Source organism: Eleutherodactylus coqui, chromosome 7 (genome assembly GCF_035609145.1).
Source record: "Eleutherodactylus coqui strain aEleCoq1 chromosome 7, aEleCoq1.hap1, whole genome shotgun sequence".
Lineage (NCBI taxonomy): Eukaryota > Metazoa > Chordata > Amphibia > Anura > Eleutherodactylidae > Eleutherodactylus > Eleutherodactylus coqui.
In genome coordinates this window covers 208,093,885-208,238,063 of record NC_089843.1, presented here as the reverse complement: position 1 = coordinate 208,238,063, position 144,179 = coordinate 208,093,885, and the positions used below count along the sequence as shown (strand labels likewise).

The window sequence follows — 144,179 nt, the reverse complement described above, 5'->3', positions numbered from 1 at the left end:
GCTGCGTCTCCCCCGGGGTCTTCTGCCTCGGGTACCTCCGCAGCCGGCGTCTCCTGCGGGCCAGAACCGGCTTCATTTGGACTCCTCTCTGACCCAGGCTCCTGGGGGTGGGAGTCCATCGGCCGCTCTGCAGCCCTCCTCTTGCTACGCCGCTGCTCTTTTGCTTTACCTTCATCGTTTTGGGGGGGTCTGCTGGTGGTATCCATGTCCTCCGGTTCCTCTCCTTGGGGGGGTGCGGTTTGGTCTGCTGGCTTCCTTGGCTGCCCTCGCTGCTCCGTATTTCGTGTCCTATGGCGACACTCAAAGGAAAGATGACCAACTCTGCCGCATATATCACATTTCTTTGCCATAGGACACTGGTTGGTCTCATGCTCTGAGCCACCACAATTCCTGCAGGTGACGCCGCAACTGTCTTTCTCATGGCCATATTTTCTACAGTTGCGGCAGTAGGCTGGCATTCCCGCAAAATAGAGGTCGCCACTCACGTTACCCAGTTTAAAACGAGCGGGCGGTAATTTCAGACCCCCTGGGCACCCAGGGTCTTTAATACACGTGACCTGAAATCTCCATTTAGATGTCCAAATACCAAGCTCATTCATAATCTTTCCCATACACTTGACCGATTTAAAATAGCCACTCAGGAAAGCTTCCACTTCTTTCTGGTCAGCATAGGGAGAATACATCTTAATCACTATGAGCTTGGTCACATCTAGGACGTGCTCCACCAACTGGACACCCTCAAGCCGTGGATCTTGTTTGGTAGGAATCGCATTGATCAAATCATGGAAAATACCTTTCTGGGTAAAGGTAACATCATAAGTCCTACGCTTGGGGTAGTCCTGTATTGCCAGTATTTCTCGCTTTTGTATATTGAATACTCCCATGAGCACGTCCTCCACCACATAACGCAGGCCACGTGTACCCGCCGCTTCATCGGTAAAATTAACTCGAATGGTGTTTAATATCCGGGCGTATGCCGGTATTGAGTCTGGGTCCGCACCCATGACTCCTGTTATAGCGCCTTACAACACCGCTGTTGTAATTTTCCCACACCTTGACACAAGGTCAAGCGGGCAAGGGGGATCGCAACTCGTTATCCCTAGGACTAGGCCCTCTCCCCAATAGCAGCAGGCGGGTTTAGCCCACCGAAGTGGGCGATCCCGCCAGGCCAAGGAGAGGGGTACCTGGGATACCCTCCGGCTAAGCTCTCCTGCACAAGTGCACTTGAACTTAGCCAAAAGGCCGAGAAGCGATAACCCGAAATAGGTTTCACCTGCAGCCCGGCCCGCCCAACTCCACTTCCAAGGCTTGAGGCAACAGGCTCAGCCGGCACTCTGGGCGCACCCACAATGCACCCAGGCAGCTGGGAGAGTTTTGCATAGCCCCGCCCCACGCCTTCTCAACCGCGCCCTCCCCCCCCCCCTCAGTCCTTCCTCTTGCACCGTGCTCACGCATCCTAGGCTTGTAGAGCCTGCTGCTGCTGCTGCAGGACTCGTCACCTCCCTACCCAGGATGGTTAAGCCGGCGATGACACTAGAAGCAAGCACTAGTTTGTCTCTGAAGGTGCGTCGGCCGGTCGGTTGGAGGGATCTCTTCGGCCGGCCGCATTTCCAGTGGGGACGGATGGAAACTTTTTACCTGAAATGAGGGAAATTGGCTTCGGCCCCATAGGGCTTTATTGCCTTTCCCTGGGCCGGCATTAGTAGACCCTAGTAAGGAGAATAATAGAACGGCATGGTCATCCGAAGAACTTAAAAACATACAGCAGGCCTTTTTTTCCCGCCATACATACATAACTACAGATTTTATATTTTTTTTACATATCTATCTATATATATCTATATATATATATCTATATATATATCTATATATCTATATATATCACACACACACACACACACAATCCTAAATCTATCTTTAATCTATATCTACAAAATCTATAATTCAGAAATAATCCATATCTATATTCTACGTAATTAATAAAGATAGATTAGATAGGATAGGATAGATAGACACATACATGCATGCATACATACTGTATGCAAATGAGCCAGGTATTTGGAATGCTGATGATGTCACTCCCTTGTGATGTCATACATACATACATACTGTATGCAAATGAGCCAGCTGTTTGGAATGCTGATGATGTCACTCCCTTGTGATGTCATGAGCCAGGTGTATGGCAGGCTGATGTCACTCCATTGTGATGTCATCAATTTAGAAGCATAAATACCGGGCTTGGCAGCGATTTTAGTCAGTCTCTGCTGCAGCTGGGAGACGGGAGATGGTCTTTATCTCTACCAAGAAGCTGCAGAACTACCGGTAACTGCAAAACTACCGGCAACTGCAAAACTACCTACCGGCAACTGCAGAACTACCTACCGGCAACTGCAGAACTACCTACCGGCAACTGCAGAACTACCTACCGGCAACTGCAGAACTACCGGTAACTGCATCATTTTTATTTTATTCAATATAGGTTTTATTGGTTTCATGGAGGGGGGGGGGGAAACTTTTGCCTTATCTCAAAGCAATGTAAAAATAACTTTGACAATGAAACTTAATAAATAAATTTCGAGTTGAACTATATCATGTTTGTCTGTGATATTTTATAAGGTCTACAAACAGGGGAAGGGGGGGGGGAGCGGTAAGGGAGGGTAGGTATCTATGACACGGGAGAAAGAGAAAATAAAACAAAAAGGGGGGGGGGGGCGGGCTCCGGGATTGTTGTTTCTCTTTACGATTGTGGTTTAAACGTGTTACTCACATGTCCCTGTCTGTAACCACCTAGTAAATAGGGGTGAGCTCCGGGCATCTATCCATATCGCCCAGGTGTGATCCAATTTATCATAGCCTGACGGCTCATCTCGAAGCCTCATTCTCTCCCTACGCTCTATTTCGTGGATCAGTTATTTTTAGCGGAGTGCATTTTTAATGCAGCACACAAGGGGGAGACAGCGGCCTACCAAAATCTAGTTGGCTGCTGCTGTGGCTTTCTTTTTTTAAAAAAAAAGGTAGGTTCCGTTCTTCCACGGTGAGGAATAGGCAGGGAGGTTCCGTTTTTGCCAGCTGGGGAATGCTTATAGGCAAGGCCTTATCCCTGCTGGTGCATGTAACGTCAGACCACGTTTCAGACATGCAGCTGCGGCAGCAGCAGCATTCATTCAGTCAGTCAGTGGCTCACAAACGAGATCCGTGCAAGTTTACATTAAACAGACACATTTCTTTCTTTACTGTATTGACTGCGGTCTTTAGCGAGCGGTTGAACTGTTTCTGTGTCCATGCATTGAATAAAGCAATACATCCTTTTAAAGTAGACGTCCGTTCGTTGGAGTTCTTTGCTCCCCGGGTGTTGCTCCATCTGTAAGCGTTGGCCTGGATCATCCCACGTGGAGCGTGTATCTCAGCCCGCGTGGAGCGCTGCAGTTTTTCGACTACCAGCGACTGCAGGTCACTCACACAGGCTGGTTGGAATGGCCTAGCATTATCCTGATCCGGAGGTGTAACTTGAAGCTGCGGGGCCCCAGTACAAAGTCTGGGACTGGGCCCCCAAACTATAAAGCTTCATTGATAGCATTGGTTTACAATGTGGGGAAGAGAGACTTTATGGGCCCCCTAGGGCTCCGGGCCCCAGGTACGACCGCACCCCCAGCACATACACCCATGACCCGAATACGTGGAGCATACAGACGCAGGCTGCCAGGATACGCTGTGCCTGCCCGATGTTTCCAACTTGGCTATTAGCGCAGCGGTAGGTACGAACTATAGAGTGCGGCTGGCATATGAACTGGTGTGTGTTGTTTTGCTTCCAGTTGTACCTGTGCTGTGCACACTCTGGCAGACGCAGCTGCTCAGTGGATACAATGTTGCGAGCTCCACGGCAGCAGACGGGCTGAGTGTCAATCAAAGTGCTCGTTTGTTAGCAGCAGAAGCAGCCACAGCTGCGCTGCACCTCTTGCTCGTCAGTTTTGTTTTTCTGCTTTTGGAAACTGCTGTAGGAAAGGGGGTGCACCGGTCCTGGAGGTACTGCAATACCAGGTCAATGCGCGGAGTGGACAGAGCAAGCTCTTTTTCCAGCTCCCTGTTCTAAAAATCCATTTAATATATGGTCCCCAGATAGGGGACGTATCAGATATTAAACTGATAAGAACAGATTTTTTTTTTTTAAGTTTAACATCCCCAACTAGTGGGGTGACTTTATTAACACAAAAAGAGTTTTACAATTTGGTAACATATTAAGAACATTTTAAAACCTAAAATGTTCTAAAAAACAAAAACTCTTTAAAATACAAATACATACATATAAAATGGGCACTTGGTGGCATCACAATATGGAACTCCATTCCCTTAAAAGCCATTTTCTGGATAAAATCGGAAAGTTTTTCTTATCTATTATAAAATAATCGTACATCTCGCTAAGACAAATAGATAAAACATCCTGCACCGATAAAACCTCATGTTTGAACAGTAAAATGTTTCGGGCCTTCCACAGAGCTGCCTTCACGCAGTTGATAATCTTCCATGCCATTATCTTCTCGGTCCGCGTGGGGCACTCCAGACATCCATACAGCACGGTCTCCATCTTTATTCTTTTGTTCCGGGTGATTTTGTGTAGAAGAGGGCTTATTTTAGTCCATATGATTTTAGTAAAAAAGCAAGTCCACATAAGATGTTGCACGGTCTCTTCTTCTTGGCATCCTGGTCTTGGGCAGGCGGCAGAGTTGGTCAGCCCTCTTCGATGCTGGAATGCCCGGCATGGAAGACACTCGTGAACGCAGCTCCAGGCAAGGTCCTTCTGTGGGTTAAAAAGAGAGTTGTCATTTACCATTTTCCATATTTCTTTTGTTCTCTCTTCATTAAAATTACTTGCAGGAGCCATAAAACCACTTTCCTTAAAATCTTTGTATACTTTCTTACTATTTAAAAGGTATTGCACCGTCTTCCCGCTAAAATTATATAAAATCACAATTTTTCCTAAAATTCGATACTCATCCGGCAGGTTAAAAGAATAGGGGGAATTTAAGACTGTGGAAAACCACCCATTTCTGCGCATAAAATAACCTGTGTTGTAGCGGATAAAATATGACCAAAAGTGATTTTTAAAAACAGCGTTAAGACACATGCTAAAATACTTAGTTAAAAGAAAAGCTTTAAAATCAGGGAAATCCTTCCCCCCCATAGGTTTGGGTTTTAAAACTATCTCTCTCCTAAGCTTTTCCATTTTGGAGTTCCATAAGAAGGTGAAGCATGCCTTTGTTATCTTCTTTAGCAGCCGGTCTGGAGGGGGAAACACCAGACTAAGATACAATAAAATAGGTAAGATAATCATCTTTGTTATTAAAACCTTCCCCTCCAGCGTCAGCTGCCGCATGCTCCACATACATAACTTTTTGTTTATTTTTTGTGCCACCAAGTCCCAACTGGTAAAACCGTTGTTGGACTCATTAAAGGAGACCCCTAAAATCTGCACGGAATCAGAAGCCGGTACAGGAATGTCCGTTAAAAGCATATCTCCAATGTTTAAAATGTTGCTTTTACTAAAATTCACTTTAAAACCGGAGGAGCAGCAAAAATACTGAATTTGTTTCATGGTTTTTTGAATTGAGAGGGTGTCCCTGCAGAGCACCGCGACATCATCCATGTACCCCACTACTTTAGCCTCAATACCCCCCCCACCCGGAAGGGGGGTTCCTCTGATCTGCTTATCGGCTCGTATTGCACATAAAAGAGGCTCTAATGCACAGATAAAAAGTAGTGGGGACAAGGGACACCCCTGCTTCACCCCGGATTTTAAAAGGACATCCTGCGTCTTAAAACCGTTTACTAAAATCTTACTCGTGCAGTTTTCATAAAAGGCTCTTAGGGACAATAAAAAGCCTTCTGGTATACCCATCTTCTCTAAAACCTTAAAAAGATAAAAATGCGACACTCTGTCAAAGGCCTTCTCAAAGTCTATGGATAAAATGGCAGTTTTACCATGCCTTGACTTGGTGTCGCTAATACAGTCTTTTAAAAGGTTTAAATTATCATGTATGGCCCTCCCAGGGACGCCACAGACTTGATTTGGATGTATGATCTTGTGTATTATATTTTTGAGTCTGTTAGCGCATATTTTAGCCATGATCTTGTAATCGGCATTTAGAAGGGTGATGGGTCTCCAGTTCCTGATATCTGTCTTGTCACCTTTTTTGTATAATAGAGACACCTCACCCTTCCGCCATGACCCTGGGAGGCTCTTGGAATTAAAAACTTCTGTAAAAAGAGAATAAAAATCCTCTTTTAAAATTCCATAAAACGTGATATAAAAGTCGATGGGTATACCGTCCGGACCAGGCACCTTGCCTGGTTTAAAACTACGGATGGTATCTAAAATTTCCTGCTCCGAGATATCCCGCAATAAAAACCTCTGTGAGACAGGATCTAAAACATCCGTGATCTCCTCTAATGAGTCCTCCATAAAACTTATATCCACACTTTTAGTGTTAAAAAGATCCGCATAAAAACCATGTACCTTTCCTAAAAGACCCGTAATCCCAAAATTCAAGTGGATCACAGCATGCTTTTCACCTTATAAAGAAGGGAAGATGATCCTCACCACCAGTGCACGCTCAATTTAGGGTCCTGGATCCTGGACATTCATTCAAATAGCATAAAGGATGGAAGAGCAGCACTCCAGGGATTTTCAATGAAGTAACAAGTCTTTATTGCCACAAAGAAACAACGTTTCAACTCTCTACTGAGAGCCTTTGTCAAGTCCTAATACATACATACAAACGCCCACTTTAAATACCCCACAAAGCTCCACCTTCACCAATCACAATTACCGTTACACAATACATTTAAAAGCAATGAAATCACATTGGGTGTATACAACTCCTACCCCTGGTGCAGAATATTCAATCACGATGAGGGTGTGTGTGTGTCATGCTGAGCGTCTCATCCTCCGTTGCCGGTCTGGTCGCAGTCCTCCTACGTCAGTGTTCTCGCTGGGAACCTCGCGAGATGACTGTGGGATTCCCCACTACGACGTCACATATCGCTGTCAAAACCTCCGGCAGGAGATCTCGCGAGACTACCGCGGGATTCCTCTGCAGAGTCACGCAGTCAGCTGTTTAAAGCGAAACATACCCAGCACGGAGCCCGCTATGGTCCATATCTGCATTACTTCCGTACAATACCGATAACCAACACTTGTTATCGGCACCGTGCTGCACGCTCACCTAACTTACTTGTGGGATGAATCCATACTGTTGAACGCATATCGCTACTAGAGCCCAATTGTTTCACACATCAAACTCACCCTGCATATGTACAGCTACTACTGAGAGCCTATTTATGGACACTGTCGCATGCCTCTACCCCATAAACCATATAGATCCGCTACACCAAAGGCGCATCGCAACTATACCATACATGAATGATGTAACCAACTCCCTGTGTATAGATACAGGTGCGATTACTGGGATCCATGGATGGATATTTCCAAAGCATCAATTCACAGTGCTGCAATGCATACCAGATTCATAATTAGATTGTCTAAATAGAAATGCTATGTACTGATAACAACATCTTTATCCCAAGACATACGCATATCATCCAAAGTTGATAAATCATCCTCATTACCGACTCTAGATCATATTAGGTAGCTGGATTATATTAAACAGCTGGATGATAATATAACCACTCTAGAGAAGCATGACACTACACGATTAATTCAAATGCTCAATAATATATTTTATTCATTTAGTACATTAATCTTTAATAGCGCACGGGATAGGTAGGCTGTAGCACCCAATGTGATCTGAAAGAAACAGACAAATAGAAAAATTAGTAAAATACTGTGATTAAAATAAAGCAAGTACAAATCGAAAAGCACCCAATATTATCATAATGCCCATTAGTCAAGATACAATAATGGATTGTATTCCACATTCAACCCATTGGGGGTCAGGGAATCCAGTTTATAGATCCATTTAGCCTCCAATAGTTTTAATTTCTGTTCCCTATTACCTCCCCTAATATCCTTATCCACCGAGTCTATCACCATGAAACGAAATTGACTGATGGTATGATTGTGATCATCAAAATGTCTGGGGATAGGAAGATCCAATTTATTTGTCCTAATATTACTTTTATGATTCGACATGCGCTTGCGAACCTCCGTGGTGGTTTGTCCCACATACTGAAGGCCGCAAGGGCAGCAAATCAAGTACACAACGAAAGCCGACCAGCAACTATACCATCCACGTACACGGTACCTCTTTCCAGACCTGGGGTGCACAAAACTGTCCCCCTTCACCATGTTGTGGCAAGACGCACAATTCAGGCACGGATAATTACCCCTCTTAATCGGTGCCAATGTCCTTTGGATGGGACCAGAAATGGGAGCAACAGATGTACGGACTAAACAGTCCCTCAGATTCCGTGCCCGTTTGTAGGCCATCATGGGTGGACGTAAGAACTCCATAATTTCTGGATGACAATTTGCAAGAACATGCCAATGCTTTCTCAGCACATATTGAATTTCCTTGCTATGTGTCCCATATGTGGACACGAATGGAATCCGTTTCATTACTTCCTTGGTCTTGGTAGACGGGCCAAGGATAGACGCTCGTTCGATCTGTCTAACCCTGCATGTCTGTTCATCCAACAACTTATGGGGATAACCCCTAGAGACGAATTTATTGTACATCAAGTCCAACCTTTCATCGAAAAACTCATCGCTAACCACCCGCCGGACCCTGAGCATCTGGCTCCAGGGTAAGGACTTTATCATAGCCGGCGGGTGGCAGCTAGAGTAATGTAGTAAATTGTTCCGATCAGTTGGCTTGATGTACAAATCCGTCTTCAAGTGGGTCCCCTGTTTCACAACCAGAACGTCCAAAAACTGTATGGACGTGTCTGAAGCCACAAGCGTGAATTTTAATTCAGGAAGGAAATCATTCAATTCCCTATGAAAGATGTCCAATTGCTCCCTTGAGCCATTCCATATGAGGAAGATGTCGTCAATGTACCTCCACCATACCTGGGCAAAGGCCCAGGATGGGGAGGTACAGAGACGCATCTCCTCCATATGCCGCATGTAAATGTTGGCATACGATGGGGCCATATTGGACCCCATCGCAGTCCCTTGCAATTGCCGATAAAATCGGTTCTGATATAGGAAACAATTATTGGATAGAACCAACGTCAGTAATGTAAGGACAAAGTCCACACACTCCACAGACAAAGTGGATCTGGACAAGTAGTATTTCACAGAGGCTATACCAACATCATGTTTGATGATCGTGTATAAGGAAGACACGTCAAAAGACGCTAAAATAGCCTCCTCCCTAATGGTAACAGACGCCAATTTACAAAGGAAGTCTGAAGTATCCTTGATGTATGATACAGCCTCCATGGCATACCGTCTGAGAACCTTGTCCAGGAAACGAGAGACATTATTAAATAAGGATCCCCTACCCGAAACGATGGGTCGTCCCGGAGGGTATTGGGCATCCTTATGGATCTTGGGTAACGTGTATATTTTAGCCATAATCGGGTACTCTGGACACAAAAAGGCGAACAATTGTTGATCTATAATGCCCTGATTTTTAGCCTGATCTAGAACCAATCCCAAACTCTGCCGGGCTACACTGGTTGGATCTGATGGCAATATCTCATATACCCTGGGATCTGATAATTGTGTCTCCAATTCTTGGTGGTAATATTGGGTGTCCATGATGACAATAGCTCCTCCCTTATCCGCAGGGCGGATAGTTATCATGTCATCATTACTAAGTGACCTGATTGACTGCCACTCCGTTCTATTCATATTGGACTGTACCCTACGCGTACCTCGTCGAGCTCTTATCTTGGCAATATCGTTATTAACCAATCGTGAGTATGTATCAACAGAGGAGTCCCCCCCTGGTGGTTGGTATTTACTCGGATTCCGCAGGCCAATATTTTTAGAAGAAAAAAAACACTTGTCATCATCATCACTTGACACAATAGAGCTTCCATTGCTCTCAATAGTTGAAAACTGTGTACACAATCTCAATCGTCTTACAAATTGTCTGACGCTAATGTCAATATCGAACCATTCCGTGTTACCCACTGGGACAAATGAAAGACCCTTTGACAGGGCACGTTCCTGTGTCACAGAAAGGGGTTTAGCAGAGATATTCACCACAGGTACCTCACTTATCTCCTGGTCTTGGATCCCGACCGGGTTTGTATCGTCCTGGGGTCTCTTCCGGGAACGGTCATGCTTCCTTCCCCCCCGTCTCCTTCTCTTGTTCGAAGCGTGGTGCCGGCCCCTCTCGGGGGTCGTTGCCCTAAAAAAGGCTCCACCGTGGAGGAGGATAGACCCATCTCTTCGGCCGACTCGGATCCCGCTGAGGACCAACCAAAGTGGGATTTACCCCATCTTGGTCTTCTCTGTCTGAACTTCTTTCTCACCGGATTGTTGCCAGACTGGACATTAGGGCCACTTTGCCAATTATAGACTTTACCAGATGTATAGTCCTGCTCATCCCTAGACCATTTATTGCGTTTCGTATGTTCAACCTCATTCTTGTACCTCTGCGAAGAGGTTTTAATTCTCTCCAGACAGCTATTCAATTCCGACTCCGACAGCATAGTCCGAATCTCTTGTTCCATAGTCGTAATGGTAGTCGTAGTCTTTATTATCTCCTCCTGCAGAAACTCCAAATTAAGCAAAATTAGGTCAAATGCAAATTTGTTTGCGATGCATACAAACTTCTCCAAGAAGGCTTCATTGTCCGCAAACAACGTAGGGCGAGTATGCGGTCGTAGACCTCTGGGAATTCTCTGTGCCAGGTAATACTCCCGCAACGTCGTGGAATGCAATTTTAGGGCAATAAGGTGCTTAGTAATAGATTCAAACTTGCGTAGATGGACCTTAACATCAGGTGTACTAAATAAAGTATTGTCTTTCTCTGAGCGTTCAATGATGCGAACCGCATCATCCGTCGTGTATGAGAACACTCTGGGCTTACCAGATTCCCCAACTGGTCGATTAGAGATAGAGGGATCTTCTTGAGATGCTCGCGATCCTAGATCCATAATAACCGTAATCCCAAAATTCAAGTGGATCACAGCATGCTTTTCACCTTATAAAGAAGGGAAGATGATCCTCACCACCAGTGCACGCTCAATTTAGGGTCCTGGATCCTGGACATTCATTCAAATAGCATAAAGGATGGAAGAGCAGCACTCCAGGGATTTTCAATGAAGTAACAAGTCTTTATTGCCACAAAGAAACAACGTTTCAACTCTCTACTGAGAGCCTTTGTCAAGTCCTAATACATACATACAAACGCCCACTTTAAATACCCCACAAAGCTCCACCTTCACCAATCACAATTACCGTTACACAATACATTTAAAAGCAATGAAATCACATTGGGTGTATACAACTCCTACCCCTGGTGCAGAATATTCAATCACGATGAGGGTGTGTGTGTGTCATGCTGAGCGTCTCATCCTCCGTTGCCGGTCTGGTCGCAGTCCTCCTACGTCAGTGTTCTCGCTGGGAACCTCGCGAGATGACTGTGGGATTCCCCACTACGACGTCACATATCGCTGTCAAAACCTCCGGCAGGAGATCTCGCGAGACTACCGCGGGATTCCTCTGCAGAGTCACGCAGTCAGCTGTTTAAAGCGAAACATACCCAGCACGGAGCCCGCTATGGTCCATATCTGCATTACTTCCGTACAATACCGATAACCAACACTTGTTATCGGCACCGTGCTGCACGCTCACCTAACTTACTTGTGGGATGAATCCATACTGTTGAACGCATATCGCTACTAGAGCCCAATTGTTTCACACATCAAACTCACCCTGCATATGTACAGCTACTACTGAGAGCCTATTTATGGACACTGTCGCATGCCTCTACCCCATAAACCATATAGATCCGCTACACCAAAGGCGCATCGCAACTATACCATACATGAATGATGTAACCAACTCCCTGTGTATAGATACAGGTGCGATTACTGGGATCCATGGATGGATATTTCCAAAGCATCAATTCACAGTGCTGCAATGCATACCAGATTCATAATTAGATTGTCTAAATAGAAATGCTATGTACTGATAACAACATCTTTATCCCAAGACATACGCATATCATCCAAAGTTGATAAATCATCCTCATTACCGACTCTAGATCATATTAGGTAGCTGGATTATATTAAACAGCTGGATGATAATATAACCACTCTAGAGAAGCATGACACTACACGATTAATTCAAATGCTCAATAATATATTTTATTCATTTAGTACATTAATCTTTAATAGCGCACGGGATAGGTAGGCTGTAGCACCCAATGTGATCTGAAAGAAACAGACAAATAGAAAAATTAGTAAAATACTGTGATTAAAATAAAGCAAGTACAAATCGAAAAGCACCCAATATTATCATAATGCCCATTAGTCAAGATACAATAATGGATTGTATTCCACATTCAACCCATTGGGGGTCAGGGAATCCAGTTTATAGATCCATTTAGCCTCCAATAGTTTTAATTTCTGTTCCCTATTACCTCCCCTAATATCCTTATCCACCGAGTCTATCACCATGAAACGAAATTGACTGATGGTATGATTGTGATCATCAAAATGTCTGGGGATAGGAAGATCCAATTTATTTGTCCTAATATTACTTTTATGATTCGACATGCGCTTGCGAACCTCCGTGGTGGTTTGTCCCACATACTGAAGGCCGCAAGGGCAGCAAATCAAGTACACAACGAAAGCCGACCAGCAACTATACCATCCACGTACACGGTACCTCTTTCCAGACCTGGGGTGCACAAAACTGTCCCCCTTCACCATGTTGTGGCAAGACGCACAATTCAGGCACGGATAATTACCCCTCTTAATCGGTGCCAATGTCCTTTGGATGGGACCAGAAATGGGAGCAACAGATGTACGGACTAAACAGTCCCTCAGATTCCGTGCCCGTTTGTAGGCCATCATGGGTGGACGTAAGAACTCCATAATTTCTGGATGACAATTTGCAAGAACATGCCAATGCTTTCTCAGCACATATTGAATTTCCTTGCTATGTGTCCCATATGTGGACACGAATGGAATCCGTTTCATTACTTCCTTGGTCTTGGTAGACGGGCCAAGGATAGACGCTCGTTCGATCTGTCTAACCCTGCATGTCTGTTCATCCAACAACTTATGGGGATAACCCCTAGAGACGAATTTATTGTACATCAAGTCCAACCTTTCATCGAAAAACTCATCGCTAACCACCCGCCGGACCCTGAGCATCTGGCTCCAGGGTAAGGACTTTATCATAGCCGGCGGGTGGCAGCTAGAGTAATGTAGTAAATTGTTCCGATCAGTTGGCTTGATGTACAAATCCGTCTTCAAGTGGGTCCCCTGTTTCACAACCAGAACGTCCAAAAACTGTATGGACGTGTCTGAAGCCACAAGCGTGAATTTTAATTCAGGAAGGAAATCATTCAATTCCCTATGAAAGATGTCCAATTGCTCCCTTGAGCCATTCCATATGAGGAAGATGTCGTCAATGTACCTCCACCATACCTGGGCAAAGGCCCAGGATGGGGAGGTACAGAGACGCATCTCCTCCATATGCCGCATGTAAATGTTGGCATACGATGGGGCCATATTGGACCCCATCGCAGTCCCTTGCAATTGCCGATAAAATCGGTTCTGATATAGGAAACAATTATTGGATAGAACCAACGTCAGTAATGTAAGGACAAAGTCCACACACTCCACAGACAAAGTGGATCTGGACAAGTAGTATTTCACAGAGGCTATACCAACATCATGTTTGATGATCGTGTATAAGGAAGACACGTCAAAAGACGCTAAAATAGCCTCCTCCCTAATGGTAACAGACGCCAATTTACAAAGGAAGTCTGAAGTATCCTTGATGTATGATACAGCCTCCATGGCATACCGTCTGAGAACCTTGTCCAGGAAACGAGAGACATTATTAAATAAGGATCCCCTACCCGAAACGATGGGTCGTCCCGGAGGGTATTGGGCATCCTTATGGATCTTGGGTAACGTGTATATTTTAGCCATAATCGGGTACTCTGGACACAAAAAGGCGAACAATTGTTGATCTATAATGCCCTGATTTTTAGCCTGATCTAGAACCAATCCCAAACTCTGCCGGGCTACACTGGTTGGATCTGATGGCAATATCTCATATACCCTGGGATCTGATAATTGTGTCTCCAATTCTTGGTGGTAATATTGGGTGTCCATGATGACAATAGCTCCTCCCTTATCCGCAGGGCGGATAGTTATCATGTCATCATTACTAAGTGACCTGATTGACTGCCACTCCGTTCTATTCATATTGGACTGTACCCTACGCGTACCTCGTCGAGCTCTTATCTTGGCAATATCGTTATTAACCAATCGTGAGTATGTATCAACAGAGGAGTCCCCCCCTGGTGGTTGGTATTTACTCGGATTCCGCAGGCCAATATTTTTAGAAGAAAAAAAACACTTGTCATCATCATCACTTGACACAATAGAGCTTCCATTGCTCTCAATAGTTGAAAACTGTGTACACAATCTCAATCGTCTTACAAATTGTCTGACGCTAATGTCAATATCGAACCATTCCGTGTTACCCACTGGGACAAATGAAAGACCCTTTGACAGGGCACGTTCCTGTGTCACAGAAAGGGGTTTAGCAGAGATATTCACCACAGGTACCTCACTTATCTCCTGGTCTTGGATCCCGACCGGGTTTGTATCGTCCTGGGGTCTCTTCCGGGAACGGTCATGCTTCCTTCCCCCCCGTCTCCTTCTCTTGTTCGAAGCGTGGTGCCGGCCCCTCTCGGGGGTCGTTGCCCTAAAAAAGGCTCCACCGTGGAGGAGGATAGACCCATCTCTTCGGCCGACTCGGATCCCGCTGAGGACCAACCAAAGTGGGATTTACCCCATCTTGGTCTTCTCTGTCTGAACTTCTTTCTCACCGGATTGTTGCCAGACTGGACATTAGGGCCACTTTGCCAATTATAGACTTTACCAGATGTATAGTCCTGCTCATCCCTAGACCATTTATTGCGTTTCGTATGTTCAACCTCATTCTTGTACCTCTGCGAAGAGGTTTTAATTCTCTCCAGACAGCTATTCAATTCCGACTCCGACAGCATAGTCCGAATCTCTTGTTCCATAGTCGTAATGGTAGTCGTAGTCTTTATTATCTCCTCCTGCAGAAACTCCAAATTAAGCAAAATTAGGTCAAATGCAAATTTGTTTGCGATGCATACAAACTTCTCCAAGAAGGCTTCATTGTCCGCAAACAACGTAGGGCGAGTATGCGGTCGTAGACCTCTGGGAATTCTCTGTGCCAGGTAATACTCCCGCAACGTCGTGGAATGCAATTTTAGGGCAATAAGGTGCTTAGTAATAGATTCAAACTTGCGTAGATGGACCTTAACATCAGGTGTACTAAATAAAGTATTGTCTTTCTCTGAGCGTTCAATGATGCGAACCGCATCATCCGTCGTGTATGAGAACACTCTGGGCTTACCAGATTCCCCAACTGGTCGATTAGAGATAGAGGGATCTTCTTGAGATGCTCGCGATCCTAGATCCATAATAACCGTAATCCCAAAATTCAAGTGGATCACAGCATGCTTTTCACCTTATAAAGAAGGGAAGATGATCCTCACCACCAGTGCACGCTCAATTTAGGGTCCTGGATCCTGGACATTCATTCAAATAGCATAAAGGATGGAAGAGCAGCACTCCAGGGATTTTCAATGAAGTAACAAGTCTTTATTGCCACAAAGAAACAACGTTTCAACTCTCTACTGAGAGCCTTTGTCAAGTCCTAATACATACATACAAACGCCCACTTTAAATACCCCACAAAGCTCCACCTTCACCAATCACAATTACCGTTACACAATACATTTAAAAGCAATGAAATCACATTGGGTGTATACAACTCCTACCCCTGGTGCAGAATATTCAATCACGATGAGGGTGTGTGTGTGTCATGCTGAGCGTCTCATCCTCCGTTGCCGGTCTGGTCGCAGTCCTCCTACGTCAGTGTTCTCGCTGGGAACCTCGCGAGATGACTGTGGGATTCCCCACTACGACGTCACATATCGCTGTCAAAACCTCCGGCAGGAGATCTCGCGAGACTACCGCGGGATTCCTCTGCAGAGTCACGCAGTCAGCTGTTTAAAGCGAAACATACCCAGCACGGAGCCCGCTATGGTCCATATCTGCATTACTTCCGTACAATACCGATAACCAACACTTGTTATCGGCACCGTGCTGCACGCTCACCTAACTTACTTGTGGGATGAATCCATACTGTTGAACGCATATCGCTACTAGAGCCCAATTGTTTCACACATCAAACTCACCCTGCATATGTACAGCTACTACTGAGAGCCTATTTATGGACACTGTCGCATGCCTCTACCCCATAAACCATATAGATCCGCTACACCAAAGGCGCATCGCAACTATACCATACATGAATGATGTAACCAACTCCCTGTGTATAGATACAGGTGCGATTACTGGGATCCATGGATGGATATTTCCAAAGCATCAATTCACAGTGCTGCAATGCATACCAGATTCATAATTAGATTGTCTAAATAGAAATGCTATGTACTGATAACAACATCTTTATCCCAAGACATACGCATATCATCCAAAGTTGATAAATCATCCTCATTACCGACTCTAGATCATATTAGGTAGCTGGATTATATTAAACAGCTGGATGATAATATAACCACTCTAGAGAAGCATGACACTACACGATTAATTCAAATGCTCAATAATATATTTTATTCATTTAGTACATTAATCTTTAATAGCGCACGGGATAGGTAGGCTGTAGCACCCAATGTGATCTGAAAGAAACAGACAAATAGAAAAATTAGTAAAATACTGTGATTAAAATAAAGCAAGTACAAATCGAAAAGCACCCAATATTATCATAATGCCCATTAGTCAAGATACAATAATGGATTGTATTCCACATTCAACCCATTGGGGGTCAGGGAATCCAGTTTATAGATCCATTTAGCCTCCAATAGTTTTAATTTCTGTTCCCTATTACCTCCCCTAATATCCTTATCCACCGAGTCTATCACCATGAAACGAAATTGACTGATGGTATGATTGTGATCATCAAAATGTCTGGGGATAGGAAGATCCAATTTATTTGTCCTAATATTACTTTTATGATTCGACATGCGCTTGCGAACCTTCCCCTCCAGCGTCAGCTGCCGCATGCTCCACATACATAACTTTTTGTTTATTTTTTGTGCCACCAAGTCCCAACTGGTAAAACCGTTGTTGGACTCATTAAAGGAGACCCCTAAAATCTGCACGGAATCAGAAGCCGGTACAGGAATGTCCGTTAAAAGCATATCTCCAATGTTTAAAATGTTGCTTTTACTAAAATTCACTTTAAAACCGGAGGAGCAGCAAAAATACTGAATTTGTTTCATGGTTTTTTGAATTGAGAGGGTGTCCCTGCAGAGCACCGCGACATCATCCATGTACCCCACTACTTTAGCCTCAATACCCCCCCCACCCGGAAGGGGGGTTCCTCTGATCTGCTTATCGGCTCGTATTGCACATAAAAGAGGCTCTAATGCACAGATAAAAAGTAGTGGGGACAAGGGACACCCCTGCTTCACCCCGGATTTTAAAAGGACATCCTGCGTCTTAAAACCGTTTACTAAAATCTTACTCGTGCAGTTTTCATAAAAGGCTCTTAGGGACAATAAAAAGCCTTCTGGTATACCCATCTTCTCTAAAACCTTAAAAAGATAAAAATGCGACACTCTGTCAAAGGCCTTCTCAAAGTCTATGGATAAAATGGCAGTTTTACCATGCCTTGACTTGGTGTCGCTAATACAGTCTTTTAAAAGGTTTAAATTATCATGTATGGCCCTCCCAGGGACGCCACAGACTTGATTTGGATGTATGATCTTGTGTATTATATTTTTGAGTCTGTTAGCGCATATTTTAGCCATGATCTTGTAATCGGCATTTAGAAGGGTGATGGGTCTCCAGTTCCTGATATCTGTCTTGTCACCTTTTTTGTATAATAGAGACACCTCACCCTTCCGCCATGACCCTGGGAGGCTCTTGGAATTAAAAACTTCTGTAAAAAGAGAATAAAAATCCTCTTTTAAAATTCCATAAAACGTGATATAAAAGTCGATGGGTATACCGTCCGGACCAGGCACCTTGCCTGGTTTAAAACTACGGATGGTATCTAAAATTTCCTGCTCCGAGATATCCCGCAATAAAAACCTCTGTGAGACAGGATCTAAAACATCCGTGATCTCCTCTAATGAGTCCTCCATAAAACTTATATCCACACTTTTAGTGTTAAAAAGATCCGCATAAAAACCATGTACCTTTCCTAAAAGACCCTGTACATCTGTGACTCCATCAAGGTTATTTAAAACGCATTTTTTGTCAGTAACTTTCTTAAAAAAATACCTGGAGCAGGTCTCGTTCTCCTCAAGGTGTTTAACTCGGGAACGGAAAATAATTTCTTTGCCCTTCTGCTCCAGGCATTTGGCGATATCTTTTTTTATATCTAAAACTTCTTTCGTCACGTCAATATCATGCTCTCTCATTTTGTACAGGGTCTGCAGACGGGTGTTTAAATCAGAATAAAAATCCCGTTTCTCCTTGGCTTTGGAGATCCCAACCCTGATAAAATAGTCCTTAATCTTGATTTTCATTTTTTCCCACCACTGGCTGGTGGGAATGTTGGGATCTCTTACCCGTCTGCACTCTTTAAAAAAGGTAATAAAATCCGATAAAACCTGCGGATCTTGTAGAAGGGACACGTTCATCTTCCAGGCATTTCTGGTTCTCCTTCTTGCTCCAAGGTTTGCTTTAAAAAATAAAACCTTGTGGTCAGAGAAGGTATTATTAAAAACATCAGATCTAAAAGGTTGTACCTGGTGAGAGCAGAAGATAAAATCAATCCTGGAGCTGCAGGTGGTGTTGCTCCAGGTCACGCCGGCCTCTTCAGGTAAAAGCGGGTTGCATGTTTTAAAAACATCCGTAAGCAGGTGATCTGTTACGATGTTCTTCAGCATATTTGAGGTTTTGTCATAGTTCCTGCTTACGGAGTTAGAGAACCGGCGTTCCCCCCTTAAAACACAATTAAAATCACCAGCTAAAATAAGGGGATAAGAATCGTTAATAAAAAGGGGTAAAATCTCCAACATTTCTGCTCTCACCTTCTTTTCTGGAGAACCATAAAAATTTAAAAACTGACATTTAATACCGTTGATAAAAGCTCTGACCAATAAAATTCTGCCTGGTAAAATTTCATAAAAATTTTCAATAAAAACGTTCCCTTTAAAAAGAATGGCGACCCCTGCTGATCTGGACTCGTTAGATCCAGACCAGACTGATGGCCCATGTACCCAATCCTTCTCATACTTTTTATATTGGGATTTGTGCGGGATGCCGCATTCCTGCAGGAAAAAAACGGAAGCAGCAAAAATGGTGAGGTAGTTAAACAGGGCAGCCCGTCTCACTTTACTCTCGAGGCTTCTTACATTAAAAGTGAGACATGAAAGGTCCGCCATCATTGAGTGTGTGAAGGGATGGTGGTGTACACACCCGCGGTGTTCAACTTAAAACCCACACTCTCCGGCTAAACCAGAGACCCCGCTGGAGCTCTCATACCCCCCCGCATCCGAATCCACGGTGAACAACGATGATGCTGGAGAGGAACTCCCATCACTCAGCTGACCCCCCAGGGCACCCGAGGCAGGAATGTCTGATAAGTCCCAGATGGACGACATGGGTAGCGTCTCAACCCCGGGGGTCGGCAAGTCGGCCTCCTGCTGCTCTCGTTTCCCCTTTGCAGGGGTGGGTACTTGGCTCCTGGCCACCACCTCGGAGGTTGCCCTTGGGTCCCCCACCTGGCTGGGAGGGGGAGGGGCACTGGTGGATGGCACCTTAGGGGGACCGTCCGGTTTCCCTGCGTCAGCAGTTACTTCCTTAGGTCCCCCCCGTACCACCTCCGAGTACAGGGTGGCCTTTGAGCCTTTCCGCCTTTTTGTTGCCGCTGCGTCTCCCCCGGGGTCTTCTGCCTCGGGTACCTCCGCAGCCGGCGTCTCCTGCGGGCTAGGACCGGCTTCATTTGGCCTCCCCTCTGACCCAGGCTCCTGGGGTTGGGAGTCCATCGGCCGATCTGCAGCCCTCCTCTTGCTACGCCGCTGCTCTTTTGCTTTACCTTCCTCGTTTTGGGGGGGTCTGCTGGTGGTATCCATATCCTCCGGTTCCTCTCCTTGGGGGGGTGCGGTTTGGTCTTCTGGTTTCCTTGGCTGCCCTCGCTGCTCCGTATTTCGTGCCCTATGGCGACACTCAAAAGAAAGATGACCAACTCTGCCGCATAGATCGCATTTTTTTGCCATAGGACACTGGTTGGTCTCATGCTCTGAGCCACCACAATTCCTGCAGGTGACGCCGCAACTGTCTTTCTCATGGCCATATTTTCTACAGTTGCGGCAGTAGGCTGGCATTCCCGCAAAATAGAGGTCGCCACTCACGTTACCCAGTTTAAAACGAGCGGGCGGTAATTTCAGACCCCCTGGGCACCCAGGGTCTTTAATACACGTGACCTGAAATCTCCATTTAGATGTCCAAATACCAAGCTCATTCATAATCTTTCCCATACACTTGACCGATTTAAAATAGCCACTCAGGAAAGCTTCCACTTCTTTCTGGTCAGCATAGGGAGAATACATCTTAATCACTATGAGCTTGGTCACATCTAGGACGTGCTCCACCAACTGGACACCCTCAAGCCGTGGATCTTGTTTGGTAGGAATCGCATTGATCAAATCATGGAAAATACCTTTCTGGGTAAAGGTAACATCATAAGTCCTACGCTTGGGGTAGTCCTGTATTGCCAGTATTTCTCGCTTTTGTATATTGAATACTCCCATGAGCACGTCCTCCACCACATAACGCAGGCCACGTGTACCCGCCGCTTCATCGGTAAAATTAACTCGAATGGTGTTTAATATCCGGGCGTATGCCGGTATTGAGTCTGGGTCCGCACCCATGACTCCTGTTATAGCGCCTTACAACACCGCTGTTGTAATTTTCCCACACCTTGACACAAGGTCAAGCGGGCAAGGGGGATCGCAACTCGTTATCCCTAGGACTAGGCCCTCTCCCCAATAGCAGCAGGCGGGTTTAGCCCACCGAAGTGGGCGATCCCGCCAGGCCAAGGAGAGGGGTACCTGGGATACCCTCCGGCTAAGCTCTCCTGCACAAGTGCACTTGAACTTAGCCAAAAGGCCGAGAAGCGATAACCCGAAATAGGTTTCACCTGCAGCCCGGCCCGCCCAACTCCACTTCCAAGGCTTGAGGCAACAGGCTCAGCCGGCACTCTGGGCGCACCCACAATGCACCCAGGCAGCTGGGAGAGTTTTGCATAGCCCCGCCCCACGCCTTCTCAACCGCGCCCTCCCCCCCCCCCCTCAGTCCTTCCTCTTGCACCGTGCTCACGCATCCTAGGCTTGTAGAGCCTGCTGCTGCTGCTGCAGGACTCGTCACCTCCCTACCCAGGATGGTTAAGCCGGCGATGACACTAGAAGCAAGCACTAGTTTGTCTCTGAAGGTGCGTCGGCCGGTCGGTTGGAGGGATCTCTTCGGCCGGCCGCATTTCCAGTGGGGACGGATGGAAACTTTTTACCTGAAATGAGGGAAATTGGCTTCGGCCCCATAGGGCTTTATTGCCTTTCCCTGGGCCGGCATTAGTAGACCCTAGTAAGGAGAATAATAGAACGGCATGGTCATCCGAAGAACTTAAAAACATACAGCAGGCCTTTTTTTCCCGCCATACATACATAACTACAGATTTTATATTTTTTTTACATATATATATATATATATATATCACACACACACACAATCTTAAATCTATCTTTAATCTATATCTACAAAATCTATAATTCAGAAATAATCCATATCTATATTCTACGTAATTAATAAAGATAGATTAGATAGGATAGGATAGGATAGATAGACACATACATGCATACATACTGTATGCAAATGAGCCAGGTGTTTGGAATGCTGATGATGTCACTCCCTTGTGATGTCATACATACATACTGTATGCAAATGAGCCAGCTGTTTGGAATGCTGATGATGTCACTCCCTTGTGATGTCATGAGCCAGGTGTATGGCAGGCTGATGTCACTCCATTGTGAGGTCATCAATTTAGAAGCATAAATACCGGGCTTGGCAGCGATTTTAGTCAGTCTCTGCTGCAGCTGGGAGACGGGAGATGGTCTTTATCTCTACCAAGAAGCTGCAGAACTACCGGCAACTGCAAAACTACCGGCAACTGCAAAACTACCGGCAACTGCAAAACTACCGGTAACTGCAAAACTACCGGCAACTGCAAAACTACCGGTAACTGCATCATTTTTATTTTATTCAATATAGGTTTTATTGGTTTCATGGAGGGGGGGAAAACTTTTGCCTTATCTCAAAGCAATGTAAAAATAACTTTGACAATGAAACTTAATAAATAAATTTCGAGTTGAACTATATCATGTTTGTCTGTGATATTTTATAAGGTCTACAAACAGGGGAATGAGGGGAGGGTAAGAGGGGGAGCGGTAAGGGAGGGTAGGTATCTATGACACGGGAGAAAGAGAAAATAAAACAAAAAGGGGGGGGGGCACTCCGGGATTGTTGTTTCTCTTTACGATTGTGGTTTAAACGTGTTACTCACATGTCCCTGTCTGTAACCACCTAGTAAATAGGGGTGAGCTCCGGGCATCTATCCATATCGCCCAGGTGTGATACAATTTATCATAGCCTGACGGCTCATCTAGAAGCCTCATTCTCTCCCTACGCTCTATTTCGTGGATCAGTTATTTTTAGCGGAGTGCATTTTTAATGCAGCACACAAGGGGGAGACAGCGGCCTACCAAAATCTAGTTGGCTGCTGCGGCTTTCTTTTTTTTTAAAAAAAGGTAGGTTCCGTTCTTCCACGGTGAGGAATAGGCAGGGAGGTTCCGTTTTTGCCAGCTGGGGAATGCTTATAGGCAAGGCCTTCTCCCTGCTGGTGCATGTAACGTCAGACCACGTTTCAGACATGCAGCAGCGGCAGCGGCAGCAGCAGCATTCATTCAGTCAGTGGCTCACAAACGAGCTCCGTGCAAGTTTACATTAAACAGACATATTTCTTTCTTTACTGTATTGACTGCGGTCTTTAGCGAGCGGTTGAACTGTTTCTGTGTCCATGCATTGAATAAAGCAATACATCCTTTTAAAGTAGACGTCCGTTCGTTGGAGTTCTTTGCTCCCCGGGTGTTGCTCCATCTGTAAGCGTTGGCCTGGATCCTCATGGACGGAATACTGCCCATCCCACGTGGAGCGTGTATCTCAGCCCGCGTGGAGCGCTGCAGTCCAATGAGGTATTCCGTGCTGCATAGCAAGCCTCGGGCCTGTGTGATTGGGGGTCCACTGCTGTCTGTCCACTCTGAAGCGCACATCCGGGGCCGGCCGCTTTTCGACTGCCAGCGACTGCAGGTCACTCACACAGGCTGGTTGGAATGGCCTAGCATTATCCTGATCCGGAGGTGTAACTTGAAGCTGCGGGGCCCCAGTACAAAGTCTGGGACTGGGCCCCCAAACTATAAAGCTTCATTGATAGCATTGGTTTACAATGTAGGGAAGAGAGACTTTATGGGCCCCTAGGGCTCCGGGCCCCAGGTGCGACCGCACCCCCAGCACATACACCCATGACCCGAATACGTGGAGCATACAGATGCAGGCTGCCAGGATACGCTGTGCCTGCCCGATGTTTCCAACTTGGTTATTAGCGCAGCGGTAGGTACGAACTATAGAGTGCGGCTGGCATATGAACTGGTGTGTGTTGTTTTGCTTCCAGTTGTACCTGTGCTGTGCACAGTGGATACAATGTTGCGAGCTCCACGGCAGCAGATGGGCTGAGTGTCAATCAAAGTGCTCGTTTGTTAGCAGCAGCAGCCGCCACAGCTGCGCTGCACCTCTTGCTCGCCAGTTTTGTTTTTCTGCTTTTGGAAACTGCTGTAGGAAAGGGGGTGCACCGGTCCTGGAGGTACTGCAATACCAGGTCAATGCGCGGAGTGGACAGAGCAAGCTCTTTTTCCAGCTCCCTGTTCTAAAAATCTATTTAATATATGGTCCCCAGATAGGGGACGTATCAGATATTAAACTGATAAGAACAGATTTTTTTTTTTTTTTTTTTTATAAACCAAAGGTTTTTATTTATTCACAACATAATAAATCCATCACATTAAACAACAGAAATACATTACAAGTCATGACAAATCAACTAATTGTATCCATTTTTTAACCTTCCATATTCCTTCTGCATCGACTCCATCTTTTCTTTTGTCCCATAAATAAATGAAGTATAATTTCCCCAACACCATTCGCAGGCTGTCCCTCTCACTTACATCCTTCCTCTTGAACACATACACATTCCTTACATCCCACAACACTTCCTTCACACACGCCATAAACAGCCACAACAGTCTCTCTCTCACACTGCCTCTCACACCTAAACCAAACATAACTAACTCAAAGGACATGAAATTAACTCCTGTTATCTCCTTACATAACGGCCCAAGTCTCCGCAGCACATTTTGTGCATGGCTGCAGTTCCAAAATAAATGAACCACACTCTCACATCCACCGCACCCCTCTCTCGGACATCTCTCACTCCTCACCAAACCTCTCACACGCTGGAACTCTCTCACCGGTAACACGCCATGCAGACTCTGCCATACAATCTCACTCTGTCTATTGCTCATCCCATCCATCCACACTTTCTTCCACACTCTCTCCACATTCGCTCTGCTAACAGAATTAATATCAGACACCTCATCCTTACTCTCAATCATTTGCTTCACCATTCGCTTATTCTTAAGTACATTCACTTCACAATCATCCAACTCAAACTTCGCCACAAAACATACTGTCCATTCATACCACTTGGGGATCTGGAAAGCAACTGGTTTCCTCAAGTCGTATTCACACCATTTCATGCGCACAAACCATCTCCCTGCTAGGTACCGCATCATACACGCTCCTTTTGTGGTCTTTTGCAGCATGCTCAATAGGTAGACTACACTGTTGCATCCAAAATAGGACTCTAAATTAGGAAAGCCCATCCCTTCTCTCTCCCAACTCTTGAATACTACCTCCCTCCTCAGACGTTCCATTTTGGACCCCCAGAAAAAAAGGAACATAACTCTGTTTATCCTCCTCTGCCCCATGTATCCCGGAGGGAAAACTAAAGCCACATACAAGAAAATGGGCAAAATTACGCTCTTCAGTATAACGATTTTCCCTATCATGGTGAGGTTGCGCAATTTCCAAAAGTTTAATCTGTTCTCTACCTTCTGTCTTGCCTCCTCCCAGCTCTCCTCTCCCTGTAGATTGTTGTTAAATTTGATGCCTAAGATTTTAATTGGCCCGGACACAATATTTAGACCTATATCTACACTCACTCCAGTCTCACCAAACACCTTGCACTCGCTTTTGTCCCAGTTAACGCGGAACGCAGACGCACCACAAAACACAGACACTAACAGCTTCACTCTCCTCACTGCACTCTCAGACTCACACATCACACACACATCATCCATATATGCACATACCTTCAACTCTCTGCCGTCACTACCTGGGATGTGGATCCCCCTCACCATCTTATCTTGTCTTATCAGGCATAGTAACGGCTCCATGGCGCAGATGAAAACCACGGCCGACAGCGGACACCCCTGACGCACACCAGACATCACATTCACTCTCCTTCCAACCTTCCCATTCACTAACATACTACTATAAATCCTTTCATACAGACTCCTCACTCGCTCTACAAACATACCCGGGAACCCCATGCGTACCAACACTCGGAACAAGAACCCATGCGACAGCCTATCATACGCTTTTTCAAAGTCCAAGCTCACCACATACACACTCTTCTTTCGCTCCTTACAATCACCCAGACAATCCCGCACCAGACACAGACTCTCATGCACTCTCCTACCAGGCACCGCACAGTACTGGTCCTCGCTCACCACACTCTCCACTACCGCACGCATCCGATTTGCCATTATTTTAGCGTAGATCTTGTAATCAGTATTTAAAAGCGTAATCGGGCGCCAATTTTTTAAATTTTTCAAATCGCCCTTTTTGGGGATTAAGACCACCACTCCACCTCGCATACTTTCAGCCATATCCACATTCACCCACATATACTGGCACACTTCCCACACATCTTTCCCTATCACACTCCACAGCATACGATAATACTCACTCGGTAATCCATCCATACCAGGCGTTTTATTGGCGGCCATACCCTGGACCGCCTCCCACACCTCTTTAGTAGTAATATCCTGTGTGACGGACGCTTGCTCCGCCTCCCCTAACTTGTTTTCCAGCATACTTAGTACGTCATCCTCCAGGACTTCATCCCTCCATTTTTCTTTGTATAGGTCTTCATAGAAGGATGCTATCTCCTCATGCACCTCCTCCCCCTTCGCCTCCCCTCCTGTCTCTTTCTCTAATATCTCAAAAGTAGGTTTTTTAGAAAACACTTTTTTGAAGAAAAAACGTGAACATGTCTCGTCATGCAGCATTTTGTCTAGTTTAGCGCGGTACATTATACTTTTCCCTTTTTCCGCTAGAAAGTTGTTTATCTGCCTTCTGACTTTCAAGATGTCCTCTTGCACGTCTATTCCACTATCACGTAATTTCATCAATAGGCTTAGTCTATTGCCTAGCCTCGTATACTCTGCCTTTCTTTCTCTGGCTGCTTTGTATCCCACTGACCTAAAAAAGACCTTAGTTTTTCTCTTTGTCCAGTCCCACCAGTCTAAGATGTTTGCAAACTCCTCCTTTCTTTCCCTCCACTTCTTATACAGGCCTTCATATTGTTTTTTAATATCCTGCCCCTCTAGAAGCTTTAGGTTCAGCTTCCAGACTCCCCTCCCCCACACCACACTCTTCCCCACCTCCACTCCACATAGCAGACACTCAGGGTCAGAGAAAGGCGCCATTTCTTGTACATAACTTAAAGCAGATAAATTCTCTGATAAGAAACAAAAATCAATCTTGGAGTGGACCCCACCCCTGTCCGCATGATATGTATTAAGATAAGGGGATATGCCACATACTTGCTGAATATCCCTTAAACGAAAATCCGTACATAACTCAAATAATAGTTTTGCAGACACGTCAAGAGCTTTTTTCGAGATGTCACAATTCATGTCACCAATAAGAACGGTAGGTATTCTTCCCTGCATGAATAATTTGATCTTATTAAATAAGACACTCCTCTCTTGCTTTTCAGCAGGTGCATACACATTTATAATGCGGAATTGCGTACCTCTATGTGATAGCACTGCGGAAACGCATCTTCCCGCCTCAATCACTTCGCTACTTTGTAGCGCCAAATCTCTAGAATTAATCAGTATGCCGACTCCATCATTTTTGTTATAGTGACTCCCAGACCATACTGCAGCACCATAAGGCCATTCTGCCGGGCTAATATCAGTGTTTATTCCACACTCTTGAAGGCAAATTAAGTCAGCTTTTTTCTGACGCAGGAAACTAAAAATTGCTGCCCTTCTGGCCTTTGATTTAAACACGCGTACGTTTTGGGAGCATATAGTCAGAGCCATGATAGGTGTAAATTTACAGCAAATGACTTAATTCATGCAAAGACGTCATAACAAATATCATGCACTATATACGTTTTAGCACTTAAAGTGGCTAAACCACAAAGTACACATAATGCATAGATGCATGGTAGTTCATTTTATAACTCCTCACCGCTTTCACCGGAGCACTGGAGGTCCTGCGCCAAAGCCTCGAACGGATTGCTGACCTCTAGAGATGATCGAACGTGTCCGTAACGGACACTTATGCACCCGGACACCGGCTTTCCCGAACACTTCAGTGTTCGGGCGTAAAGGTTCGGGGGCCGCCGGGGGGCGGGGGTCGCCGTGGCAGCGCGGGCGGCAGCAGCGGGGAACAGGGGGGAGCCCTCTCTCTCTCCCTCTCCCCCCCACTCCCCGCCGCACCCCCCCGCGCTGCCACGGCGACCGCCGAACATTTTTCGCCCGAACACGGAAGTACTCGCAAAGTTCGGTGTTCGGGCGAAAAGGGGCGGGGCCGAACATGTTCGATCATCTCTACTGACCTCCATAAGAGTCTCCTTACTTTTTATGCATTTCCTTTTTTTGGCTGCGTTTTTCTCAGCGACCTCTGCGAACTCCTCCTCACTGGAATCGCTGAGTCCACCTCCCCCCTCCCTCTTGCACAGGACTGCTTCAGGAGATGAAAACTCCTCAATGTTCCCTGAGGGGTTAATGGGGCTGTCCACCTCCTCAATTATCTCCTCCAGCTGTCTAATTACCCCAGCAACCTGATCTTCAGGAGTAGTACTCCCAACAGCCGGCTTCTGACGCCCAATCTTTCTTCTGATATTCTCCTCTACTTCTTGGACTCTCACCTCTGCAGCTTTGGTTTTTTTTGACTCGGCAGACTTCTCCTTGTCAGTAGTCTGGGGGGGGGTTGCACTAGTCTCCACCACCGTCACCACAGGCTTAGACACCTTAGTAACGTCACTTACAGCAGCGGGTGTGGCGCCGCTAGTGGAAGCCGCATTACCAGCAGCTGCGACACCGCTGGCAGTAGCCTCATGACCAGCAGCTGCCACATTGGTTTTGGCTTTCCAGGCGCTCCTGGACGGTCTATTCAGGGGGCAGTCTCTGCACACATGATCATCGTCCCCGCATAGGTCACAGCGCTTTGGTTTGGGGCAACTGCCGGCATGATGCCCGGTCTCTTGGCAGTTCCTACAGACCAGTCCGCTAGAACAATCTTCTTTGGTGTGCCCGAATTGATTGCAATTCCTACAGAAGGTAGGCTGCCCCGGGTAATACAAGTATCCCCGGTTTCCTGCGATGGTAAAGTTCGCCGGTGGGTGCATTACTCCCCCAATTTTACTGGCGTCCATCCTCAATCTGACCCAAAATTTGTATTTGGAATTAAAGATGCCGAGAATGTTTGTCATTTTTTCTCCTCCTCTTACTTGGTCACAGTATCGTCTAAGGAAGCTGACAATCATGTCCTTGTCCGTATACGGATTGTAGACGTGCAATATTAGTGGCTTTTCCTGAATGCCAAATAAGGGGATTACCTTAATGCCTTGTAGCAGCGGGATGTCCTTGTGGCTCCTCAACCACTCAAATACGTTTAAACAGACTCCTTCGCCGCAAAAGGTAACGTCATATTGTCCAATTCTGGGGAAATATTGGACGCAAAAAATTTCTTCTTTGGGCACTCCGATCTCCACCATAATGATGTCCCGGACGATGTAAACAACGGTGTTCTTTGTTCCACTTTTTGGGTCCACCATGAAACGAACAGTATTCTGGATACCAGCCATTTTTCAGTATGCCTGTCGATTACACGGAATCACAGCGAGAATACTGCCAAGCAGTAAAACGATCACTGAGCCCTCCAAGCTAGATCACTACACGTGATCGTAGCCGAAAGGCCGAGAAGCGATAACCCGAAATAGGTTTCACCTGCAGCCCGGCCCGCACAACTCCACTTCCAAGGCTTGAGGCAACACGCTCAGCCTGCACTCTGGGCGCACCCACAATGCACCCAGGGAGATGGAAGAGTTTTGCATAGCCCCGCCCCACGCCTTCTCAACCGCGCCCTCCTCCCCTCAGTCCTTCCTCTTGCACCGTGCTCACGCATCCTAGGCTTGTAGAGCCTGCTGCTGCTGCAGGACTCGTTACCTCCCTACCCAGGATGGTTAAGCCGGCGATGACACTAGAAGCAAGCACTAGTTTGTCTCTGAAGGTGCGTCGGCCGGTCGGTTGGAGGGATCTCTTCGGCCGGCCGAATTTCGAGTGGGGACGGATGGAAACTTTTTACCTGAAATGAGGGAAATTGGCTTCGGCCCCATAGGGCTTTATTGCCTTTCCCTGGGCCGGCATTAGTAGACCCTAGTAAGGAGAGTAATAGAACGGCATGGTCATCCGAAGAACTTAAAAACATACAGCAGGCCTTTTTTTCCCGCCATACATACATAACTACAGATTTTATATTTTTTTTATATATATATCACACACACACACACACACACACACAATCTTAAATCTATCTTTAATCTATATCTACAAAATCTATAATTCAGAAATAATCCATATCTATATTCTACGTAATTAATAAAGATAGATTAGATAGGATAGGATAGGATAGATAGACACATACATGCATACATACTATATGCAAATGAGCCAGGTATTTGGAATGCTGATGATGTCACTCCCTTGTGATGTCATACATACATACTGTATGCAAATGAGCCAGGTGTTTGGAATGCTGATGATGTCACTCCCTTGTGATGTCATACATACATACTGTATGCAAATGAGCCAGCTGTTTGGAATGCTGATGATGTCACTCCCTTGTGATGTCATGAGCCAGGTGTATGGCAGGCTGATGTCACTCCATTGTGATGTCATCAATTTAGAAGCATAAATACCGGGCTTGGCAGCGATTTTAGTCAGTCTCTGCTGCAGCTGGGAGACGGGAGATGGTCTTTATCTCTACCAAGAAGCTGCAAAACTACCGGCAACTGCAAAACTGCCGGCAACTGCAAAACTGCCGGCAACTTCAGAACTACCGGTAACTGCAGAACTACCGGTAACTGCATCATTTTTATTTTATTCAATATAGGTTTTATTGGTTTCATGGAGGGGGGGAAAACTTTTGCCTTATCTCAAAGCAATGTAAAAATAACTTTGACAATGAAACTTAATAAATAAATTTCGAGTTGAACTATATCATGTTTGTCTGTGATATTTTATAAGGTCTACAAACAGGGGAATGAGGGGAGGGTAAGAGGGGGAGCGGTAAGGGAGGGTAGGTATCTATGACACGGGAGAAAGAGAAAATAAAACAAAAAGGGGGGGGGGCACTCCGGGATTGTTGTTTCTCTTTACGATTGTGGTTTAAACGTGTTACTCACATGTCCCTGTCTGTAACCACCTAGTAAATAGGGGTGAGCTCCGGGCATCTATCCATATCGCCCAGGTGTGATACAATTTATCATAGCCTGACGGCTCATCTAGAAGCCTCATTCTCTCCCTACGCTCTATTTCGTGGATCAGTTATTTTTAGCGGAGTGCATTTTTAATGCAGCACACAAGGGGGAGACAGCGGCCTACCAAAATCTAGTTGGCTGCTGCTGTAGATTTCTTTTTTTTTAAAAAAAAGGTAGGTTCCGTTCTTCCACGGTGAGGAATAGGCAGGGAGGTTCCGTTTTTGCCAGCTGGGGAATGCTTATAGGCAAGGCCTTCTCCCTGCTGGTGCATGTAACGTCAGACCACGTTTCAGACATGCAGCAGCGGCAGCGGCAGCAGCAGCATTCATTCAGTCAGTGGCTCACAAACGAGCTCCGTGCAAGTTTACATTAAACAGACATATTTCTTTCTTTACTGTATTGACTGCGGTCTTTAGCGAGCGGTTGAACTGTTTCTGTGTCCATGCATTGAATAAAGCAATACATCCTTTTAAAGTAGACGTCCGTTCGTTGGAGTTCTTTGCTCCCCGGGTGTTGCTCCATCTGTAAGCGTTGGCCTGGATCCTCATGGACGGAATACTGCCCATCCCACGTGGAGCGTGTATCTCAGCCCGCGTGGAGCGCTGCAGTCCAATGAGGTATTCCGTGCTGCATAGCAAGCCTCGGGCCTGTGTGATTGGGGGTCCACTGCTGTCTGTCCACTCTGAAGCGCACATCCGGGGCCGGCCGCTTTTCGACTGCCAGCGACTGCAGGTCACTCACACAGGCTGGTTGGAATGGCCTAGCATTATCCTGATCCGGAGGTGTAACTTGAAGCTGCGGGGCCCCAGTACAAAGTCTGGGACTGGGCCCCCAAACTATAAAGCTTCATTCATAGCATTGGTTTACAATGTGGGGAAGAGAGACTTTATGGGCCCCCTAGGGCTCCGGGCCCCAGGTGCGACCGCACCCCCAGCACATACACCCATGACCCGAATACGTGGAGCATACAGATGCAGGCTGCCAGGATACGCTGTGCCTGCCCGATGTTTCCAACTTGGCTATTAGCGCAGCGGTAGGTACGAACTATAGAGTGCGGCTGGCATATGAACTGGTGTGTGTTGTTTTGCTTCCAGTTGTACCTGTGCTGTGCACAGTGGATACAATGTTGCGAGCTCCACGGCAGCAGACGGGCTGAGTGTCAATCAAAGTGCTCGTTTGTTAGCAGCAGCAGCCGCCGCCACAGCTGCGCTGCACCTCTTGCTCGCCAGTTTTGTTTTTCTGCTTTTGGAAACTGCTGTAGGAAAGGGGGTGCACCGGTCCTGGAGGTACTGCAATACCAGGTCAATGCGCGGAGTGGACAGAGCAAGCTCTTTTTCCAGCTCCCTGTTCTAAAAATCCATTTAATATATGGTCCCCAGATAGGGGACGTATCAGATATTAAACTGATAAGAACAGATTTTTTTTTAATTGACTACCCCTTACAAAGGGGTGACTTTTTATTCATATCAAAACAGATTTACAAGAAATATTCTGAAGAACATTATAAATACAAACACAATATTTCAACACTGTTTAAAATATAAAATAATTACATTCACATAAAATGGGGACTTGGTGGCATCAAATTATGGAACTCCATTCGCTTAAAAACCACTTTCTGGATAAAATGGGAAAATTTTTCCGGTCTATTAGATAATACTGGTATAACTCATTAAGAAAAATGGATAAAACCTCATTCACAGATAAAAACTCGTGTTTGAATAATAAAATATTCCTGGCCTTCCACAGAGCTGCTTTAGTACAGTTTATCATCTTCCATGCCATGATGTTTTGAGTCCGTGTTGGGCATTCCAGACCACCGTACATCACTATATTGAGGCTTAGTTGCTTTACTCCAGTTATCCTTGTCATCAGGGGTGTTATCTTCTTCCATATTTCTTTAGCGAAGTTGCAGGTCCACATCAGATGGGTCGTCGTTTCGTCATCTCCACATCTTTGTCTTGGGCAGGCGGCAGAGTTGGTCAAGCCTCTCCGGTGCTGGAATGCCCGGCATGGAAGACACTGATGTACGCAGCTCCAGGCCAGGTCCTTCTGTGAATTAAAAAGATAGTTGCTGTTAATAATTTGCCAAATCTTTTTGCTTTGTTGCTCATTAAAATTGCTCACCGTCTCTGTTAGGGAGTTTTCTTTAATATTTTTGAGCAATTTTTTACTATCTTTTAAAACTTGTACGTTTTTCCCATTAAAATTGTATAAAACTATAATAGACTCTAAAATCTTATACTCATCCGGCATATTAAAAGCATAAGGTGAATTTAAAACTGTGGTAAACCAGCCATTACGCCTCATAAAATATCCGGTGTTAAAACGCATAAAATAGGACCAGTAATTATCTTTAAAAAGCGCAGAAATACACAGGCTAAAAAACTTAATTAAGAGGAATGCTTTAAAATCTGGGAAATCCTTCCCGCCCATCGCTTTGGGTCTTAAAACAATCTCTCGCCTGAGCTTTTCCATCCTGGAGTTCCATAAGAAGGTAAAACAAGCTTTCGTAATCTTTTTGAGGAGCCGCTCTGGAGGGGGGAACACCATGCTTAAAAACAACAGGATCGGTAGAATAACCATTTTAGTAACTAAAATCTTCCCCTCCATCGTCAGCTCTCTCAGCTTCCACATGCAAAGTTTCTGATTTATTTTCTGTGCCACCAAGTCCCAACTGTTAAAACCATTATTGGACTCATCGAAGGAGATACCTAAAATTTGTACAGATGGAGACACAGGAACCGGAATATCCGCTAAAAGCATTCCACCGATGTTTAAAATATTGCTTTTACTAAAATTTACTTTAAAACCCGAGGCGCAGCTAAAATATTCTATCTGTCTAAGGGTCTTTTGTATGGATAGGGTGTCCCTGCACAATACTGCTACGTCATCCATGTACCCCACTACCTTCGCCTCTATCCCCCCTCCTCCTGGCAGGGGGATTCCACGGATTTGCTTGTCACGCCGTAGCGCACACATCAGAGGCTCCAATGCACATATGAAGAGTAGTGGGGACAAGGGACACCCCTGCTTTACCCCGGAGTTTAAAAGCACGTCCTGTGTCTTAAAACCATCACTAAAACTTTACTTGTACAATTATCATAAAACGCTTTAAGAGACAATAAAAAACCCTCCGGTATACCCATCTTCTCTAAAACCTTAAAAAGATAAAAGTGGGACACTCGGTCAAAAGCTTTTTCAAAATCTATCGATAAAATGGCCATCTTTCCTTTTCTAGACTTTGTGTCGCTGATCACGTCTTTAATAAGGTTTAGGTTCTCCCATATGCTCCTCCCAGGGACTCCGCAGACTTGGTTGGAGTGGATGATTTTCTGTATGACGGTTTTGAGTCTGCTCGCACATATCTTGGCCATAATCTTATAATCACAGTTTAGAAGGGTGATCGGTCTCCAGTTCTTTAGGTCAGCTTTGTCTCCTTTCTTGTACAGCAAGGAGACGTCACCCTTCTTCCATGACCCTGGGAGGGCTTTAGAATTAAAAACCTCGGTAAAAAGGGAGAACAAATCATCTTTTAAAAGCCCATAAAAGGTGACATAAAACTCGATGGGTATACCATCCGGGCCAGGCACCTTACCTGGTTTAAAACTCTTAATCGTCTCTAAAACCTCCTGCTCCGTGATTTTTCTTAATAAAAGCTTTTGGGAGGCAGGATCTAAAATATCGGTAATCTCCTTCAATGAGTCTTCCATAAAACTGTTATCAACATTCTTTGTATTAAAAAGATCCGCATAAAACTCATAAACCTTTTTTAAAATCCCCTGTACATCCCGAGTACCATGTAGCTCGTTAAGAGATTGCCTTCCTCTGGTCTTCTTAAAGAAATACCTGGAGCAGGTCTCGTTTTCTTCCAGGTGCTGGACTCTTGAGCGGAAGATGATCTCCTTTCCCTTCTGCTCCAGGCATTTGGCAATCTCTTTCTTTATGTCTATAAGCTCTTTCTCCACATTAATACCATGGTCTCGGAATTTGTACAGGGTTTGCAGACGGATGTTCAGATTAGTATAAAAGGCGCGCTTCGCTTTGGCCTTAGAGATCCCAACATTTATGAAGAATTGCTTTATCTTAAATTTCATTTTTTCCCACCAAATGCTGATGGGAATGCTGGGATCTCTCATCCGTCTGCAATCTCTATAAAAGGCAATAAAATCTGATAAAACCCGCGGATCTTGTAACAGGGACACGTTTAATTTCCAGGCTTTTCTACCGGTGCTTCTTTTTGTTTCACTTTTTACTTTAAAAAACAATAACTTATGGTCTGAAAACACATTAGTAAAAAGGTCACATTTAAAAGGCAGTACTTGATAAGAGCAAAGAATAAAATCTATCCTGGAGCTACAATTCACATTGCTCCAGGTAACGCCGGCCTCTTCTGGAAGGTGGAGGTTGCATTTTTTAAAAACATCAGTAAGTCTAAAATCCAACAGTAAATTTTTTAACATATTCGAGGTTTTATCATAATTGCGACTTACTGCGTTCGAGAACAGGCGTTCCCCTCTTAAAATACAGTTAAAATCTCCTGCTAAAACCAAAGGTTCGGCATCACTGATAAATAAGGGTAAAATCTCTAACATTCTTGCTCTTTCGTTTTTATCTGGAGAACCATAAAAGTTTAAAAACTGCCATTTCACACCGTTAATAAAAGCTTTAACCAATAAAATTCTGCCTGGTAAAATTTCGTTGATAAAATCAATAAAAACGTTCCCTTTAAAAAGAATGGCGACCCCTGCTGATCTGGACTCGTTTGATCCAGACCACACTGATGGGCCGTGTACCCAATCAGCTTCATACTTTTTATATTGTGCTCGATGCGGGATGCCACACTCCTGCAAAAAGAACACAGAAGCAGCGAAAATCGTCAGGTAATTAAAGAGGGCAGCCCTTCGCACTTGCGTTTCCAGACTCCGTACATTTAGTGTAATGCCAGATAGCTCAGCCATGGATGTTTGAGAGTATAGGGAGATGTTATCCTAGTCCTGGTTGCGCAACTCAGGACCCCTGCCATCCTATAACTCTCCGGCTAAGCCAGAGACATCGCTGGAACCGTCATACCCCCCCGCGTCCGAGTCCACAGTGTATAATGAGGACAACGGAGAGGTGCTCCCTTCGCTCAACTGACCCCCCACGGTACCTGAGGCTGGAATCTGCGAGATGTCCCACACAGACTCCATTGGTAGTACGCCCTCCCCGGGGGCCAGCAAGTCAGCCTTCTCTTCCACCTGATTCCCCTCCATAGGGGCGAGTACTTGGTCATCAGCTTGCTTATCGGAGGTAACCCCCGAGTCCCCCACCTGGCAGGGTGGGGGAGGGGCATTGTGCGGTGGCCTCTCCGGGGGAATGCTAGGTTTCTCTGCATAAGCAGATACTCCCTGCTGCTCCCCCTGCACTACCTCCGAATATAGCTTCTGTACTGACCCTTTCCTCCTTTTCATGGCGGCTGTCGCTCCCCCAGGGTCCTCTGCCTCAGGCACCTTTTGAGCAGGCGCCACCTGAGGGCTTGGACCAACTTCATCCGGCTTCCCAGATTCCTGGGAAGGTTTACCCGTCTGCCGATCACTCGCCCTTCTTTTGTGGCGCTTTTGCTCTTTTGGCGCGCTCTCTTCCGTTTCGGGGGGTCTGGTTGTGGTGTCCATCTCCTCGGGTTCCTCTCCTTGGGGGGGGTACACTTGAGTCTGCTGGCCGCCTGGGCTGGCTCTGGCTGCGTCTGGGCTGCCCCTGCTGCTCCTGGTTCTGTGCTCTATGGGGACAAGAATTATAAAGATGACCAACTCTGCCGCAAAAATGACATTTCTTCCCCATTTGGCACAGGTTTGTCTCGTGGTCTGCACCCCCACACTTCTTACAGGTGCTACCACATTGCTCTTTGTGATGGCCGTATTTTTGACAAACCCTGCAGAAGTCAGGCATCCCCGCAAAGTAGAGGTCGCCACTCACATTACCCAATTTAAAACGTGGCGGCGGAAGTCTTATGTCCACTGGGTAGCTGGGATCTCTTATGCACGTGACCTGGAAACGCCATTTTGATGTCCATATTCCCAACTCGTTCATAATCTTCCCAACACAACGAACTGATTTGAAGTACTCTTGTAGGAAGGATTGCACCTCTTCAACGTTCGTGTAAGGGGAATACATTTTAATCACTACGAGTTTGGTGACATCAAGGACGTGCTCGATTATCTGGACTCCCTCCAACCTGGGATCCTTCTTGGTTGGTAAAGCAGAAATCAGGTCACGGAAAATAGCTTTCTGCGTAAATGTCACATCATACGTCCGTCTCTTAGGGTAGTCCTGAATCGCCAGAATTTCGTGTAATTGGACGTTAAAAACGCCCATGAGCACGTCCTTAACGACGTACGTCAGGCCACGTGCTTCCGCCGTATTCTCTGCTAGGATGACACGAACAGAGTTTAAAATCCGGGCATAAGCCGGTATGAAATCTGGGTTTTCACCCATGTTTTTAGTGCAATTTGCTCCACCAGTGTGTTGCAATTGCCCTCTCTTGGTCTGCGAACCAAAAAGAGGCTGGGGGGGATCGCTGCTCGTTACCCTAGGACTAGTCCCTCTCCCCAATAGCAGCATGCGGGTTAAGCCCACTGAGGTGGGCGATCCCGCAAGGCCGAGGAGAGGGGTGCCTGAGTACCTTCTGACTAAATCTCCTGTACCAAGTACACTTGATCTAGCCAAAAGGCCGAGAAGCGATAACCCGAAATAGGTTTCACCTGCAGCCCGGCCCGCCCAACTCCACTTCCAAGGCTTGAGGCAACACGCTCAGCCTGCACTCTGGGCGCACCCACAATGCACCCAGGGAGATGGAAGAGTTTTGCATAGCCCCGCCCCACGCCTTCTCAACCGCGCCCTCCCCCCCTCAGTCCTTCCTCTTGCACCGTGCTCACGCATCCTAGGCTTGTAGAGCCTGCTGCTGCTGCAGGACTCGTCACCTCCCTACCCAGGATGGTTAAGCCGGCGATGACACTAGAAGCAAGCACTAGTTTGTCTCTGAAGGTGCGTCGGCCGGTCGGTTGGAGGGATCTCTTCGGCCGGCCGCATTTCGAGTGGGGACGGATGGAAACTTTTCACCTGAAATGAGGGAAATTGGCTTCGGCCCCATAGGGCTTTATTGCCTTTCCCTGGGCCGGCATTAGTAGACCCTAGTAAGGGGAATAATAGAACGGCATGGTCATCCGAAGAACTTAAAAACATACAGCAGGCCTTTTTTTCCCGCCATACATACATAACTACAGATTTTATATTTTTTTTACACACACACACACATATATATTACACACACACACACACACACACACACACACAATCCTAAATCTATCTTTAATCTATATCTACAAAATCTATAATTCAGAAATAATCCATATCTATATTCTACGTAATTAATAAAGATAGATTAGATAGGATAGGATAGGATAGATAGACACATACATGCATACATACTGTATGCAAATGAGCCAGGTATTTGGAATGCTGATGATGTCACTCCCTTGTGATGTCATACATACATACTGTATGCAAATGAGTCAGGTGTTTGGAATGCTGATGATGTCACTCCCTTGTGATGTCATACATACATACTGTATGCAAATGAGCCAGCTGTTTGGAATGCTGATGATGTCACTCCCTTGTGATGTCATGAGCCAGGTGTATGGCAGGCTGATGTCACTCCATTGTGATGTCATCAATTTAGAAGCATAAATACCGGGCTTGGCAGCGATTTTAGTCAGTCTCTGCTGCAGCTGGGAGACGGGAGATGGTCTTTATCTCTACCAAGAAGCTGCAGAACTACCGGCAACTGCAAAACTACCGGCAACTGCAAAACTACCGGCAACTGCAAAACTACCGGCAACTGCAAAACTACCGGCAACTGCAAAACTACCGGCAACTGCAAAACTACCGGCAACTGCAAAACTACCGGCAACTGCAAAACTACCGGCAACTGCAGAACTACCGGCAACTGCAGAACTACCGGCAACTGCAGAACTACCGGCAACTGCAGAACTACCGGCAACTGCAGAACTACCGGCAACTGCATCATTTTTATTTTATTCAATATAGGTTTTATTGGTTTCATGGAGGGGGGGGGGGGAAACTTTTGCCTTATCTCAAAGCAATGTAAAAATAACTGACAATGAAACTTAATAAATAAATTTCGAGTTGAACTATATCATGTTTGTCTGTGATATTTTATAAGGTCTACAAACAGGGGAATGAGGGGAGGGTAAGAGGGGGAGCGGTAAGGGAGGGTAGGTATCTATGACACGGGAGAAAGAGAAAATAAAACAAAAAGGGGGGGGGGGGGGGCTCCGGGATTGTTGTTTCTCTTTACGATTGTGGTTTAAACGTGTTACTCACATGTCCCTGTCTGTAACCACCTAGTAAATAGGGGTGAGCTCCGGGCATCTATCCATATCGCCCAGGTGTGATACAATTTATCATAGCCTGACGGCTCATCTCCAAGCCTCATTTCGTGGATCAGTTATTTTTAGCGGAGTGCATTTTTAATGCAGCACACAAGGGGGAGACAGCGGCCTACCAAAATCTAGTTGGCTGCTGCTGTGGCTTTCTTTTTTTTTAAAAAAAAGGTAGGTTCCGTTCTTCCACGGTGAGGAATAGGCAGGGAGGTTCCGTTTTTGCCAGCTGGGGAATGCTTATAGGCAAGGCCTTCTCCCTGCTGGTGCATGTAACGTCAGACCACGTTTCAGACATGCAGCAGCGGCAGCAGCAGCATTCGTTCAGTCAGTGGCTCACAAACGAGCTCTGTGCAAGTTTACATTAAACAGACACATTTCTTTCTTTACTGTATTGACTGCGGTCTGTAATCGAGCGGTTGAACTGTTTCTGTGTCCATGCATTGAATAAAGCAATACATCCTTGTAAAGTAGACGTCCGTTCGTTGGAGTTCTTTGCTCCCCGGGTGTTGCTCCATCTGTAAGCGTTGGCCTGGATCCTCATGGACGGAATACTGCCCATCCCACGTGGAGCGTGTATCTCAGCCCGCGTGGAGCGCTGCAGTCCAATGAGGTATTCCGTGCTGCATAGCAAGCCTCGGGCCTGTGTGATTGGGGGTCCACTGCTGTCTGTCCACTCTGAAGCGCACATCCGGGGCCGGCCACTTTTCGACTGCCAGCGACTGCAGGTCACTCACACAGGCTGGTTGGAATGGCCTAGCATTATCCTGATCCGGAGGTGTAACTTGAAGCTGCGGGGCCCCAGTACAAAGTCTGGGACTGGGCCCCCAAACTATAAAGCTTCATTGATAGCATTGGTTTACAATGTGGGGAAGAGAAACTTTATGGGCCCCCTAGGGCTCCGGGCCCCAGGTGCGACCGCACCCCCAGCACATACACCCATGACCCGAATACGTGGAGCATACAGATGCAGGCTGCCAGGATACGCTGTGCCTGCCCGATGTTTCCAACTTGGCTTAGCGCAGCGGTAGGTACGAACTATAGAGTGCGGCTGGCATATGAACTGGTGTGTGTTGTTTTGCTTCCAGTCCACGGCAGCAGACGGGCTGAGTGTCAATCAAAGTGCTCGTTTGTTAGCAGCAGCAGCCGCCACAGCTGCGCTGCACCTCTTGCTCGCCAGTTTTGTTTTTCTGCTTTTGGAAACTGCTGTAGGAAAGGGGGTGCACCGGTCCTGGAGGTACTGCAATACCAGGTCAATGCGCGGAGTGGATAGAGCAAGCTCTTTTTCCAGCTCCCTGTTCTAAAAATCCATTTAATATATGGTCCCCAGATAGGGGACGTATCAGATATTAAACTGATAAGAACAGATTTTTTTTTTTTTTTTTTTTTTTAAAACCTGAAAGGCTTTATTTACACAACACAAAAACACTTCATCACATCTAATACAACTTAAAGACATGTCAAACTCCTGACAAATTAACTAATTCAATCCATTTTTTGACTTTCCATATCCCCTCCGCATCCACCCCCCTTTGCTTTTGTCCCACAAATAAATAAAATACAATTTCCCCAACACCATTCGCACGCTGTCCCTAACACTCAGATCCTTCCGCTTAAACACATACACATTCCTTACATCCCACAACACTTCCTTCACACACGCCATAAACAGCCACAACAACCTCTGCCTCACACAATCACTCACACCAAACCCGAACATAACCAACCCATAATTAATGAACGTGGCTCCTGTTATCTCCTTGCACAGAGGGCCGAGCCTCCGTAATACATTCTGTGCATAGCCGCAGTTCCAAAAAACGTGCATCACACTCTCACATCCACCGCACCCCTCTCTCGGACATCTCTCACTCCTCACCAAGCCTCTCACACGCTGAAACTCTCGTACCGGTAACACACCATGCAGACTCTGCCATACTACCTCACTCTGCTTATTACTCATCCCATCCATTCGCACCTTCTTCCACACGCTCTCCACATCCGCTCCTCGCACAGAATTGATATCACACACCACATCCTTACTCTCAATCATTCTCTGGACCATCCGCTTATTCTTCAACACGCTCGCCTCACACTCACTCAACTCAAACTTCACTACAAAACTCACAACCCATTCATACCACTTGGGACTCTCAAACGCCACTGGCTTACGTAAATCATACTCACACCACTTCATCCGCACACACAGTCTCCCAGCTAAGTACCTCATCATGCACGCACCTTTCGAATCTTTCTGGACCAGCACCAATAAGTAAACTATGATGTTACACCCAAAATAGACTTCTAGGTTGGGGAAGCCCACTCCCCCCTTCCTCCAGCTCTTTATAACCTCCTCTCTCCTCAGCCGCTCCATTCTAGACCTCCAGAAAAAGGTGAAAATAATCCTATTCAGACCCCTGAGGGTCATGTAGTCTGGTGGAAAAACCATGGCTATATATAGAAAAATTGGCAAAATCACGCTCTTTATTACCAGCGTCTTACCTATAAAGGTAAGACTCCGCAGCCTCCAAAAATTCAAGCGGCTTTCCACCTTTCGTTTTGCCTCCTGCCAGCTCTCTTTTCCATCCAGGTTGCTATCAAAGCTGATCCCCAAAATCTTAATGGCACCATTCACTCCATTTATACCTGCATCCGCACTCAGCACAGCCTCACCAAACACCTTACATTCACTCTTGTCCCAATTCACTCGGAAGGCAGACGCACCGCAAAACACGGACACCAACAGTCTCACCCTCCTCACAGCACACTCAGACTCACACATCACACACACGTCATCCATATATGCACTCACCTTCCATTCTCTCCCATTGCTGCCAGGAATATGGATCCCCCGCACCACCTTATCTTTTCTAAGCATACAGAGTAGTGGCTCCATGGCACAAATAAATACAACCGGAGACAACGGACATCCCTGACGCACACCAGACATCACATTCACTCTCCTTCCAACCTTCCCATTCACCAACATTCTACTGAAGATACTTTCATACAAACTCCTCACTCTGCACACAAACTCAGCCGGAAATCCCATACGTAACAACACACTAAACAGAAACCCATGCGACAACCTATCATACGCTTTCTCAAAATCCACACTCACCACATACACACTCTTCTTCCTCTTCTTGCAATCCCACAACACATCCCTCATCAGACACAACCTCTCATGCACATGTCTCCCAGGCACCGCACAATACTGATCTTCATTCACAACACACTCAATCACATCACGCATACGGTTGGCGATCAACTTAGCGTAGATTTTATAATCACAATTTAGTAATGTGATGGGACGCCAGTTCTTTAACCTCTTCAGGTCCCCTTTCTTTGGGATCAGCACAACCACACCCTCACGCATACTATCAGCCATCTCCGCATTCACCCACATATACTTACATACCTCACACACATCCTTCCCCACCACATTCGATAAAATTCTGCAGGCAACCCATCCGCACCCGGTGTCTTGTTCAGAGCCAGGCTCTGTATCACATAGAAGACTTCTGTTGTAGACACCTCTCTCATAATAGACACTCGCTCCACATCCCCAAGCTTACTCTCAACCTCACTCAAAACCTCATGCTCCAAACATTCATCCCTCCATTTATCCACATACAACTCCTCATAGAACCCCGCAATCACCTCATGCACCCCCTCCCCCCTCACCTCACACTCATCCTCATTCACCACACACTCAAAGGTAGGTCTCTTAGCGAAGGCTTTTTTTTAAAAAGAACCGCGTACACTTTTCATCCTGCTCCAGCTTTTCTACCTTCGCTCTATACACAATACTCTTGCCTTTCTGTATTAGATAGTTGTTAATCTCTCTTTTAACTTGTATTATGTCCTGCTGGACCTCCATGCCGCTTTCACGCAGCTTTGCGAGGAAGCATAACCGAGCATTAAGTCTTGCATACTCCTTTCTTCTTTCGCTCGCTTTTTTATATCCTATGGACTTGAAAAAGGATTTAGTTTTTTTCCTTACCCACTCCCACCAGTCCAGGATATTATCAAACTCCGCCTTCCTCCTACTCCATCTTTTGTACTCACATTCATACTGCACTCTCACATCCTCACACCCCAGGTGGCTCACATTCAGCTTCCATACACCCCTCCCACACACTGCACTCTCCCTAACAGCTTTCTCACACAACACGCCCTCATGGTCAGAAAATAACACCGGTTTTTGTGTATAACTAATAGCAGAAAACTCATATGAAATAAAACAATAGTCCAGACAGGAGTGAACCCCTCCCCTGTCTGCGTGGTAGGTATTCAAACGAGGGGATATGCCGCACGCTTGTTGCATATCCGTCAAATGAAAGTCACTGACCATTTCATGTAACAGCTTAGCGGACACGTCAAATGCTCTCTTTGACATATCGCAATTCATGTCACCCACCAGAATAGTAGGTGACCTGCCCTGTAAAAAAAACATTATTTTTTCAAACAAAGCGCACCTTTCTTGTTTCTCCACCGGTGCATATATATTAATAACCCGGAGCAGTATATCTCTATATAATACTACTGCGGAGATACATCTCCCCGCTTCTATCACTTCACTACTATGTAGTGTTAACTCTTTGGAGTTCATTAAGATACCGACCCCATCATTTTTGTTTTGCGTGCTCCCGGACCATACCGCGTCACCGTAAGGCGATTCAGAAGCATTAATATCAGCATCTGTGCCGCACTCCTGCAAACAAAATATATCGGCCTTTTCTTGCCATAATAAACTAAAAATCGCTGTTCTCCTGGCCTTCGATTTAAGAACACGTACGTTCTGGGAACACACCAAAATCATAATATAAAAGGACGCCTATAGCAACATTATCATCATATTATGCAAACAGGACATATAAAGAACCATTATGCATTATATACCTCTCCACTTAAGGTGGCTAAACCACATGATTCTTAGGTAAGATGCAATCTCATGGTGGCTCACTCTCAGTCCACGCCACTTTCCGCAGAAACCTCCAAGTCCTGCGCCAGGATCTCAAAGGGATTACTTACATCCATGGGAGTCTCTTTACTTTTTATGCATTTTCTTTTCTTTGCAACATTTTTTCCCTCAACAGTCACAAAGTCCTCCTCGCTGGAGTCAATGATATCACTGGCCCCCTCCCTCTTACCTGGGGCTGTGTCTGGGGAGGAAAACTCTTCAATATTCTCAGAGGGGTTAATGGGACTGTCCACCTCCCCAATGATTTCCTCCATTGCTCTAATCACCCCACACACCTGCTCCTCAGGCGTGCCACTCCCACTCTGTGGCTTCTGGCTTCCAATCCTCCTCCTGATGCCGTCCTCCACCTCTTTGGTTTCCACCTCTGCTGTCTTGGTTTTTTTAAGCATATCAGACTTATCCTTCTCAGAAGTTTGAGAAGGTTTTTCAGAGTTCTTTGCTGCAGTCACCACAGGTTTGGTGGCGGTAGTAACCTCACTCGCAGCACCAGACGTACTACCACTGGTAGAGGCTGCACTGACACTAGGAATCGCACGGCTAGCAACAGTCTCACCCGCAGCAACAGCTGTAATGCCGCTAGTAGAGGCCATATTGTCCGCAGACGCCACACGCCTGACTATAGTCTCACGGCCGGCAGGAGCCGCACCAACCTTGGTTTTCCATGCACCTCTGGATGGTAGGTTTAACGGGCAATCCTTACACATGTGGTCGGTCTCTCCACAGAGGTCACAACTTTTTGATCTGGGGCAACTGCCAGCGTGGTGTCCCGACTCCTGGCAGTTCCTGCACACCAGGCCACCAGCACAGTCCTCCTTAGTGTGTCCAAAACTATTACAATTTCGGCAAAATGTGGGTTGCCCCGGATAATACAGGTATCCCCTGTTCCCTGCAATTGTAAAGTTTGCAGGGGGGTGTGTCACGCCGCCCAGCTTAGTTGCGTCCATTCTGAGTCGGACCCAAAACTTGTATTTTGAATTGAAAATCCCCAGAATATTTGTCATTCTTTCTCCGCCTTTTACGACATCGCAATAGCGCTTGAGAAAATTAACAATCATGTCTCTGTCTGTATATGGGTTATACACATGCAGTATGAGTGGCTTCTCTTGAATGCCAAAAAGAGGTAATACCTTGACTCCATCTAGTAGTGGAATGTCTTTATGGCTCCTCAACCACTCGTAGACATTCAGGCAGACGCCTTCTCCGCAGAAAGTGACATCATATTGTCCGATTCTTGGGAAGTCTTGGACACAGAAGATCTCGTCTTTTGGTACACCGATCTCCACCATAATAATGTCCCGGACGACGTAGACGATGGTATTCTTTGTTCCACTTCTCGGGTCCACCATAAATCGAATTCTATTCTGTAAGCCAGCCATCTTCAATAAACCTGTCGATCTCACGAATCACAGGAACGTATACTGCCAAGCAGTAGGCGATCACCAAGCCCTCAGCTAGATCACTACGCGTGATCTTTGCCAAAAGGCCGAGAAGCGATAACCCGAAATAGGTTTCACCTGCAGCCCGGCCCGCCCAACTCCACTTCCAAGGCTTGAGGCAACACGCTCAGCCTGCACTCTGGGCGCACCCACAATGCACCCAGGGAGATGGAAGAGTTTTGCATAGCCCCGCTCCACGCCTTTTCAACCGCGCCCTCCCCCCCTCAGTCCTTCCTCTTGCACCGTGCTCACGCATCCTAGGCTTGTAGAGCCTGCTGCTGCTGCTGCAGGACTCGTCACCTCCCTACGCAGGATGGTTAAGCCGGCGATGACACTAGAAGCAAGCACTAGTTTGTCTCTGAAGGTGCGTCGGCCGGTCGGTTGGAGGGATCTCTTCGGCCGGCCGCATTTCGAGTGGGGACGGATGGAAACTTTTTACCTGAAATGAGGGAAATTGGCTTCGGCCCCATAGGGCTTTATTGCCTTCCCCTGGGCCGGCATTAGTAGACCCTAGTAAGGAGAGTAATAGAACGGCATGGTCATCCGAAGAACTTAAAAACATACAGCAGGCCTTTTTTTCCCGCCATACATACATAACTACAGATTTTATATTTTTTTACATATATATATATATATATATATATATCACACACACACAATCTTAAATCTATCTTTAATCTATATCTACAAAATCTATAATTCAGAAATAGTCCATATCTATATTCTACGTAATTAATAAAGATAGATTAGATAGGATAGGATAGGATAGATAGACACATACATGCATACATACTGTATGCAAATGAGCCAGGTATTTGGAATGCTGATGATGTCACTCCCTTGTGATGTCATACATACATACTGTATGCAAATGAGCCAGGTGTTTGGAATGCTGATGATGTCACTCCCTTGTGATGTCATGAGCCATTTTATTACGAACATTTGGCATATATAATTCTTTTAAGAAAACATTCATAACATTCCATGCTGTGAGGGGAGGTCTTTGGGGCCCAAAATCTGGCACTACAAGTTTAAAGGAAAGTATCCCACTTACCTCCAGCTAATCAGAACAGGCTCAGATGCACCACTAGCCCTTATAAGGTTAATTGATATCATCCACCAGCTCTGAGGGACTTCCCCCGTCAGAGCCACAACGCGCCAGACCATACCACACTTCTGCCAATAAGGGAAAAGGTGAGCTATCCTAACCCGACTCCAAGGACCCACCAAATGCTGCCATGACATATTAAAGTGCCCAACACACCCATTATCTGCCAACTCCTTTTTCCTACTCTTCTCATACCATCAAACACTCTCTGTTTATTAAACAACTTAAAGTCAGAAGGACTGGTCTTCTCAGTTTTTCTCCTAACTGCCTTTCCTGCTCTTTACCTTCCTTTTATCACTTCCTACATCACCCTCCCCTCACCCCTACTCATACCTCCTTTATCCCCCTGTCTCCCAGTCATGTGGGCCCTAACCCACAGCCCTTGACCTCCATTACGGCCCTTAGTTGACCTGCAGCAACTGTTAGTCAAAACAATTCTTGACATCCTTCTCTGACCCCTTTCAGAGACAAATTGTTTGTCCACAGAATCCACTTGTGGTGGATCTTAATATGTGTGTATTTACTGAACTGTGCATATCTTAACCCCTTAACACACCATAACATAAGAGTTTTGGATTGCCTTACCTAGAGGCATCAAGACATACATTTACTGAGGTATGAATGCACAGAAGCTGTGCCCAGGCCATTAGCAGTGGGTGTTGGCTGCAATATATAGTTGACATCCTGCTGAAATGGCCTGGATCATAGATAACTCTGATACCAGCCTTGCAATCCCTTAGATGCAGTCTATAACAACCGCAACATCTAAGCAGTTAGACAGAGATAAGGTACTCTCTGTCACCCAGTCTGTGCCCCTCAAATACAACTGTGTGGAGCATATGAGCTGTTATGGCAGGCAGTCAGCTAAGGAAGGATCCCAGGCCTTTCATTGCTATATGCCTTTTTGTCATTGGTAGAAGAGGGGTGGCCAGGCACTCTTTATCTGCCCCGCCTTAAGTGGTTAATAATGAAGTTTAGTTTCCCTTCTACATAATTCTACAGAAGGAAACAAATAAAATGGAGTGAAGTCACAGAAGAGGCGTTAACAACAGTCCAATAATAAGCAACATTGTATTATTGTTAGTGCTGTTAACCCCTTGACATGTATGTTGGATGTGTGTGGGGCTTGGAAAATATTCTGATCCTGACAAATAACCATTTAGATGCCACTGCTAATTCTGACAGTGGCATTTAAGTGGCCTGATAGAGGGAGGGGGCTCCCTCTGTCTTTCTGCAACAATATAAGAAGGTGCCATTTGGATGTCACGGCAGCCTGGGGACTTCTGAAGGGCGACATGGATTTTTACCTATTAAACCATGACTATGACAGGGCTTAATAGAATGCCTGCAAAAAGTACAATATACTGCAGTACTAATCTATTGCAGTATATTCTATAAGAGATCAAATGATCAATTGTTAGTTCAAGTTCCCTAGGGGGACCAAAAAAGATTGCAAAAAATAAAATATTAAGTTTAAAAACTTCCTCTCTTCTAAGGTTTCACATCAAAAGATTAAAAAGTTGAATAGAAAGTGATCAAAAAGTTATATGTATGCCAAAATGGTACACACAAACTTGTAATACTTCTCTTTTACTAATGAAGAGTTGTCTGCTGAATATATAGCAGTGCTTCTGTTTATGCTATCGATGCAACAGAAGAAATAGATTGTCACTCTTACTAACGCCCAGGAGAGACAGGGAAACGTTTTTTTGTGAGTTCTTGGCACTCTTTATATTTTTGAAATGACCCAATATACCATTCAGTAAGTGTCCGTTAAGTATATATACCATCAGATACAATTTTAAAAACGTTCAACAATTTATTTTATTAATATTTTCAAATATTGCCATTGATTGGTTCCTGGAAACGAGTGTTGATAGCCCTTACCCTATAAAGAGAACCTGTCAAGTTCCGTAACCCTCTATACCTATGGCCAGCGTGTTTTAGTGACAGACACACTAATTTGAGCGGTGTGTCACTTACACCTACAGGCTGCATTCAAAAATCAGTATTTGATGGGTCCAAAAACATCGAACCTACAAAGAAAAGTATAAGGCCTCGTTCACACGGGTGACACGGCATCTCTGGTCCGGGTGACATTGCTGCAACATATCGCGGTGATACTGTGACTTTGTACCAACACATGCAAGGTTTTTCGGGGGAGGCTTGAAATATAAGCCCTTCCCCGAAAATAAGCTGCAGCTGAAGAAGAAAAAAAACAAAACACACATACATCACCTGTCCCGCGCTGTCAGCCTGACCGCACCTTCTCCCCGGGTCCCCGGCAGTGATCTTCTCCTCTTCTGGCCAGGAATTCAGAAATCCCTGCCTCCTGGAAGCGCTGGCTGTGATTGGCTAACGCTTAGCCAATCACAGCCAGCGTTTCAAGGAGGCGAGGATTTTTGAATCCCCAGCCAGAGGAGGAGAAGATGTGGCTGGGCTGACAGCGCAGGACAGGTGATGAATGTGTATTTTTTTTCTGCAGCCAGGGCTTAAATTTTAGGTTTGACAGTAGGATTTCCTACTGTCAAAGTTGCATCGCATCACACGAAAATTGCATTTTCATGCGATGCAACAGAGAGGAAGGCTCCATAGGGAAATATGGACTACAAAACCTCACGAGCCGCGTGCATATAGTGGGACCTGTGAGATTTTTGTGTCGTTTTGTAATATGCTACAAAATATCGCATGTGTGGAGGAACCCATAGGAAAACATGGGCTTCTCATACATGCGATCTGTAGCATTGTAGCAATGCTACAAAATCGCATGACTTTGTCGCCTGTGTGAAGGAGGCCTAATGGAAACATTTGCATCTCTTCTCTATTTTTGACCCACTTTTGGTTTTGGCTTACAATTACTGCTGTCTGAATGGAGCTATCGGTTAAGAGGCTGTAAAAATGGGACTTTTTAAGTTTTTCAGTGGCGGATCAGAGATGAGTCTGATGAAGGTCATGCATAATTGTATATGCCATCCCCACTCCCCCAACTGCCCTGCTCCCTCCAGGCGCTGATTGACAGGTCTCTCCATGTGTGCAGTAACATTACATTAGGTAAATTAAGGTTGGAATTATATATTTGAGCATTCCCAGGGACATATAATCATATGTGAAATAGTTTGTCAGTATTCGAACTCTATGCTTGTATTCCCATTTCTATTAGCGCGCCATGTGGTTAAGTGGCACATATCACCTGTAAAAATCCAAAACGCATTAAAAAATAGTTTTACTCTAAAATGTTTGGTTGTGCCAATATAAATGAATATACCACCCCATATTCTTTCCAATTATTTACAACACATGGCAACTATCTTCCTAGTCCATTGGTTGTCATTAAGAGTAGAGAGCATAAAGCGCGAAACGTCTGCTCGCGATACTGTGTTGGTTATTGGGTAACCTCTTTCATCTGGGACAAAATATCCTTCGTGGGTCAATATTTCTTTGTCTGTAAGATAGAAAAAAGTATTTAGCTCTTAAGTTCTTGTGCCAAGACCCACATAGCATGTTAGACAGTAAAAGACTTGTGTCCGTCCAGTTCAGCCTATTAACCTGCAATGTTGATCCAGAAGAAGGTAAAAAAAAACCAATAAGGTAGAAGCCAATTTTCCTCATTTAAGGAAAAAAAATTCCAATCTAACAATCGGAATAATCCCCGGATCACCGACCCTTCTGAAGTAGTCAGTGACTATAACATGTAATATTGTATCGCTCAAGAAAGGCGTCCAGGCCGATGTTAAATGCTTTCATCGAATTCGCCATTACCACATCAAAATTACGTGTCACCTCTCCTGATATGTCTAATTTAGTAAATACTTGTATTACCAAAGAAAAGGTCTTCGGACCATCTTTTGTTGGTAGTCAAACGAAATACAGATAGTCCCCTACTTGTGAACGTTCAAGTTACGAACTTCGCAAGATACGAACAATCTGTCCTGCACAGTATAATGCTATGGCATGACATCATACTGTGCAGGGACCGGGCAGGCTGCTATCAAACCTGTCCGGTCAGATCGCTGGACTCTGTGTGGTTGCTAGGCAGCCGGGGCCTTCTGAAAAGCCCTAGGGCTGCCTATGCAGAGTGCGTTTGATAGGCGCTCTGCATAGGCAGCCCTGGGGCCTTTCAGAAGGCCCCCGGCTGCCTAGCAACTGCACAGCGTCCCGCAATCTTATCGTGGAATGCCGTACGGGACCCCCAAATGTCGGGTGCCGGCTGTTCTTACAACGGGTACCCGGCGGCAGCAGTTCCGACGAGCCGCGCTGCTCCTCTGATCTGTTAACGCTTTAAATACCGCTGTCTATTCCGACAGCGGCATTTAAAGTGTTAACATTTCTGACAAGTGGCACGACTTGCCGGAACTGCTGACGCTGGGTGCCCGCTGAAAGAACAGCCGGCACCCGACGTTGTATGGAGCGAGATCCACCCGCAATCCCCTCCATAAAACCATTTGTTCGGATATACGAACAAATGTACTTGCGAACCGGCGCCTGGAACGAAAGCTGTTCGCAAGTAAGGGGCTATATGTACGGTAATTTTTGCTTCGCTTTTTTTGTTGCGCAAGCTGTTTTGTGCTTTTTTTATGGTAATTTTTCTTAGTAGATATTTTTTTAATTTGGGACTTTTTCTATGTTTACTACTTTATTTTTTTTCTAATTTTGCTTATGTTCACATGACTCGGGCAGCAGCGACGCCTCTGCTAATATTTGCTATATAACTCAAGAATGCTTCCATAAGCATGCCAGCTTAAAGAGCTTGCTACCATTTTCTTTTCCGTTGAACACCATAGGGGAATTGACAAAAGCAGCCTTGTATGCCTTGTATAAAATGAGAGGCAAAAGGAGACCTAGTAATGCTACATGCATGTCTATGGGAGCTGTATTATGGCTCTGTACAACTTGGAGGTAGTATGGTCTTGTGGTATGGCCATGTGCAGGATCCCTCAGACAGATCCTCACTTTAAACCCTTTAGGGCTCCTTCATACACGTGGATGCGAGGCTTTTTCACGTGGAAACAGCGGGGATGAAGGAATTCCCCACCACGGCTGTCACAGCTGCAGCAGAGGAACGCGGAGTTCTCCCATTGAAAACGATGGGCGATATCGCAGAAAGTTAGGACATGCTGCGAATTTATTCCTGTATGGCACCAAGACTTCTGCAAGGACTCAATGAGTCTGTTAGGTACAGTTTGGTTCCATTATGATATGGATCCATTCATCACGGGGATTCCCTTTTCCTGCTTCCATAATGGAACCAGAAAACAAAACTGCTAGCTCAGATATGGATTTCGCCTAAACCTCATCAATTGGTCACAGATACACTTAAACTTTTGGGTTTGGACTTGAGATCAGTTCGGTCTAGTCATTTTACAAATATATGTATAATACGAATACCTACCTGTTACTGGTGTATTTTGAAGTCCTGGTGGTCTTACGACAGTCCAGTTAAGATCAGAACATTCGTCTTCTAGATATTTTTCCATCTCAAGCATGTTTGTGAGGACACTTTTAATTAGTGGTAGAAGAAGGTTCCTCACGAAGAAGTTGGCATTCTGTCCCGAACTAGCTGTTGGCAAGAAAATAATTTACCTTAGTACATGTTCACACATGGTGGATCTGCTGTGGGTTTTCCTCAGCAGAAAGAATCTGCACCAAAATTCATGTTGAAAATCACATTGTTTGGTGCAGATTTTACATGGATTTTCATGCAGATTTGCAGCACATTTCACCCATTCATGCACCCTTAAACTGAAAGATACAAAACACAGCCCACACTTTCTACATTTCTACGTACCAATTTCTGTACCACCCACTGGATATGCAGTATATATCAGTGGTGGCGAAGCTATGGCACGCAGAGCCCTCCCTGCTGGCACGCGCACAGGCGGTTGCTCACCACGGCAGTGAATACCAGCTGGGGTGACGCGGCTTCCCTGCCGGTTTTCACTCAGCGGTGCTGATCCCAGGTGCACACTATGATGTCAGTGTGCATCTGGGATCCTCCTCCCCTGACATCTCCTCCTTGGCTCCACGAGAGGAAGGTGGAGGAGGCATCCAGCAGCACAATCTGACATCACAGTGTGCACCTGGGATCAGCACCAGCAACAGCGCTAAGCAGAGGAGCAGTGGTGCTTCAACAAGGAGGAGTAGGTAAGTTTAACGGTCTCAGGGGGACATTATTTACTACTGGGTCGTTGTGGGGGGTCACTATTACCACTAGGGCCGCTATGGGGGGTGACTATTACCACTAGGGCTGCTGTGAGGGGTCACTATTACCACTAGGGCTGCTGTGAGGGGTCACTATTACCACTGGGGCCGCTGTAAGGGGTCGCTATTACCACTGGGGCCGCTGTGAGGGGTCGCTATTACCACTGGGGCCGCTGTGAGGGGTCGCTATTACCACTGGGGCCGCTGTAAGGGGTCGCTATTACCACTGGGGCCGCTGTGAGGGGTCACTATTACCACTGGGGCCGCTGTGAGGGGTCACTATTACCACTGGGGCCACTGTGGGGGGTCACTATTACCACTGGGGCCACGGTGGGGGCTTCGCTATTACCACTGGGGCCACTGTGGGATGTCACTATTATTACTTGGGCCGCTGTGGGGGTCACTATTATTACTGAGGCCGCCGTGGAGGTCACTATTATTACTGGGGCCACTGTGGGGGTCACTATTACCGCTGGGGCCACTCTAGGGGAATCACTATTACTACTGGGGTATGTTTACATGTGGTGGAAATGCTGCAGAATGTCCTCAGTGGAAATTTCCGTGGGAAATTCTGCAGCATTTCCGCATCCAAAAAGCAGTCAAAATCTGCACCCTGTCTATTTTGAAACAGACCTTTGCTTTTTATAACAATGGAGGTAAAATCATACGCCGTAATAAGCCCCGCCCCCTGATGTGTTGGGACTTTTCAATAAATAAATAGATTTTGGGTTGCAGTTTGGGCACTCGGTCTCTAAAAGGTTCACCCTCACTGGTATATATATTATCCAAAAAAACACTGTCAAGCACTAAAGGTCTCCCTTCTTACTAATTTTCTGTCCACTGCATGTTGTCATGTCTGTAGTAACAGAGGCACCAAGTTGGATTACAGGAAGTGGGGTGAGTATTGTATCATGCTGCCCATACTGTCTTTGCAACAGGGAGGCGAGAGGATAAAGTTGCTACAGAGGGAGAGGGAAAAAGAGAGACTCACACAGATGTGGCTGCATCTAATCATAAATGTTTACTTTGTCATAGCTACTGAAATCACCTCTACACTGCTCAGTACTGCTGTACATTGTCCTCCATGATGCTGTTACTTATGTGTATATACTTATGGTACAGAGAGATCGAGAATATATCCTGATCTTCTATGTGTGAAGTGCATGGGAGATATCATAACAGTTAATATCCAACTACCTGCTCAGTGAAGACTGAGAATTAGTGGAAAACTGATGAAAAATGTAAAATACAGGTTATGTAATGACCAGAAATAGTATTATTCATTAATTGCACACACATGGTAGCTTATTCTGAAAAGTCCTGTGAAACAACAGGTGCACTTTGAAGGGGTATTATGTAAAGTAGCTGTTCTATGAAAGCTAATCAAATGTTATTAAAGTTTAAGTTTACTCTGGATTTTGTGTCTGTAGGTCTTTAAACCATAATCTTCTCCTAGCGCTTCAGATGTGTTTATTCACAGGTTGCCTATGGATGCGTCCTATAGTCATTCCAGCGCTACCGGTCGGGCTTGCTCAGTAGGAATGACCAGCGATGGCTCTTTTTTCTCTTTATCTCTTGAGATCAGATTGCTGACCAATAGCAGGGCAGCACTAAGAGGGAAGAGACAGAAGGAAGCACAGAGCAGGAAATTGTGGTAAATGTTTTATTACAATTGGAAAATAATCTTGGAAATTAGTGATGTGAGGAAATGTCAGAAATGGAGGACGGAATAAGAAGGTAATGGCTGTGTGATGCTTACACTAACTTTTAGACAGTATTAGTAAATAAGCCCAATATCTGTTTGTGAGACAATCCAGATGATCAAGACAAAAAAGCCGAAAGGACACAAGCCAAACATTAAAAAAAAGTATTATCAGTCTTTTAATACTGTTTTTTAATGTTAGACCTTCTAACAAGCCTTGTAACAATAACTGGGAATTATGAGCCAAAGCCAGAATCTTCTCCAGAAGGAAAAGATAACCATTCACAGACAGCTGTTTCAATGTGATTGCCCCTCATCAGTGTGCAGTAGATTTCTGGCTTGGCTAGTGAGAGACCTATAGACTTGGGTCGACTTTGACTTGCAGGAATGCCGCCTTCCAATAGGTGGCACTGCAGAGGCAATGTTTTATCTTCACATTTGCATATTTCCCAGAGTATTCTTTTTCTAAGAAGAAACAATACCATTCCTAACACACCTCTATAGGTCTCACCCAGCCATGCCAGAAACCTGCTGCACCCTAATGAGGGGCGATCATTCTGAAACAGCTGTCTGTGCATGGTTATCTTTTCCTTTTGGAGAAGATTTTGGCTTTGGCTTATATTCCCAGTTATTGTTACAAGGCTTGTTAAAAGGCCTGACATTGACTTGCTCCTCTATGCTTCCTTCCAATAGGTGGCACTGTAGAGGTGTTGTTCCATCTTTTTATTTGCATATTCCCCAGAGGAGCATGGATGGTCTTATAAGTCTCCTTACACCTTCTAGGTGCTCTCCCTAAGGAGAAACGTTACATTTCCTGACTCAGTCTTTCCTTTAAACTTAACCTATGTGTTTTTTATCCACTGCTGGCTGTTGCTCGAAAAAGTGCCTTGAAACCTGCCATGTGTGTTACTAACCAGATCTTAACATAAACAGTATGTTATTTATAGAGGTATTAGGACCCTATTACAGTGAAGATTATTGTTCAGATTATCTCTGGATCGTGAGAATCTAAACGTTAAACTTTAACCCTTTCCAATCCACTGTCTGACGTCTAAAGGCATTCTGATTGAAGGCTATACAGACGTTATTTTAACATGGACTGTAAATAATTGCAGCATGTCCCATTCTGGTTCAACATCTCTGAGGACAGTCACCCATTCAATTGAATGGGTGTGCAAAAAAAGAAAGAAAAGGAAGTGCACAAGGAGGACATCTGTGTGTGCTCCATTTTCACTGATTATTGCTAAGCAACTCTACAAAAAGGGTTTTGCGCAAGAGAAAAAAAATGAATGACACATGGATCAAGACATGGATGCAAAAAACAGACACACGCAAGGTATATGGATGTCATATGGATGTCATACCCTCGTGTTAAAATTGGTCAGTTTTTCACACACTTAGGGCGAGCACCCACTGGCGTTTTTTTACCTGCGTTTTGCGTTTTTTCCTGCACAGGCATAGAGATAACATGTGTTCCTGTCCACTGGCGTTTTTTTTGCGTTGCGTTTGCGTTTTTAACATAGGAGCTGTCAGTTGCATATGTGTCCTTATTTTTCTCCATGGAAATTAATAGAAAAGCCGCGAAAACGCAGCGAAAACGCCGCGAAAAACGCCGCGGAAAACGGGCGGAAAAAACGCGGGAAACGCCAGTGGGTGCTCGCCCTTAAACCTCTCATGTAAATAAGGCCTTACTGTTTTACTGTTTTTGTTATATTATGGCATTGTAAGTCAATTGCAAGAATAGAACTAATGTCCTCCAACCCATTTAATAAATAGAAGCATTCCTTGTTCAAGGTTTCCGTTTCTGCATTAATATATTTTTACAATAAATGAATCGAATTTTGCAAAAAATGTTGCAGGTTTTCAGCGCAGAAATCCATAGTAATTAGAGATGAGCGAGCATATTCGCTAAGGGCAATTACTCGAGCGAGCATTGCCGTTAGCGAGTACCTGCCCGCTCGGAAGAAAAGATTCGGCTGCTGGCGCGGGGAAGCAGTGAGTTGCGGAAGTGAGCAGGAGGGAGCGGGGCAGAGAGAGGGAGAGAGAGATCTCCCCTCCTTTCCTCCCCGCTCTCCCCCGCCGCACCCCGCCCCCCGCCGGCACCCGAATCTTTTCTTCCGAACGGGCAGGTACTCGCTAAGGGCAATGCTCGCTTGAGTAATTGCCCTTAGCGAGTATGCTCGCTCATCTCTAATAGTAATAATCCACAACCTTCCAGGACCGTCTGTTCTTGGTCCAACATAGGCCCTAAGAAGTTTTGTCGATAATTTACCTTGTTTGTAGAGCAACAACAGAGAAAAATAGGATTATGCTGTAGATACATACTGTCTGTGTACCAAGACGTCATGGTCACCATCCGGTTCACCCCGGTCTGTCGCATAGCACTCACAATGGCTGTCATGGAGTCCGTGTAACCACTTATTGATGAGAATATTTTATATGGGAATCCCAGACAAGATATAATTGCATCATGTCCTCCGAAATGTTCGGCTAATGAGTCTGCCAAAAATATATTGGCTTCTACTACCTAGAAAAGATGCAGATGTTAGTGGACTGATATACTTCACCAGAGAACAGCATTGTAATGCTCTATGTGAGGATTGCAGATTTTTATAATCCAGCCCTGCAAATGTCCTATATCTATCTATCTATCTATCTATCTATCTATCTATCTATCTATCTATCTATCTATCTATCTATCTATCTATCTATCTATCTATCTATCTATCTATCTATCTATCTATCTATCTATCTATCTATCTATCTATCTTCACCAGTAATAATGGAATTCTACCTACTGTAGGTAATTGTGATTAGAGAGTATAAAGTACCTTAAGTTTCTCATGCTGGATGGTCACTTTGCTGACGTTTCTTACAAGAGCCGTTACTTCATGTCCATCCTGCAGGGCTTGGTTTACTAGCGGTACACCCGTCTGTCCGGTAGCTCCAAGGACTATTAGTTTCATTCTGAATCCCTGTTTCTGATGATAACATTCATATTTTATTGCTGTAACTTCTAAGTTGAATTTGTAAAATACTTGTAAATTTCAAACTTTAGCAGGATTATAATGCCTAAACTGCCAGTTCACCTTCCTGTAGACCTCTGAAATTTCAAACAAAGTACATGGTGATTCAAAAGTTAGAAGCAGCTGGAATATCTTCTGAACAAAAAGAGATACACCTGGGCCCAGGAGCCTTAGTGGGCCCATAAGGCCTCTCTTCTCCATATAGGGAGCCCAGTACTATCGCGGTTTCCCGAAAATAAGACACTGTCTTATATAAGTCTTTGCTCCATAAGAGGCACAGTGTCTTATTTTTGGGGGGTGTCTTATAATACTCACACAGTAGCCAGTGATCGGGTCCCTTGCGCTGATCTCCAGGCTTCGGTGCACTTCTGAATGGCAACAAAGCATTTTTTTCCTGGTAGCGGGGCTTAAATACCCAGTCTGCAGCAAGCAATTGCTCTGATTGGTTCATCGAGCGTGTGTCAGCCAATCAGAGCTGGCGCTCAATTAACCAATCACAGCCATTCATTGAATGACATCATTGAATGGCTGTGATTGGTCAATCGAGCGATGGTTCTGACTGGCTGACATGGCACTTGATGAACCATCAGAGCAATCTCTTGCTGGAGGCGGGGTATTCAAGCCCCGCTACCAGGAAGAAATGCTCTGTCAGCGTTCAGGACCACACAGCAGCCTGCAGCAGTGCTGCAGCCCAGCGTGAGGGACCTGAACGCTGGCTACTAGATGAGTATTGCTTTTTTTCCCCTGTAGTGTAGCTAGGGCTTATTTTCAGGGAAGCACGGTATGAAAAAAGCATTATAGTTGGGGGCTCTGTTACAGGTTTTGCATTGGGGCCCAGGAGCAACAACTTATGCCTCTGCCTTTAAGGGTAGGATTTCACTGGAAAGTTAAAGGCGCATTCATTTTTTTCAATACCTGCAAACATTTTCAAGTTATGGATGATGTCATGTTGCGTATTAATAAAGTTCGTATGTTGTATTTTATGATCTAGAAAACACTAATTGCATACTTTTTCATAAGATCCTGTCAACAATTCAGGACAGAACTGAGATCATCCTGATAGTCTGTAACAGACGTTCACGTGAGGTGGCTGAGGCTTTCAATGAAGAATACCCAGGAAGCTAGCTAGTGAGCACACAAACTGTCAGGAAACTGATTCAGATGTTCAGGAAAACTGGTAATGCCCAGGACAAAGTGAGAACTAGAGAACGTGACACACATAATGTTCTAGGACGTCGAGCAGTGAGTGGGGTTAGTACAGTTAGAACTGGCAGAACAGCCAATAGTACCATTAGTAGCAAAATGAATTTAAAGAACAAAAACAACAGTATAAATTGTATGGTTACGAATGCAAGAAGTCTGATCGGCAAAGTGGGTGAGCTTGAAGCGAGAATGACTGATGAAAACTACGATATAGTTGGAATAACGGAAACATGGCTTGATGATAAGTGCAATTGTGCGTTGAATTTACAAGGTTACAATCTCTTCAGAAGAGACTGTGGAAACCAGAAATGGGGAGGCGTATGTCTGTACATCAATTGTACTTAATGCCGAGGCTACGGGAGGATATAGGGGCAGGAGATGAACACGTGGAATCTCTATGGGTAGAAATACAGCGAGAAAAAAAATAACAAAATACTGATGGGGGTTTTCTATAGACCACCAAAAGCAACAGAAGAAACTGAAACCTTACTATTAAGACAGATAGAAGAGGTGTCAAACCGCAACGAAGTAATTATCATGAGGACTTTAATTATCCAGATATAATATGGGAAGACGAAACCTGCAAATCTCACAGGGGGGATAAGTTCTTGAGAACAATTGTTGTTCTCAAGGAGAACAACAGTATAACCCCTCACCAGTATGGGTTCATGAGGGGTCGATCATGTCAGACCAATCTGATCAGCTTCTACAATGAAGTAACTTTTAGGCTGGACCTGGGAGAGTCTATTGATCTCGTATATCTGGACTGATATATAAAATGAGACCGCTCGGACTGGGTGAAAACGTGTATCTGGGTAAAGAACTGGCTCAGAGATAGAAAGCAGAGGGTAGTAATAAACGGTCCATACTCTGATTGGGCCACTGTCGCTAGCGGGGTGCCACAGGGCTCAGTACTAGGTCCCATTCTGTTCAATATATTTATCAACGACCTGATAGAGGGGCTGCACAGCAAAATATCAATATTTGCAGATGACACAAAAATATACAAGATAATTAATACAACAGAGGACAATGTGCGGCTACAAACAGACCGAGATAAGCTGGGGGCTTGGGCAGAAAAATGGTAAATGAAGTTCAATGTTGATAAATGTAAGGTTCTGCATATGGGCAGGAGAAATGGATGTCACCAATATACACTAAATGGGGTACTGCTAAGGAAAATTGATATGGAGAAAGACCTGGGGGTACTAGTGGACTGCAGACTTACCTGGAGCAATCAATGTCAGTCAGCTGCTGCAAAAGCTAAAAAAGTCTTGGGGTGCATTAAAAGAGGTGTAGGGGCGAGGGACGAGAACATTATCCTCCCACTATATGAGGCACTTGTCAGGCCCCACATGGAATACTGCGTACAGTTCTGGTCACCGGTGCTCAGGAAAGATGTTACAGTGCTGGAGGGGGTTCAAAGAAGGGCAACTAAACTAATACATGGAATGAAGGGACTGGAATACCCAGAGAGGCATCAAAACTGGGATTATTTACTCTGGAAAAAAGACAGCTAAGGGGCAATCAAATAACTATGTATAAATACATGAGGGGACAATACAAGGATCTCTCCCATGATCTGTTTATACCAAGGACTGCGACGGTAACAAGAGGGCATCTGCTACGTCTAGAAGAAAGCAGGTTTCATCACCAACACAGAAAAGGGTTCTTTACTGTAAGAGCAGTGAGACTGTGGAACTCTCTGCCTGAGGACGTGGTGATGGCAAAATCCATTGAGGAGTTAAGAGGGGACCAAATGTCTTTCTAGAGCGGAAGGATATATCAATTTTAGGTGACCAGCGGGTTGTTGAGCTGGGTCTTACAGACAGGTAGGAACTGTTAGGGATTGATCCAGGGAACAGTCTGAATGCCATTAGGGAGTCGGGAAGGAATTTTTTCCTCGAAAGGGCTAATTGGCTTCTGCCCCTTGGGGTTTTTGCCTTGCTCTGGATCAACAAGGAGGTTGAAACAGGCTGAACTAGATGGACATTGTCTTCATTCTGCCTAACATACTATGTTACTATGTAGTCTCCGTCTTCTGTGGAAACATCTAGCAGTGCTGTCGACACCTGAATATCAGAAACTGCTCGGACGACCAGTTTTCAAGTTGTCCTGGACACTACTAGTTTTCTTAAACTTCTAAGGCCGCCTGCAGACGGCCGGGTCGGATCCTGCTGTGAGAATTCTCACAGCGGGACCCGACCCGAGCCCCTGCAGGGACCAGCGCGGCACTCACCTGCTCCCGCGGCTCCGGCTCTGTATTATGTTATTATAGATATGGAAAAAGGAGGGTGATTTAAACTTTTATTACTTTTCTTTTTAAAAAATTGTGAAACTATTACAATTTGGTATTGGCATAATCGTACTGTCCTGTAGAATTACTTTAATATATCATTAATACTGCTCAGAGAATGCAGTGAAAAATAAAAATAAAAAACATGCCAGAATTACAGATTTAGTTAATTTTGCCACTAGAAAAAATGGAATAAAATACGAGCAAAATTTTACATGTTCCTAAAAAATAGATAACTGAAGACTGGAGTTCATCCAAAAAAAACCTCCTGGCAATGGAAAAAAAAATAATACGGCTCTTGGAATGTGGCGACACAAAAGGAAACCTTTAAAAAAGAAATGTTTTAAGTGTACAAAAATAGCAAAACATAAAAAACTGTATGAACTTGGTATTGCCGGAATCGTATTTATTCTGCACGTTGAACGAAGTAAAAATGAAATTAAAAAAACTAATGGCAGAATTTCTTTTTTTCCCCAATCTCCCTACAATTTATTTTACAAAAGTTATGCAATACATTATACCCCAAAATGATGTCTTGTCCCACAAAAAAAGAAGCCCTCACATGGCCGTGTCAATAGAAAAATGAAAAAGTTATGGCTCTTGGAATGCGACTGAAAAATTAGTGGAAACTAAAGTATTGGCCCATTTAAAAAACCTGACCTGGTGGTTCTGACAGGGTGGTAAGAAACCCGCCACTCAAGGGGTTAAAGGGGTTGTCCAAGAAATTTGAAAAATAAGGGTTCCTCCATGGCAGGAAATAATACATAAGCTTATACGATCAGAAAAGCATGCAAGTGAAAACTCCCCTGTCCATTTGTCAGCGTTTCCGGTCTGATAAGAATTTCCTGGATCGACTGGTCACCATGGATGAGACCTGGATTTATTTGTATGACCCTGAAACCAAGGAGCAGTCAAAAGAGTGGAGGCACAGTGGTTCTCCTCACCCAAAGAAGTTCAGCCACTAAGGTGATGGAGTCTGTGATCTGGGATAAGGAGAGCGTGCTGCTAGTGGACGACCTTCACAATGGTTCCACCATTAATGCGAGGTATTACATTGAACTTTTGGACCAATTGAAGGCAGCTCTGAAGGCCAAAAGGCGCGGGAAGCTGTCCAAATGAATCTTGTTCCTACAAGACAACGCCTCCGCTCACAATGCACAAGCGACCACAGCAAACTTCTCTGTGGGGTTGCTATTACTACTGGGGCCACTGTGGGGGTCGCTATTATTACTGGGGCCACTGTGGAGGTCACTATTACTACTGGGGCAATTGTGGGGTCAGTATTACTACTTTGGCCACTTTGAAGGTCACTATTACTACTGGGCCCACTGTGCAATTCGCTATTACTACTAGGACCACTGTGGGCATCACTATTACTACTGAGGCCACCCTGGGGGTCGCTATTACTACTGGGGTCACCCTGGGGGTCGCTATTACTACTGGGACCACTGTGGGGTTCACTATTACTAATTGGGCCACTATGGCGTACCCTGTTACTACTGGGACCACTAGGGGGGTCAATATTATTACTAGGAACACTATGAGAATCACTGTTACTACTGGGGCCATTGTAAGGGACACTATTACTACTGTGACCACAATAGGGATCTCTATTAGGGCTCATTCACACAGGCGTACTATGCGTATTTGCGCAATCAAAAATCGCTTATGCCAACGTATGTGGGTGTGCAAAAAAGACTGCAGATGGGCCCACTGAAATGGTGCACAAATATGCAGTGAATCAACAGGTTTCCGGCGCATTCACCATGTATTTGCGCAGCCCATTCACTTCAATGGCCTATTGCGGTGCGTAGTACGCAACAAAATAGGTCATGCTGTGTGACAATATACATCATGTGAATAAACTCATTGACATCAATGGCTTCTATTCACTGCATATTATGTACGCAAATACGCTTGTGTGAACAGGCCCTTACTGTACCGTCTTAGGCCTTAGTCAGACGGGCGATTTTTCGCGTGATTTGCGGATCGCATGACGGATGCGCATCCGCAAATCGCGTGACCGCTGCGCGCAAGTCGCCCGCAAATCGCCCGAAAATCTGTTCCTAGCCGCGTTTCATTAGAAACGGGCCGGAGCTGTCCAGCGCATTGCATTCAATGGAGACGGCAATACAGCCGTCTCCATTGAAAGCAATGCGCTGCGGGCGAGCCCGGGATGAATTGTCGGTAAGGGCTTAAATATATAAGCCCTTCCCTGCAATCCATCCTAAAATGTGTTAAAATAAAAACAAATTGTATACTCACCTTCTCCCGGCAGCCAGAGCGCCGCGTGGCCGTCCTGCAGTGGGTGTGAAGGGGGTGTGAGTCAGACCTGCCCCCTGATTGGCTCAGCGCTGAGCCAATCAGAGGCATGCCTCACTCACACCCATTCATGAATGGATGTGAGTCAGACCTGCCCCTGATTGGCTCAGCGCTTAGAGGCAGCAGTCACTCACCCATTCATGAATTCATGAATGGGTGTGTGAGTGTTTTCAGCCTCTGATTGGTCAGGGCTGTGACCAATCAGAGGCAGATCATTCAGCAGGCGGGGATTTTAAAGCCCCGCCGGCTGAATAGTGCCAAGAAGCAGTTCAGGAGAACTGACAGCGGCCGCGGCTGGACTCCGGCTGCAGCGGAAAGGTAAGTATACAATTTTTTTAAATTTAACACATTTTAGAATGAATTGCAGGGAAGGGTTTATATATTTAACCCCTTCCCGATAATTCACCCCGCGCACGCCGGCAGCCCATTGCTTTCAATGGAGCGGCTGTATTGCCGGCTCCATTGAATTCAATGGACAAACATCGTTCTTCTCTGCCACAGCTGTTCCAGCTGTGGCAGAGAAGAATGATTTGTCTTCTATATGTTCTCAATGGGGTCGGCGCTGCTGCCGCCGGCCCCATTGAGCGCATATAGAGAAGAGAACAGGAATCGCAGATCGCAGATAGGTGCGATCTGCGATTTTTTTGTTCTATAATTTATCGGACGAGCGCATAAAAAGCGCTCATGTGTCCGATACCATTGCAAAGCAATGGTTTTATAAAATCGCCGGACGCATGCGCATGCGCAAATCGCGCGAAAAATCGCCCGTCTGACTAAGGCCTCACAATTACTATTGGCCCCTTGAAGGTCACCAGAAGGGCTTTTACCCACTAGCGTTTTGTTAACGCTGCGATATCGCTGCATTTTTTTTACTGCAAATGTCAATGGGACTTTCTAATGTTAAAATCGCACAAAAAACGCAGAAGCGCAAAATAGCGATTTTTGTACGATGCGATTTAAACATTACAAAAGTCCCATTGACATGTGCACAAGTGTCCAATTGACACATCTAACGATTTTACCCATGTGGCGGTTTTATGACCCGATTTTTTTTTCTGGCCTACTTTTGAAGCATTTTTGTCATCCCATATAGAGCTATTTTTTATACCTTTTTTACTGAAATGTTTTTCATTTTGTTATCTTATCAGAGGTCAGTAATGTGGGCATAAAAATGAACAACTCGTTTTGTCTCTGCTAATACTAGCTGATTTAATCAATAATCAAATAGAAATGAAGACCAAATGGATGGAGAAATACAAATGAAGACCATAAAGTTTATATTAATACATGAAGACTGTTTATAATTCCTGTAGAGCAGAAATGATGGCTCATGTATACAGTATATAGCACATATAAGTGAATGCTATTGGTCAGTTATCAGTCACATGACCAGCGGCATGCGGGCAGTTTGAATCTTGAGTGGCAGTTGGCAGTCCAGGTGACAGTTGTCAGAGACTGGATGCACAGCAGCTTTATGCAGCAGCGACTAAAAATGGAGGAGATTGTAAGAGGAGAGAAGCGGAGAAGAGACGTCATTGATTCATCGGAAGATGAGGAGACGTCTCTGAAGAAGAGCCATGGGAGGAAGAGGAGGATTGGCTCAGGACAGAACATCTGGCAGGAGAAACATCATGGAGACCAGAGAGGAGGAGGATGTGGAGAAGCGGAGGTGATCCTTATCTTGGACTCAAGTGAGGAGGAGAACCCTGCAATCAAGAAAGAAGAGGAAAAGAAAGAAGACCCCCGGGACTCAGGTAGAGGAATACAGATTGGGGGCATGGAGAGCCATAACACCTATAGATGCACATACACAGACACAACTAACTACAAGGGGAAGCTGCTTTACCACACTGTTACTTATAGACTGGCTTTTCTTATCTATAACCCTGTCCGTTTACTATTTGATACATTTGCCAGTTACAGGCTTTTGATACACAGTTGCACTTTTGGCATTTTTCAAAAGGGGAAAGCAAAAACGGGGCCTTGGTTTAGCAGTAGAGAATAATTTAATTTGCATTTCTGGTGCGCGAACAGTCAAAGATGGACCAAATTTATTAAGGCGCGTTCACTTACTAATAAATCTGGTACATCTTTTTACAGCTCACTGCTGCTAAAGATGGCATAAGATGGGCAGAAGATGCCAGTCTTCAGGAAATTCCACCAAAATGTTGTGCTTGTTCTCAGTATCAGTGAAGCCAGAAGATATTACATGGCTGATGAGTATGGGGTGAATATGTTCATGGCAATGGTCCCTAATGAGAACTCCACTCATATGAAGCCATGAAAAATCTTGTCAGCACAGTTTTTTTTTTATTATTTAGATTTTTATTGGAAAAATTAAAAAAGAGTTTTTTCTGAACCTTAACCTTTTTTTTACTGTTTTAAAAATGTTATCAAACCTTTTTCTATATTTCATATAGCCCCACAGGGTACTCGAACTTATGATCACTTCAGTATTGCAGTATAGAGTAACAGTCTCCATGTTGCAATGCTAGCCCATTGGTACTAATGATTGCATTCCATGGGGTGGGGAGACGATAGGGTGGCCTTCTTTTGGTTGACTGTTTAGGTGCGTGGTCAACTTTGGTAATTAACTATTTAGATGCTGCAATCAAAGTTGAATGTGGGTCTAAACAGTTGGTGATGGTTGACAGCTGTCCAAAACAGCTGATAGCTGGCAGGTATGGCGCACACTTGGCTTCTGGTCCCGCTTTATACACCCTTCATGATTGCATGGCATATATTTAAGGATATTTAAGGGTTAAGGATTCATCAAATGTAAAAGAGAAAGACCTGTGGAACAAAGTATGTGTCCTCATCAGTAAAATGTATTATGTATTTTATCAAACATTTCTCAGTATAAACCTAAGGGAGTATTCAGACGTCCGTATATCGGCCAGGTTTTTACGCTCGAATCGATATACGCTGTCCCTCGCTGCAGGGGGAGGAGGCAGAGTGCACTGAGCTCCCGCCCCCTTTCCACCTGCTCTCCACCCCTCGCCACAGTTTGCAATGGAAGGGCTGGACGGGGAAGAGATAAGTTCCCCCCTGTCCCGCCCCCTCCCATTGCAAATAGTGGCGAGGGGTGGAAAGAGAGTGGAAAAGGGGTGAGAGTTCAGTGCATTGCTCCAGGCCCGCCTCCTACCCCTGGAGAAAGGGTCAGTGTATATCGGCCAGGCATGAAGACCCGGGCGATATACGGACATCTGAATAAGCCCTTGAACTGGCACTTTATCCCCAATAATCCGGGTTTACAATGCTTCTACATCAGTGATATTATTATTGTAGCTACCTGCAAATTTCCCCCCAAATTCTCCTCATCGTGACTCTTGTATAGCAGATTTTCCATTAATCTTAATGTGTCCCTTTTCTGTTCCTTGTAGGACACATCGGTGCTCGGCCACCCCACCCCGGCGGCACAACCTCGGATGACATCAGTAGACTCACTTTCCATCATGTGCTCGGCCGGGGTAGCTTCGGACAGGTTAGACATATTGTGCTGGACAAAAATATCAGCTACTGCTTCTGAGGGCTTAAACACACAGGCGCATGCAGAAATACGCTCGCCGCTACGGAGAGCCTTTACCCATGAACCAGTGGAAAGTTTCCTACTTTACCCTTTAAATTTCGTGCTATTGCGCATGGTTTAAAAAAAGCTGAAAGGTAGGTTCTGTCCTGTTTTCTATGTGTGAGAAAGATCAGGCAAGACCTATCTGTTCTCGTATGTAGTAATATCGGCGAGAATCACGCTAATTAAAGGTAAACTATTGAAATGAAGGTTTAGTTTCTTCTGGTTTTGCGGCCGTCACGCTCGTCTGTTTGAGCTCCAAGACTCTGCTGCCTACATTCACCCGTCTGGACATTTCGTATTATTTATTGATGACTATCCCCAGGATAGGTTATCAATATCAGATCAGTGGGGTCTGTTGCTTGGACTCTCCACCGATCAGTTGATTGAAGAGGGCATGCACTCAGGTGAGCGCTGCAGCCTCTTCCCCGGCCAGTGATATTATCTTTATCGGTCACATGGCCTGGGAACAAATCAGTCCCATTCAATGGAATGGGACTGAGCTGCAATACCAAGAAAAGCCAATAAACCAAGTATGGCACTGTGCTTGATATGGACTGAAATGACAGCGACGCTCACCCAAAACGAAATCCTCCTACACTTCCTCTGTCTGATTTGTCTTATTGTTCTTATATAGCTTTCTCAGTGCCGTGTATGAGCAGTAAGTTAGTGTACCCTAGTGACGGGTCATACCTTCAGTACCTCCTTAAGGGTGTCTTCACTTACTCCATTTTTGCTGCAGGCTTTCTGATCCAGGTTTTTAATGCAGATTCTCTACTGGCCTTTATATTTCAAAGGTTGAAATCCGCCATCACAACCAGCAGCCTAGACGGACTTTGGATTTAGAGCCGGCATGTATTTCAAATACTCTGCAGATTCTGTGCGGAAATTCTCTATTTCATATGGATGAGATTTTTGAATATCTTCCACATCATTTGCGCTGTAAAGGCGCCCACACAGCTGCGGTTTTATAACACTGCGATATCGCTGCGTTTTCTAATGCGATTGTCAATGGGACCTTCTAATGTTAAAAACGCATCGCACAAAAATCACAAAGCACAAACCTGCGATGCGTTTTTAACATTAGAAAGTCCCACTGACAATCGCATTAGAAAACGCAGCGATATCGCAGCATTATAAAAACACAAGAGAATAGGAGCCCTAAAGTAAAATATACCGCTGAGATTCTGCAGCCTCTATGGCATGACGGTTGGCACCCGTAGGGGGGACACCCACTTGCTATGCAATCGCCTTGCGATGTAAGAGAGAGTGAAAACGCATGATGATGAAACCAATGATTTTCAACGGTTTCATTCTCATTTACGATGTTTTCACTGTAATCTCGCATCGCAAAGAAGAATCTGCGATATCGCCCATTGTTTTCAATGGGGCCAGTGGCAGCAGCGCTAGCCCCATCGAAAACATAGGGAGAACATTCTGCTCCCCTGACACAGCTGTGACAGCTATGGCAGGGGATTCCTTCACCCCCGCGGGGACCGCAGTTCATGATGCTTTCCCATTTCTTTCAATGGGGCCAGCACTGCTGCGGCCGCATTGAAAGCAGTAGGTTTGCAGTGATGATTTTTTTGGGGAGGGGCTTGAAATATAAGCCCTTTCCTGATAATCATAGCAAGCTCTCGAAAAAAATAAAAAAAAGATTAACTCACCTAGAAGAGCCGCCTGGCTCTTCTCTCCAGTATCAGCAGTCTTCTTCTCCCCGCCTCCAGAAAGTGCTGCCTCTGATTTGCTGAGCGCTCAGCCAATCAGAGGCAGTACTCAGCTGTCATTCAATAATAGCTGGGCACTGCCTCTGATTGGCCACGGACAGCTCTTCTAGGTGAGTTAACTTTTTAACTTTTTTTGACAGTTTACTGTCAAAATGGGTCAATTCCTGCATGACACTACTATATATGCTAAAATTGCGGCAGTTTGCAGTCAGAAATATGTTTTGCTCCCAAAAATGTATTCTGTATCATTTACTAATATAAAATAATTAATCAACAGTCCAAATAATGATAATAAAACAAAAAATGGGGGCAAAATAAAAAATATATATCCATGTAGTTGTATTTGTGCTACAAATGTTCCAAAACAATTGCATATGTATATATACAGATTCCAAGACCAACCCCCTAAGCAAATACAGACCACCTTAAATCCCTTAAATATACACCCCCTAAATAGATACAAATTCCTTGAGACCCCTAAACTAATTGAAACCACAGACCAGATCTCCTAAAAGAATATTCCCACATCAGCAATCCTATTTCAGCATGTTCTAAGGGCGATCATGGATTCCACAATTAGAATCCATCCATGTGCCACCCCCCCATACACCCCCCACACCCTTACTGTTGCTACATTCATAATGACCCATATAAAGGAGTATGAATCCAGGGGGATACTTCGGTTACAAATCGTTGGCCCATAAAGCATCCATGAAGATCTCTTATTTACAGGATTCCTTGTTTAATTGTTTGTTTGATACATTTGTTTTGACACTTCTGTATATTTTTTGTTATAGGTCTCCTCTCTGTGTTCTCCCTCAGGTTACCTATTTGGGGGCTGCCTCTTTGGGATCCCGTTGGTAATACTCCTTGACCGCTGGAGTTCTGGCTTCTTTCTGGCCCTACTTTCTCACGTCTTGGAATCATTGGTGGATTGTCCGTTGGACTGATGGAACTTCGTGATCTTGACCTTTATGGGCTCTGAAGAAAATTCCTTGGTGTAAATTGGACGGTTCAGATTTGCACTATGACTGTCCTCAGGACTTTTAGATCTTTTGCCTAAGATCATGTCTGGACTCTACTTTGCTCTGTGGGGCGGGGCGGGGGGGGGGTGTGTGATGTAGGGGGCGGGGTTTAAATTGTGAGTAAATATTTTTTTTATCTGCTGTCTTGGCCTCCCATTTGTATTATCTTGTTTTGCATGACTTTTCTTGTATTTACTCATCTCTGGACCCACTTTAAATGTTTTGGCATGTTAGTTTTTTGGCGATGTGTATCTATGTAATTTGGACTGTGTGATGTAAGTGACTCCTAATGCCGACGCCGTGCTCTTATAATGTAATCTCTCTTGAGGGTATGGTTTTGACATGATTACCTAGGGTCTTATAGAGTTTTATTAGCATCTTTGTGGTGTTCAAGCATATTTCATCTTTGCGGGTTGGATTTGAGAAGCACTATTAGGGCGGTTTCACACGGCTGTATGCGCAACTACGCTCGCCGCCATGGGGAAATGATCTTGTTTTTCCACTGTACAATAACTTAATATGACATGGTACCTTACCCATGTGATAATTATACTATATGCATGTTCAACTATCCTTATATTGAATGATTGGCACCCACATTTTGTATGCATTTAGTATGACACACATATTGCATATTGACTCGCACCAATAAGTAATACACACATGGATTTATTGAAAATGGCATTATTTTTGCACAATATAATGGTTTGACATATTGTGAAGAGCTTAAAAAAAAAAGAATTGCAGATTTTATTAATTAAAATTCTAGAAAAAGTGTAATAAAAAGTGATTATCTTTCCCAAAAATGAGATAAATGAAGACTGAGGGCTCAGTCAGACGGGCGTTTGATTGCTGCGCATTGTTTTGCGCAAAACCCAAATGCACAAATATTTGCGTGACCAAAGCGGGCATCACACTGAGAAAATGCACTTGGCTGCATTTATGCACACCTAAAGTGCGCTGCCCGCTATCCCCTGCTGCGGCTGTGACAGCTGCAGCAGGGGATTCCTTGGATGCTGTCACATCCAGGGGTTTCACATTGTGGTCAATGGGGTCAGCGGCAGCAGCAGCAGCCCCAGCCCCATGACATACAGAGAAGATGGTAGTCCTGTCACAGCTGTGGCCGAGGATTTGTTCATCCTGGCAGGGAGTCCCCTCATCACTGAACACTGTGACGGCATTGGGATAGCATTGCGGTCCTCTGCCACAGCTGTCACAGTGTTCAGTGATGATGAAGAAATCCTCAGCCACAGCTGTCACAGCTATAACAGAGGATCGCGATCTTCTCTGTATGTCAGTGGGGCCGCCGCTGGCCTCATTGGCCACAGGTGAAACCCCTGGATACATCATTCAAGAGTTTCACATCCAAAAAATCCTGAATACCGTAGTTATTTGCGTTTTAAGATCCGCTGCCCTAGATTTACCGCTGCACATTTTTGTGCGCTGGTAAAAACCAGACATGTGACCGCTGCCATTGAAAAGCATTGGTTCTAATAGATGCAGATCGCAAATGCAAATAAGATGTGCAGCAAAATACGCCATCTGACTGAGCCCTAAAGATCCTCTGCAAAAGAATAAGCTCTCATAGAGCTCGGTTGGTGGTAAAATAAAAACACTATGGCTCTTGGGAGGTGCCGACAGAAACGTGAAAGTCTTTATACTGTACAAATATAGCAAAACACAAAAAATTCTGGTATCGCCAGAATCGTGCGGACCCAGAGAATAATGTATCACAATATTTATTCTGCATGCTTGACCTGAAAAGTGAAATCCAAAAGACAATGGTGAAATGTCTGATTTTTTTCTCAACCCTCCCCCAAAAAATGTTAATAAAAGTTATATAATACATGTATGCAAAAAACAAGCCCTAGTACGGCTATGGGGATGGAGAAATTTGAATGTTATGGCTCTAGGAATGGGCAATGAAAAAAATTGGAAATGGTTTGTCATTATGGCTTTAAAGGGGCTCGTCAATAAAGGGGTTTTCTGCACTTTTTAAACTGATGACCCATTCTATGGATAGTTCATCATAAGTTAAATGGTTGTAGGCCGAGCGCTGGCTTGAAATCAATGGCACCACGCTGCTCCTACATTTCATGTTCCGAGATCAGACTTCCTCCTCTGACCAGTGATCACAACATCCAGCCTACTATACCGGACAGTGGGCTGGACGATCAGCTGATGGACAGGGGTCCAGATCAGCAGATGCCCATCCATCAACTATGGTACTGATGTCCTATCTAGGGAAAAGGTCATCAGTCAAAAAAGAGCAGAAAACCCCTTAGGGAATGAATACAAATATCAGATCAGACCCTACTTAGTACAAACCCTAGACCAGAACTGACAATACAGTCTATAGGACCCATTTAAAGAGTAATGATAAGGAAATATTACAATGGTAGACATGGACCATGTGGTCTCCTGTTTTTCTATACAGACCACCAGACTAGCCGTCACCCCTCCCCTGCTTTATTCTGACATCACACGGACCTTATACAGACCTGAATACAAGCCCCGGACCTGTCGTTATTTTCTTCTCTCCTTCTTTGCACTTCATTTCACTTGCCAGCAATGCCCAACAATGAAGAGGGGTGCAGAGGGAGAGAGGCGAGTGTAATTCATAGGTTCGGTGCCCGGGTGATTTGCCTTCTCTTCCTAGATTCTCCCGAACATTTCAGGCCAGTTGGTAAGTATTAATATACACCTACCACTGCAATGGTTCTATATGAATCACACTACAACATATCTGTAAAGTGTGGTTGGCATTCCTGACATGAACATGCCAGTGTGATTTCTCTTGACTATTTCTGGTTTACCCATTTTTCCACTAATATTTATAACTAGAGATGAGCGGTTACGTCTGCGGACATCCCTTCCCCTTCACAAGTCTGGAACTTACATTCCTGCTGGTCTGGATCCATCAGTGTAGAAGCCGCCTTCTCCTCTCCACCTCCTTCCTGCACTCTACCTGAAGTGATGGGAGGCGTTTCCAAAGAAAAACGCCTCGGGTCCTTGGTTGAATCACACGCTGATAAGTGCGATATCAGTCTGGGTTTCATGACTTGATATCGCGCTCAGCTGTGTATAAGAAGCCTGAGAGAGCAGCGCCCCCTACCAGCAGGTTACAAAGAGATTTATGCTGCACCTGCTAGTCGGACATTCAGGGGAAAGGGAAGACACAGAAGGGACATCAGTAGTTTGTTGCACTGCAGAGGGACACCAGTAGTCTGTAGGGATACACTGAGGGCACAGCGGTACTTTCTGGGGCCACAGAGGAGACACCAATACTATGGAGAGATAGTGAGAGCTAGTGGTAGGATGGGGAGTGTGCAGGGATGAATCTTGGAAAGAAGAAATCTTAGTGGAATTCTGGACCCAGACAAAGAACAAAAACCAAAGCAGAAGTCATCAATCAGAGGAGATGTCACATGTGATCACTGGAGGTAACAGCACTGTAATCACTATCACAGTGTAGAATCTAACGTCTCTATGATGTGATTGTATTAGAGGTATACTAGAGCTGAGCCGCTGTTATAGATATGCTGTCCCTAATTTAATTCTGAGTTCTGCTGTGGGGCCCTGTGAGTTCAATGTATGCCCCTCTTTACAAAAGTAGTAAAACATTAGGACTGTATAAATTTGGTATTGCTCTAATCGTGCTGAGCCGGAGTATAATGTTCTCAAGGGATTTATGCTGCATAGTAAAGTCAGTAAAAACAAAACCCAAAAAACAATGCTGACATTTCTAGGTCTCACCCCCCAAAAATATATGAATAAAAAGTTATACAGACATAATATAAACCCCAAACTCCTGCTATGCAGTAAATACAGCTAATGACTTGGCCTGCTGGCAGTGCCGGAAGCAGACAGCGCTGTCCATAATACAGAGGCCTGGGTTGGTACTGCAGGCAAAGCTCCCATTGAATTCACTGTCTGCAGTACCAACCCAGGCTGCTACAATGTTCACAGCGCTATCTGCGCTTCTAGTAATAGTAAAACTCTCCAACAACCCTTTTAAGGGGTTAACAAATATTTGTATTATAGCACACGTATTATATTGAGAATGCCACCACAAATGGGGCTGAAATATGGATTGGACTATTGGACGGACTGACTTTCACATGTATATATGGCATTAGGATGTGCCTGCACACGGCATATACAGTACCTGGAATGTGAAACAGGTTGTGCAGTGGAATCACAGGTGCATCCACACTGTATACAGTACATTAAAGGGGTTGTCCCGCGGCAGCAAGTGGGTCTATACACTTCTGTATGGCCATATTAATGCACTTTGTAATGTACATTGTGCATTAATTATGAGCCATACAGAAGTTATAAGAAGTTTTTCACTTACCTGCTCCGTTGCTAGCATCCTCGTTTCCATGGAGCCGACTAATTTTCGCCGTCTAATGGCCAAATTAGCCGCGCTTGCGCAGTCCGGGTCTTTTTCTTTTCTGAATGGGGCTCCGTGTAGCTCCGTGTAGCTCCGCCCCGTCACGTGCCGATTCCAGCCAATCAGGAGGCTGGAATCGGCAATGGACCGCACAGAAGCCCTGCGGTCCACCGAGGGAGAGGATCCCGGCGGCCATCTTCAGCAGGTAAGTAAGAAGTCACCGGAGCGCGGGGATTCAGGTAAGCACTCTCCGGTGTTCTTTTTTTAACCCCTGCATCGGGGTTGTCTCGCGCCGAACGGGGGGGGGGGGGGGGGGGGGGATCTTGAAAAAAAAAAACCCGTTTTGGCGCGGGACAACCCCTTTAAGTGGGTGAAAACTGGAGAAAGGTCACAGATTTCTGAAACATGAGGATTGAAAATCCACAACATGCACATTTTTCCATATGGATTTTTATCTGTGGATTGTTACAGTAATTACTTCATTCAGATGATATTCAAGGGGGATCATAGCCTTATCCATCACGTATATCTAATCGTATATATAATGTATACGATGCATCAGAGAAGAGCGCAAAACACTGAAGTGATGTGTTCAGGCTCTTCTGCTTTATTGTTCTGATGCAAGAGGTTCTATACTTTGGCTTCTCCAACGGTCCACAATGTAAAGTCCAGAGCGCGTGCGATACTTCTAATATAGTAGAATCCTACAAGAGGCTGATGATGACAAAGCTGCATGATCATTGTGTGAGACCCTGTTAGTAAGATGGAACTACAATGCGTCTTCTCCTCACATGTTTCTTGCTCTGCACACAGCATTAATATTACTACATAACATGTGATTCCCTACTGTTACACAGATCTCCATCCAGATGCATTGTACTGTAGATTGCTATGGAGCTGTGCTGAAGAATCCGCACTGCAAACCTGCACTGTGAATCCAACCTTCAGATTAGTTTTGGATTTTTGCTCTATTTGTCCTCTTCATAAATGACTATTTTTCTAGGTGGTGCTGGCAGAAGACAACTCTACTCGGCAGAAGTTTGCTGTGAAAGTCATCGCCAAGAGAAGCCTGCTTACCGAAGGAGAGGACCGCGTGATGGTGGAGCGGCGGGTGCTACAACTTGCATCTGGCAGCCCCTTTCTTCTACATGGACAATTTGCTTTCCAGACAAAGGTACATTTATGACTACTTCCAAATGAACAAATACCAGTATATGTACCTGATGCTGTAGTGATACAAAGTATCTGTGAGCTGTGCCACAGTAAGACATTTCCATACACCGAGATCTTGGGCTGACATAGCAATAGTCACAATGGGCCCCACTTTACACTCAGGGGCCGTTAAATATACAATACCTTTATTATAATGAATGCCCGCTATTGAGTTTGTAGGTGTACAATGCTGTGCTTATTAATGTCCTAGTATATCAGTACAGGGATATGGGAGCCGTGAGTCTATGGATGTCGAGGTGAACAACAGTAACAAGCACAACCGAAAATACCAAAACTGGGTGCTACACATGTGCAAGAACTCTAATCAAAGTTCTAGAGACACAAATTGAACCACTTAAAACCTAATACAAACATAGAAGCAAACCACAGGGGTATGTGCAAACATCGGGGAGTCAATCTGCTGATTTTCACTGCGGACGTCACTCATTGCCTTGAATGAAATCCACAATGAAGATCCATCCCTTTCCTGTGACCGATGACGCATGCTGCATGACTATCCTCCACTGCAGGTTGTTTCCATTGTTAGTGAATGGGGTTTGTTAAAAGCCCTCTCATTTACATTGTACTGCACATTGTTGGGGAATGTCGGTGCACATTCTGTAGCTGAAACTCCACAGCGTCTGAACTCACCAGCCGTCACGTTCGTTCAGCAAGTACGGCAGTGATTGGCTGACAGCAGTGCTCGCTGGCTAATCAGAGCCATCGCTTCCTGGAGGCGGGATTTATGAACGCTGCAAACAGGAAGTGACAGGATCTGTCAGCGGCCAAGGAGTGCAGGAAGCCTAGCGGAGCTACGGAACTTTGCAGACCATCGGGAGGAACCCGGACCATGGCAACTAGCTTAGTATTAATAAGACATTCCCCGAAAAGAAAACCCTGTGCCTCTTTTGGGGCAAACATTATTATAAGACAGGGTCTTATTTTCAGAGCATCATGGTATTGAATAGTTACTATTTGCAACCAGGCTCCTAAGCTGGGGGTCTTCAGACCCCCCTTTCTACAATACAGGCTGCTCTCATTGGAATTAGTTTGTAACTGTCTCTCACATAGCATGCTGAATGGCAGCTTGTGTCACTTGAAATTAAAGGGGTTGCCCAGTTACTGAACAACTCCTCTTCAATAAGACCCCCTGTATTAAAACAATAAATTGTGATATACTTACCCCTCTGCAGCCCCTGGGATCCAGCCCTGGAGCCCGCTGCATTCCCGGTGATGGTTGTGACAGATGATGTCACAGGAAACCACATGACAACTGCAGCCAATGAAAGATCAGTACAGTTTGGTTGCCATAAAAGAAATTAAATTAATATCCCTCTGGTGCCAAGGATTTTGAAAATTTAATATTCCAGGTTAAAAGTAGTAAAACGTAATAAAAACTATATAAGCTTGCTAATCGCCATAATCGTACCGACCCACAGAATAACGTTGTGTCACAGTGAGATCTGCAGGATAATGGCATCAGTGCGTTTTATCATTTCACCACACTTACTAATGTAAAAATGTTCCCATACATTATATAGTAGACTAAATGATACCATTAAAAACACAACTCGTCTCGCAACATAAGAAGCCCTCATATGGCGAAAAAAATGTATGTAATGAGAATAGGGATGAAGAAGTGAGAATAAAAATATGAAAAGTGTCCGGTCCTTCAGGGGTTAAAGGAAAAGGGTTTTGTGTAAAAAATATGTGAATGTAGGCAAACGGTTTGTAAATAGTCTCTGGATGCCACTGCGACTGAGATGGCGTCTTCTCTATGATGCAAACATGAAAACCTTATATGTAGATTATTAGTGAAACTAGATGGAGAACGGCTGCTGTATGAGGTATAAGCTACACCTCTCCTGTGTCTGGGGCCGGGCTGCAGCCTTATTATCACCAGTACTGAGCTTACTGATCCATCATACATGTAACTGTCCCATCCCCCCGTCGTCATATAGTCTACATCTATGATGGAGAAATAACTGAGAATGGCCTCCGTATAACATAGTATGTGAGGCTGAAGGAAGACAATGTCCATCTAGGTCAGCCTTGTTGATCCAGAGGAAGGCAAATAATCCCAAGAGGCAGAAGCCAATTAGCCCTTTCGGGGGGAAAATCCCTTCCCGACTCCATAATGGCGGTCAGAATAATCCCTGGATCAACCTCTGATAGTTCCTGTCTGTATAGAATGAAGACGCTGCAATCATTTGGTAACTTGATCCTAGACATTCACATTCTTGTATCGCTCTTCTGTATGGCAGGACCTGGTGCTGCTCGGAATGGAGTACATCAACTGCGGAGACTTCGATGAACTTCTACAGCGGAAGGGGTGTCTCGACAGCCCCTGTGCACGGTAATGTAGTCGTAAGCTAATAAACATCTCCCTGTAGGTTATACATATAGAGGACAGTACATGAGTGAAGTTACCCTTACACGGGGCAATTATCGCTGGAAGCAGCAAATTCAGGCAATAGCCGTCCCGTGTACTGGGTATGGAGCGAGAAATCGATCAGTGGTCAGAGTCACTTAGCAGAACTAAAAACCAAGCGACTATCGGCCGTGTAAACAGGCAATCGTTCTACAATGCATGACTGCCTGTTTACTGTGAATGGAGGCGGCGGGTCAGCATGATCTTCAACCACTCAGCCTCCATTCACAGAACGACTATCACTGCTTGTGAAGCACAGGGGCGATAGTTGGGCGGCTCTTCATGGAATGGCTGTTGGGCGCTTATGTAACCTATAGTAGTCCTGTGTAAAGGAACCTTTAGATTGTTAGCCTTACTGCCCACATACAAGCTCCAATGATGGACTCCATTCATTAAGGGACTGTACATAGAATAGACTGTTATACTCAGAAGCTGCAACTATACTCTCCATTTATAGGATGTTAGCAGGGGCGTAGCTAAAGGCTCATGGGCCCGGGTGCAAAAGTTAATCTTGGGGCCACCCAACTTCTCTTAACTCCCTAATGCAGAGGCGTAACTTAAAGCTCCTGGGCCCCAATGTAAAACCTGTAACAGGGCCCCCAAATATAATGCTTTATTCATAGTACTGGACTCCCTATATGGAGAAGAGAATATATAGTTACGTCAGTGGATGTTAGTACTGAAACACTTTGTTAAAAGACTTTTATCCAATTCTAGGCTTGTTACTCTCTATATGGTCTGAACCTGTAGATCATGGATCTCACATTGTAATAGCAGCATCTCTTATACATAACTCTAAGTCACACAGTGCTTGCATAGGACTGCACCTAAAGCAGGGAAATGGCTGTTCTTGTATATCGGCACTGTTTGGCGGCCATTAATCTGCAAAAAGAAAAAAAAAATAGTTCCATGCTCCACCGCATGTAACATTATATTGCATTGCTCCGGTGGATGATATATCTTGTCAAGGCTCTATAGGGTGTCGCACAGAGAGCCCACTGATCTATAACACAAACACATATGGCGCTGCCCTGTGCAGGAGTCCTTATCCCCATGTTTGTAGTGTGTGGAATAAGATAGGATTAGAGAACATGTAGCATGAAGAATGAGATGTGTGATCCCTGCAGTCTATAGTAATAACCTCACATGGTGGATATTCTGCTCTTCTGTACTATGTGTTCTTCAGAGCTTTCTGTCAGCCTCCAGATACTAATTCTCTTCTCTCCCCTTCGTGCCAGTTTCTACGCAGCGGAACTTGTATGCGGTATCCAACACCTGCATGCGAAGGGCATCGTCCACCGGTAAATATATTCTTGTCCAGGTGGAATGGACTCAGGCCCGGTCTGTAATCCCAGATTATATTATAGTAGATGGTTTGGAATCTGATATAAAACATACTTAGATATATTAATTCTGGATGTTTGTGCACATTAGGTAACATCTTCATATATTTATACAGTAAATCAGCTAATGGGACAGATTCTCTCTTAGCAGTATGAATGGGAATAAACCATTGTTTCCTCTACTTCACAGAGATCTCAAGCCGGATAACATCCTGGTGACTTCAGCGGGCCATCTAAAGATCGCCGACTTCGGGTTGGCCCTCGAGGACATCTATGGAGACCGCACAGCCTCCGGATATGCTGGAACACCGGGCTTCATGGCTCCTGAGATGCTGAGCGGGGAGGAGTACAATGCTGCCATCGACTGGTATGCCTTAGGTATCATTCTTAATATCATGGTTACCAGCAGGTCCAAGTACCATCGAGGACGATTTAATGCCTCCAACATCGAGGCGAAGAACATCATCAAAAAGGTGAATATATTCTCTATGTAATACATGTTATACTAGACCAGGACAGTAATAATAGTTCAAATTACTAGATTGTATTTTTTCATTTTTAGCTCCTCCGGGAAGATCCTACGACGCGCTTAGGGGTCCACGGTGACATCAGAGCCCAGAGGTTTTTCCAGCATATCAATTGGGACTTGGTAGAAGCCCTGCGGATGCGACCACCACACATCCCTGTACCAGTAAGTATAAGCAGAAATTGTATTGGTTCAGCTTGGTATGTTATAACGTCATAGTAGTACTAATGGGAGATGGCTAAGCCTCACTATGGTGCTAGACGTGGGCTGTAGGCCTAATATCACCTTTATGAGCTTCCTTGGTGTATATACTGTGTATGTCTAAGCCTCACTATGGTGCTAGACGTGGGCTGTAGGCCTAATATCACCTTTATGAGCTTCCTTGGTCTATATACTGTATATGTCTAAGCCTCACTATGGTGCTAGACGTGGGCTGTAGCCCTAATATCACCTTTATGAGCTTCCTTGGTGTATATACTGTATATGTCTATGCCTCACTATGGTGCTAGACGTGGGCTGTAGCCCTAATATCACCTTTATGAGCTTCCTTGGTGTATATACTGTATATGTCTAAGCCTCACTGTGGTGCTAGACGTGGGCTATAGCCCTAATATCACCTTTATGAGCTTCCTTGGTCTATATACTGTATATGTCTAAGCCTCACTATGGTGCTAGACGTGGGCTGTAGCCCTAATATCACCTTTATGAGCTTCCTTGGTGTATATACTGTATATGTCTATGCCTCACTATGGTGCTAGACGTGGGCTGTAGCCCTAATATCACCTTTATGAGCTTCCTTGGTGTATATACTGTATATGTCTAAGCCTCACTGTGGTGCTAGACGTGGGCTATAGCCCTAATATCACCTTTATGAGCTTCCTTGGTCTATATACTGTATATGTCTAAGCCTCACTATGGTGCTAGACGTGGGCTGTAGCCCTAATATCACCTTTATGAGCTTCCTTGGTCTATATACTGTATATGTCTAAGCCTCACTATGGTGCTAGACGTGGGCTGTAGCCCTAATATCACCTTTATGAGCTTCCTTGGTCTATATACTGTATATGCCTAAGCCTCACTATGGTGCTAGACGTGGGCTGTAGCCCTAATATCACCTTTATGAGCTTCCTTGGTCTATATACTGTATATGTCTAAGCCTCACTATGGTGCTAGACGTGGGCTGTAGCCCTAATATCACCTTTATCAGCTTCCTTGGTGTATATACTGTATATGTCTAAGCCTCACTATGGTGCTAGACGTGGGCTATAGCCCTAATATCACCTTTATGAGCTTCCTTGGTGTATATACTGTATATGTCTATGCCTCACTATGGTGCTAGACGTGGGCTGTAGCCCTAATATCACCTTTATGAGCTTCCTTGGTGTATATACTGTATATGTCTAAGCCTCACTATGGTGCTAGACGTGGGCTGTAGCCCTAATATCACCTTTATGAGCTTCCTTGGTGTATATACTGTATATGTCTTGAATGTTTCGGTTGTAATATTGTTTAGGAAGAACACTTGAATTTCTGTGAATATCAGTGATAACTTACAATAACCTGATTTAGGCCACTTTCATACGGGAGATTTTTCCATCTGACTTTCGAACCGATTTTTTTGGTTAGAAAATTGGACAAAAATGAAACGGATTCATTAGAACGGTTATATTTACGGGGGACTTTTTCTACTCGTATGAATAGTTCATGGAAAATAGAATTTACAGCATGCCCTATTCCTGTCTCATTTTTGAACAAGAATAGCACATGATAATGTGTGATGTCCGGCACATCGGACAGCGCATGGATGATGTGTCTGTGTGCCGGCTGATGTGAGTTCCATGTAAGAATCTTAGACACAAGTTTAAGTTTGTCCGTGTGCGAGTAGTCTTAGGCCCAATGCCCACGGGCATAATTGCACTGCGGGATCTGGAGCAAATACTGCTCATAGGACATGCTAAGCAAAACACTTTTCCATGCCCACGAGCGGAAATAAACTGCGATTTTCTGCTGCTGGGGGAAAAAATCGCAGCATGTCCTATTCTAGTGTGAGGCTCGCACGGGCAAATTCCATTGTAGTCAATGGAAGCTGCCCATCCCGCAGCGAGTTGCCACACATCTGCATCATCGCCGGTGCAAGAGATCTGCACTGCGCATGTGTGGCGGCACACCAGCCGGCACATCTACAGCGAAGAAAGAAGACAGCAGACAGGTAAGCCAGGGGTCACCGCTGGGGAACAAGGTCTGATTCCATTACGAGATCTCACAGTCAGATTCCTCCCCGGCCGTCTGCATTTGGCCTTAGGGCTCAGTCAGACAAGCGTCCTTTTTGCGTAAAAAAAAGTGTTGCATGCATGTGCAAAATGCACCTGACTGTAGCTCCATGCCCATTGCTTTCAATGACGCTGCCTCTGATTGGCTGAACGCTGTGACCACTCACAGGCAGCACTCAGCTGTCATTCAATGAATGGCTGAGCGCTGCCTGTGATTGGCTGAGTGCTCAGCCAATCAGACACAGCTCTTTTAGGAGGCGGGGATTTTTAAATCCCTGGCCAGCTGAAAGTGCTTCAGAGCAGTGCCGGCAGTCAGCGAGAACATGCGCCAGAGCTGCACAGCAGCAGAGAGGTGATGTGTGTATATATATATATATATATATATATATATATACATACACTTTTTTTTTTTACAGCAGCTTCTGTTTCAAGCCCTTCCCCGAAAGTCACTGTGGGGGTTGACTGCATCACATTGCTTTCAATGGGGCCAGCGGCAGTAGCAACGGCCCCATTGAAAGCAATGGGATGGCATCATGGTTCTTTGCCACAGCTGTGACAGCTTCATCCCCACATGGAGTCCCCTTGTCACTGAACACTGTGACAGTGCTCTCACAGTGTTCAGTGATAAGGGGACTCTCCGTGGGGAATCTTTCTGCATCGCACGGACCCACCCAGGGCACAGATGTCCTATCTTTTACAAGTATGAGTATTTTGCGCCTGTAAAAGACGGACATGTGAACAAATCATAGGGAGCCACTGGCTCTATCAGACATGCTTTTTTTTGTGCACATAGGCGCAAGCAAAAAAAAAACGCTCGTCTGACTTTGCCCTTAGGGTGATGAATTTTTATACAGGAATTAGTTTGTTTTTTTGAACTGTAATCCAGTGCTGTCATGAGAAGTTATCATACCAGCTAAATCCCTATGCTTCCTCTTCTTATAGTCAAACAACATCCGGCGCGGCTCCCGACCATTTAATCTCAAGAGGATGGAGGCAGCAGAAGCCCACCACTCGGCCATATCGGCAGACCACCAGGCCTTATTCACAGGGTTTTCATTTGTCAGCACTAACTGGAAAACCCTGGACAGCACACCGGCTCTTTAAGATCATCAGAGCAAGATCTCATAAGCCCCAAGAAGACCATCCAGAGAAGAAGACCATCAAGAGAAGCAGAAGAACACCGATGATGTCATCAGGAGCAGCCCAGCAATTCCATCAGACCGAGCTGGATGATTACTGCCAGAATGTCTACATCTGGCATACAGGTGGTATACCTTTGTTTTTCTTTTGATATATATGGCATGAGGATGTGCCTGACCATGTCAGACGCACCGCATGCGCAGAGTGCGTTGATATTATGGTACTATATATATAGTGTTACACTTTATATATACTCCATAAATGACTAAAAATACAATTACATTTACCAGTGACTACTGGTGAGTGTAATTTTATATTTCCCCCTCCTCTATGACATCTATTAGTATTGTCATCGATGACGGGGAAATAAGGCGAGAGATGGCCGGCTATTAAGGGGTGGAGGAGGCCGGACCCTTTTTTTTTTCTTTTTATGTATGGTATTAGGATGTGCCTGACCATGTCAGACGCACCACATGCCCAATATAGGATGATATTATGATACTCTATGTATAGTGTCACCGTATACATAGACTTCATAATATATTAATGCTACAATTACATTTACCGCTGACTACCGGTGAGTGTAATTTCATATTTCTCCCTCTTCTATGACATTGTTTAGTTTTGTCACCGGCGATGGGGAAATAAGGCGAGAGATGGCCGGCTATTAAGGGGTGGAGGAGGCCGGGCCTATTTTTTTTTTTTAATTAATATAAAATTTGTTTCCAGGAATATAAATGTTTGGCATTAGGATGTGCCGGACCATAGCGGGCGCACCACATGCTCAGAATAAGATACTACGGTACTACATGTATAGTGTTACACTATATCTATACTCCATAAGATATTAAGGATACAATTACATTTACTGGTGATTACCGCTCAGGGGAATTTTATACTTCTTCTCTCCTCTGACACCTCATGGTTTCGTCACCAGTGAAAGGGAAATAAGGTGAGAGATGGCCGGCTATTAAGGGGTGGAGGAGGCCGGACCTTTTATTGCAATTGTTTGCTTTTATATTTGGGCCAATTATAGTAGTCGGTCATTGGTCCAGCTCTGTAGACAGAAAAACACAAATGTTCCGGATCTTTGAATGCAGTGACACCATTTTTAAATTGTTTTTATTGTGCAAAAGTAATAAAATGTTACAAAACTATATAAATTGGATACAAATGTAATCCTACTGAGCACAGGATGTAGTGAAGATGTCATTTATGCCAGCGTCATATAAGCCTATGTGCACCAGTGTAGTGTTCCTACAGAATTAAAGATGCTTTTTTCTGCCCGCGTTCCAGATGTGCTCTTTTTCCTGCACAATTGCGCAGTGTTTCACGCATCTCCTAGCATATTTCGCGTACATTTATGTACCCTCTATTTCACTTCTATGAGACCTTTTGCTGTGCACATGTGCAGGAGAATAGAGCACGGTGCGCTGGTTTATTCTTCAACTAAAATCCTCAGGAAAAATACATGCTGGTGAACAAACCCATTGAAATCAATAGCTTCTATAATCTGTGTATTGTGTGCAAATACACCCGTGTGCCACCGGCTTCACTGTATAAGGCCTCCTTCACATGACCAGTAAGAAATAGACCTTATTAAAAAGGGCAGGAGGTGTTGTGTTGTATGTTAGGAAAACATTCATCTCTACAGAGATTCAAGCTTCAGAGTTTTGGAGTTCTGTAGAAACTGTTTGGGTAAGAATACAAGGAGAGAACAACAGAAAGGACACCATTGTAGGCATTTACTATAGGCCACCTGGACGAGCAGATGATATGGAGGAACTCTTTCTACATCAGATGGCCAAGCTCTCAAAAAAGCATGATATAGTGATCACGGGAGATTATAACTATCCGGACATTTGTTGGGAATCTCAGGTAAAAGTAATGGATCCAACACATTCTTATCCGCTCTTGCTGACAACTTTATCTTCCAAAGGTAGAAGAGAAAACAAGGGGATCTGCTACCTTGGACCTAATTCTTACCAACAGGGAGGGAATGGTTGCGGAAGGAAGGTTGGCTGGGACCTTAGGAGGCAGCGATCATGTTATCATTGAATTTTGGATAAAAAGGGGATGAAGACCTGAGAAAACTCAGACCTCAAGGTTGGATTTTAGAAAGGCAGATTTTATTGAACTCAGAAAGAGGGTAGGAAGAATCCAATGGCTGGATGTTCTTAAGGAAAGAAATGACTAAGTAGGTTGGGAAATATTGTGAAATATGATTCTCAAAGCACAATCGTTAACAATCCCTAAAAGAAGGAAGAATGGGAAGCATTTAAAGAGACCAGGATGGATGAACACAGAACTTGTACACATGTTAAAAGGAAGAAAAATATGATCAAACGGAAAGAGGGGGAAATATAGTCAGACCTCTTCTGGAATACTGTGTCCAGTTCTGGGCAGCCCACTTTAAAAAAGACAGAAAAACTGGAGCAAGTTCAGAGAAGAGTTACCAAGATGGTGAACGGTCTGCAAATCATGTCCTATGAGGAATGGTTAAAGGATCTGGGAATGTTTAGCTTGCAGAAGAGAAGGCTGAGAGGAGACTTAATAGCTGTCTACAAATATCTGAAGGGCTGTCACAGTGCAGAGGGATCAGCCCTATTCTCATCTGCACAAGGAAAGACTAGAAGCAATGGGATGAAACTGAAAGGGAGGAGACACAGATTAGATATTAGACAGTGATGGTGATCAATGAGTGGAACAGGTTACCATGGGAGGTGGTGAGTTCTCCTTCAATGGAAGTCTTCAAACAGAGGCTGGACAAATATCTGCCTGGGATGATTTAGTGATCCTGCACTGAGCAGGGGGTTGGACCCGATGACCCTGGAGGTCCCTTCCAACTCTACCATTCTATGACTCTTTGACCGTATGCACTTTTACACTCACTGCATTGCTGCCAAAAATTGCATGAAAAGAAAATCGTTGCGATTAGAGATGAGCGAGCACCAAAATGCTCGGGTGCTCGTTACTCGAGACGAACTTTTCGCGATGCTCGAGGGTTCGTTTCGAATAATGAACCCCATTGAAGTCAATGGGTGACCCGAGCATTTTTGTATATCGCCGATGCTCGCTAAGGTTTTCGTTCGTGAAAATCTGGGCAATTCAAGAAAGTGATGGGAACGACACAGCAACGGCTAGGGCAGGCGAGAGGCTACATGTTGGGCTGCATCTCAAGTTCCCAGGTCCCACTATTAAGCCACAATAGCGGCAAGAGTGCTCCCCCCCTCTTAACAACTTTTACTTCTGAAAAGCCCTCATTAGCAATGCATACCTTAGCTAAGCACCACACTACCTCCAACAAAGCACAATCACTGCCTGCATGACACTCCGCTGCCACTTCTCCTGGGTTACATGCTGCCCAACCCCCCCCCCACGACCCAGTGTCCACAGCGCACACCAAACTGTCCCTGCCCAGCCTTCAGCTGCCCTCATGCCACGCCACCCTCATGTCTATTTATAAGTGCGTCTGCCAGAGGAACCGCAGGCACACACTGCAGAGGGTTGGCACGGCTAGGCAGCGACCCTCTTTAAAAGGGGCGGGGCGATAGTCCACAATGCTGTACATAAGCAATGAGAAATCCAATCCTGTGCCACCTCTATCTGGAGCTGCACACGTGGGCATAGCAATGGGGAACCTATGTGCCACACACTATTCATTCTGTCAAGGTGTCTGCATGCCCCAGTCAGACCGCGTTTTTTTATAAATAGTCACAGGCAAGTACAACTCCGCAATGGGAATTCCGTGTGCACCCACAGCATGGGTGGCTCCCTGGAACCCACCGGCTGTACATAAATGTATCCCATTGCAGTGCCTTGGACAGCAGAGCTAACGTCAGATTAAATGCAGGTGGGCTTCGGCCCACACTGCATGCCCCAACCTGACCGGGGTTTTTAATTCATAGACACCGGCAGGTACAACTCCCTATTGTGAAGTCCCTGTGGACCGACAGCATGGGTGGGTGCCAGGAAGCCACCGGCGGTACATAAATATATCCCATTGCATTGCCCATCACAGCTGAGGTAATGTCATGTTTAATGCAGGTGGGCTTCGGCTCACACTGCATGCCCCAGTCAGACTAGGGTTCTTTAGAAGTGGACACATGTAGTTACAACTCTCTGTGGACCCACAGCATGGTTGGGTGCCAGGAAGCCACCGGCGGTACATAAATATATCCCATTGCATTGCCCATCACAGCTGAGGTAACAATGTCATGTTTAATGCAGGTGGGCTTCGGCCCACACTGCATGCCCCAGTCAGACTGGGGTTCTTTAGAAGTGGACAGATGCAGTTACAACTCCCTGTGGACCCACAGCATGGGTGGCTCCCTGGAACCCACCGGCGGTACATAAATATATCCCATTGCATTGCCCATCACAACTGAGGTAATAATGTCATGTTTAATGCAGGTGGGCTTCGGCCCACACTGCATGCCCCAGTCAGACAGGGGTTCTTTAGAAGTGGACAGATGCACTTACAACTCCCTGTGGACCCACAGCATGGGTGGCTCCCTGGAACCCACCGGCGGTACATAAATATATCCCATTGCATTGCCCATCACAGCTGAGGTAATGTAATGTTTAATGCAGGTGGGCCTCGGCCCACACTGCATGCTCCAGTCAGACTGGGGTTCTTTAGAAGTGGACAGATGCAGTTACAACTCCCTGTGGACCCACAGCATGGGTGGCTCCCTGGAATCCACCGGCGGTACATAAATATATCCCATTGCATTGCCCATCACAGCTGAGGTAATGTAATGTTTAATGCAGGTGGGCCTCGGCCCACACTGCATGCCCCTGTCAGGCTGGGGTTCTTTAGAAGTGGACAGATGCAGTTACAACTCCCTGTGGACCCACAGCATGGGTGGGTGCCAGGAAGCCACCGGCGGTACATAAATATATCCCATTGCATTGCCCATCACAGCTGAGGTAATAATGTCATGTTTAATGCAGGTGGGCTTAGGCCCACACTGCATGCCCCAGTCAGACTGGGGTTCTTTAGAAGTGGACAGATGCACTTACAACTCCCTGTGGACCCACAGCATGGGTGGGTGCCAGGAAGCCACCGGCGGTACATAAATATATCCCATTGCATTGCCCATCACAGCTGAGGTAATGTCATGTTTAATGCAGGTGGGCTTCGGCCCACACTGCATGCCCCAGTCAGACTGGGGTTCTTTAGAAGTGGACACATGCAGTTACAACTCCCTGTGGACCCACAGCATGGGTGGCTCCCTGGAACCTACCGGCGGTACATAAATATATCCCATCGCAGTGCCCAGCACAGCTGATGTAACATCAGCTGTAATGCAGGTGGGCTAAAAATTAATTGGATTACACTGTAGGCGAGGGCCCCCAAAAATTGGTGTACCAACAGTACTAATGTACCTGAGAAAAATTGCCCATGCCCAACCAAGAGGGCAGGTGAAACCCATTAATCGCTTTGGTTAATGTGGCTTAATTTGTAACTAGGCCTGGAGGCGGCAGCCCAGTTAAAATAAAAATTGGTTGAGGTGAAAGTTTCAACGCTTTAATGAGCATTGAAACGTATAAAAATTGTTTACAAAAATTATATAACTGAGCCTTGTGGGCCTAAGAAAAATTGCCCGTTCGGCGTGATTATGTGAGGTTTCAGGAGGAGGAGCAGGAGGAGGAGGAGGAATATTATACACAGATTGATGAAGCTAAAAGGTCCCCGTTTTGGATGGTGATAGAGAACGATGCTTCCATCCGCGGGTGCAGCCTACGTATTGTTTAGGTATCGCTGCTGTCCGCTGGTGGAGAAGAGAAGTCTGGGGAAATCCAGGCTTTGTTCATCTTGATGAGTGTTAGCCTGTCGGCACTGTCGGTTGACAGGTGGGTACGCTTATCCGTAATGATTTCCCCAGCCACACTAAACACACTCTCTGACAAGACGCTAGCCGCAGGACAAGCAAGCACCTCCAGGGCATACAGCGCGAGTTCAGGCCATGTGTCCAGCTTCGACACTCAGTAGTTGTAGGGGGCAGAGGCGTCACCGAGGACGTTCGTGCGATCGGCTACGTACTCCCTCACCATCCTTTTACAGTGCTCCCGCCAAGTCAGCCTTGACTGGGGACCGGTGACACAGTCTTGCTGGGGAGCCATAAAGCTGGCAAAGGCCTTGGATAATGTTCCCCTGCCTGCGCTGTACATGCTGCCTGATCTCTGCGCCTCCCCTGCTACCTGGGCCGCGGAAATGCGCCTTCGGCCACTAGCGCTGTCGGATGGGAAGTTTACCATCAGTTTGTCCCCCAGCGCCCTGTGGTATAGCATCATTCTCGAACCCCTTTCCTCTTCAGGAATGAGAGTGGAAAGGCTCTCCTGATACCGTGGGTCGAGCAGTGTGTACACCCAGTAATCCGTAGTGGCCAGAATGCGTGTAACGCGAAGGTCACGAGAAAGGCATCCTAACATGAAGTCAGCTATGTGTGCCAGGGTACCTGTATGCAACACATGGCTGTCCTCACTCGGAAGATCACTTTCAGGATCCTCCTACTCCTCCTCCTCCTCCTCCTCTGGCCATACACGCTGAAAGGATGACAGGCAAGCAGCATCTGTACCCTCAGCAGTGGGCCAAGCTGTCTCTTCCCCCTCCTCCTCATGCTCCTCCCCCTCCTCCTCCTCCTCTGGCCATACACGCTGAAAGGATGACAGGCAAGCAGCATGTGTACCCTCAGCAGTGGGCCAAGCTGTCTCTTCCCCCTCCTCCTCATGCTCCTCCCCCTCCTCCTCAATGTGCTGAGATATCGACATGAGGGTGCTCTGACTATCCAGCGACATACTGTCTTCCCCCGCCTCTGTTTCCGATTGCAAAGCGTCTGCCGTTATGCTTTGCAGGGAACTTCTCAAGAGGCATAGCAGAGGAATGGTGACGCTAATGATTGCAGCATCCCCGCTCAGCATCTGGGTAGACTCCTCAAAGTTCCCAAGGACCTGGCAGATGGCTGCCAACCAGGCCCACTCTTCTGTAAATAATTGAGGAGGCTGACTCCCACTACGCCGCCCATGTTGGAGTTGGTATTCCGCAATAGCTCTACGCTGCTCATAGAGCCTGGCCAACATGTGGAGCGTAGAGTTCCACTGTGTGGGCACGTCGCACAGCAATCGGTGCACTGGCAGATGAAACCGATGTTGCAGGGTCCGCAGGGTGGCAGCATCTGTCTTGGAGTTGCGGAAATGTGCGCAGAGCTGGCGCACCTTTCCGAGCAGGTATGACAAGTGTGGGTAGCTTTTCAGAAAGCGCTGAACCACCAAATTAAAGACATGGGCGAGGCATGGCACGTGCGTGAGGCTGCCGAGCTGCAGAGCCGCCACCAGGTTACGGCCGTTGTCACACACGACCATGCCCGGTTGGAGGCTCAGCGGCGCAAGCCAGCGGTCGATCTGCTCTGTCAGACCCTGCAGCAGTTCGTGGGCCGTCTGAATCTTCTCTCCTAAGCTGAGTAGTTTCAGCACGGCCTGCTGACGCTTGCCCACCGCTGTGCTGCCATGCCGCGCGACACAGACTCCTGGCGACGTGCTGCTGCTGACACATCTTGATTGCGAGACAGAGGTTGCGTAGGAGTAGGAGGAGGGTGGTTTAGTGGAGGAAGCATACACCGCCGCAGATACCACCACCGAGCTGGGGCATGCAATTCGGGGGGTGGGTAGGACGTGAGCGGTCCCAGGCTCTGACTCTGTCCCAGCCTGCACTAAATTCACCCAATGTGCCGTCAGGGAGATATAGTGGCCCTGCCCGCCTGTGCTTGTCCACGTGTCTGTTGTTAAGTGGACCTTGGCAGTAACCGCGTTGGTGAGGGCGCGTACAATGTTGCGGGAGACGTGGTCGTGCAGGCCTGGGACGGCACATCGGGAAAAGTAGTGGCGACTGGGAACTGAGTAGCACGGGGCCGCCGCCGCCATCATGCTTTTGAAAGCCTCCGTTTCCACAAGCCTATACGGCAGCATCTCCAGGCTGATCAATTTGGCTTTGTACATGTTTAACGCTTGAGCGTGCGGGTGCGTGGCGGCGTACTTGCGCCCGCGCTCAAACAGTGGCGCTAGCGACGTCTGGACGCTGCGCTGAGAGACATTGCTGGATGGGGCCGAGGACAGCGGAGGTGAGGGTGTGGGTGCAGGCCAGGAGACGGTAGTGCCTGTGTCCTCAGAGGGGGGTTGGATCTCAGTGGCAGGTTGGGGCACAGGGGAAGAGGCAGTGGTGCAAACCGGAGGCGGTGAACGGGCATCGTCCCACCTTGTGGGGTGCTTGGCCATCATATGCCTGCGCATGCTGGTGGTGGTGCCTCCCCAGCTGATCTTGGCGCGACAAAGGTTGCACACCACTGTTCGTCGGTCGTCAGGCGTCTCTGTGAAAAACTGCCACACCGTAGAGCACCTTGACCTCTGCAGGGTGGCATGGCGCGAGGGGGTGCTTTGGGAAACAGTTGGTGGATTATTCAGTCTGGCCCTGCCTCTACCCCTGGCCACCGCACTGGCTCGGCCTGTGCCCACACCCTGACTTGGGCCTCCGCGTCCTCGCCCTCGCCCGCGTCCTCTAGGCCTACCCCTACCTCTCAGCATGCTGTATTACCTGTAGTGCAGAAACAGAACGTTGTAATTAAATGTGCCACTTATTGGCCTGTGGTTGGAGGCTGACTTCGCTTACGGAATGCCAGGAAATAATTTTGCGCAAGCCTGCTGTAACACTTAGCTGGCTGCGTATGAATTTGGAGAACTACTACACCCAGCACAGACCCAGAACACTGAGGACAGTCACAGGCAGCCCAAATAGATTTTTTTCCCCAAATTTTTTTGCAAAGGCCCACTGCCTATATTCAATCAATATGTCTTCTGTCCCTGCCTAAGCGCTTCTGGCCCTGGAGTATTACTGCAGGGCGCAATGCTCTGCACGGCCGATATATCAAAAAAAAAAAATGTGCAACACTGCAAAAAGCAGCCTCCACAGTACTGCACACGGTTATTGATAGATAATTGCTAGCAAATCTCCTCATCACAGGCTTCCATATCTACCAATTTGGCACCTGGCAGCAAGGTCATCAGATCGGTACCGGTGTGGTCCGATAACATGTATCAGCAGTTTAAAAGGGGACTTGATGTCTTTCTGGAGAAGGATATTACAGGATATAAATTTTAGGTTAAGTGTCAATCCTGGTATATAGGCAGGTAGGAACTATTAGGGGTTGATCCAGGGAACAGTCTGATTGCCATTAGGGAGTCGGGAAGGAATTTTTTCCCCAAAAGGGCTAATTGACTTCTGGCCTTGGGGTTTTTTGCCTTCCTCTGGATCAACACAGTAGGATAGACAGGCTGGACTAGATGGACAATGTCTTCATTCGGCCTTACATACTATGTTACTATGTTATGTTGTCATGTGATTGTGCAATGTATATGTGATTGCAAGGTATGTGAGTTGGGGTCTTCTGTTCTAAACTTTATTTTTGGAGCTGCAAGTGAGCCCCCAGATACCCTCTGTTCTGTATGGTCCAGAGTGGAAGAGGCCAAGAGGTATCCACCAGCCTACCCTGGGACTGCTGCACCTGGGAGCCACCAGTGTCATCCATAAAACACTGTGAAGGAGAACGAGAAAAACCGCCATACCGGCTGCGTGCTTTATTCTTCCAAATGTGAGTGTTGACCGGTAGAGAGCTGAAGAGAAGAGAGAGAGTAACCGGGAACAGAACCCCACAGATAACCTAGGATTGTGGGTTCTTCTGATGTCCTGTGAATTCCTCCCTGTCGCACCACTTTGTGTTCATGCATCATTTCCTGCTGGCGTGTATATTTCTACTGTTGGACTGTAAATAGTTCTCAAGTAAACGAGCGCTGCCGACCGGTCCCGGCTTTGCTCCTAAAAGTTTCCCTGTGTGTGGACCACTTATTTTATCATCTGGATTCACTGTGAAGGGAGGATCGATGGCATCACGTGACAGGACTGTGTAGGGTAAACCACGTTTTGGGTTACCCCTGTTATGTCCCACCAGCGGCAACTTGAACAGGGGAGGGAGATGATAGAGCCCCGTGACAAGGCCCCAACTGTCCCCTGCTGTCTCTTCGGCTGTGGGCCTGCTCCTCGGACGCTGCATGTGCATTTTGTCCTCTTCAGCAGGCACATCTACATTCAAAATCCCTGGCATAGATGCAGAATTGAATCGCCATCAAGGAGTGACATGCTGCTACTTTTTGTTTTCCACACGTAATCTTAAAATTTGCACTGTATAGATTACGATGCAGATTCCATGGCAGAAGTCCACTATATCACAAAGCTTTACAGCAAAATGTTGCCAAACTACATGCACAGCATAATCTATTTTTGTAGCATATGTATATATTTTTTTAGATTATTAGCATGGCTCTTCAAAGACACCCTGATTTAAAAAAAAAACAAAAAAAAAACTACAAAAACAGGCAACCATGAGGGTTGCAGAAGGGTGGTCACAGGTGGCTCTATTGTCCCCCCAGACAGTGGCGCCAAAGGTGCTCTGGGGTTGTGTAACGACCCAAGGAACATACCGCGGTACACTTACAGGAAGACCTGTTTTATCACTCGTGACGCCAGTACTCCAACCGGGACTCTCAGGATGGAATGCCGATGAAATAAATGAGACGAGTCCGGTAGTTTGCGGTAGTAATCTGGGAGTACGCAGATTTACTGAGCTGAAGTTTGAAACAGTTGAACACTGCAAAATCTCCAATACAGTACTTGATAGTGGTACAGAGATATACAGCAGAATGCAGACTGAACACGATGCAAAATACAGTAATATTTAATTGTGTAGAAACTGGCTTCAACGCTCTCTCCTTTCCTCTCCTCTTTCTCTGCTTAATTGAAACAGATTCAGAAAGAAGACTCCCCACTAGTTGCTCTAACTGAAGGGATGAGTGAACTGATGAAAGGGGAGATGAAGCAGAGTGTAAAGTGGCTGCTAGACTAATCCTGGCTTTGAGTTCACCGGGTAGTTTTCAGACTCGCTGTTTTGTTGGATGACCGACCTCTGAAAGATCCTTCTCCTCTCTGCTTCGGATCACCAAGGGAGCAGAATGAATCCTCACTCAACCTTGGGAAGGCTGTGAATATCACTGTATACTCTATGGCACGAGTACCTCCTCCCCGACATGACCTGACTACAACCTCTCCTCTCTCACTCCTGGATGCATCTCTCTAACTGCTCACTGACTCCTCCTTTTATCCCCTCTTCTCCTTCCCGCACTTTCTCAACTCCTCCCCTCTGCATAGGGACTTGTATTTTTGTTTTCCCACCCTTGGACTCTGCACCAGTAACTTTAAAGCTGACTATCCACTAATAGGGCACCAGGCGAGATCAGGCTAAGCTCTAGGCTTAGAAGAGAGGGAGAAACAGGGTTTCTCAGATGTACAACACCTATGTCCAAGGACGGCACAGGTGGGACAGGACAGGTGTTGCTGTGAATGTTCTGTAGGACCCGCTGGGCCACTACACATGCACCTGTAGTACCTGAGATATAAAGTCAAGGAGTAATTTTACTGCAGGAAATATTATAAAGTGGTAGCAATTTTACGATTCACTTAAATCAATACTAGTTCTAAGTTCATCAGCCGGCTTTTGCATTTGAACAAGTTAGTTGGAATTCCAGTGTTGTACTTGGCTGTAATTTCTTGATTTAAATTGCAGAGTTATGTTCTGCTAATTACATTTAATCTCTTACCCCTGGTACCTCTTATTACCAACCCTTCTCCTCCTTAAATAACACATAAACAACTATTTATTTTTGGATAATTTTGGCCCCAGCAGCCATTTTATTACGAACATTTGGCATATATAATTCTTTTAAGAAAACCTTCATAACATTCCATGCTGTGAGGGGAGGTCTTTGGGGCCCAAAATCTGGCACCACAAGTTTAAAGGAAAATATCCCACTTACCTCCAGCTAATCAGAACAGGCTCAGATGCACCACTAGCCCTTATAAGGTTAATTGATATCATCCACCAGCTCTGAGGGACTCCCCCCGTCAGAGCCACAAAGCGCCAGACCATACCACACTTCTGCCAATAAGGGAAAAGGTGAGCTATCCTAACCCGACTCCAAGGACCCACCAAATGCTGCCATGACATATTAAAGTGCCCAACACACCCATTATCTGCCAACTCCTTTTTCCTACTCTTCTCATACCATCAACCACTCTCTGTTTATTAAACAACTTAAAGTCAGAAGGCCTGGTCTTCCCAGTTTTTCTCCTAACTGCCTTTCCTGCTCTTTACCTTCCTTTTATCACTTCTTACATCACCCCTCCCCTCACCCCTACTCATACCTCCTTTATCCCCCTGTCTCCCAGTCATGTGGGCCCTAACCCACAGCCCTTGACCTCCATTACGGCCCTTAGTTGACCTGCAGCAACTGTTAGTCAAAACAATTCTTGACATCCTTCTCTGACCCCTTTCAGAGACAATTTGTTTGTCCACAGAATCCACTTGTGGTGGATCTTAATATGTGTGTATTTACTGAACTGTGCATATCTTAACCTCTTAACGCACCATAACATAAGAGTTTTGGGTTGCCTCAGCTAGAGGCATCAAGACATACATTTACTGAGGTATGAATGCACAGAAGCTGTGCCCAGGCCATTAGCAGTGGGTGTTGGCTGCAATATATAGTTGATATCCTGCTGAAATGGCCTGGATCATAGATAACTCTGATCCCAGCCTTGCAATCCCTTAGATGCAGTCTATAACAACCGCAACATCTAAGCAGTTAGACAGAGATAAGGTACTCTCTGTCACCCAGTCTGTGCCCCTCAAATACAACTGTGTGGAACATATGAGCTGTTATGGCAGGCAGTCAGCTAAGAAAGGATCCCAGGCCTTTCATTGCTATATGCCTTTTGGTCATTGGTAGAAGAGGGGTGGCCAGGCACTCTTTATCTGCCCCGCCTTAAGTGGTTAATAATGAAGCTCTAGTTTACCTTCTACATAATTTTACAGAAGGAAACAAATAAAATGGAGTGAAGTCAGAGAAGAGGCGTTAAGAACAGTCCAATAATAAGCAACAGTAGTATTGCCAGTGCTGTTAACCCCTTGACATGTATGTTGGATGTGTGTGGGGCTTGGAACATAGTCTGATCCTGACAAATAACCCTTTAGATGCCACTGCTAATTCTGACAGTGGCATTTAAGTGGCCTGATAGAGGGAGGGGGCTCCCTCTGTCTTTCTGCAACAATATAAGAAGGTGCCATTTGGATGTCACGGCAGCCTGGGGACTTCTGAAGGGCTGACATGGATTTTTACTTATTAAACCATGACTATGACAGGGCTTAAAGGGGTTGTCCCGCGCCGAAACGTTTTTTTTTTTTTTTCGACAGCCCCCCCGTTCGGCGCGAGACAAACCCGATGCAGGGACTTTAAAAAAAAAAACGCACAGCGCTTACCTTAATCCCCGTGCTCCGGTGACTTCTTACTTACCGGTTGAAGATGGCCGCCGGGATCTTCTCCCTCGGTGGACCGCAGGGCTTCTGTGCTGTCCATTGCCGATTCCAGCCTCCTGATTGGCTGGAATCGGCACACGTGACGGGGCGGAGCTACGAGGAGCCGCTCTCCGGCACGAGCGCCCCATTCAGAAAAGCAGAAGACCGGACTGCGCAAGCGCGTCTAATCTGGTGATTAGACGCTGAAAATTAGACGGCTCCATGGAGACGAGGACGCCAGCAACGGAACAGGTAAGTGAATAACTTCTGATAACTTCTGTATGGCTCATAATTAATGCACAATGTACATTACAAAGTGCATTAATATGGCCATACAGAAGTGTATAGACCCACTTGCTTTCGCGGGACAACCCCTTTAATAGAATGCATGCAAAAAGTACAATATACTGCAGTACTAATCTATTGCAGTATATTCTATAAGAGATCAAATGATCAATTGTTAGTTCAAGTTCCCTAGGGGGACCAAAAAAGATGGCAAAAAATAAAATATTAAGTTTAAAAACTTTTCTAAGCTGTCACATCAAAAGATTAAAAAGCTGATAGAAAAGTGATAAAAAATTGTATGTATACCAGAATGGTACACAAAACAAAAATACAAGTCATCCTGCAAAGAAATAAGCATTCCCACAAGCCAGATAAGTGATTATTCTGCTTAAGGCCGCCTGCAGACGAGCGGGTCGGATCCGGCAGCGAGAATTCTCGCCGCGCGATCCGACCCCAGAGCCTGCAGGGACGAGCGCATACTCACCCGCGCCTGGCGGCCCCGGCTCTTTGATGTGCCGGCTGCTGCGCAGCCGGCGCATGCGCAAACCGGAGCCGGCGGCCAGGTGAGTGCGTGCCCCGCAGGAAATTAGAACATGCCGCGGTTTGTTTGCCGCGCGAGATTTCGCGCGGCCAAACCGCGACCGTGTGCATAGGAGTGCGTATTGTAATGCACTCCTATGCAGACTTTCAGCGGCGGAAATCCCGCGGGAAATCCCGCGGCGGGATTTCCGCTCGTCTGCAGGCGGCCTAAGAAAGGCATAATATATGCTGAAATGCATTGCAGTTTTTTTGTAATACTCCTCTTTTACTAATAGAGTTGTCTGCTGAATATACAGCAGTGCTTCTGTTTATGCTAACGATGCAACAGAAGAAATAGATTGTCACTCTTATTAATGCCCAGGAGCAACAGGGAAATGTTTTTTTGTGAGTTCTTAGCACTATTTATATTTTTGAAATGACCAAATATAACATTCGATAAGTAGCCGTAAAGTATATATACCATCAGATACAATTTTAAAGATGTTCAACAATTTTTTTTTAATTAATATTTTCAAATCTTGCCATTGATTGGTTCCTGGAAACGAGTGTTGATAGCCCTTACCCAATAAAGAGAACCTGTCAAGTTCTGCAACCCTCTATACCTATGGCCAGCGTGTTTTAGTGACAGACACACTGATTTGAGTGGTCTGTCACTTACACCTACAGGCCGCATTCAAAAAGCATTATTTGATGGGTCCAAAACATTGAACCTACAAAGAAAAGTATAAGGCCTCGTTCACACGGGTGACACGGCATCGCTACGATCAAATCGCAGCGATATCGCATCGCTGGTCCGTGTGACATTGCTGCAACTTATCGCGGTGATACTATGACTTTGTAGCACCACATGCAAGGTTTTTCGGGGGAGGCTTGAAATATAAGCCCTTCCCCGAAAATAAGCTGCAGCTGAAGAAGAAAAAAAACAAAATACACATACATCACCTGTCCCGCGCTGTCAGCCTGACCGTACCTTCTCCCCGGGTCCCCGGCAGTGATCTTCTCCTCTTCTGGCTAGGAACTCAAAAATCCCCGCCTCCTGGAAGCGCTGGCTGTGATTGGCTAACGCTTAGCCAATCACAGCCAGCGTTTCAAGGAGGCGAGGATTTTTGAATCCCTAGCCAGAAGAGGAGAAGATGTGGCTGGGCTGACAGCGCAGGACAGGTGATGAATGTGTATTTTTTTTTTCTGCAGCCAGGGCTTAAATTTTAGCTTTTTGTGTTGTTTTGTAGTATGCTACAAAACATTGCATGTGTGAAGGAACCCATAGGAAAGCATGGGCTTCTCATACATGCGATTTGTAGCAATGCTACAAAATCGCATGACTTTGTCGCCCGTGTGAAGGAGGCCTAAACATTTGCATCTCTTCTCTATTTTTGACCCACTTTTGGTTTTGGCTTACAATTACTGCTGTCTGAATGGAGCTATCGGTTAAGAGGCTGTAAAAATGGGACTTTTTAAGTTTTTCAGTGGCGGATCAGAGATGAGTCTGATGAAGGTCATGCATAATTGTATATGCCATCCCCACTCCCCCAACTGCCCTGCTCCCTCCAGGCGCTGATTGACAGGTCTCTCCATGTGTGCAGTAACATTACATTAGGTAAATTAAGGTTGGAATTATATATTTGAGCATTCCCAGGGACATATAATCATATGTGAAATAGTTTGTCAGTATTCGAACTCTATGCTTGTATTCCCATTTCTATTAGCGCGCCATGTGGTTAAGAAGCACATATCACCTGTAAAAATCCAAAACGCATTAAAAAATAGTTTTACTATAAAATGTTTGGTTGTGCCAATATAAATGAATATACCACCCCATATTTTTTCCAATTATTTACAACACATGGCAACTATCTTCCTAGTCCATTGGTTGTCATTAAGAGTAGAGAGCATAAAGCGCGAAACGTCTGCTCGCGATACTGTGTTGGTTATTGGGTAACCTCTTTCATCTGGGACAAAATATCCTTCGTGGGTCAATATTTCTTTGTCTGTAAGATAGAAAAAGTATTTAGCTCTTAAGTTCTTGTGCCAAGACCCACATAGCATGTTAGACAGTAAAAAGACTTGTGTCCGTCCAGTTCAGCCTATTGTCCTGCAATGTTGATCCAGAAGAAGGTAAAAAAAAACCAATAAGGTAGAAGCCAATTTTCCTCATTTAAGGGAAAAAAATTCCAATCTGGCAATCAGAATAATCCCCGGATCACCGACCCTTCTGAAGTGGTCAGTGACTATAACATGTAATATTGTAACGCTCAAGAAAGGCGTCCAGGCCGATGTTAAATGCTTTCAGCGAATTCGCCATTACCACATCAAAATTACGTGTCACCTCTCCTGATATGTCTAATTTAGTAAATACTTGTATTACCAAAGAAAAGGTCTTCTGACCATCTTTTGTTGGTAGTCAAACGAAATACAGATAGTCCCCTACTTGTGAACGTTCAAGTTATGAACTTCGCAAGATATGAACAATCTGTCCTGCACAGTATGATGTCATGCTATGGCATGACATCATACTGTGCAGGGACCGGGCAGGCTTCTATCAAACCTGTCCGGTCAGATCGCTGGACTCTGTGCGGTTGCTAGGCAGCCGGGGCCTTCTGAAAAGCCCTAGGGCTGCCTATGCAGAGTGCCTATCAAGCCGTGCGTTTGATAGGCGCTCTGCATAGGCAGCCCTGGGGCCTTTCAGAAGGCCCCCGGCTGCCTAGCAACTGCACAGCGTCCCGCAATCTTATCGCGGAATGCCGTACGGGACCCCCGAATGTTGGGTGGCGGCTGTTCTTACAACGGGTACCCAGCGGCAGCAGTTCCAAGAAGCCGTGCCGCTCCTCTGATCTGTTAACGCTTTAAATACCGCTGTCTATTCTGACAGCAGCATTTAAAGTGTTAACATTTCTGACAAGTGGCACGACTTGCCGGAACTGCTGCCGCTGGGTGCCCGCTGAAAGAACAGCCGGCACCCGACGTTGTATGGAGCGAGATCCACCCGCGATCCCCTCCATAAAACCATTTGTTCGGATATACGAACAAATGTACTTGCGAACCGGCGCCTGGAACGAAAGCTGTTCGCAAGTAAGGGGCTATATGTACGGTAATTTTTGCTTCGCTTTTTTGTTGCGCAAGCTGTTTTGTGCTTTTTTATGGTAATTTTTCTTAGTAGATATTTTTTTAATTTGGGACTTTTTCTATGTTTACTACTTTATTTTTTTTCTAATTTTGCTTATGTTCACATGACTCGGGCAGCAGCGACGCCTCTGCTAATCTTTGCTATATAACTCAAGAATACTTCCATAAGCATGCCAGCTTAAAGAGCTTGCTACCATTTTCTTTTCCGTTGAACTCCATAGGGGAATTGACAAAAGCAGCCTTGTATGCCTCTGTATAAAATGAGAGGCAAAAGGAGACCTAGTAATGCTACATGCATGTCTATGGGAGCTGTATTATGGCTCTGTACAACTTGGAGGTAGTATGGTCTTGTGGTATGGCCATGTGCAGGATCCCTCAGACAGATCCTCACTTTAAACCCTTTAGGGCTCCTTCATACACGTGGATGCGAGGCTTTTTCACGTGGAAACAGCGGGGATGAAGGAATTCCCCACCACGGCTGACACAGCTGCAGCAGAGGATCGCGGAGTTCTCCCATTGAAAACGATGGGCGATATCGCAGAAAGTTAGGACATGCTGCGAATTTATTCCTGCATGGCACCAAGACTTCTGCAAGGACTCAATGGGTCCATTCGGTACAGTTTGGTTCCATTATGATATGGATCCATTCATCAAGGGGATTCCCTTTTCCTGCTTCCATAATGGAACCAGAAAACAAAACTGCTAGCTCAAATATGGATTTCGCCTAAACCTCATCAATTGGTCACAGATACACTTAAAATTTTGGGTTTGGACTTGAGATCAGTTCGGTCTAGTCATTTTACAAATATATGTATAATACGAATACCTACCTGTTACTGGTGTATTTTGAAGTTCTGGTGGTCTTACGACAGTCCAGTTAAGATCAGAACATTCGTCTTCTAGATATTTTTCCATCTCAAGCATGTTTGTGAGGACACTTTTAATTAGTGGTAGAAGAAGGTTCCTCACGAAGAAGTTGGCATTCTGTCCCGAACTAGCTGTTGGCAAGAAAATAATTTACCTTAGTACATGTTCACACATGGTGGATTGGCTGTGGGTTTTCCTCAGCAGAAAGAATCTGCACCAAAATTCATGTTAAAAATCACATTGTTTGGTGCAGATTTTACATGGATTTTCATGCAGATTTGCAGCACATTTCACCCATTCATGCACCCTTAAACTGAAAGATACAAAACACAGCCCACACTTTCTACATTTCTACGTACCAATTTCTGTACCACCCACTGGATATACAGTATATATCAGTGGTGGCGGAGCTATGGCACACAGAGCCCTCCCTGCTGGCACGCGCACAGGCGGTTGCTCACCACGGCAGTGAATACCAGCTGGGGTGACGCGGCTTCCCTGCCGGTTTTCACTCAGCGGTGCTGATCCCAGGTGCACACTATGATGTCAGTGTGCATCTGGGATCCTCCTCCCCTGACATCTCCTCCTTGGTTCCACGAGAGGACGGTGGAGGAGGCATCCAGCAGCACAAACTGACATCACAGTGTGCACCTAGGATCAGCACCAGCACCAGCAAGAGCGCTGAGCAGAGGAGCAGCGGTGCTTCAACAAGGAGGAGTAGGTAAGTTTAAGGGTCTCAGGGGGACACTATTTACTACTGGGTCGTGGTGGGGGGTCACTATTACCACTAGGGCCGCTATGGGGGGTGACTATTACCACTAGGGCTGCTGTGAGGGGTCACTATTACCACTAGGGCTGCTGTGAGGGGTCACTATTACCACTGGGGCCGCTGTAAGGGGTCGCTATTACCACTGGGGCCGCTGTGAGGGGTCACTATTACCACTGGGGCCACTGTGGGGGGTCACTATTACCACTGGGGCCATGGTGGGGGTTTCGCTATTACCACTGGGGCCACTGTGGGATGTCACTATTATTACTTGGGCCGCTGTGGGGGTCACTATTATTACTGAGGCCGCCGTGGAGGTCACTATTATTACTGGGGCCACTGTGGGGGTCACTATTACCGCTGGGGCCACTCTAGGGGAATCACTATTACTACTGGGGTATGTTTACACGTGGGGGAAATGCTGCAGAATGTCCTCAGTGGAAATTTCTGTGGGAAATTCTGCAGCATTTCCGCATCCAAAAAGCAGTCAAAATCTGCACCCTGTCTATTTTGAAACAGACCTTTGCTTTTTATAACAATGGAGGTAAAATCATACGTCGTAATAAGCCCCGCCCCCTGATGTGTTGGGACTTTGCAATAAATAAATAGATTTTGGGTTGCAGTTTGGGCACTCGGTCTCTAAAAGGTTCACCATCACTGGTATTTATATTATCCAAAAAAACACTGTCAAGCACTAAAGGTCTCCCTTCTTACTAATTTTCTGTCCACTGCATGTTGTCATGTCTGTAGTAACAGAGGCACCAAGTTGGATTACAGGAAGTGGGGTAAGTATTGTATCATGCTGCCCATACTGTCTTTGCAACAGGGAGGCGAGAGGATAAAGTTGCTACAGAGGGAGAGGGAAAAAGAGAGACTCACACAGATGTGGCTGCATCTAATCATAAATGTTTACTTTGTCACAGCTACTGAAATCACCTCTACACTGCTCAGTACTGCTGTACATTGTCCTCCATGATGCTGTTACTTATGTGTATATACTTATGGTACAGAGAGATCGAGAATATATCCTGATCTTCTATGTGTGAAGTGCATGGGAGATATCATAACAGTTAGTATCCAACTACCTGCTCAGTGAAGACTGAGAATTAGTGATATAGCCTGTAGAGTGGAAAACTGATGAAAAATGTAAAATACAGGTTATGTAATGACCAGAAATAGTATTATTCATTAATTGCACACACATGGTAGCTTATTCTGAAAAGTCCTGTGAAACAACAGGTGCACTTTGAAGAGGTATTATGTAAAGTAGCTGTTCTATGAAAGCTAATCAAATGTTATTAAAGTTTAAGTTTACTCTGGATTTTGTGTCTGTAGGTCTTTAAACCATAATCTTCTCCTAGCGCTTCAGATGTGTTTATTCACAGGTTGCCTATGGATGCGTCCTATAGTCATTCCAGCGCTACCGGTCGGGCTTGCTCAGTAGGAATGACCAGCGATGGCTCTTTTTTTTCTTTATCTCTCGGGAACAGATTGCTGACCAATAGTAGGGCAGCACTAAGAGGGAACAGACAGAAGGAAGCACAGAGCAGGAAATTGTGGTAAATGTTGTTTTATTACAATTGGAAAATAATCTTGGAAATTAGTGATGTGAGGAAATGTCAGAAATGGAGGACGGAATAAGAAGGTAATGGCTGCGTGATGCTTACACTAACTTTTAGACAGTATTAGTAAATAAGCCCAATATCTGTTTGTGAGACAATCCAGATGATCAAGACAAAAAAGCCGAAAGGACACAAGCCAAACATTAAAAAAAAGTATTATCAGTCTTTTAATGCTGTTTTTTAATGTTAGACCTTCTAACAAGCCTTGTAACAATAACTGGGAATTATGGTCCAAAGCCAGAATCTTCTCCAGAAGGAAAAGATAACCATTTACAGACAGCTGTTTCAATGTGATTGCCCCTCATCAGTGTGCAGTAGATTTCTGGCTTGGCTAGTGAGAGAACTATAGACTTGGGTCGACTTTGACTTGCAGGAATGCCGCCTTCCAATAGGTGGCACTGCAGAGGCAATGTTTTATCTTCACATTTGCATATTTCCCAGAGTATTGTTTCTCTAAGAAGAAACAATACCATTCCTGACACACATCTATAGGTCTCACCCAGCCATGCCAGAAACCTGCTGCACCCTAATGAGGGGCGATCATTCTGAAACAGCTGTCTGTGCATGGTTATCTTTTCCTTCTGGAGAAGATTCTGGCTTTGGCATATACTCCGCTTAATTGTTACAAGGCTTGTTAAAAGGCCTGACATTGACTTGCTCCTCTATGCTTCCTTCCAATAGATGGCACTGTAGAGGTATTGTTCCATCTTTTATTTGCATATTCCCCAGAGGAGCATGGATGGTCTTATAAGTCTCCTTACACCTTCTAGGTGCTTCCCTAAGGAGAAATGTTACATTTCCTGACTCAGTCTTTCCTTTAAACTTAACCTATGTGGTTTTTATCCACTGCTGGCTGTTGCTCGAAAAAGTGCCTTGAAACCTGCCATGTGTGTTACTAACCAGGTATTAACATAAACAGTATGTTATTTATAGAGGTATTAGGACCCTATTACAGTGAAGATTATTGTTCAGATTATCTCTTGATCGTGAGAATCTAAACGTTAAACTTTAATCCTTTCCAATACACTGTCTGACGTCTAAAGACATTCTGATTGAAGGCTGTACAGTTTCCGATGTCAGAAGACGTCCAGCAGGGTATTCTTACTGTATATTACTGGCCGCTCTGTTGTCGGGGACCTCTCCAGCATGTCCAATACCACAGTACTGGCTCTAGCCAGCAGGTGGCGCCATTGTATAATGGCAGAAAGAGAAAACCCCCTATGAAACCCTGAATCCAAAATTGGATTGCAAAGGGTTAAGTGTAAAAACTGCCAGAAACTGAACGATGAACAATAATGATCAAACTACGATCAGGGCTGCGTAAACAGTCATTTATCTATGAACAACTACCTGTCAGGTTGTGCTCCTGGGACCTGTTGTGCTATGGGTTTCTAGGAGCACAGTTCCACAGGTGTGGCATGTTTGTGCTGGCTGGGTGTGAGATTCTCCAGCCAGCCAATTACTGCAGGTCTGTTGCATATAAATGTTAGCCACTCTGGCTAGAGGGAGCTGGTTTCCCCATTCCCCTTTCCCCCTGGTGTTTGCATTCATGCATGTAGTTCTGTCGGTGTGAACAGTGATGAATAGTCCTGTTCCTTTTTTAATGCATTCCAGGATGTGTTGGTATGACTGTCCTATTCTGCTTTGGATCGTTTACAATCTCTCGGCTAGTTAGGTCCTTAGGTTCCAGTGTGGGGCCATCCCTTTAGGGATGATCACCCCGCTTGCAGGCAGGATTCATGGGGTAAGTTGCTTTGTCAGAGTAGGGACCCACAAAACCACAAGGACCCTTGTCAGCAGGCTTGTTGGCTTTAGTATCTTAGCAAAATACAAACCAATATCTTGTACCATATCTATTTCATCTGTTTATGCGTGCAGGTATGCTAGGTGAGTGTTTTGAGCATTTGTCAGTAGGTGGTTTATGTCTGTCCCGTGATTCCCAAGTTCACGTATGAAGAAGACGTGACATTACCTGCTTACTATGAATAGAGGTGGTCAGGCAGAAGTAATCTCCCTTCCGCCTCTATGTACTGAGCAATTATCACGCCTGTGTGAGATAACAGGAGCGATAGTTGCTGGGATGGCTGGGGAACAATAAAGTAAATATCAGGGCTTATTCACAGGAGTGATTTTCAAGCCTGTGTACTGTCCAAGTTTGTAACTGACTACGTACAAGATACTGAACCATTACAGTCAATGATACTATACAGACATGATTTTATTTTAACATGGACTGTAAATAATTGCAGCACGCCCCATTCTGGTTCAATATCTCTGAGGACAGTCACCCATTCAATTCAATGGGTGTGCAAAAAAAAAAGGAAGTGCACATGGAGGGCATCTGTATGGGCTCCACTTTCACTGATTATTGCTAAGCAATTCTAGAAAAAGGGTTTTGTGCAACAGAAAAAAAATGAATGACACATGGATCAAGACATGGATGCAAAAAACAGACACACGCAAGGTATATGGATGTCATACCCTCGTGTTAAAATTGGTCAGTTTTTCACACACTTAAACCTCTCATGTAAATAAGGCCTTACTGTTTTACTGTTTTTGTTATATTATGGCATTGTAAGTCAATTGCAAGAATAGAACTAATGTCCTCCAACCCATTTAATAAATAGAAGCATTCCTTGTTCAAGGTTTCCGTTTCCGCATTAATATATTTTTGAAATAAATGAATCGAATTTTGCAAAAAAAATGTTGCAGGTTTTCAGCGCAGAAATCCATCGTAATTAGAGATGAGCGAGCAAACTCGCTAAGGGCAATTACTCGAGCGAGCATTGCCGTTAGCGAGTACCTGCCTGCTCGGAAGAAAAGATTCGGCTGCCGGCGCGGGGGAGCAGTGAGTTGCGGGAGTGAGCAGGAAGGAGCGGGGGGGGGGGAGAGAGGGAGAGAGAGATCTCCCCTCTGTTCCTCCCCGCTCTCCCCCGCTGGTCCCCCGCCGGCCCCCGAATATCCTTAGCAAGTATGCTCACTCATCTCTAATAGTAATAATCCACAACCTTCCAGCACCGTCTGTTCTTGGTCCAACATAGGCCCTAAGAAGTTTTGTCGATAATTTACCTTGTTTGTAGAGCAACAACAGAGAAAAATAGGATTATGCTGTAGATACATACTGTCTGTGTACCAAGACGTCATGGTCACCATCCGGTTCACCCCGGTCTGTCGCATAGCACTCACAATGGCTGTCATGGAGTCCGTGTAACCACTTATTGATGAGAATATTTTATATGGGAATCCCAGACAAGATATAATTGCATCATGTCCTCCGAAATGTTCGGCTAATGAGTCTGCCAAAAATATATTGGCTTCTACTACCTAGAAAAGATGCAGATGTTAGTGGACTGATATACTTCACCAGAAAACAGCATTGTAATGCTCTATGTGAGGATTGCAGATTTTTATAATCCAGCCCTGCAAGATGTGTATGTATGTGTGTGTATGTATATATATATATATATATATATATATATAAAAGCGAAAGCCCTCACTGGCTGACTGACTAGTTACTAATTCTCTGACTTCCCGGTGTCGTACAAACTTGAAATTTGGCACAACCATTCTATAGGTCAAAAATAGGAAAAGTAAAGGGGTCGCAACTTGATTGTTCTATTGTAAGGGCAAAAGTAAGTGACCCCCCCCCCCCCCATGTAATGTACTTAATTGATTTCTCTAATTTCCCGATGTCATACAAACTTTAAATTTGACACAACCATTCTTTAGGTCCTAAATAAGAAAAGTAAAGGTGGTCAGAACTTGATTATTCAACTAATAACACACATCTGTACTGCACAACGTGAAATTTGCCATGACCATTCTATATGTCTTAAATCAGAAAAGTAAAGGGGTTACAACATCAATATTCAATTCTATGCGTGAAAAACTGTGCAAAAATCTGTCATACATGAGATCTTCTTTTCCCCGAAATCATAAATCCTAGGGTATGATTTGCATACTATGGAGAATCTAACACCCCTTTATGTGTATACACTGAGGAGAATCTAACTGACCTCTATTGTATGTACAGAAGAGAATTTAACTGACCTCTATGTGTATATACTGAGGAGAATCTACCTCGCCTCTGTGTGTATATACTGAAGAGAATCTACTTCGCCACTGTGTGTATATACTGAAGAGAATCTACCTCACCTCTATGTGTATATACTGAGGAGAATCTACCTCACCTCTATGTGTATATACCGAGGAGAATCTACCTCACCTCTATGTGTATATACTGAGGAGAATCTACCTCACCTCTATGTGTATATACTGAGGAGAATCTACCTCACCTCTGTGTGTATATACTGAAGAGAATCTACCTCACCTCTGTGTGTATATACTGAAGAGAATCTACCTCACCTCTATGTGTATATACTGAAAACAATCTAACTGACGTATGTGTGTATATACTGAAAACAATCTAACTGATCTCTGTGTGTATATACTGAAAACAATCTAACTGACCTCTATGTGCATATACTAAAAGGCTGTAAAGTACATAAGGAAATGGTCATGGACTGTAGGGATAGAGCATTCCTTTAAGGCTAAGAAGGGGCTGCAACCACCAGTCTGGGGGTAAATTTGAATAAAAAGGGGCGTTACCTTTAAAGGTAAAAAGCGAGGAGAGTGGGAGGGGTGTAACATTCTGCAGAGGGACATCGGTACATGCAGTCTGAGGAGAATATAACACTCCTCTATGTGTATACATATTTTATTCCTCAGTTCCTCTAAAGTAACCATGACTTCATAAAACTTTCCTTGCGAACAATAGGTAAACACCGATACCAAATGAACTCGGGTGAAGCCGGGTATATCAGCTAGTATAGAATAAAAAGAGATCAAAAAGTCGAACACACCCAGAATAATGTAAGTAACAATGCAGCTCATCCCACAAAAAACAGCTCCATAGGCGAAAAAATAAAAAAGCTACGACTCTCTACTTAAGGCTATGCAAAAATAAAACTTTTCTTATGTAGTAGTAAAATCTTAAAAAAAAACTATATAAACTTGGTATCAGGATAATATATAATTTATACTGAACGGCATATAAAAAAAACAATGCCACAGTTGACTACCTTAGTCTCAAAATCGGAAATGAAAAGTGATCAAAAATTTTGTCTGCACCCCAAAATGCCACATGGCTTCCAAAAGTTATTCCAGCAAAATCTGCACTCCTTCGTTTTTGAGCCCTCCCTTGTGCCTAACCAGCACTTTCCATTCACACATGGGGCATTTTCATACTTGAGATAAAATGGGTAACAAGTTGGGAGGACACATGATGATTGGGATGGAAATATTTCTAAAACGCCTGTGCTACTTACACATATAGATATCCTGTATATACGTGAAAGCAAGTTGATGATTGTGGTGCATGCTCCCCTTGGAAGAGGCTGACATTTGTATGGTTCACCAGTAGTAATGGAATTCTACCTACTGTAGGTAATTGTGATTAGAGAGTATAAAGTACCTTAAGTTTCTCATGCTGGATGGTCACTTTGCTGACGTTTCTTACAAGAGCCGTTACTTCATGTCCATCCTGCAGGGCTTGGTTTACTAGTGGTACACCCGTCTGTCCGGTAGCTCCAAGGACTATTAGTTTCATTCTGAATCCCTGTTTCTGATGATAACATTCATATTTTATTGCTGTAACTTCTAAGTTGAATTTGTAAAATACTATCGAATTTCAAACTTTAGCAGGATTATAATGCCTAAACTGCCAGTTCACCTCCCTGTAAACCTCTATTAGTGTGTGCTCATGCGCACTGAAATTTCACAACAAAGTACAGGGTGATTCAAAAGTTAGAATCAGCTGGAATATCTTCTGAACAAAAAGAGATAAACCCAGGCCCAGGAGCCTTAGTAGGCCCATAAGGCCTCTCTTCTCCATATAGGGAGCCCAGTACTACCGTGTTTTCCCGAAAATAAGACACTGTCATATAAGTTTTTGCGTCAAAAGAGGCACAGTGTCTTATTTTCAGGGGGTGTCTTATAATACTCACTTAGTAGCCAGCGATCGGGTCCCTTGCGCTGGTCTCCAGCACCGCTGCAGGCTTCCGTGTACTTCTGAATGCCAACAGAGCATTTCTTCCTGGTAGCGGGGCTTAACTACCCAGTCTCCAGCAAGCAATTGCTCTGATTGGTTCATCGAGCGTGTGTCAGCCAATCACAGCCATTCATTGAATGACATCATTGAATGGCTGTGATTGGTTAATCGAGCGCTGGTTCTGATTGGCTGACCCGGCACTTGATGGACCAATCAGAGCAATCTCTTGCTGGAGGCGGAGTATTCAAGCCCCACTATCAGGAAGAAATGCTCTGTCAGCGTTCAGGACCACACAGAAGCCTGCAGCAGTGCTGCAGCCCAGCGTGAGGGACCTGAACGCTGGCTACTAGGTGAGTATTGCTTTTTTTCCCCGTAGTGTAGCTAGGGCTTATTTTCAGGGAAGCACGGTATGAAAAAAAGCATTATAGTTGGGGGCTCTGTTACAGGTTTTGCATTGGGGCCCAGGAGCAACAAGTTATGCATCTGCCTTTAAGGGTAGGATTTCACTGGGAAGTTAAAGGCGCAGTCATTTTTTTCAATACCTGCAAACATTTTCAAGTTATGGATGATGTCATGTTGCGTATTAATAAAGTTCATATGTTGTATTTTATGATCTAGAAAACACTTATTGCATACTTTTTCATAAGATGCTGTTAGCAATTCAGGACAGAACTGAGATCATCCTGATAGTCTGTAACAGAAGTTCACGTGAGGTGGCTGAGGCTTTCAATGAAGAACACCCAGGAAGCTAGCTAGTGAGCACACAAACTGTCAGGAAACTGATTCAGAAGTTCAGGAAAACTGGTAATGCCCAGGACAAAGCGAGAACTGGAGAACGTGACACACATAATGTTCTAGGACGTCGAGCAGTGGGTGGGGTTAGTACAGTTAGAACTGGCAGAACAGCCAATAGTACCATTAGTAGCAAAATGAATTTAAAGAACAAAAACAACCGTATAAATTGTATGGTTACGAATGCAAGAAGTCTGATCGGCAAAGTGGGTGAGCTTGAAGCGAGAATGACTAATGAAAACTATGATATAGTTGGAATGACGGAAACATGGCTTGATGATAAGTGCAATTGTGCGTTGAATTTACAAGGTTACAATCTCTTCAGAAGAGACTGTGGAAACCAGAAATGGGGAGGGGTGTGTCTGTACATCAATTGTACTTAATGCCAAGGCTACGGGAGGATATAGGGGCAGGAGATGAACACGTGGAATCTCTATGGGTAGAAATAGGGGGAGAAAAAAATAACAAAATCCTGATGGGGGTTTTCTATAGGCCACCAAAAGCAACAGAAGAAACTGAAACCTTACTATTAAGACAGATAGAAGAGGTGTCAAACCGCAACGAAGTAATTATCATGAGGACTTTAATTATCCAGATATAATATGGGAAGACGAAACCTGCAAATCTCACAGGGGGGATAAGTTCTTGAGAACAATTGTTGTAGAAAAAAGACAGCTAAGGGGCGACCAAATAACTATGTATAAATACATGAGGGGACGATACAAGGATCTCTCATATGATCTGTTTATACCAAGGACTGCAACGGTAACAAGAGGGCATCCGCTACTTCTAGAAGAAAGCAGGTTTCATCACAAACACAGAAAAGGGTTTTTTACTGTAAGAGCAGTGAGACTGTGGAACTCTCTACCTGAGGACGTGGTGATGGCAAAATCCATAAAAGAGTTTAAGAGGGGACTAGACGTCTTTCTATAGCGGAAGGATATTACAATTTTAGGTGACCAGCGGGTTGTTGAGCCGGGTCTAACAGACAGGTAGGAACTATTCGAGGTTGATTCAGGGATTAGTCTGACTGCCATTAGGGAGTCGGGAAGGAATTTTTCCCCCGAAAGGGCTAATTGGCTTCTGCCCCTTGGGGTTTTTGCCTTCCTCTGGATCAACAAGGAGGTTGAAATAGGCTGAACCAGGTGGCCATTGTCTTCATTCTGCCTAACATACTATGTTACTATGTAGTCTCCGTCTTCTGTGGACTTTTTGTGGAAACATCTAGCAGTGCTGTCGACACCTGAATATCAGAAACTGCTCGGACGACCAGTTTTCAAGTTGTCCTGGACACTACTAGTTTTCTTAAACTTCTAAGGCCGCCTGCAGACGGCCGGGTCGGATCCCGCTGCGAGAATTCTCGCAGCGGGACCCGACCCGAGCCCCTGCAGGGACCAGCGCGGCACTCACCTGCTCCCGCGGCTCCGGCTCTGTGATGTGCCGGCTGCCACCCAGCCAGCGCATGTGCAAAGTGGAGGCAGCGGCTGGGGAGTGACATTTGATGTCATTGAATGGCTGTGATTGGTTAACCCAGTGCCTGCTTTCATTGGCTGACGCCACGCTGAGTTAGTCAATCAGAGCATTCGCTTTCTGGAGGCGTGGCATTCAAGCCATACATCCAGAAAGCAATGCTGTGTCGGCACGGAGGAGGGGGCAACAGCCTGCAGCAGCACCGCAGACCATCGGGAGGACGAGACGCCATGGGACGTGAGTATAGCCTCCCCCACTGAGCCTTAGCGCCGCCCTTGCTGCTTTCATACGGTCGCCGCATACGGCGGGGATGCAGCTGCGGCCGTTTTTTAAACTCCCCTCACTGTATGCGGTGACCACAGATTCTCCAGTCCGGCTTATAAGACAATCCCCGACTTTTGAGAAGATTTTTCCGGGGTTAAAAAGTAGTTTTATACGCCAGAAAATACGGTATATATGATTGAAAGCCTCAGCCACCTCACATGCACCTCTGTTACTGACCATCAGCATGATCTCAGTTCTGTCCTGGATTGTTAGCGGCAGCTTCTGGTACCTGAAAAGACATGTGATTGGTGATTTCCATACCAAACAATTTAACATAACAACTTTATTGATATTCACTCTAATCTGGTATTGAAAAAAATGAGTGCGCCTATCAATTTCTGATGAAATTCTACCCTTAAAATTATGTATCTCATGACCCTCCCTCTTCGTTGAAGTTTCTTCAGCTGAATCCAAGATGGTCGTCACCAAGAATGCCAATAGGCACCACCGTTGTGCCAAAAGTCCCCCCTCCCCATCTAAGTGTTCTACAAAGTTTTCTACTTGTATCTTTCTTTCATTCTGAAGATATTCCAGGTGGTCCTGATGTAGGAATCCTCCAATAGAGCAAAAAATATCTTTTCTGTACCAATTCCTCGTTATTTCTAAGATCTCTTTTTACGCCATTTTCTTATTATGATTGAGCCGAACAACTATGTGATCGTTGCATGAGAGAATAGACTGTTATCCACTAGCTATAAAGAAATGACGATTAGAGATGAGCGAGTATACTCGCTAAAGGCAATTGCTCGAGCGAGCATTGCCTTTAGCGAGTACCTGCCCGCACGAGACGAAAGGTTCGGGTGCCGGCGCGGGGGAGTGGTGAGTAGCGGCAGTCAGCAGGAGGACGCGGGGGGGAGAGAGAGATCTCCCCTCCGTTCCGCCCCGCTCTCCCCCGCAGCTCCCTGCCCGCCGCCGGCAGTCTCGAGCGGGGGAGATACTCGCTAAAGGCAATGCTCGCTCGAGCAATTGCCTTTAGCGAGTATACTCGCTCATCTCTAATGACGATCCCAATGAATGGCAACATGCAGAGAAGCTAAAAACTGTGAGGCATACCATAAGTATAGTAGAAAATTAAACTTTTTACTACACAATAATTAACCTTTCATTTGCTGAAATGGGACATTTCAGTAAAATTCCCCTTTTGAGGTTATGGACCTCATTGTACAGATTTTTATTTATTTTTTATTACTTAAGCCCAAATTAAGCACATTTACAAATAGTCTTCATGTAGAAAAAACCCTCTTGTTAAAGAGCAGTGTTTCTCAACAGCAGTCTTTGGGCGCCCCCAAATAGGTCACAATTTTTTTGAAAAGTGGGCAAGGCTTGTCACAAAAGGGCGTTGCCATCCAGACCAACAGATGTATATATAATTTATGCCAGAAACTGACGTAAATAATGTCACGAATGTACCTCGCGTACTTTTATGTCTAGGCGCACAGAGCTGCGCCAAATACGTACATTCAGCACACTGAGCACCCAGGAAAACTGGACTAACCCCTTTGCAGGAAATGCTGCAGTTAGTAAATTTCCATGTATATGTTTCTACAGATTTAGAGTGTGTCCACAGGATGGCACTGCAAACCATAAAGCGCAGTGCAGGCGTGTCTCATGGCTAACCTGCTTTCAGTATATCGTAAACACTCTTTATTTTTTAGTTGTGTGATCTACAGACATTGACTTCTATATAAACCCTACTAGACCACGCACGCCAAGTATGTCATGAAATCGTTCCCTAATCCCCATTTAGTGTATAAAGTAGCATAAACTATAGTGCTGAGTCGGCATTATTTGTTTGCATTGTAATAGTAGAGGCTTCCTGCTTTACATAACCAGTTTTTTTTCTTTACACTTTCCCTACATATATAAAATCCCACTAAATGCAGAATATCCCGAGTCACGGCTCGACAAATGGAAGAAATACTCACCACCCCAGCAGACCGGCCAATACCTTCTGAGTGGACTCTGCTTTTTATTGTTTGTACAGTACATTGACTTTGTGATGCAATCTATAAGGGGGAGGGCGGACGAAACAACTATGTTTAACCCCTTAAGGACATTTCCTTGTTTGGTGCTTAATGGCACAGCCTGATTTTTCAAAACTGATGTATCACTTTTGAGCATTTTTCATGACACATTGTACTTTATGTTAGCAGTCAATTTAAGTCAATATCTTTTGTGTTTATTAAATTTAAAAAAAAATCTCAAATTTATAGAAAATTTAAAGAAATGGCTATTTTCTAAATTTCAATTTTCCTGCTTGTAAGACAAATAGTTACAAAAAACACTTACCCTATGCCTACAATGACATTCTTTTTTAAACATCCCCTTATTTTCTTAGGACGTTACAAGGCTTACAGATTTGGCAACTTTTCTAGAAAATTGCTGAAACAGATTTATTTAGGGACCATCTCAGGTCTGAAGCAGCTTCGAGGGGCTTACTGTAGACAAAAATAGAGATGAGCGAGCACGCTCGGATAAAGCAGTTACTCGAGCGAGCATCGCTCTTCTCGAGTAACTGCTTACTGGTCCGAATAGGCTTGAGGGGGCGGCGGGTGTTAGTAGGGGGGTAGAGAGGTAGAGAGAGATCGCTCTCACTTCCCCCACGCTACCCCACGCCGCCCTCCCGAGCCTGCTGGGACCAGTAAGCAGTTACTCGAGAAGAGTGATGCTCGCTCAAGTAACTGCTTTATCCGAGCGTGCTCGCTCATCTCTAGTTAAAAGTCCCATTATTCACTCCCTCAAAATATTCCAAACAGCATTTAAGAAATTTGGTAAACCTTGAAAAGTTTCATGTAATTTTTGGAAAATTCTAGGTGAAATCGTGACACGGAGCCGGCATCCTGCACGAGAGGCTCTATTGAAGAAAGCAGAAGACCCGGACTGCGCAAGCGCGGCTAATTTGGCCATCGGAGGCCGAAAATTAGTCAGCACCATGGAGACGAGGACGCCAGCAACGGAGCAGGTAAGTATAAAACTTTTGATAACTTCTGTATGGCTCATAATTAATGCACAATGTACATTACAAAGTGCATTAATATGGCCATACAGAAGTGTATAGACCCACTTGCTGCCGCGGGACAACCCCTTTAAGTTTTTTAATTCTTTTTTCTAACATAACAGGCACTAACAGAAAAATACAGCTCAGTGCTTATTACCCTGGTTCTGCAGTTTCTAGAAATATCCCTCTTGTGCCTCTAGTGTTCTAGTTGTCGAAAACATCCCAGAAATGGAGTACCTTATGAATTTTGGATATCACATTTGCAGAGGCCTTAAGGTGCCAACATATAAGAAACACCCCTTTAACCCCTACCTGCTACAGGGCGTAAGTGTACTTCCTGGCAGTGGGGTATTTAACGCAACAGGACGTACACTTATGCTCTGCGGATAGCGCGAGATCAGAAGAGATCCCCAATAGCCGGTTGCATTGGGACAGCGAACCCCGCTGCTTACCCCTTACATGCCATACTATATGTAGCTCCTGGCATGTAAAGGGCTCACAGAGGTAGCATGCTGTCCTCAGTTGCCCACAGAAGATCACTTCCTGGTTAAAGGATTCATAAATCCCACCTCCAGGAAGGGATGGCTCTGATTGGTTTATGAATCTAGAGAGTAGCCGGACCGAGCCAGCTAGGTAAGTATAATAAGACACCCCCAAAAATAAGACCTAATGCCTCTTTTGGGGCATAAATTAATATAAGAGAGGGTTTTATTCTTGGGGAAACACGATATATATATATATGCCTACTCGGACGAAAAAAAGATTCAGGTGGCGCCGGGGGTGAGCGGGGGGTTGCAGGTGGGAGTAGGGTGGGGGGAGAGAGCTCCCCTCTGTTCCCCACTGCTACCCCCCGCCGCCCCCTGCCCCCACGACGCCCCCCAAATCTTTTCACCTGAGTAGGCAGTTACTCGAAAAAAGTGATGCTCGATCGAGTAATTGCCCTAAACGAGTACGTTCGCTCATCTCTATTCATAAATTTACTTAAGTGAAGTGAGAGCCAATTAGGCAAACATGCCATTGAAGCGGCTTATCAAATTACAATTTTTGCAATCTAATATTAATCCTCGCTCCCTGTGCCAAGGTACATTCAGTCAATGTACTTATTGTAGTGCTAGAACAATATTTCTGCTCCCCTGGGAGAAGTATTATGCTATCCATGATGTTATTAAGTCTACATGGCACGTTGGCATCCCATAAATATCGGATCTGCATGCCGCTCTTTTGCGGGTCTTCTATTGGCTAAAGCGGTCTTGGTTTTGTAGACATTCAAATGGCCACTGCTGAAAACTTCCACAAAGTGAATGTAGGATAGGAGCGCTGACGGGGAGCAACGTGGCAGGGGACAGGTGAGGAAATCAGTAATCTGTTTGATGTATAAGTCACCCACTGCCACTAGAGATTTGTAATTTTGAAAACCCCCAAAAGTAACGGAACTCTATTGTTTCTTATATTGGACTGTTTAGTAATATAAAAAGTTTGTGCTTCATAAAAAAAGAGGAAAACTTACCGAATCAGCTTTCATTTTCAATCAAGTGATGTCATCAGAATATTCCAAAGACTCTGATTCAGAATCGGTAGTGAAGACCTGCTAATAGCAAGTGTTCAATGTATGAAAATACCAAAGTCCCGATGTGTGAACTTATGACACTGTGTTCACACCTTGTAGCATATTGAAATTATTAAGCAATATACTTTATTAGGACCTTAAAAATAATATATAGCATGCCCCTGTACTTAGCTTATCGTGGAAGACTAACTTAACAAAATACGTTTTTCTGACAGGTCACCCTTCCAACATTACAGCCGTCAGCACAGTAAAGATCAACTAAGAGTGCTTTCACACTTCCACTGGGGATTCCGCTTTCCTGCTCCGGTTGGGGAACAAAAAAGAGGAATCCCCGTGGCCGAATGTGTCTTTCTCTGGATGGAAACAAAGAGTGCAGGGCGGACCCCATTGAGGATATGGGGTCCACCCGCTGTCTGCCCAGATGCCTGGTTTTAGGAAGGAAGAAAAAGGGGTGCATTTGCAGCCATATCTGTGACTGAACCTCCGGTTGAAGGTTCCAACGCAGATGTGAAACCACCTAGATATTTTTTAATATAAGCACATTGGTTATCGGATGTTTACCTTCAATTGAAAAGCTGTCTTCAAAGAAAGTACTGTATATACTCGAGTATAAGCCTAGTTTTTCAGCACATTTTTTTGTGCTGAAAATGCTTATACTCGAGTCAGGTAAGGTTTAAAAAAAACCCTCCATACTCACCTCCCAGCCGGCGTCTGTGTCTCCGGCGGCGGTGCGGCAGGCTGCTTGAACTCTCTCCGCTGTCATCCCCCGCCATCCTCTTTGCTCGGCTCTGTCATGACCTGATAGAGGGACTGCACAGTAAAATATCAATATTTGCAGATGATACGAAATTATACAAGATAATTAATACAATGGAGGACAATGTGCGGCTACAAATGGACCTATTACTAATTGGGCCACAGAGTTTGTTTTTTTTACTAATTGGGGCATACAGGGGTTCCATTTACTAATTAGACCCACATAGGGTTTCACACATAGCAGATCTGCTGCAGGCTTTTCACAACAGAAAACTGACATCATATATGCTGAAAATCCATAGTGGCCAAATCAGGACCTAAATGGTGCAGATTTTGCCAGTTTTTCTTGTGGATCTATTTTGATTTCCAATTCTTCAATTGAGTATCCGCGCCAAAATATGCATCAAAGTCCACAGAAAATGGTGCAGATTTTGATCCGGATTTGCTGTAGAATTTTTAACTGCAGAAAATCTGCTGCAAGTCCACCTCATGTGAACATACCCGAAGAGTAGGCCTCTACTCATGGGCCAGTGGTTTGCACTTGCACCCAATGCAAATATTTGCCAGCCAGCCACTGTGGAACATTGTCCTTGGCTGGGAGAGCTGCAACTCATCTCTGTTGATGAGATGACGTCCCAACTCTGTCTTACCTAGTTTTTCTTACTATGATGGGGGAAGGAAGAGGGTGCTAACTTTTTTTTTTATAGGGCGCCATATAATCTAAAGCCATACAGATAGATAGATAGATAGACGATATGGGCACTCTCGAGTGAGCCGCTAAGCCTCATGCGAAGTGAGTGAAGACCACGTTGATCATAAACTGCTGGCAGACGTGAGTGAAGACCACGGAATTATGGTCCCATCCCTTGAAGATCAATACAAAGCTCGTATGGATGAACTGAATCGGCAGTTGCTAGGGAGATTTAAAAAAAAAAAAGGAACTTGCAAACTGTGCTTTCAAGCTTAGTTGGTCACAGTAGAGGGTGAATAGGTATATACAGTTTTTTTTTTCTTTTGGGCTCCAAGTAAGTTACATTTTAATGGTGGTGTTATGTAATCACTTATATTAAGCTGACAGGTACTGTTCATATGTCCTTTTAAATCATTTGGATATTATAGGGGTTTCTCAACTGGTGATCCCTCTTATGAGTGGGAATGGTAGATATGCCGATCAAGAGCAGCGAACCACTTGCAACAAAAAAATCAGTCCCTCGGCTCCCGCACGCTGCTGTTCTGTATTTTTCTTGCCAGGACTTTTTTTTACAATTTGCATGCTGTTAAAAGTCTGTGGCGCAGATGGGCTGACTGGGGATGAGGGCAGGCATGTGCAAGTAGATTTGCGTTCACAAGAAGATGTACAGGAGGATTGACATCACTGATTGGCTCATCGAGCGCCGGCTGTGATTGGCTGCTGGCGCTCGATTAGCCAATCCCAACGCTCGCTTTGCTAGAGGCGGGGTATTCAAAGTCCCGTCACCAGAAGAAACTGAGATGGCAGACAGGGAGGACTCTGCAGTTGGAGACCATCGGGACGCCGCGGACCAGGTGAGTATTGATTTTTTTTTGGGCAGGTTAGCTAGGTCTTATTTTTTTTGGGGGGGGGGGGGCTTATATTTCAAGCCTCTCCCGAAAACCGGGGTAGGTCTTCCTATCAGGGTAGGACCTACTTTCGGGGAAACACGGTAGTTACATGACAAACTTATTCTTTGGTGCAAGCTGTCTATTACTATACCAGCTTTACCTGGTGTAATAACTTTGGACATTTCAAAAACTAAAAAACAAAAAATTCTGTTATTGCAATACAAGACAGTGGCCATTTATATCACTGAGCGGGGAGTGAAATGATCAGCTGGAATAGTGGGGGAGCGAAGAAGGAAGAGTCTGCCATTACTACTGTAATTCCCATTTTCTGCCAGCACTCTGATTGTCCATATAGATATTACTTGTTTAATAAGCTGCTACTGCTCTGACACATCCATTGTGGCACTCTGCACCAACACTGGTGCCGCAATACATGTGTGAGAGCAGCATCAGCTCATTAAAACAATAATACCTGCGCAGGTACAGAATAAGACAAGGGGGTTGGTGGCACAAAATAAGACAAGGGGGTTGGTGGCACAAAGTGGAAAATTCATTTTGGGGCCACAGAGGATGCACTATTACTGTAGGGTGCCGCAAAGGAGGCACTGTTCTATGATGGGCACAGTGGCAGAATTTTTATTGTGTGGGAGCACTGAGAGGAGTATTGGCACTGAGGGTTTGTGGGCAAAGATGTCTAATGGCTGTAAGAGGTCATCATGGAGGTCTGAGCTCAGATGCAGATGAAATGGCAAAATGATGGACTACAACTGTCAGCAGCTGAGGTGTGTATTATGAGGTCCAGCGGCCCTTGAGGTGTGAAATTTGAAGTTCTGCAGCAGTGAAGTGCATTATAGGGCTCTGCAACACTCGAGGTCTATATTATGAGCTCTCTTTAAATTTTAATGCCTTCAAGATCAATATAGTTAAGAAACGTATTTAGTTGCATTGATCTAATTATGCAACATTATTATGAATGTTGCAAGTGTTGTTTGATGTTGGGGGGTGGGGCACTTTTTTGATGTTTGCCCTGTTTGTCAAATTTCCTAGAAACTGCCCTGCTAGAATGCATTCAGACTGCATATATGTATACCAATTACAACTTCTTGCTTGTGGGAACCTACCGTGTTCATTGTTTCTTGCTGAAAAACTTACCTTGGACAACTTATCGCAAACCCATGCAAACTCCAAAAGTGGGAATAGACTTGGAAGGGGTTGTCCAGGGAGGCGGAATACTTACCTGGAACTGTGGCATCAGAACCTCCACTTCCAGCCCAGTTCTAACAGCGAATCGCATGGTATGGACTCTCTCAGTGCTCGTCATATCATTGAGGGGGCTTGCTGTTCCTCTAATCTTAACAATTTAGTCAAATTGCCCCTGCAGTGTTATGTATTAAAAGTGATATATCTACCAACTGCAGGCTAAAAAAGGAAACAAAATGGCCACGTTTAAGTCCTTTGGAGATCTACCAAATTTTCTAGGCGCAATTCATCTCCCAATGATAAATATTCCGGATTGGCCTGGTACGGGGAATTCACCAATTTCACTTCCCACATCGTCTTGGCGGAAGCGGGTGAAAAATCAAAGCGCTGATTAAGAGATCTGCAGAGTATTTGCTTCCTGTACTTCAAGAAGTGACTGTTCTGATGTTGAGTGTTTGTTCTCCTGATTATCTCTTTACACAGGCTTATCCAAAATATAGCTCCCTTATGGAAGATGTCTACGCTGTGTCGGTGTTACCACACGTTCTTTAAGTATTTTCTTTATGTGGTTGGGGCCGTGGTTCGGCCTCAGGTTTTTCGGATTTTCTTCGCGCTCCCTTAAGGAGTGGCAGCACCGGTGTTGCTTTGAAATGTATTTTCACTTACTGTATAGGTTAACTTTTGAGGGCATAATCCCTTGTTTTGTTTCAGCTTTCCATCCCCCCCCCCCCTTCCCCTCCACCTCCTTTCTCTTCCCCTCTCCATCCTCCCTTATAGGGATTTGGGTAATAGGATTTCTCACATCAGAAATGTTTCTTCTCTCCAATGGCCAACTTAACCATTTGTACACTCAACACAAAAGGGTTGAAAATTCCAGAAAAGAGGAATCAGATCCTCTATCATTTACACAAGAAGGGAATTTTGGTGGCAATTTTGCAGGAGACACTTCAGAGTCAATAGCATCTCAGATTTTGTATCGAAATTCTATACCACCTGGCTCCACAGTCCCTAGCCATCTAAGAAAGTGGGAGGGATCTCCATTGCACTGCATAAGTTCCTACAGCATCAGGTCATAGATTCGATGGTTGACTCAAATGGTAGATACATATTACTAAAACTAGACATAATGGGTAATGCCTTAACATTTGCCAATGTTTATTTCCCCTCGTCATCCTGACAGCATACACATGGAGGATGTCCACTGGACCCCTGTTGGGACAGGAAGCGGAAAAACATACAAAAGGCACCTCCCGCCACCAGCTCACCAGTGTCTTCCTGTCCCTACAGGACAGTCCAAGCGGAAGCCTCCAGGGGTATGCTGGAGGCAAGAAGAAAGAAGAAAATTCCTATGCAGCCTGTCCGCCCGTGGGGGGACGACTCTCTGGTCGGGCTGGCAGAGCTTGCACGGGTGAGACCCTACGTGGGGACCCTCACCCGCAGGATCCAAAACCAGCACCACGTTCCCTGCGGGGAACCCTTCCCTAGCGCGCTGCCCAGTGGGGTTGTCGCACTGGGAAGATACAGCCCGTACCTGCAGGGCTTGGAAGCCTCCTCCGGATCAGGCACCCGCTCTGGACGTCGGCCCGGGACCCTGGCTTCCAGCGATCCTCTGTCGGCGTGAGCAGGTATGCCAGCGAGAGGGGGGGGGGGGGTCGAGCGCGCGGCGCGGGCCGGCGGTTGCGCTCGATCCGACGTCCCCGGCCATCTATGCGCCCTCCTCAGAGCCGACGCAGAGTGTATCCCCCGGGTCCGGCGCGGCGGCATGACGTCAGCACGGCCGCGTCACGGGGGGGCGGGGCCTCAGGGGAAAAAAAAGGCGCCAAATTTGAAAATCCAAAAAAAAAAAAAAAAAGAAAAGGAGAAAGCAGGATTCCCCACATGTCTTCGGTCTGCACCTAAGTAAAGATGTCGGCCAGAGAGGACACGGAGAGCAACCCGCTGGTAAGTAAACCTCCGGGGGCTCACACCAGGGGTAACGAAGGGTCAGGTGCTGGAAAACCCCCCCTTTTTTTTTTCTGCTGTCTCCGTCTCTTAGGACAGAGAAGCACAAAAGAGCAGAGAGGCCAAGAAGCGCGTGCGCAAGTGCCCAGTCTGCCTGCGGCGACTGGACGAGGGACACACCAAACCCTTATGCGCAGCCTGCACAGAGAAGGTGGTCCGGGAGGAAGGCCCCTCGGGCATATCAGACATCCGAGCTATGATCCGCGAGGAGATCGAGGCCTCTCTCTCGTCTCTTTCCGTTCCGCCCCCCACGAAAAGGGTAAGGCGGTCACGGATAGAAGAATCAGACTCGGAGGAAGGGTTCTTAGAGGATTCCCCCTCAGAATCCATACCGCCCATGGAAGAAACGAGGAAGTACTTCTTCGCATCGGCGGATCTGGGGCAGCTACTAACAGCGGTCCGTCACACCATGCAGGTGGAGGAACAGGCACCACAGCAGCCATCCCTCCAGGATACCCTGTTCCGGGGACTCATACCTCAGCCCAAACCATCATTCCCGGTCAACGATATCCTAAAACAGCTCATCTTGACCGAGTGGAAACAGGCAGAACGCAAGTTTTTCCTGTCTAAGGAGTTTAGAGAGCGTATGGTCTTCACCCCGGAAGACATTGAATTCTTGGACACCGTCCCGAAGGTGGATTTGGCGGTCGCCAGGGTCTCGAAGAAGGCTGCCCTCCCCTTTGAGGACATCTCCCAGTTGCGGGACCCACTGGATTCACGAGTGGATGCGGCAATGAAGAAGGCCTGGGAGTCGGCGGCCCTCACCATGAAGACCAACATTACGGCCACGTCGGTAGCGAGATCCATGACGGTCTGGCTAGACCAACTCCAGGCCCTGGTCTCGCAAAGGGGTTCGAGGGAAGATATCGCCAACTGCCTTCCCCTCCTCCAACAGGCCACCGGCTTCCTGGCGGACGCCTCGATGGAGTCAGTAAGGTTCGGGGCCCGGTCGGCGGCACTTTCAAACACAGCCAGGAGAGCCGTCTGGGTAAAAGCCTGGACAGGGGACAATGCCTCCAAGAACAGGCTTTGCTCTTTGCCCTTCCAGGGACATCGCATCTTCGGACCTTCCCTGGATACACTCCTGGAGAAGGCCTCAGACAAAAGTCAGGGGCTACCAGCAGACAGACCCGTCAAGCGGCCTTCCTCCTCCTACCCTCCTCCCTTTGTCCCCCCGAGAACATACAGGGGGAAGGGGAAAACCGGACGCTGGTCTTACCCCAAAGGCGGAAAGGGTGAGAATCCGCCCATCGGGATCCGGCAGGTGGGGGGCAGACTTAGGGGGTTCGCCAATAGATGGAGCGAAATAACCTCCAATCCCTGGGCCCTTCGCCTGGTCTCAGAGGGCTACACAATTGAGCTTTCCGCCCCCCCTCCCCGGAGGTTCGTGGTTACCCCCTGCCAGTCACCCGCGTCGGCCCGGGCCCTCCAGTCGGGGGTACGGGACCTGCTATCCCTGGGGGCCATTATCCCAGTTCCCGTAGAGGAACGGTTCAAAGGCTGCTACTCCCCCTTGTTTCTTATTAAGAAGCCTAACGGGGCCTACAGAGTTATAATCAACCTGAAATACCTGAATAAATCTATAACATACCGAAGATTTAAAATGGAATCAGTAAGATCAGCGATCCCCCTAATCACACCAGATAGCGTCATGGCCACGGTGGACTTAAAAGACGCCTATTATCATATTCCTATACACTCAGACTCCCAACAGCTTCTTCGATTCGCCCTGATGATGGAAGGGTCAGTCTCACATTACCAATTCGCATGCCTGCCGTTCGGGATTTCCTCCGCACCTCGGGTATTCTCCAAGCTAGTATTGGAGATGGTAGCAGCACTAAGGACGGACAAAGTACTAATTGTCCCATACCTCGACGATTTCCTGCTTATAGCAGGATCACCCTCGGAACTCCAGCACCGGGTCAACCTCACCCTCCGCCTGTTCGAGTCGCTAGGTTGGATCATTAACTTCGACAAATCCAATCTTCAGCCCGAACAAAGCAAAAAGTTCCTAGGGGTTATCCTGGACTCACACCACCAGTGCTCCTCCCTCCCGCTAGAAAAGCAAAAAACGATCCAAGACGAAAGCCGGGCACTTTCGTTAGCCTCCCAGGTTTCCCTTAGGAGAGGCATGAGGGTCCTCGGTCTCATGACAGCCTGTATTGGAGTAGTCCCGTGGGCCCAGTTACATGGTAGAACTCTCCAGGACTTTATCCTGAGCAACTGGGACAAATCTCCAGCTTCCCTGGATCAGGAAGTCACCCTCACTCACAAAGTAAGGTCCTCCTTGGGGTGGTGGACGTCTATCTCCAACCTCGCCAGGTCCACAAGTTGGGACCCGGCATCCCCAGTATCCATCTTCACTGACGCGAGCGCAACTGGCTGGGGGGCCCACTTAGGCTGTCGCTATGTCCAGGGGGTCTGGAACCAGAAAGAGGCCACTCAATCCTCCAATTACAAGGAGCTTTGCGCGGTCTGGAGGGCCATCCGTGACCTCGAGACAGAGATCGGGGGTAGACCCATTAAAATATTCTCGGATAACATAACAACTGTGTCCCTCATTCGCCACCAGGGATCCACGCGGAACCCCCGACTACAAGACCTGGCGGCGAAAGTGCTCGGGTGGATAGAGCAGCGGATGCCTTCCGTTTCAGCGTTCCACGTAAGGGGCCCAGAGAACACCATGGCAGACTACCTCAGCCGCAGGAGAATAGACCCTGGGGAGTGGGCACTACATCCAGAGGCATTCCAACTGATTACAGAAAGATGGGGGACTCCAAAGGTGGATTTGTTTGCCTCTCGGGAGAACAACAAGTGTCCCCGGTTCTTTTCCAGGGGGGCAGACGGGGGCTCCCTGGGAATAGACGCACTATCCCAAGCATGGGAATGGGACCTGACATACGCCTTCCCACCTATTCCCCTGATCCCTCGGGTTCTAAAGAAGATCCAGGGGTCCCCGGGCTCCGTTATCCTGGTAGCCCCATTCTGGCCCAAGAGACCTTGGTTCCCGCTCCTGGCCGCTCTATCAACACAGGAGCCCCTACATCTGCCGTGGAGAGACGACCTCCTACAACAGGGTCCCCTGATTTGCCCAAAAACCCGACAGTTCAGACTAGCGGCCTGGAAGCTGTGCGGGTAAAATATCTGAACCAGGGCCTATCAGGGAGGGTGACCACCACCTTATGTGAGAGTCTCAAAGAGTCCACCAGGAACATATACACCAGGGTGTGGGACACCTTCTCTAAGTGGTTGGGGCACAGTATTCACGACCTCCAACAACCAGACATTAATAAGATTCTAGAGTTCCTTCAGGATGGACTGGACATGGGCCTAAAACCTGGTACCCTTAAGGTCCAGGTGGCCGCCCTAGGAGCCTTCTTTGACTTCCCGTTAGCCGACCATAGGCTAGTCAAAAAATACCTTAAAGGAGCAGTTAGACTTCACCCCTTTATAAGAAGAACCATGCCCCCATGGGACCTGAATCTTGTTTTACAGGCCCTTTGCGCACATCCCTTCGAGCCCCTGGAAGAACTCTCAGTTAAGACCCTCTCATATAAGGTTGCCTTCCTAGTGGCCATTACATCCGCCAGGCGGATCGGGGAAATCCAAGCTCTCTCTATAAAAACCCCATATATGACCATCTTCCCGGACAAGATAGAGTTTAGACCCGACCCCTTCTTTCAACCGAAAGTCCTTACGGACTTTCACAGAGAGCAAAAAATAGTACTTCCCTCCTTCTGCCAGGAACCCCGGAACACTACGGAACAGAGGTTCCATAACCTAGACTTGAGACGAGCAGTTCTGAAGTACTTAGAGGTCTCACATACCTTTAGGAAATCTAATAACCTCTTCATTCAATTTCAGGGTCCACGCAGAGGAGGGGCCGCTACTAAGGACTCCCTAGCGCGGTGGGTCAGGAGGGCCGTAGAAGAGGCATACAGATCCCAAGGGATCCCACTCCCGGGCGAAGTTAGAGCCCATTCTACTAGGGCGGTCGCCTGTTCCTGGGCGGAGAGAGCCCAGGCGACAACCGACCAGATTTGCAGAGCCGCCACATGGTCAAGCACCCATACTTTTGTAAAACACTACCGTCTGGACGTGGGGGCCAGCCGGGACACTGCCTTTGGGCGGAAAGTTCTGCAAGCAGTGGTCCCTCCCTAAAGCCCGTGATTGTTGGTATTCCTCCATGTGTATGCTGTCAGGATGACGAGGGGAAGACAGGAATTAGGTTTACCTGTTAATTCCTTTTCTGGAGTCATCCTGACAGCATAGGGGCTTTTCCCTCCCCTTCAGTTATCCTTCTCTACGTGAAGTAACGTATTGTACTATAAGTTTCGTTATTAAAAATGAGTGATTAAGCAAAGCCGGGTCACTGTAGTTATTTGGTACACACTGGTGAGCTGGTGGCGGGAGGTGCCTTTTGTATGTTTTTCCGCTTCCTGTCCCAACAGGGGTCCAGTGGACATCCTCCATGTGTATGCTGTCAGGATGACTCCAGAAAAGGAATTAACAGGTAAACCTAATTCCTGTCTTCTCCAACCAGGACCAAATTTAATTTGGCATCTCCTTTCTGAGAAAATTAGCTAATTCTGCAGATGGCTCCAGCATGGTGTTGGGTGAGGATCTTAACTTGGTGATGAACTCTGAGGCAGACACAATGTTGGGTAAGTCACCCATTTCTCGCACAGCACTACGCACACGGACAAAAAGAGTTGGAGAGATTACAACTGGTAGACCTGTGGAGAGACCTGCATCTGATTAGCAGGGACTTCTGTTTCCACTCCTCAGCCCAGAATAGCTATATTCGTATTGATTACTTGCTGATCTCACACAAACTTTTGGAGCATGATCCAAAATGTACCATAGGCCCATTTTTATGGTCTGACCACACTCCAGTTTATGGAGTATTTAAAAATACAGGAAGGGAGTCTAAGGCTAATCTTTGGAAACTGAACGAGAATCTCCTCAATGATTCTCTATGCATTGAGGACATTAAAAAAGCGATATCTGAGTTCAATGATGTCCATAGGAATGATAGTTCCAGTCCTCCTGTGAAATGGGAAGCCCTGAAATGTGTCCCTAGGGGCATTTTGATTTCTCACAGCGTATGACTCAAAAAAGATAGAACAGCTAAATTGAATAACTTTCTTAGTGAACTATATAAAAAGGAAACTTCAAATAAAAAGAGTCCCTTAGATACTACAAAGGCGGAAATATCCACAATACGCCAACAAATGCTGTCAATTTTAGACCAAAAATCCATTGGATTTAAGGAAAGAAAGCGTAGAAGTGTCTTGAAATGGGAGATAAGTGTGAGCGAAGGTTAGCCAAGATTTTTCACCCTAGGGCTCCTTTGACTCACATTCCTAAAATAAAATCTCATAAGCGAGGTGTAGTCCATTCAACATCAGGGATTTTAAAAGAATTCCACATCTACTACAAAAATTTCTATGACATTAAGAGACCCACTGTGTCAGCCAGAGAGACTGTGAAAAAGGCAATCGGCGCTTACTTGGATAAATATGTTCCCAAGCCCATAGATTCAGGAAGGGTTCCTGAGTTGGAGAGGGACTTCTTATCCTCCAAACTCTTGAAACTCATCCAAGACTTAAAATCCAGTAAAAGCCCAGGCCAAGACGGACTCACCTCCAAGTTTGGTAAACTTCTCAATGATGAAGTGGCACTGTTACTTCTCCGAACCTTTAATGTGATATCCGGAGGCTGTGCTTTCCCGGCACAGGCTTTGCAAGCGCATTTGGTGGTATTGGCTAAACCAGGAAAGGACGCCTCAGTCTATGGCAACTACAAGCCCATTTCTCTCATAAACATTGATGTAAAACTCTTTGCCAAACTGAAAGCAACTCGTTTAAAACCACTTATCCCAGGGTATCTTTATACCGACCAGGAAGGCTTTATTCCAGGGAGAGAGGGCAGAGACAACATAATAAAATCCATATTGCTGGTTTGATGGCTCAGCGTATGGGGTTCTCGCTATGTCTCATGGTGGTTGATGCTGAGAATGCTTTTGATAGAGTGATGTATCCAAAATCTTACCTAGATAAGATGCTGCTGTCTCAAAAGGTAGGGGACAAACCCCTGGAGCATGTTGGAACTTGGGAAAGGGAGTTGGGTCGGCACCTTCCCTGGGGGCAGTGGCATAAAGCTATTACTCTAACACACAATGGGACGGTGTATTCTAGACTCCAGGAACTCAACTTTAAGATATTGTCACATTGGTACAGGACACTGGAGCGCCTAAATAAAATGTTGCCCACACCTTCCCCGTGTGCTGGAGGTGGTTTTGGAGTAAGGTTAGTATGAGTCACATATGGTGGGATTGCCCTCCGGTGACAGCATTGTGGTCAGGTGCCTTGGCCATGTATAACAGCATATGTGGCGCTCCTGTTGTTATCACCTGTGAGATGGCTTTGTTGTCAATGTTACCTCGGTCCATAGCAAAGCTAAAGAGGGGTATGTTACGATTATTTGTCCTGGCCGTTAGGCAGATCATTCCAAGATTGTGGAGAACCAACCTTTCCCGAACCAGAGTTCAATGCGTGAAGGCAATCAACACGCTGGTGCATTATGAAAAGATGAGAGCTGAGGAGGACCTAGATCTTTTTTCTTCCAAGCATCTTTTTTATTTTAAACTTTTGCAAATATTTTTTATTACAATTCAGCAAAAAACAATAAAAATAATAAAATAATACAGAAATAAAATACATCTTGGACAAATACAATGATGTTCTTCAAGAACTTTTCATTTGCAGACATAACTTGCATTGTCCATTTGGGAAGTAAAATATTATATTAAACATATTGATCTCTTGTACTATTTCCTTATTATGATTTACTCGTCACTTTCAATCCTCCTATCATCTTCGTATAAATCCATTTGTTTCAAATTAAGCAAAAACAAAACATAATAAAATGTAAAAAAGGAAATAACCAGGAGGAGTACTTTTAATATTTCCGCCCTCCTCTCCTCACCTTCTACTGTTCCCGTCCAGACCCTTTCCTATGTCTCATATTCCATTCCGGTCTGATCCCATTATCCTGCCCTCTTTTTTATTTTTAGTCTTCCCAGAGAGTCTCTAGCATCCTCTATTAGGTACCAGGTTGTATATTGAAAGGGAGTTACTATCTTTCTGATCAGTGTAGTGTGACTGGAGAAAAATCTGCAATTTTTTGGAAAATGTTTTCGCTGCTTTTTCTTTGTGTCTCTCTATCTCCACTCGCTCCATGCTTAATAGGTGTCTAAGTTGGGCTACCAGCTCTGGTATTCCTGGGATTGTTTGCAGAAGCCAATGTTTGAGCAGTAGTCTTTTCCCTACTAGAAGAACTATGTTGGTAAATCTAGGGAATTTTAGAGGAGTAGACCCTTCTGGCCTCGTTCTCTCGTCATTGTGGAATATTACAGTTTGTATCTCCCTGGGTATTACTATTCTCCATTGATCCTGTAGATACTTTATGATTTTCCCTCAGAAATCCTGCACCTGAGCGCAACTCCATATGCCAAGAACTTAATCTGTGGCTGCTGTTCCAGAACCCACATTTTAATGCATTTTATGCGGGGTGGCAGCCATGGTAGGAATTTAGGTCATCTCCCAGAATGCATATATTGTATTTCAGCCGCACTTCAGTAGCGGTGAGCGATTCCAGCAACCTCATTGGTTGTTGGGTACACACCCCCCTTTGGAGATCTGCACGAGTACTACTTCACGAGACCCGTGGGGGGTTAGGTTTAGGGTTAGGTCTAGGGTTAGGCTTAGGGTTTAGGGGTTAGGTTTAGGGTTGGGGTTTAGGGCTTCAGGTTAGTTGCCGACCCTTCTACGGCCGTGCTGCTGCTTATTTAATGGGCCACCCACTCGTGCAGATCTCCAAAGGGAGGTGTGTACCCAACAACCAATCAGGTCGCTAGAATCGCTCACCGCTACTGAAGTGCGGCTGAAATACAAAATATGCTCCCAGAATGGAACAATGACTGTCTTTAAGTTTGGGCATGGCCTAGTAAAAGCTATCTTTGGGTTTGCTCTGGGTTTGCTCGGCCTCACATGAGAGAATGTCAGAGGTAGCCTGGGTTTTCAACATTTCTACTCGGCAAGGTTGAGTTATCTTTTCCAATCTCCTTTGAGGCCCAGACATCCCTTCCCAACTTTCGCTCCCCTAGATTTCCCTTTTCTACCCTTTGTTCATCAGTTTTACTTTGAGTTTTATTATATTGATTGATTTATATGAAAAACATTGGTGTACTCTTTGGATGTTTTTCAAGGTCCACGGGCAGAAGATTAAATGCTGTTAAATTCCATTTTACAGAGCTTAACTGGTCAAAGTTATACAGCTATATAGTATTGTTAATTGTGTTTTGTCACCGATGTCATAATAAAATATTTTTGAGCGAAAGAATGATATATCTGGCTTCATTATTTTTGAATGTTTTCAGAACCGTATTCTAAGTCTGTAACAAAAAACTTTGCTTGGTCATATTAGCTTCTCTGTAGAGACAATCCTTTCATGTGGGCACTTCAATGACAATGTTTAGCTTTACTATTATAATAGCAAGTCACAGCTCTGCTATTACTCACCGCAGTCTATGGAAGAAGATTGAATTAGTGGAGTTATGCACTGTCCTTCTGCACAGCATTCTCGCCCTTAGCCCTACTGCTACTGAGACCAAGACAAGTGATTCTATAGGCAATACTCAGTATTGCTGCATATTCACAGCCCTTCTCCAGCAGCAAGAAGGGAATGCTGTGTGAAAGGAAAGTGTGTCACCCTGCTAACTCAGTATTCTTCCATGGACTGCGGTGAATAATAGCAGGGCTGTGTAATGCTGTTCTAATAGTAAAGCTGAACATTGTAATAGAAGGGCATGCAAGATGGGAGAACAAGTTGGTCAGTCTCATTCACAACAGCAGTAAATGGTGAAGTAAAAAAAAAAGGAAATATAGATACATTTACAGTTCCTTACCCTTGTGGAAATATGGATTTAAAGGGTTTTTCAGGATGATCTCCTTATCTATATGACAAATGCTAGAATCGCTTTGTTGGCTATTTTAAAAGATTTGAGTTACTAACTTCAAAGTTAATGTCCACAAATCTGAGATCCTTAATATAAATACTCTAAGAACTGATGTATCAAGATGACGGAAGGTCTGACGACCTGCGTAGTGACGTATGGACGGGTGGCCACGTGACCCCTGTCAGGACGCGAGCTCGCCCAGAGGGAGTTCATTCAATAAGAACCTGAGACTCCACCTATCAAATGATGCAAACAAGAGCATCAGTAACCCCGCCCCCTGATGATGCAAACACGAGCTTCACTAACTCTGCCCCCCAAAGATGGTGCCGCTCAGGGAACAGAATGGGAGCTGATCATAAACACTGTGTGTGTATATATGTAAGTGTAATTTTGTGTTTTTTTTATTATGCGACTTGATAAAGGTACCACTGCGTAGGTACCTAACCGCGTTGTCTTCTGCATGCTACATGTTAAAGTACCTAAACCTATGATCAGTGTACTTGTTTGGAGGAAACCATTTGGAGTCATCACTTCAAGGAGGGGGATTTTGTACACCATACCCCTCTCCTACTAAGTAAGTGTCTGCTTGATATTGAATAACTATTCATAAAACGAATTGCAACCTATCTTCTATAATACCTTTTCCGGTAGCGCAGGGGCTCTTTTCTTAACAGTTTATTGCTCTTTTTTGGGGGGTTCTCTATGCAAGAGAAACCCTCTGTCTATCCTGCAGCTCTCCCTAATTCCAAGGGATTGGAGATTGGTGTTTAAAGAAGTGTGAGAAACGGACTTTGTGGCGCATTCCCCATCCTCTAAACAAATGTTTCAGGAGTTCACCTATACTCTTGGTAAACAAATACCCTGCACTCTCGCTCAAAAAAATCTTTCAGGTTCTCACCTGCAATCTTGGTAACAAAAAATGTCAGTTTTTTAAAATGGGTTGTTTTCTTCATTAAAAATGTGGATGTACTGGTCTCTGAGTCCCCCCTATGCTGGGGTTTGTGGCTAATGAAATGCTGCGACGGCGGTGGCATGGGATGACACTTACAGGACCCAGAAGGACCGTCCTACGGTGTCACCGAGCTCCCATCGGTAAAGTAGGAGAAGGGGTGCGCCTTACCCCGTCTGGCATGGGGACAGCTGAACGCTGTGCTGGGAAAAACTTCAGTACGCTGTGGACACAGGCTCATGCCTGCGTCCTCGGGGGGATTGGACAGCAATGCCAGCATGTAACACAGGAAAAGAGGCAGTGGTGTTACCCGTAGGTGGCGATTGGCCTTCGTTCCACAAGTGTGGTGCTTAGCTAAGATGTGCCAGTGCCTGTGCCTTGCTGATTATGGTCTGTCTCAACTAAATTGTTAGGTGGGTGACCACCAGGCTCTTTTTCCCAATTTGGCTTAATAGTGCAATCTGGGAGCCTCAGATGCATCAATACATGCTGCCCCTGCTGTTCCCTATCCATTCTGTAGTGTTTCCATCACTTTATGTTGTTTACAGGTAAATCACACAGCCTCCCCTATGCAGAGCATGTGTCACCTTGAAAAATGCTCTAGTCTCCCATTGACTTAAATGGGGTTCGTTACTAGAAATGAGTTCTCGAGCATTACAAAAAGTTCAGCTCAAGTAACGAGCAAGCATTTTGGTGCTCGCTCATCTCTAATATTTAACTAAAAGATCTGGGACACCCATGTTCAAGAGGACGATCTCAGGTGTGAGGGTAATATTGGTTTTGCAAATACGGTTGAGTGATCTTTTGATCTCTTCCCAAAATGATTGTAAAACCAAATATGGGTGAATGTGCCGACATTATCTGAACATCTTCAGCATAGGAGAGAATAATCCAGGTCTATTTTGTTGAGTAAGCTGGGGTTTTATACCATCTAGAGATGATTTTATAGTTTCATTCTTGAAACCTTGTGGAGGAGGAGAAAGAATGTGAGTTGCGTAAGATAGCTTTAACTTCATCTGTGGTGAAACTGGTATTTAGTTCTGTCTTACCTGCTCAAGATTTAGCAATTCTATAACCTCATTAGCATACAAGCTAAGCATACTGAGACAGTCTGAGGTAAAACAGATATAAAACACGAGTTTATTCACTCTTTAGTATATAAATGTAAGTGAAATGGTTAATTAACATAGCATACAGATCACATGGGTAACAAAGATAAGCATCAATACATCACCGGATATTGTGGCATCACTCCGCAATCGGGGGATCTCCAGGTACGATCGGCAGGAGGAATCCGGGAAAACGCCAGCACGTCTGCTAGGCAACAAATCGAGTCCCAAAACCCCCCTGAAAATCCCCCTATATATATATATACAACTTTTTCATTACGTGACATATCCGCTTCTGCGCAGTTATGAGTATATATGTCATTCTTATATAACTAATCAAGCTTTACGCATGCTCCATAGTACTTTGGCAACGTATAATACTGCATATTTTCTCTATGAAGTTATCCACATCTGCATTCTATTACTTACAATATCTAATGACTATGAGTCATTCTAACTGGTTTTCTCTGGAATATACTGCATTTATGCAGATCTTAATAGAACATTCAGATAAGTTCATTGAACTAGTATTAAGCTTATGGAAAACCATACAGCAATTAGTTAGTGATTACTATCTACCTATACCTTTGACACAATCTCTCACTCAATCGTGTCCCACACGTATCACAGTTCGGACTCCCACCTGGAAATAAAGGATGGTTCTTGCTTAATCTGTTTTTTACTCTCAGAAAGTAAATGGCACATCAACTGATATTCCCTCTGCTATTTAGGGGAGAAAAAAAAGAATGCAGGCTATCTGTAAGCAGAGAGATGGTGAGGAAATACTTAGCGAATATTAATTACCGGTAATTCAAGTCTTCTGGTCCAGATAAATTACTTCCTAGGATATTGAAGGAAGTTACAGAGGTAATTGCTGAACCACTAACCGTAATCCATGAAGAAGTTATTTTCATGAATACTGAAATATTTTGTCTCGCTGTTTCATTACCGGTGTTTGCGAAGAGCAATATTTTTATTAACATTACATTAATGTACTTTCTTACATTTGTGAGTTTTAAACAAGTTTCCACCACTGTGCTATAGTACTTTATTTTTCTGACAGGGCAGCCAGCTGCATGTGGGCATAGTGGGCCTTGTTTAAAATAAAAAAAAAAAGCTTTTCTGAAAGTATGAAAAACAGTGACCCTGTTATCTGCTAAGGGATGTATTGTGTCAACTTAGGCACAAAAGCCTGGTTAATGGAGGCTACTGTATTGCTTTCAGATGCTGTGCTGGCATATAGTTCACCACAATGCCTGAAAGCAATATTGCACCCAACAAAAATAAGGGTGCCAATATTACAATACTGTGCCCTTCACCTGATAACGACACAGCCAGAGCTGTCCTACACATTTATAAACATACAACTTGTGACACACAGCACATGGTTCGCTTAGTACCTGAACAAAAAAGGGAAATTTGGTTTCACATTGTCTTTATTTCCTTATTATGATTTAGAAGGCTAGTTGAGAGCAATTACTACAGATTGGTTACTAATTTGGCAAACTTAAAACAAAAAACAAAAGAGGTGCCAGTTTGCCAAATTAGGTTAAGATTAAAACCCACGTCAAGGGTCCTCGTTGTCTTTTGAGTCCTTTTTTAAACGGCTGCCAATAAATATCTAGCTATAAACAAAAAATGGAAGTGCAACCGGCTTAAAACAATAATACTGTTTGGAGAGAACAGTTCACTTGGTTCCTTGTGCGTGGTTCATCTGCCACACAACTGCTCCCTGAGGACTCAGAAAGTAGTCCTTGAATATGTCCCTGACTCAGAGGACAGATGTTGCTGGTCTGCCATGCAGCGTAGGTTCATCCCCAACATCCACAGGGAGAGTTGGAGTTAAAGCCTCTTCTGAATTCCAACGTGCATCAATGTCCTGGCAATAATTTGCAAAACCATGCGGGCTCTAATTACTGCACACATGTTGTTAGTGCTGAAGGGCACTGTGGAATAATCTCATGAAACCTTGGACCAAATCCCTCATCCGCCACAATGACAAATGGACATAACAAGCCAGGAAGAACCCACGGTTCTTGCAAGTACAGCTGGTTGGCACAAAGTTGCTGACCGATTTTGGAAGACCTGAAAATGAGAGCATACACAACGCGTCCGTAGGCCCCAATATTCACAAGCAGAAAATGATAGTTACTATCAGCAACTGCCAACAGCACTACCAAGAGGTACTGCCTAGAATTGAAATACTGGGACTTTAAGTGTAGAATTCAAGCTCATTTGCAAACCATGGAGTCACCCACATTCTAGTCGCACAAACTTGCATGTTTCATTGTTATTCTGGATGGCATCACACACAGTCGTCTCTGCAATATCAAGCTTAATCAGCATTGAGCCACAATGGGTGAAAAGGGGCGACAGCATCCAGTGATATGGGTAACAGATGTTATGATGATGAAATTAGTAATATTTTACAGTGTAATTACTTCCCACACTGTTTCAAAAAAGATGCTGAATTTTTACTAAACACACTGTTGCGGAGCAGAAATATTACAACATGGAAGGATAAAAGCAAATTTATTTACAAGGGCCCTGTTATTCCTAGATCTAACATGCTGCACTTTGTACATAATACAACTAAAAGCCACGATCGGCGCAAATATATATATATACACACACATACATACACATACATACATACATACATACACTATATGATGTTTGCCTAAAAATTCTAGCTGCTGTATTACTCAAAAGAAAAAGTGTTATTGTGGGAAGAAGTTTCACACACTTTTATGAGCCTGTTGTATACTTGTGATTGCTCAATTTAATTTTGTAACAGTGTGCTGTGTGAATTTTTATACGGTGGCTACGATAATAACAATTGAAGATGGTACAGAGAATAGGGAGGGCTTCAGTGATTCAGGAGAATGATGGTAATTCATAGGCTGGGACCTTCACTAATCCAGGGATAGAGTGGATTGATGAATTGTACCTAAGGGTATTGTTACGATTGTGTTGGCAAACTAAGCATGGGGCCCACATGATCGTGCCCAAAAAGGGAAGGGATGCACGCACACAGGTAGCACTAGGGTCACACGGGTTTCAAGCAACTGACCCTGTGCTACATGGGAGGATGGCATGACCCTACCTAAGCGGGGAATTCACCCTAATAAAGGGCGGCCCAGCTGTCTTCGGATCTGGGCCCTAGCTGATCCTAGGAGCCACGCACCAGAACAGGACATATTTACATGCCACATGACAAAGACTGAACAACAGGACACAGAGAGCCAGAATACACAGCATACAGCAGCTACAATGCAAATACTAGTAACAGAAGATAAGCTGATTATAAATACCAGGTATTAGTTGACATTTTGTAAAAAACATGGAAGCTAGCGGGCCAACTTCATGGCTCCTGGTTATACCGCTAGTCCCTCACTAAGCAGGAGTCTAGAAGAACTGGACACAGTTCATACAGCGCGCTGCAACAAGAACAAGACAAAGCACAGATCACGCAGCCAGCTGCAACAGTAACAAGACAGAGCACAGATCACACAGCCAGCTGCAACAGGAACAAGACAGAGCACAGATCACACAGCCAGCTGCAACAGGAACAAGACAGAGCACAGATCACACAGCCAGCTGCAACAGAAACAAGACAGAGCACAGATCACACAGCCAGCTGCAACAGGAACAAGACAGAGCACAGATCACACAGCCAGCTGCAACAGGAACAAGACAGAGCACGGATCACACAGCCAGCTGCAACAGGAACAAGACAGAGCACAGATCACACAGCCAGCTGCAACAGGAACAAGACAGAGCACAGATCACACAGCCAGCTGCAACAGGAACAAGACCGAGCACAGATCACACAGCCAGCCGCAACAGGAATAGGACAGAGCACAGATCCCACAGCCAGCCGCAACAGGAACAGGACAGAGCACAGATCCCACAGCCAGCCGCAACAGGAACAGGACAGAGCACAGATCCCACAGCCAGCCGCAACAGGAACAGGACAGAGCACAGATCACACAGCCAGCTGCAACAGGAACAGGACAGAGCACAGAATACCTGCTTACAGGCACAGGCTAACAGCAGACTACAACATATAGTAGAAACCCCACAGACTCCACCCAGAACTCACATGCACACAGATGAAAATCACAGCAAGTCCATGTGTCCTCATACAGGGGAGATAGACAGTCAGCCACACAATCTGACATAGGGAACTGTGTCAGGAATCCACCGTCTGACACACAGAGTAAGACATAAGATGTTTGGAGGCTGCACCTGTAAAGGGGGAAGGAAAAGGGAGCTGCATGTGCTGCAGACCAGGACTATAGGTGCCAAACCGTCTAGGGGAAGCTGAGAGACACAACCAGACCTACTTGTAAACACAGTTCAGAGTGGGAACAAATTACACATACCTGATAACAAGTTACAGAACACAGAAGTAACATGACTGCTCACCCTGGGACCCAGCCAGAGACTGGCAAAATGCTTGGTTTATATGTGAGCACAGACCCAGGGGATTGGCTAGCAGGAAATACCAAACCCAGCCAGGTCAATCAATTAACCCTGTAAGGGCTGGGCTGCTAGGAAGCTTATAACTACAGATCCCAGCAGCACACATAACAGGTATGGCTACTTATATTTCTACAAGAAGGAGGTGGGTTGAGGAGATATGATAAGTGGGTGGGTTACCTGTCATGTTACCAGAAGTAGGCGCTTTGACGAGATATGTTCAAGTTGTACTACTCTTTATTATCAGGGGGTCATATTTTTTCAAGATTACTTCCTTTTTCCCAGCAAATCAGTTTTTCTATTCATTTCATATTTAAACATGATAATAAAACATTTTGGGAAAAACACACAACCTAAAAGTCCAATGCTGGACGTCATCACTGCAAATATCTCCACCAATACCATGTATTTCCCTCTAGTGCTCAGATAAGCTGGGATCATGGAGATCCAGACACTGCAGAACAGCAGCATGCTGAAGGTGATGTACTTGGCTTCATTAAAAGTGTCCGGTAATGTCCTCACCATGAAAGCCAGAACAAAGCTCACCGCTGCCAGGAGCCCCATATAACTCAACATGGAGTAGAAGCAAACATCTGAGCCTTCATTACACTGAATGATGATCTTTCCAGGATAAGACTGAGTGTCCAAGTCCTGAAATGGAGGATAAATACACAGCCAGATAACACAGATGACAACTTGTATAGATGAACAAAACAGCACTATGGTATAGGGCAACTTCACATTCAGCCATTTTCTCCAGGGGCTTCCAGGCTTTGTAGACTTAAAAGCTACACAGACCATAACAGTCTTGGCGAGAAGTGAAGAGATAGCTACTGAGAAAAAAATCCCAAAACTGGTTTCCCGGAATCTACAAGTTATGTCAGTGGGACAACCAAGAAACAAGAAGATGGAGAGGAAGCTGAGGATGATGGAGACCAGGAGGAGATAACTCAGGTTCCGGTTATTAGCTTTAACAATAGGAGTGTCCCGGTGGGAAATAAATATGCTCAATATGAAGCCGGTCACAAGACATCCAAAGACTGAGACACCGGAAAATATAGAAGCCATTGTATCATTCTGATAGGAGATGAATTCCAGGACTTTGGGCAGGCATTCGTCTCTCTTCTCATTTGGCCATTCATCACTTTGGCATTCAATACAGTTCTCAGCATCTGTAGGAATATTTCATAATATATAAAATGTTATTTATGTTTATCTATCTATCATATTGATCAATCTAATGGGGCTAAAACTACCACTGAGCAGGAGTCTAACTGTTTTGGGGTGTTGACTCTATTGGTGAGGATGTGGACCCCATTAACACTCTCAAAACTGTTAGCTCCCCATCCTTGAAAGGAAGCAGGCAGTTAATCAGCAGTGACAAGCTGATTGAGCTCAGGGGCACCAACATGTTCATGATACATACCAGGGGTGTAGCTAAAGGCTCAAGTGCAAAAGTTCAGCTCGGGTCTCCCTCCTCCTGTACCCGTACACATATCTAAACCATGCTGCATACAGGTGCAAAATGAACTAACAAACATGAGCTAGACCGCTTGGCATAAGCTTTCCAAACATGACTCATTTCCTGGACTATGTGAAAATTAGTTTGCAGCCCTACGCAGTTTTCAGGGTGTTTGTTGCATTTTTGAAACACATCAAAAAAACTCTACACGGTATTCAAAAACCACATGTGTTTCTAAGAAACTGCATACACTATTAAAAACAATTGTGGATTTAAACAATACCATATGCAGGTTTCGGACACGTTTTTTTAAATTGTATATAAAGTGTGAAATAATATACAGGAGATACCCAGGTTATACCAGCATGGTCGATATCACTATATACAGGGAGATGTAAAACTTATACCAGCTGCTGATTGACTGCCTGATTGACTGACTCACTTATTCTCTAATTCTCTAACTTCCCAGTGTCATACAAGCTTGAAATTTGGCACAACCATTTTTTAGGATGTATATAAAGTAAAGGGGTCACGACTTCATTATTCAATTCTAGCACAAAACTAAGTGATCTCCTATGTTATGTACCTAATCTAATTCTCTAACTTTCCATTAATGACCAAACATAAAATTTGGCACCACCATTCTTTAGATCCTAAATAGGAAAAATAAAGGGGTTGCAACTTAATTATTCAATTCTAAGTGAAAAAGTAAGTGAGCCTCTATGTAATGTAACTAATCACACACATCTGTACCGCACAAACTTGGAATTTGCCATAACTATTCTTAGATCCTAAATAGTAATAGAGTCGTAACTTGATTCACTGACCAACAAACTTTTTGTTGCATTTATATGAACACTTGTTTTAGTATAATTTGAGTATGCTGATTTCAAATCTGGAGTTAGTTTTTTACTATAAGCTCTAGTTTTTTTGCAATTTAGCATTTAAATATTTCACTTTAAGGCATTTTCGACACAATTAAGTACCTGGTACATAGGGAAATAAAAACCTTAGTTGATATGATGCAAATGTATTTATTATTTACAAAACATGTAGGGTAATGAACAACAACTTTCTGACAAGCCATTACAGTCGGCACTAGTTCTAGTCCGGCAGAAATTAATGCTTATAGCTTTTGCATTTATCTACTTGCTCAGGGCAATGACGTTTTATGGACCAGCAGTAGTCTGCCATCATGTTCTTATCCCATCCTTGATATCTTTAGTCTATTGTACGCAAGTCATGATGGTCACTAACCTCCCCAAGGTTTTCTTGGAATTGATCAAGATGACTGTTAAGGAAATGCAGCTTAACACTCATGTTTCATCCAAGTTCACAAAAGGCCACTAACATTTTTTCAATAAGTTCTTCAAAATTCTCAGCTTTTTTGTTACCAAGAAAACTTTTAGTAACTTCTACAAAAGACATACATGCTGCCTGTTCCTTCCTATTCACCTTCTTGACAAATTTCTCATCACGTAAAAGAACACGAATTTAAGGACCGTTGAACACTCCTGCTTTAATTTTCTCAAAAGATAAAGCTGGAAGTGCAGAAACAATATACTGAAAACAATCGCCATATGTATCCAATGCTTTCACGTACTGCTTCATCAGGCAAAGCTTGATGTGGAGTGGGGGAAAATTATTTTGTCTCGACTGACTTCTAAAGTTTCACAGTATGGCCACTTCTTTTGTACCCAGTGTTTTTCTCGAGCTTTGCTATCCCATATACATATGTAGCATGGATACTTGGTAAAACCTTTTTGTTGCCCAAGAAGAACGTTAACCATTTTCAGATCCACACAAATGATCCAGTTGTGCACATGATATTTTAGTAGATCAATTACTCTCCTGACATCATTGTACTCTTCTCGCAAATTCACAGATTGTGAACCGTAGACGTTACCATTGTGCTAGAGAACACACTTTAAGCTACGCTTGGAGCTATCAAGAAACAATCCCCATTCTGTAGCACTGTACAGGTTTATCCTTAATTCATGGAGAAGGCCTGGAATATCATGACAAAAAACAAAATCCTTTTCCTCTGAAAAGAATATAATAAAATCTTGCTCTCTCTTTTGGAACTAAGAAACTGTTGCTGAGCGATGTAGCAAATGTTTCTCCTGGAGACTTGAGGCTAACAGCTCTGATGATTGCTTGGAGAGGCCCAAATCATGCACTAAGTCACTTAGTTCTTGTTTATTAAGTTTTTGAGGACATGAAGACTGTACCGTGTCAGATGAGGATTCCTCTCTTTCTAGAACCATTTCATCCCCCATATCATGGTCCTCATCATCCTCACTATCTTCACCTCCTTCACTTGCAAAGCCTTTGAAAAATGGAAGCGGGAGATTTTCACCATGTTTTACAGGTCTTATTGCCAAAGGTGTAGTTGGGTACGTGATTGCATGACGATTTTTCTTCCCTATACAGCTTATGCTGACAAGACAAAAATAGCAGTCAGTAACGTGGTCCTTGGGTTCTCGCCAAACCATGGGAACCCCAAAAGGTACACTCTTTTGTCCAGTCACGCAGCATTTCTTCACACAATATGCGGAGCCCATTTCTTGTCCTGGTCACCAAGAGGAAATTTGAAGTAAGTTTTGTAAGCAGGTGTCAAAAAATACATTATATTCCATCTCTGATGAGGAAGTGTGTAGCATCCACATATGTAGCAGAAGGCATCAGGTTTATTCACACATCTGTCTCTAGTTGATGAAGCCATATTACAAACTGAGATTGACATGTTCTTATTCCCTTTTGAGGTTCAGCCTTCACTCTATTTAACCTCCTCTACTTGACTGTAAACAAGTCACAATGTAGCACGTAGTAAGTTGAACCTGAAAGATGAAAAAATAAATAAATAAATAAATAAATGGGAAAGCATAGATTTTCTGACTAAAATAAAAAATATCAAATTGCAAGAAAACTATAGCATCCACACAAAAACTGATGACAGATTTGAAATCAGCATTGAAATGCACCTAGAAACAGTTAAAAAAATCTCATGCAACTGAAAATTCAGAAAAATTTGTTGGCCTGTGATTCAATACTAAGTGCAAAAGTAAGTGTCCCTCCATGTTATTTTCCTAATCTAATTCTCTAACTTCCAGGTGTCGTACAAATTTAAACTTTGGCATGACCATTATTTAGATCCTACATTTGAAATGTAAAGCAGCCAACACTTGATTATTTAATTCTAAACACCAAAGTAAGTGATCCCTATTTAAAGTAACAAATAACATCTGTACCGCGCAACGTGAAATTTGTCACAACCATTCGTTAGGTCAAAAATAGAAAGTGTCTAGGGGTCGGGGAGGGGGCATGGCCTGGACGAGCACTAAGATGGCAGCGTAATCCCCTAGCTCCGCTTAGGATCCTACCTAGAAGCGACTCCAACACTAACTCTGAGATCTTCTCTCTAGCAACTTCACTCGCTGAGACTCCTAAACCTTCGGGGATGTCCCAATGCAGAGCTTCACGCCCGCAACGAAGCGGCTGGATGCCTTCTTCACGGCGTCGGCAGCCCAGCACGCTCCTGCAGCAAGATCCCAGTCTTCTCCCGCCTCAAGTGCAGAGAGCAGAGGAGAAGGCTCAGCGTCCCCAGAAGCAGTGGACGGGTCCTCACCGGAGCGATCTATTCAAGACATGGTGAGTGAGCCTGCAGTTCTCCAAATTAAATCAGGAGAAAAAAAGACATAACGCACGCACCAAGCCTACCTATAAAATGGCGCCGGCTTCTTCTCCACATAGAGCACAGGATCTATCTCCCTCAATAAGGCCTCCTTCCCACGAACGGATTTCCGCCGCGTAATTCGCGGCGAAAATCCGCTGCGTTGCACGCAGCTATTAGGTTCTATTGAACCTAATAGCTCAATGCTCACGATGCGTAATTCCACCGCGGAATTACGCACCGCGATTTCTCCCGTCCTCACCCGCAGCATGCTCTATTTTCTGCGGGTGAGGACGGGCTGTACGCACTGACGGCTTCCATTGCAGTCAATGGAAGCCGTCCATTCACGCTATCTCCCGCTGTAACCAGCGGGAGATAGCGTGAAAAAACGCTTTCCCGCCCACCGCCGAGCGTCATATGACGCCAAATGACGCGGTCCGGCCGCGTCACGTGACACGGCCGGCCGTGCACGTGACACGGCTGGTGACGCGAGAGCGGTGGGCGGTGACGAGCGGTGACGAGCGGTGACGCGGCGGTGGTGGGC

General features: G+C 45.2%; 3 protein-coding genes, 3 non-coding genes and 1 pseudogene across 7 annotated transcripts; 1 reads left to right on the top strand and 6 right to left on the bottom strand.

Moving 5' to 3' along the window:
* Window positions 1-4,001: 4,001 nt before the first annotated feature.
* LOC136573980 (U2 spliceosomal RNA) lies at window positions 4,002-4,217 on the bottom strand (annotated as a pseudogene).
* Window positions 4,218-24,123: 19,906 nt separating this feature from the next.
* LOC136573960 (U2 spliceosomal RNA) lies at window positions 24,124-24,311 on the bottom strand. The gene has a single exon (XR_010786159.1). It is a non-coding gene; the product is annotated as a U2 spliceosomal RNA (small nuclear RNA).
* An 8,136-nt stretch (window positions 24,312-32,447) lies between these two features.
* On the bottom strand, window positions 32,448-32,634 carry LOC136573928 (U2 spliceosomal RNA). Its single transcript, XR_010786129.1, has one exon. It is a non-coding gene; the product is annotated as a U2 spliceosomal RNA (small nuclear RNA).
* Window positions 32,635-40,836: 8,202 nt separating this feature from the next.
* LOC136574008 (U2 spliceosomal RNA) lies at window positions 40,837-41,029 on the bottom strand. Its single transcript, XR_010786189.1, has one exon. It is a non-coding gene; the product is annotated as a U2 spliceosomal RNA (small nuclear RNA).
* An 8,538-nt stretch (window positions 41,030-49,567) lies between these two features.
* Window positions 49,568-58,029, bottom strand: LOC136573101 (flavin reductase (NADPH)-like). Its single transcript, XM_066574280.1, has 4 exons — window positions 57,881-58,029; window positions 57,375-57,576; window positions 52,539-52,706; window positions 49,568-50,591 (listed from the first exon to the last, which is right to left on the bottom strand). The coding sequence occupies exons 1-4, from the start codon at window positions 58,013-58,015 to the stop codon at window positions 50,434-50,436; spliced, it is 663 nt and encodes a 220-aa protein (XP_066430377.1). The 5' UTR covers window positions 58,016-58,029; the 3' UTR covers window positions 49,568-50,433.
* A 17,497-nt stretch (window positions 58,030-75,526) lies between these two features.
* Window positions 75,527-83,498, top strand: LOC136573586 (protein kinase C delta type-like). The gene is made up of 7 exons (XM_066574857.1): window positions 75,527-75,543; window positions 75,616-75,786; window positions 78,089-78,180; window positions 79,494-79,556; window positions 79,789-80,071; window positions 80,161-80,289; window positions 83,337-83,498. Exons 2-7 carry the CDS (start codon window positions 75,709-75,711, stop codon window positions 83,496-83,498), a joined length of 807 nt encoding a protein of 268 aa, XP_066430954.1. The 5' UTR covers window positions 75,527-75,543; window positions 75,616-75,708.
* A 14,544-nt stretch (window positions 83,499-98,042) lies between these two features.
* On the bottom strand, window positions 98,043-114,866 carry LOC136573100 (flavin reductase (NADPH)-like). 2 transcript variants are annotated; one of them, XM_066574278.1, is made up of 6 exons: window positions 114,758-114,845; window positions 113,010-113,061; window positions 109,671-109,820; window positions 107,320-107,521; window positions 101,773-101,940; window positions 98,043-99,807 (listed from the first exon to the last, which is right to left on the bottom strand). In XM_066574278.1, exons 2-6 carry the CDS (start codon window positions 113,016-113,018, stop codon window positions 99,650-99,652), a joined length of 687 nt encoding a protein of 228 aa, XP_066430375.1. In that variant the 5' UTR covers window positions 113,019-113,061; window positions 114,758-114,845; the 3' UTR covers window positions 98,043-99,649. The 2 variants fall into 2 exon arrangements, with proteins under 2 accessions (XP_066430375.1, XP_066430376.1); XM_066574279.1 differs by lacking the exon at window positions 113,010-113,061 and having other exon boundaries at window positions 98,044-99,807; window positions 114,758-114,866.
* Between the last annotated feature and the right edge of the window lie 29,313 nt (window positions 114,867-144,179).

Coding starts and splice junctions, on each gene's coding strand:
- LOC136573101 (XM_066574280.1), bottom strand. CDS start 58,015: ATGAAACTAATAGTCCTTGGAGCTACCGGACAGACGGGTGTACCGCTA. Junction 57,577..57,880: donor TCCAGCATGAGAAACTTAAG/GTACTTTATACT, acceptor CATCTTTTCTAG/GTAGTAGAAGCCAATATATT. Junction 50,592..52,538: donor TCAAAATACACCAGTAACAG/GTAGGTATTCGT, acceptor TCTATCTTACAG/ACAAAGAAATATTGACCCAC.
- LOC136573586 (XM_066574857.1), top strand. CDS start 75,709: ATGGTGGAGCGGCGGGTGCTACAACTTGCATCTGGCAGCCCCTTTCTT. Junction 75,787..78,088: donor AATTTGCTTTCCAGACAAAG/GTACATTTATGA, acceptor TCTGTATGGCAG/GACCTGGTGCTGCTCGGAAT. Junction 78,181..79,493: donor CTCGACAGCCCCTGTGCACG/GTAATGTAGTCG, acceptor CCTTCGTGCCAG/TTTCTACGCAGCGGAACTTG.
- LOC136573100 (XM_066574278.1), bottom strand. Junction 101,941..107,319: donor GACGTCTTGGTACACAGACA/GTATGTATCTAC, acceptor TCTTGCCAACAG/CTAGTTCGGGACAGAATGCC. Junction 99,808..101,772: donor TCAAAATACACCAGTAACAG/GTAGGTATTCGT, acceptor TCTATCTTACAG/ACAAAGAAATATTGACCCAC.